General features: G+C 44.5%; 1 protein-coding gene across 1 annotated transcript; it reads right to left on the reverse strand.

Annotated features, from left to right (window-relative positions):
• Positions 1-51,979: 51,979 nt before the first annotated feature.
• On the reverse strand, positions 51,980-108,988 carry LOC126195173 (uncharacterized). The gene is made up of 4 exons (XM_049933688.1): positions 108,859-108,988; positions 72,823-73,116; positions 60,774-61,118; positions 51,980-53,705 (listed from the first exon to the last, which is right to left on the reverse strand). Exons 2-3 carry the CDS (start codon positions 73,108-73,110, stop codon positions 60,777-60,779), a joined length of 630 nt encoding a protein of 209 aa, XP_049789645.1. The 5' UTR covers positions 73,111-73,116; positions 108,859-108,988; the 3' UTR covers positions 51,980-53,705; positions 60,774-60,776.
• Positions 108,989-114,730: the final 5,742 nt, after the last annotated feature.

Raw genomic sequence — 114,730 nt, forward strand, 5'->3', positions numbered from 1 at the left:
CAAAACTTGGACCGCTAATTGTTGTTCCCCAACACCTTAGACAAGAAATAATGGCAGAGGCCCACGATCATATGCTTGCAGGACACGGTGAAAAGTGGACAACCGAAAGACGTGTAGCAGACCGATTTTGGTGGCAAACCAGAAAGCAGGATGTTGCTCAGTACGTTCGTAATTGCATTGCGTGTGCACAACAAGCTGAACTTTCTCGTTTAAAAATACCCTTACAGAGGCTCCCCGAGGCTTCATGTCCATTTCAAATCTGTGGACTGGATCTCTACGGGCCATTTCATAAAACACCTGCTGGTAATAAGTATGTTCTCACAATTATAGATCACTTTTCACGCTACCTAGCTATGGTGAGTCTCCCAGATCAGCAAGCAAATACAGTTGCCCAAGCTTTAGTTAACAACTGGATACTTAAATTTGGCGTACCTGAAGCTATTATCACAGATCAGGGATCTAATTTTATGTCTGAATTAATGAAACAGCTATGCCACTTACTAAAAATACGTAAATTACGCACGACACCGTTACACCCTCTGTGCAATGGACACACAGAAAGAGTTCATCGGACAATTGGCAAGATGCTTAGTTATTATATTAATGAACAACACTCTAATTGGGATACATATTTACCAATAATCGTGTAGGTATACAATGCCAAAACGCATGAAGCAACTGGCATGTCACCTTATGAAGTGGTCTACGGGAGAAAAATGCCGTCCCCTTTTGATGCAATCAGGCAGAAAAACGGAAAAGTCGGAGAAACGGTAAGAGATTTCAGTCGAATGATGAAGGATGTATGGAAAAAGGTTCAAAAATCTAATACAAAGGCTTTGGAACGACAGGAAAGATTAGGTAATGCCCAAGCTAAATATCCAAATTACAAAATCGGTCAGTGGGTGATGCTGTCAACCCCATACATTGCGAATGGAAAAACGAAGAAATTTGTAACAAACTACAGAGGTCCTTATCAAATTATTGAGATCACGTCACCAGTCAACGTTAATCTGCAACTGCCCACCCGAACTACTGTTGTCCATGCAAGTCGTTTAAAACCTTCTAAGGGCGCTCCAGATGTAACTCCTTCAACAATAGTGTCTGCTTTTCCGAAGGGTGGAGGAAGTACCCAAAAAGGAAAAAGAGTGGCCACGCCAGCACAACATACAGACATGGCACCATACAATCTTCGTCCAAGGGTGCGAATGTCCTAGTTGAATCATAGTAGACTGTGGATAGTACACAAATGTAAATAATTAATAAATGATTATGGTTTATTTTTTAAGAAAAAAAAGTGAACATAGAAACATGTTGATCTTGTGGTTAACAATGTATTCCTTCTTTTCTTTTTGTTTTTACTAGGTTGGTAGGTCCATAACCATGTTGTTTGCTTTTTTCAGAAAACGCCATGCAAGCATTTCCTACACAAAACCTGTCCTACCTCAATTACTCCCTTGACAGTTCCCTTCTGAAGTCATTAGATACGTTCATAAACTCACAGCAAGGCAAAATTGATGCCAATGTTATGATGCAACATGTCTTAAAATTAAAAGGTGAGCACAAAACTAAAATTATAATGCTAGGAACAGGTATATCTGGAACCTTTGTGTTGGTGTTTCTGATTTGTACAGTTTTCTTTTATTTAAGACGAAAAATAAGCCAAATATTAATATACCACTTCACCAAATCCCTGTTAATTGGATACCACACTCTTAACTGGTGTACTTCAGTGGTTACTTTTGAGCATTAGTGTATTAATTGTGTTTATTGTACTTCACTCTCTATTAAACAGTCTTATGTTAAAGTAAACAATACTGTGGAATAGATATTCTTGCATTAATATAGGGCAGATTAAACAGGTGTTGCTATGTAACTTTCTAAGTGAATAATCTATTTTTGTTTATTCATTGTCATCAAGATTTGTGACACTTATTACAACGATTTATGTGTACACTATGTGATTCATGAGCGTACAGTGCTTTAGTAAAGTGATAAAGTATTTTCAACATACTTAATGTGAAGCGTGTGTAATCTTCTAAGTCGAGAGTTTTCATTGCTTGTGTTAGTGCTTTTGCCGTGTGAAGAGTGGAGGAATGTTGAGTGGTAAATTCGAGGGCGAATTTCTCCGATGGGTGGAGGAATGTTGAGTGGTACTTAAGTAAATAAATTAGTGAACTCAAAGTGAAGTAGAAATTAGAATATAAATGAAAAACTTGGTTTAGTTTAGAGAGTTACATACTGGCAAACAGCGGGCAGAACAGCAGAGCAGAAGAGACAATGACCGTGAACTCAGCAAGTTCCACATAAGTGGGCACTGTCGATTCAGGCGTCAGGGCATCGCCCGACCAGCTCACGTGTTTCTCAGTTGTCGCATGTGAGCAAAGGCTCTCGCCTACATTCCAAGAGCCAATGACCGACGTTAACAAGATTCTTCGAGAAGCTTTTCAACGTGACAGAAGAGGCAATGACCGGCTCACGTGTTTCTCAGTCGTCACATGTGATCAAAGGCCCTCGCCTACATTCCCAGAGCCAATGACCAACATTAAGAAGATTCTTTGAGAAGCTTCTCAACGTGACAGAAGAGGCAATGACCGTGAAGTCGTTCACCCCCAGTAAACTGAAGTGAATAAATACGCGAGACGCAGTGGGCCCGAGAGAGGAGAGACGAAGACGATGAAGAAGTGAAGAAGTGTAGCAGTAGTTTTCAGTCAGCTTCAGTGCTGAAGACCGTCATGCAAGAAGAGACTGCATCATGCACAGACGCACCAAGTCCGCCGCTGTAATGGAATAGTAAGCAGCAGCCGCGGCGCCAGAAGACAGAAGTTAAAAGGTATTTGAAGTCTGATTTTTACAAACCCGGGTGACTCGTGAGGACGGGAAGGAGACGGCCTCACATCAGCAGTCACCTGTGAGCTGGGATGAAGATCTGACAGCCGAAGACTGGCAACCGGGAGTCCGTTGTTCGAGTCCAGGACACTGGCCTTCCCCAGCCGCGCCGCTCCACTGGCCGACGCACAACACACGTGGCCACTTAGAGAAGAGAAACACTGGGACGCCACATCCAAGGTATCACCATCCGATGCACGACTTCGCTCGCAATAATTAAACGGGCCACCTCGCGCTGCGCGTCTCCAGTCAGCTGGGCGAGACGGCGACACGAGATACACACTGCCACGCGTAATCAGACGGCGCTGCCAAAGCAGAAGACTTGGCAAACGACACAGCTGCCGCTCACCGAGCCAGAACATTGAGTAAGAAACAGTTCTACAAAACTTCAATAAAAGTTATCTTATGTAAAAATGATGTTTCATTCGACCTCATACCCGAGCCAAGGGAGAACCCACCCTGCCCACATGTTGTTAAGAGAGAAAAATTAATTAATTTAGTATTTTCACCCTGACATAATGCTTTAGAATGCTCATCCTGACAATTGACTAGCATCAAAAGAGAAAACCCAGTTACATTTAGTATCAGAACTGTTACAGTACTGTAACGGTAATCGACTTGTAATTCCAATTCTGGAGAGGGGAATAAAAGCCATGGATGCATTGACAAGTATAGTTTTTGAGAGAGTCGATATGTGTCGGAAACAGACGCCTCTTTTTCCATGGATCTTGTCCGCTCCTCAGTGAGAGAATCATGCCACACACTGACCAGTTCATTAGAAACAGTTATAAATGATGCCTAAAACGTGTAGGAGTGATCCTGGTCTGGAGAATTCCTTAAGGGTATTTTCGTCACCACTGCTAGGAAATGGCTGTTTCCCTCACCAGAAGAATTTCGCTTTATTGAGATAAAGCATCATCAGTGGTCAGTAACTGAAGATGCATACTATTTGATTTGTTTTTAAGATCGGATAATAGTTCGTTAACATTTTGTTTGCGTTTACGTACGGTGATTTATGCTTGGGTTTTCGCCTATATCAGGAAATGCCTTCGGATGTCATGTGTTTGGTGTCTTTCTTCATTAGACACTGATACTTGTAGTCCTATTTTTCTTTTCTCTGTAGAACTATGCATTTCTTAGGTAGTGCATAGCACACTTTTTGGTAAAACACTGTTTAGTGTTTATTTTTATACATCTAGGTGTAAATCGTGTTTTGCAGTGTTGCCAAAATAACATAGCCACTAGTTTGCCTTTGACCTATATTTTCATATTTAATTACTTATGTGTGTGTTTTTCTATTTGGGTTGTGTGGGAGAGGGTGAAGGATGGAAAAGGCTCTTTTTGTCATGTGATTTTTTCAATTATTGTATACAGTGTCTGGTTTTCAGTTCTCATTTGGTTACTGAGCAACTATTTATTTTGTGTTAACGCTTGCTGTATGCGGAAATTTTCTTGGAAAGGGAGGAAGTATCCGATGGTACTGATTCTTGTGATGTTCATCTCTTTCTTAAAATTGCTTGGTCTGTGATATTCCTGTTTATGATGACATGCAAATGTTGAATGGTTTGTACTGTATTTCAGTGCACTGGTGTGTGCTTTATACCCCGTGTAAATGTCCTGCCAGTCATTCCATTGTATATTTTTCCACAATCTCTGCAACTGAGCTAACAGACACCACATTATTGATATATCTCTGGTTTTGATTTCAGTTTTGCCATGTACTTTTGTATTGAGTTGTTTTGTTTTGTAAGCAATGTTTATGCCTTTTTTTGGATGTGTTAGCTGTTTTGTGTGTGAATTTGCTGTGGTAGGTCATTGTATGCCTTTTTTGTGATAGTGCTGTTATATGTGTTAGTGCGTTTTTTTCATTTCTGTATCTTTGTTTTTCTGTTTAGACCGTCTACCATTGTTTCATTGAGCCCAATTTCAATGCTACTTTTTTATAGTGGCCATCTCGTTTTGATTATCAGAATTGTTGATATGGATCCCAATCAGTGTGTTTAACATGTGCCTGGCTGCAAGCTGATTCTGTCGGGGGTTTGAGGTTGCACTTAAGATAGTGTCATTTATTTTGAGTTTTCTATGTATGTAAAATAAGTGCTTGTTATCATCTCATCTTATGGTTATGTTTAGAAAGTTAGGTGAATTTTCTTGTTGTACTTTTGTTGTAAATTTTTTTGTGTACAGTGTTTATGTCCTTGTGTAGATTCTGTCCATATACCTATACCAGTAGATGATGCAGATTTTCTTTGTTATTATGTCATCAAATATTAATTTTTCTATACGATTCACGACATTGTTGCCTAATGTTCCTGTTATAGGTGACCCCAAGGATAAACCTTCTTTTTGTATATAGTATTCTTGATTGAATTCAAAATAATTTTGTTGTGTTATTAACTGAAACAAGTTTATTGTTTCATCTGTGTGTTTGTGAGATAGCTGGTCGTGTATTTTCAGGTTCTCTCCAATTAGTTTTGTGGGTGCAAGTGTACATACTTTCAATGTGAAAGGAGAGCATCGATGCTGTGCCTAGGATTTCTCATATATATTCTATTGGCTGAGAGGTATTTCTTGTTGTTCCATCATTTTCTAGTTTATAATACTGGGTGAGCTGTGACTGTATTTGTTTTGCTAGTAGATATATGGCAGCTGCTCTGAAATTCACTGTTGCACAGATACGGGTTTTTTATGGACCTTTGGTCGTTTCTCTCTGTCTGTAAATGTGTATTCTACGTTTTTGAGTGTGCTTTTAATATGTTATGCACTCTTTCGTTTTAATGAGGACAACACTATTACATTTTTCAGATTTTGTTATAATGATTTTTTGCTTGCAGTTTTTTCTTTAGCTTTTTTAAGGTTCGTTTCATTACAATACTTTTGAATTATTTTTTTCTAATTTATGTTGCTAAGTTTTTAATTTCTTATTTTATTAATTTCTTTGTACGCCCTTTATTTAGATTGCTATTGTCATTTCTTTCTTCTGTAGTGAGAATATATTGAAATTCTATAACGAGATCTTCTGTTTGTTGTTCGTTTGTTGGTGAATCAACATTGTGTTTAAAGCCTTCTTGTAGGAGCTGCTGTTCGTTTTCATTTAGTGTTATATATGTTAGAACGACCACGCTTGTATAGAATTGGTGAGCATGAGTGTGTTTGTTGTTATGGGGTTTCGTGTGGTGCAGTGTGAGATTAGAAATTTTCTTATTATCCTTTAGTCGCATTTTGCTTATTGCTCTACATTAACAGCATTCCACTTTTTCCATGACGGAATTGAAAATAGCAGGGTTATTTAATTTGTATGCTATCTGATGGTGAATTTAGTACAAATCTTGTTTCAGTACTAATATTTTCAAACTCAGTAGCGCCATTTGAGGCCTTAAGCCTATTTTATACACAGTACGATACGGCTACTGACTGTGCTTGTTGTGACGGACACAAGGAGAGTTGGCTGCTCTCCATAAAGAGCTGGAAGCCACATTGGCTACCGTTGCGGTGACTTTGGGATGCAAGTGATGAGATCTGCGACGCCTTTGGTGCCACTGGAAGTAAAATGATCGCATGGCATGGAATCCCCTGGTGATCCAGACGTCTCTGCGGCTTCTCATACGCAATATCTGACCGGTCCGTTCTCAATGGATGGCAGACAGTGGTGGGTTCACGTGTCACTGGGCGGAAGTCGAAAGAGGGAGCAGGCTGTGCGACTGGCTCCCTACTTCTTAGCAATCCAGTGTTGATAACTCCGAGCCAGCACGGGACGCCTCTCCTGTTGGGACAGCTGTCGATTTTCCGGCCCAGTCCGGACAAGCACAGAGGGTGGGTATGCTTGTCAACGGCAGCTCCAATCTTAGGCGGGTGATTGAGCCCATCAGGGAGATAGCAGGCAAGGCGGGAAAGAATTCCACTTCGTGCAACCGGCTGCATGTAGTGGCACATTCGGCACGAAAGACTCCCGCTGCTTGGGTTCTGAGGTCATTCTCGGCTCCATTCGGCGGCTGGCTGATTTGCTGAAAGCAAGTAGCAACGCCCACGGGGTGCAGGCTAAGCTATCTATCTGTAGCAACATATCCAGGGTTGGTCGTGGTCCTCCTGTTTGGAGCAGAGTGGAAGGTCTAAACTAGAGGCTCAGACGACTCTGCGACGAGATCGGATGCGAATTTCTCGATCTCCGCTATCGGGTGCAGAATCTTAAGGTTCCCCTTAATAGGTCAGGCGTGCACTACACACAGGAAACGGCTACTAGGGTAGCGGAGTACGTGTGGCGTGCACATGGGGATTTTTTAGGTTAGGGAACCCCTCCCTTGGGATCAAAGACGATTTGCCTCGCGACTTCAGAGAATCTTGGTCCTCGCAGATCAGAGACGGAGAAGCTTAATATGATGTTAATAAACTGTAGGAGCATAGGTCCTAGAATTGGTATCGCTTACTGAAGGTTATAATGCACAGGTAGTATTGGGAACAGAGAGCTGGTTGAAACCAGATGTCAATGACAACGAAATCTTAAGTTCAGATTAGAATGTTTATCGTAAGGATAGGTTAGTCGCCAATGGTGACGGCGTGTTTATTGCATTAAAAAATTCGATAAAATGTTGCGAGGTTGTCACGGATTCCGAATGTAAATTATGTGGGTGAAATTGAGTATCAAAAAACGGTCCAAAATGGTGATTGGATGCTCTATTTAGACCCCAGGGTCAGGATCTTTAGTTGCAGATAGCTTCAGACAGACCTTGCAGAACATCATTAGTCATTTTCCCGATCATGCCACTGTAATAATGGGTGACTTCAACTTGCCCGGTATAGATGGATAATGTTATGCCATCAAAACTGGTGACAGAGACAGGCATTCGTGTGGCATTACTCTGGATGGCTTGTCCCAAAATTACCTTGAGCAGATAGAGAACCAACTCGTGAGGGTAACGTCTTCGACCTGCTGGATACAAAGAGACCTGAACTTAACGAATCAGTTAACGTAGAGGAAGGTATCAGAGATCATAATGCTGCGACAGCATCTATGACCACGGGTCCTACAAGGAATGTTAAGAAAGGTAGGAAGATGTACATCTCAGCAATTGTGACAGGATACAAATTTCAGAATATCTCAGCACTCAGCATCAAATATTCGGTGATGAGGACGAAGATGTGGAGAACAAATGGAAAAAAATTCAAAGGCATCTTTCAACATGAATAGACGAAGATATTCCGAGTAAGGTGTTAAGGGATGGGAAAGATCACTGTGGTTTAATAGCCGTGTTAGAAATGTGCTACTTAAACAAAGAGCACTTAGATTCAAGTGAAGTACAAACCTAGCAGACGAACAAAAGTTGAAGGAAGCGGAAATGAGCTCAAGGAGAGCAATGAGAGACGCGTTCAACGATTTTGAAAGTAAGACGTTGTCAACCGACCTGAGAAAAAACCCTAAGAGATTTTGGTCCTATGTAAAGTCAGTAAATGGGTCAAAATCATCTATTCATTCTCTGAACGACCATACCAGCAACGGAACGGAAGATAACAGAGAGAATGCCGAAATACTGAATTCAGTCTTCCCAAAGTGTTTCACCACGGAAGATCGTAACACTGTCCTTCCTTTCAATCGTCGTACAAACATAGAAATGGCAGATATTGAGATAACCGATCGCGGAACTGAGAAGCAGGTACAATCGCTTAGTAGTGGAAAGACTTCAGTACCAGATGAGATACCTATAAGATTCTATAAGGATTATCTTGCTCCCCTTCTAGCAGTAATTTATCGTAGATCGCTTGAGCAACGAAAGGCACCTAACGACAGGAAAAAAGCGCAGGTTATTCCCGTTATTAAGTAAGGCCGAAGACAGGTCCACACAATTATGGACCTATATCGTTGACGTCAATCTGTTGTAGAGTTATGGAACATGTTTTATGCTCAAGAACTACGACGTTTTTGGAAAATGTACATCTCCTCTGTAAAAATCGACATGGATTCCGCAAACTGAGATCCTGCGAAACTCAGCTCACTCTCTGCCTCCATGAGAGCCACAGCGCAGTGGACAACGCCGCTCGGGTTGATTTCGTGTTCCTTGAGTTAGTAAGGCATTTGACACCGTCTCGCATTGGTGTTTAATGAAACAAATTCGAGCTTACGGAGTATCGGGGCAGACCTGCGATTGCATTCAAGACTTTCTTGCAGATAGAACTCAACACGTCGCTCTTAACGGAACTAAATCGGAGCTGTAAAGGTAATATCCGGAGTATTACAGGGAAGCGTGATATGACGATTGCTGTTTACAATATATATAAATGATCTAGTAGAAAGCGTCAGATGCTCTTTAAGGTTATTCGCTGATGATGCAGTTGTCTATACCAAAGTAGACACGCCAGAAGATAGTAAGAATTTGCAGAACGACCTGTAGGGAATTGATGAATGGTGCAGGCTATGGCAATCGACTCTAAACCTAAATAAATGTCGTATATTGCGCATACATAGGAAAAGAAATCCACTACTTTACAACTGCACTACTGATGCTAAACAGCTGGAGACAGCGTCTGCCGTAAAAAATCTAGGCGTAACTGTCCAGAGCGACCGTAAGTGAAATGATCATATAAAACAGATAGTGGGGAAAGCAGACACCAGACTCAGATTCGTCGGAAGAATCTTACGGAAATGTAGCTCATCCACAAAAGAAATCGCTAATAATGCGCTTGTTCGCCCGATTCTTGGGTATTGTTCACCTGTCTGGGATCCCTATGTACATCTACATCTACATCTACATCCACACTCCGCAAGGCACCTGACGTTGTGTGGCAAGAGAGCGTTACGGAGATGCTAAACAAATACCATTGTCAGGCGTTACAAGAGAGACGTTGTGCATCACGGAGAGATTTACTATTGAAATTTCGGGGCAGCACTTTTTATCAGTCGGACAACATATTACTTCCCCTCACATACATCTCTTGAATTGACCAAGAGGAATAAATTCAAGAAATTAGAGGCAATACAGAGGCTTACTGACAATCATTCTTCCCACGCACTATTCATGAGTGTAACAGGGTTGGAGGGATCAGACAGTGGTACCGAAAGTACCCCCCGCCACACCAATAGCTGGCTTGCGGAGTATGATGTAGATGTAGATGTAGATGAATTTCAGCCAGGCACTTTTAACGGCCTGTCTGGAACTTTTGCTGTTTTCGAACTGTTTTTGATTTTTATATTTATTTATTTATTTTGGCATAAGATCATTACGTTTACATTGGTTATTAAATTTGATGGTTTCAATTGTGTTACGCAGATTAAAATGGATATTCTTAACCTGGTACTAGAAGCCGACTGGGAATGCCTGACAAGACGTCAGTAAATTCTTCATTTGTCTGGCCTTATTGTAAGTAGTTTGTTTACAATTCTAGAGGGTATTTTCGTTCCGTAGTTACAGCTACAGGAAAACGCGTGTTTTTCTCACCAGACGCGTTTCGCTATATTGAAGTAAAAAATCATCAGTGGTCGGTAATGGAAGATCTTTACAATGTGATTTGTTTGTAAGTTCGAAAAATAGCTCGTTACAATTTGTTGTTTTTACTTACGCTGATTTCTATTTGGTATCTCGCCTGCATCAGGAAATTCCGTCTACTAGCATGTTTATAGCGTCTTACTTCATTAAGCACTAATATTTCTGGTCAAAGTTTTCGTTACTTTGTAGAACTATGCATTTACTATATTTTGCACAGTACATTTTTTGGATGTCACCGTTATTATTTATTTTTTTTATACTAAGTGTTTATCGTGTTATGTAGTGTTGCCAACGTAACATTGCACTAATTTGTCTTTGACCATTACTTTCTTCTTTTAGTTAATTATATGTGAGCTTTTCTATTTGATTGTGTTTTTATGTATTTATATCCTGTGTAAGAGTAACGAATGGATAATGTTGCAGTTTTTTTAATATGTGGGGAGGAAGAAGCAAAGTTGAGGAGAAATAAGTGCATAGTAGTATGATGGAGAGTGAGATGCAGGAATAGGTGGGGAGCAAGAAGTGGGGGCTGGGGGGGAGGGGGTTGGGTGGTAGAGAGTAAAGCATGGAAAAGCCTCATTTTCATGTAATTTTTCAGTTATTTTTTGTAGTGTCTGGTCTCCCATATTTATTTGGTTATTGACCAACTGTTTACTTTGTGTTAATGCTTTGTGTATGTGGAATATTTCTTGGAAGCGGAGGAGGTATCTGTTTTTACTGATTCTTCTGATGTTCGTATTTTTTTTCAATATTGCTTAGTCTGTGTATTCCTGTTTCAGATACACTACAAAAGTTGAATGGTTGGCACCGTATGTAAATGTGATGTTTTAATCTGTTTGGTATATGTAGGAATAATTAATATTATATGTTGGACATCATCAAGTAGTTGTTGTGGTCTTCAGACTAAAGACTGGTTTGATTCTGCTCTCCACGCTACTCTAATTTTCGCAAGCCTTTTCTTTTACGAATAACTACTACTGTCTACATCCCTCTGAATCAGCTTATTGTATTCATCTCTTTCTCTTCCTCTACGGTTTTTACCCCAGCCCCCACACTTTTACTACCAATAGTATTATCCCTACTACTAAATTGATCAGATTGTTCAAAAAATTTCTTTTCTCTTTAATTCTGTTCAGTACCTCCTCATTAATGATGTGATCTACCCATCTAATCTTCAGCAGTCTTCTGTAGCACCACATTTAAAAAGCTTCCTCTTGTCTAATCTGTTTATCGCCCATGTTTCTCTTCCATACTGAGCCGTGGTAAAAATTGCTGGTTTGAAGAGCGCGCCGCATGCGTAGTGTGAAGCAGTCTCCCTCCGTTTCTGGCGGTGGCGCCGGTGTGGCAATCGCAGCTATGGTGTCTGCCTATGGTGGGAAAGCGGAAAGGTTGCCTGTTCACGTGCATTTAAGGGGCGTGATGAGCTCGCCAGTCGTCAGTCTGGGTCATTCTCTCATCCCCAGCTTGCTAGTCTGTCTCTCGTCCGCTTTTGTTAGGCAGTAAGAGAACTCAGCGAGTGGTCTCCTGGTCGGGGCTTAGTTCCTGCATCTAAGTCTGCGCGTTAGGCCGCCAGTCTGCTCGAGTTTGCTCAGGCAACGGTCATTGGCGGTTGGATCGATCGGTTGGTCGGTAGCGCAGTGAGACACAAGATGACTTGTGCGTCTTGAGCGTCGGCGCCTGTGAGGTCGTCACGTGAGTCCAGTGGGCCGCTGCGTGTAGCGAGGTGTAGTGACTTCACGGTCGACACGAGGGCAACAGGAGTCAACCCACGACATCAGTGTGGCCGGTGCGAGCTGCGACACCGTGAGACGGGAGATCGGCGCGCCTTCCCGCGTTCGTTGAAGCGGCTGGCAGCGGACGGTTCGGGAGAGCGATTTGGGTCTGCTGCGCCAGGTGTTCTCGAGAAATCACAGTTCATTAGAAGTTAAGTGATTGGTGATATGATGTTTGATTTAGTCTTGTTAAAATCTACTTGTTTTTTTTTTTTGGTAAGGTCACCAGCCGTTTTGCCTTGGGGTCGTCCCACCATTATCCTTCGTTTGCCGACCCCAGGGAAGGTGGTTGTTTATAAATTGGGTGGTCCGTTTTTCCCTTGTGGAGTAGGGGCGGGTTAGAGCAACCTGCGGTTCGGGTTGTTAGGTAATCTCCCTATCAATCTACCGTAAGTTAGTTCCTACCTCTGTCATGTTTGTCGGATTTGGTGTGTTAACGAATTTATTGCTTGGAGTGTAACGGCCTAATACCTGAAATATGTTTTGATCTTTGGAAACTTTGATATTATTGCCTATGATCTTGAGAGGCGGTATCTGCGTGCTGTAGAGCATCTTAACTATCGTTTGGCCAACCTTGTAGAATTTTATGTAAGATGGCATTTATTTAAATGATCATTTTAGTATATATAGTTGCCACCCTTTCACCGTAAGACTTTTTCTTAGAAGTTAAAATCGAGGCGCACTTTCGGTGGCAAGGTTAATATTTTAATTGTTAGTGTTTTGTACCATTTCCATCCCTCCTACAGGGGGTGCATAGTTTGTGTGCTTGTGTAAATTGTTAAAACTCTTAGTTTATCGTTATCTGGTGCGTTGCAGATTTGCACCAGTGTAGTCTTTCAGAGGATGTTGTGAGCGGTCGTAGCTACGGCTGTGTCAAAAGGGAGCGGCAAGGTTCCCAGCCCAAAAGCTCATACAGTCAAAAATTGTTTCTTTCTGCCTCTGAATAAATTGTAACTTTGATATTTAGAGTGTGCTTTCTGATTATAGTTTTAAATCTGTTTCTTTTAAAAACTGCTTTTAGGCACTATTAAAGTGAATAAAATTCCCATTTGTTAAAAGGAATTTGGTTATGATTTCATCAGTCACTCCCTGGCAACTACTTCCATGCTTGCATAGTGTGATTAAATGTGTTAATGTTCTTGATGAATCGCTAGTAAATAAAATAAATTCTTAAGAATATTCTTTGAAAATGAATCACAGTTCACATACATGTCTACATTCCATACAAGTACCTTTCTAACATTCTGCGTGGTGTCTGTTTGTTCTATATCGTGTTTCCCTACCACTTTGGCGCAACGACGCTCTGAGCGTGTGTTTTAGGGAATTGACTAGTTTGAACCTGAGATCTGTTGCTGGTAAGGAGACGCCAGACCACACATGACATGTAGAGTTCAGAAGAGTTCAGTGAGACTAGCGATGATATAACCAAATACTTAATGATTTCAGCGTCAGCTCCACTGCACTTGCTGTAAAAGAATCTTAATGCTAACTAAATTTAGTGGAAGGGGTTCAAGGCTTTCCTATTTTTAGTTATCTGGTAAAATAACGTCGAAAAAGCAGTTAAGTTTACCATTGGAAATTTTATTCTACTCACAAAACATTGTCCATAAATTGCACTATTGATAAAAGGAAATGTTTTAATACAGGATGGTAAAAACCAACTGCGTTCAACAAAAATGTGAACGAATATTCCCTGAATGGGTTTCCAAGTTCTACAATGGATCGAAGGATGACCTATGCCATATCACATCTATAATCTAGGTTTAAATTAAGTTTCACAAAAGATAAAACTATCAAAATGGTCTACAGTGACCCTCAATTATCTTTAATTACTTATCTAACTTGTCGTAAATTACAGTGGCTGATTTGGCTTCTCAATAACTATATAACAGAAAAATCATCGCGTTTCAGATTTTTACTTCAAGTGGCAAATGTGAACACCATGAGCTTTAATTGACGATCGACACTAGTATTACGCAAAAAGGGGTGTAACAGATGAGACTTCTGCAGTTCTGAGTGAAGCTTTATGCGCTGTTATGCGGCATCGCGTGCGTTCATTACCTTGTCGGTGTTCGTCAGGGGGCGGCGAGCAGCACAGCTCCGCTCACCTCGCCGTCTCGGAAGCAACTCTCTCCTAACTTCTCCTTACTACAATTTACCGAGGTTGGTTTAAAAACACTATCTGGCTGTGTTTTCATCTGACCAATCAGGGTCTCAATGTTAATCTTAAGATCCGCCTACAAAAATTCTGTCTATCCAATGAGAAACGTTATACTTTTCGTGGTGGGGCAATGTTTTTAAAGTTTGCAACGTAACAGAGACACGAAAAAGTCTCACGCTAAAACTTGCGGCTGGGGTGGTCCTAGCTGTTAGCTGGCGACGTGGGTGTCCGTCCCTTATCATAGGGCCTTCAGATTAACACGGTTCTGCTCTCGGCTTCTGTTCTCGTTTCTCCCCTCGGAACTGCGTCTGTCTCACGGTGGAAAGGTATGACATGCATTTAGGCATTCTTGTGTTAGTCTGTGGTATTCCATTTGCTCACTCGTTACTCGTATTACTTTGGTTAATTTAATGTCACGATTTATTCGGAGCTATGTGATATACTACTGGATTTGCTTATCATGTCAGGGTTTTCATGGAAGGTGTTGGATTTGCCTGACACCTTACACCTTCAGAAAGACAATTAAGTCTATATTCAATGTTAACAAATTCCACTTCTTCACAACAGCTTTTCTTGCCATCGCCTGTCTACATGTTTTGTCTTCTCTGCTTCGGCCATCGTCAGTTATTTTGCTGCTCAAATAGCGAAAATTATGTAATACCGTCAGTATATTCTTTCGTAATCTAATTCCCTCAGCAGCGCCAGTTCCGTTATTCTTGTTTTGCTTTTGTTGATGTTCCTCTTACATCCTCCTCTCAAGATACTGTACATTCCGTTCAACTGCTCTTCTAAATCCCCAGTCGTCTCTGACAATTACAATGTCATCGTCCTACGTTTCTACGGAATGCAAACTGATTTTCCCGAGGCAGGCTTTATCAAGTTTTTCCATTCTTAAGTAAAGAATCGCGGTAGTAATTTGCAACTATGACTTATAACAGTTGTAAATTGTTGTAGCTGCGTTGGAAAAGTACCAGAGCTCCATGTGCTAATAGAAAGCGCTGATGTTCAAATTGTTATAGACACTGAAAGCTGGCTAAAGTTAGAAATAAGTTCAGTCGAAATTTTTGCGAAAGACGTAACGATGTTTAGAAAGGATGCGCTAAATACAGTTGGGGATAGCGCGTTTGTCGCTATTAGAAGTAGTTTATCTCGCAGCGAAGATGAAGTGAATAGTTACTGTAAGATAGTAGGGATGGACTTCATTTTTGCAACAGGAATAAAACAATAATTAAACCCTTTTACCGACCTCCCAACTGAAACGATACAATTGCTAAATGGTTGAAAGAGAACTTGAGTTTAATTTCAAACACTTGCCCGACTCATGCAGTTATACACTCCTGGAAATGGAAAAAAGAACACATTGACACCGGTGTGTCAGACCCACCATACTTGCTCCGGACACTGCGAGAGGGCTGTACAAGCAATGATCACACGCACGGCACAGCGGACACACCAGGAACCGCGGTGTTGGCCGTCGAATGGCGCTAGCTGCGCAGCATTTGTGCACCGCCGCCGTCAGTGTCAGACAGTTTGCCGTGGCATACGGAGCTCCGTCGCAGTCTTTAACACTGGTAGCATGCCGCGACAGCGTGGACGTGAACCGTATGTGCAGTTGACGGACTTTGAGCGAGGGCGTATAGTGGGCATGCGGGAGGCCGGGTGGACGTACCGCCGAATTGCTCAACACGTGGGGCGTGAGGTCTCCACAGTACATCGATGTTGTCGCCAGTGGTCGGCGGAAGGTGCACGTGCCCGTCGACCTGGGACCGGACCGCAGCGACGCACGGATGCACGCCAAGACCGTAGGATCCTACGCAGTGCCGTAGGGGACCGCACCGCCACTTCCCATCAAATTAGGGACACTGTTGCTCCTGGGGTATCGGCGAGGACCATTCGCAGCCGTCTCCATGAAGCTGGGCTACGGTCCCGCACACCGTTAGGCCGTCTTCCGCTCACGCCCCAACATCGTGCAGCCCGCCTCCAGTGGTGTCGCAACAGGCGTGAATGGAGGGACGAATGGAGACGTGTCGTCTTCAGCGATGAGAGTCGCTTCGGCCTTGGTGCCAATGATGGTCGTATGCGTGTTTGGCGCCGTGCAGGTGAGCGCCACAATCAGGACTGCATACGACCGAGGCACACAGGGCCAACACCCGGCATCGTGGTGTGGGGAGCGATCTCCTACACTGGCCGTACACCACTGGTGATCGTCGAGGGGACACTGAATAGTGCACGGTACATCCAAACCGTCATCGAACCCATCGTTCTACCATTCCTAGACCGGCAAGGGAACTTGCTGTTCCAACAGGACAATGCACGTCCGCATGTATCCCGTGCCACCCAACGTGCTCTAGAAGGTGTAAGTCAACTACCCTGGCCAGCAAGATCTCCGGATCTGTCCCCCATTGAGCATGTTTGGGACTGGATGAAGCGTCGTCTCACGCGGTCTGCACGTCCAGCACGAACGCTGGTCCAACTGAGGCACCAGGTGGAAATGGCATGGCAAGCCGTTCCACAGGACTACATCCAGCATCTCTACGATCGTCTCCATGGGAGAATAGCAGCCTGCATTGCTGCGAAAGGTGGATATACACTGTACTAGTGCCGACATTGTGCATGCTCTGTTGCCTGTGTCTATGTGCCTGTGGTTCTGTCAGTGTGATCATGTGATGAATCTGACCCCAGGAATGTGTCAATAAAGTTTCCCCTTCCTGGGACAATGAATTCACGGTGTTCTTATTTCAATTTCCAGGAGTGTAGTTAGTGGTGACTTTAATTTAAGCTTGATATTTTGGCGAAAATACTCGTTTAAATGCGGTGTTACGCAGAAAACATAATTCGAAATTATACTAAATATATTCTCATAAATATATTTCGAGCAATTAATTTACAGGCCCACTCGAATAGTAAACGGTTGTGGAAACACAGTACACCTCATTGCAGCAAATAATCCTTAGTTAATAACGACCATCAAAACAGATACAGGGATTAGCGAAATCAGGGTCGTCGTAGCGAGACTGAATACTCCAGAATCGACCAAAATAAACGAATACTATATCTGTTCAAAAAATCAGATAAAAATTCGCTTGTCCGCTTCCTAAGAGACAATTTCCACTTCTTCTAAATTAACAATGTAAGTATAGGCCAGATGGTCTTGAATTAAAAGAAATAGTATCGACAGCAATTGAGAGACTTATACCAAATAATTTAACAAACAATGGGGTTACGGAAACAATGAAAAAAGCATGCCAAATTTAAAGTTTGCCGGCATTTTACAAAAGCTCGAAATTTAGTGTGGATTTCAATGTGAGATGCTTATAATATCTGCCGCAACGATTATATATCTGACGCAGATTGTATATCAGTTAGTCTTCTTTCAAGTTATGCAGATGCAATAGTTCCACACTTCAGAATCATATACAACCTTTTGTACCCAAAGACTGAAAAGCTACACGGGTCTCACCAACGTTCAAGAAAGGTAGTAGGATTAGTCCACTAAATTACAGGCTCATATCATTAACGTGGATTTGCAGCAGGATCTTCGAACACATATGGTGTTCGAACATTATGAATTACCTCGAAGAGAACGGTATATTGACACATAGCACGGAGACAGAAAATTTCGTTCTTATGAAACGCAACAGTCTTCTTATTCTCATGAAGTGAATTTTATCGAGAGGGTTTTTCAAACTGATTCTGTATTTCTGAATTTCAAAACGGCTTTTGACAGAGTACATCGTAAGCGGCTTGTAATCAAATTTAGTGCTTGTGGAATATCGTCTCAGATGTGCGAGGGCGTTCGTGATTACCTGTCAGAGAGGTCACAGTTCGTAGTAACTGACGGAAAGTCATCAAATAAAACTGCAGAAAGTTCTGGGTTTCCCTAAGGTAGGGTTATAGGCCCTCTATTGTTCCTTATCTACACAAGCGATTTAGGAGACAATCTTAGCAGACGTCTTAGGTTATTTGCAGATAATGCTGTTGTTTATCGTCTAGTAAAGTCATCAGAAGATCAGAACCAATTGTAAAAGGATTTAGATAAGATATCTGTATGGTGTGAAATATCGCAATGACCCTGAATAATGAAAAGTGTGAGGTCATCCATATAAGTGCTAAAAGGAATCCATTAAACTTCGGTTAAACGACAAATCAATCGAAGCCAAAGGCCACAAATTCAACTAAATACCTAGGAATTACAATTAAGATCAACTTAAATTGGAAAGAACACATAGAAAATTTTGGGATGAAGCCGAAAGAAAGACTGTGTTTCATTGGCAGAACGCTTAGGAGATGCAACAGATCTACAAATGAGGCCGCCTATACTACGCTTGTACGGTCTCTTTTGGAGTACTGCTGCGTGGTATGAGGTCCTTACCAGATAAGACTGACGTAGTGCCGGCCGCGTTGGCCAAGCGGTTCTAGGCGCTTCAGTCCGGAATCGCGTGGCTGCTACGGTCGCAGGTTCGAATCCTGCCTCGAGCATGGATGTGTGTGATGTCGTTAGGTTTAAGTTCTAGGGGACTGATGACCTCAGATGTTAATTCCATTGTGCTCAGAGCCATTTGAATTGACGGAGTAGATCGAAAAAGTTGAAAGAAGGGCAGCACGTTTTGTATTATCGAGAAGTAGACGAGAAAGTTACATGCACGTGATACAGTATTTGGGGTAGGCATAATTAAAACAAAGGCGTTTTTCGTTGCTGCAGGATCTTTTCGCGAAATTTCGACCACCAACATTCTCCTCCGTATGCGTAAATATTCTGCTGACGCTGACCTTGTGATCACCATAACAATAAAAGGGAAATCAGAGCTCGGACGGAAAAATACAGGTGTTCGTTTCTTCTGCGCGCTGTTCGAGAGTGGAATAATAGAGAACTATTGTGAAGGTAATAAAATTCTTCTGGGCTGCTGGCCGCATTGTCAACAAATAAAACCGTCTGACGGTTCGTCCACTATTACAAGTGACATTCCTCAGCACTTTGTGCTGAAGCTGGGCTGACTGCTGAATGAAACAGACTTTAGATCCAGTCGCGGAAGTAGCTTTTTACGTAATTTAATAGGGTAGGAGGAGGAGTATTAGGAGTTCTTTATTGGTCTTTGCATTATTCCTTCTCGTTGGTGGATAAAGACGTGCTTGATTGGAGTCAACATTATTTCTTGCCATTGGTGGAAACAGGCGAACTAGAAACAAGCGGTAGCTGTGACGTAATGCTGTTTAGTTCTAGCCAGCCGCGGGCTGCGGCGTGCTTTCGCTTTGTGTACGTACGACAGCCGTGGTCACTGCTGGCACTCAGAACGCGGAGCCTATATTCGTCCTCTCTATTCTTGTTGGCGGGTCACTTGGCTATTTATATCGCCTCTCCAATCTTCCTCCTCAATTTAAACTGCAGTTTCGCCAGTGCATGAACTTCACGGAATATTATCTCTTTATCGCACTCATCCTGTTGTTTGGCCACAGCTGACTGGTGCATTGTTTCAGATGGATATATATTTCATGCTCGGCAATTCGTGTGCTGATCGGCCACCCCGTTTCGCCTACGTACACCAGCCCACAGTCGTAACCGATTTCGTAGACTCCTCGGTGTTTATCTTGTCGACCGCAACTTTCGTTGAGCCTAGAACGTCTTTTATTTTGTTATTGCTCCGAAAGATTGGCTTGGTGCTGGCTCAGAGGAGAACTTTGCCCACACATTCAGTGCTTCCTTCTGCTCTTCCCTATTGCCTTCATCCTTCAACGTCATAGTTTCATATATCATATTATTGTCATTACCATTGGCTCCAAAAATATTTCTGAGGTTTCGTAGCTCCACTTTCAGGCGTTCTTCATCACCGATCCTGTAGGCCCTCCTGGTTAAAGTGTGAAGGGTAGGCATCTTCTGCGTAGGATGATGGTGGGAGGAGGCGAGGAGGTACCTGCCGGCGCTGGTGGATTTTCTGTACACTCTGCCGCCAAGATTACCATAAGGCTTATGGTAAACTTCCACATCGAGGAAAGGCACAACCTCCTTATTTTCAATCTCCAAAGTAAATTGTATTTTATTATGGGGTTGATTAAAATGATGGTTGAAATGATGGCGGAAGCAATCCGGACGTAGAGGCGTGGACTGGAGATCTGTTTCTTCAGATGCCTCCATGAACATGTCTGCTGCAATAGGCGAGAGGGAAACCCTTAGCAACATAGTCCGTCTGCTCATAAAATTCTCTTTCCCACCTGAAATAGGCGGTCGTTAAATAGTGACTCACGGGTCCGCAAATGTCAGGTGTCACACGTCTCTCTAAGATGATCATCGTGTCAGACACTGGTACATTCGTGAACAGAAACTTCACGTCAAAACTAACCAACAGATCCATAGCTAAGACACACTTTTCTTTTAAAAGTGTCACAAAATGGATTGAGTACGTAAAAAGGTTCCTCCGCTACTATATGAGACAAGTCTCTCATTCTGCAATCAGATCAGCACAAAGCCCTGAGGAAGGTCATTTGAAGTAGTGGTTGAAAAGTCGGACCATTTTCTAGGGTGACAGTGCGGTCAACAGCCCAGAAGAATTTTGTCGACTGTGACAACGGCCGCGGAATCCCACGCCTACATATTGTGAAGGTAATTCGATCAACCCTCTGCCAGCCATTTAAGTGTGATTTCCAGGGCAGCCATTTTGATGTAGATGTAAACTGGTAGTTCGGTAATTTTCACGCCGGTCAGCAACTGCTTTATTTGGAACTGGAATTCTTACATGCTTCTTGAAGTGCACACCAAATGGAAGAGTTTTATCATGTCTGGCTCTCTCGAGGCTATCAGTAGTCTGACGGAATGTCGTCTACTCCCAGGGCCTTGTTCCGAGTTATTTCTCTCAGTGTTCTGTCACATTATTCTCGAAGTATTACATCTCCCATCTCATCTTCAACTACGTCCTCTCCTATTTTTATAACACTGCCTTCAATTTCATCTCCTCTATATACTGCTTCCTCGTTTCAGCTTTCCCTTCTAAACTTAGGACTCGTTTTCCATCTGAGCTCTTGATATTCATACAGCTGATTGCTTTTCCCCAAAGGCCTCTTTAATCTCATTTTTAGACATTTATATACTCTTTAGCATGTATCATTCACTGCATTTTTATATTTTCTCCTTTCATCAATTAAATGTCTCCTGTATTAACCAAGGATTTCTAGTAGGTTTCTTCATTTTACCTATTTGATGTTTTGCTGCGTTTACTATTTAAGCTCTTAAAGCTACTCATTCGTCTTCTAGTGAATTCCTTTCTCCTGTTCTAGTCAACCGTTGCCCAATACTTCTTCTAAAATTCTCATCAACCTCTGGTTCTTTCAGTCTAGGTTTCATCTATATCATTTCCTACCTTTTTGCATCCTATGACACAAGATGCAGTGTTTGTGTTCTAACCTCGCCCCCTTCCACCGCCCCCTAACCCTTAAAATCTTTTCCTGTTCGATAGTATTTCAGGTACGTATCTATTTACGCATGACAATTTAAAAGGCATTTGGATGGACACTACATGCTAAGGACGTGGAATCACCGTCAGAAACTTTTTACGAGGGCGGCAATATGTTGCTTTCTCATACGTCTTTTCGTTTACGTCACAATCTCAAACAAATTTTATAGATAATCTTTGCAGTAATGCCCGTTATTACCGGTCCAGTTCTACTTTGTTGTCCACTTCAGCTAAAGCACATTTTTCTGCATGAAAGACGAATAAAGAAAATCACGCAGATTAAATCGCAGACATAGTTACCGTACGAGTAAAATCTGTAGCAGGAAGTGTTCTGCTTCCTACAGTTCTTGTGTATTATTAGCGAAAGTTACGAATAAATTACCCATGACTGAATGAGCCAGCCGGCCGGAGTGGCCGTGCGGTTCTAGGCGCTACAGTCTGGAGCCGCGAGACCGCTACGGTCGCAGGTTCGAATCCTGCCTCGGGCATGGGCGTGTGTGATGTCCCTAGGTTAGTTAGGTTTAAGTAGTTCTAAGTTCTAGGGGACTGATGACCTCACAAGTTGAGTCCCATAATGCTCAGAGCCATTTGAACCATTTTTTGAATGAGCGAGAACGTTCCCTAACAATGTTGCTCAACTAGTAACTGGAATTTTACATAGAGACAGCTAGACAAATGTTTTTTTATCGGTGAGGAAGTGGCCTGGCTCAGGTTGAGGAGGAACGTGGAAGGCACGTTTGTGGCGGGGGATGGGGGGAGTTGGGGGTTGGGAGTGGAGTGAGATGGCGCGATTTAGAACAGGGGGGGGGGGGAGGACACGTCACTCCCTAAAAGGGTGCAAATAAATATTTACGATTGTTAGGATTAGAGCAAATGAAGCAACTGAAGTTAAACCTTCGACAATTATAGAACGTTCAAATTCGCCCAGATTCATTGTGTGATGTGTGGGCAGGTGAGGCATGATAAATAGATGACTATGACGCATAGGTATAGAGCTGTGAATTTTGGGAGTCGATACTTAATTGCGTTTAAGAATTGATAGCTATAGCCAACATGGCAATTTCCATAAAAATCAAGTCTTTGTATAACATAAACTTGAACGCTTTCATATGCTGAGATATCTATAAGGTGAAGTTGGCCATTAGAAGGTGATAGCGCCTTGCAAGCTAACGATCTTGAGTGGCGCTTTTATGGGAACAGCGTTTTAAGTAGCATCCAAGGCGATCAGTGGTACTCACTTTTTGGGCAGTCTTGTAGATAGCAACAGGCGCTTCTATAACAGGAGCATTCAGATTGCAGACCACATGGACAAACAGCTTAGGTACAATTTTTAAGTAGCGCTGAAGCTTCACAAGGTAGGGAAGGTTGCCGGTTTTCGACGAGGAAACCATCTAACCGTCTTGCTGTATGCAGGTGAACTCAATTGATAGACATTATGACGTTAACTCAAAAATGCCACTGCAGCTTAAGCACGAAGTCACTCATTCCACTCCATAAGTAACGATGTGCTGCCAACGTATCACCATTTAAGAGAATATCTCTTCTGATCACCTACGGTCGCAGGTTCGAATCCTGCCTCGGGCATGGATGTGTGTGATGTCCTTAGGTTAGTTAGGTTTAAGTAGTTCTAAGTTCTAGGGGACTGATGACCACAGATGTTAAGTCCCATAGTGCTCAGAGCCATCTTCTGATCACCTTCATTCTTATGTATATTTAAATACTGCTTCCATGAGTTTACTCTGTTGACCAAGTAATGACTGTCAAAACTGAACACTTGAAGTACACTTTGCCACTAATTTCAGTGCTGCCACATGAAATGATTAAGTGAACTTCTCGTATGTGTAACTGAGGGCGTTGTGCAATGTATCTGTTTATTTGAGTCTGCCTAGGGGTCTCAGTTACGTAGCGTTGTACTCTCAAAACTTATCCATAATATCTATCGCTAGCTTGATAATAATTATAGCAAATAAGCGGGAAGCGAGGGTTTTCCTAGAGGTACGAAAGGAAACTAATGCTTGGGTCACGGTCAGAACAGTAAACTATAAGGCGAGCACCCATTTCAGTAAGAGCAGCTCAGAACAGCACCTGCAGTGAATCCATTACAGAGTTAAAGACAGGGAAAGTTTGCTGGAAGTACATCCGTGTGTTGCATTGTGTCGAATTACACACAATGATTTTAGTGTGTTCTTATTGAATTACCGATGTAGAGGTTGTAAATTGTCACTGTTATGCACAGAAATATTATACATAATTTATCTGAGAATTACCTGTGCACCGAGCGAGGTGGCGCAGTGGTTAGCACACTGGACTCGCATTCGGAAGGACGACGGTCCAATCCCGCGTCCGACCATCCTGATTTAGGTTTTCCGTGATTTCCCTAAATCGCTCCAGGCAAATGCCGGGATGGTTCCTTTGAAAGGGCACGGCCGACTTCCTTCCCCATCCTTCCCTAACCCTATGAGACCGATAACCTCGTTGTTTGGTCTTTTCCCCCAAACAACCAACCAACCAATTACCTGTGCAATTAAGGCCATTATTTTCAGTACATATGGAGTCAAGAGTGTCCATGCTGGGAGTTCAGTCTCGGTGACGGCATTAATACGGACTGCGTGTCGGAGTGTTGTCCCTGGAGCTTTTCCATTCACATACATTTTTTTTTCTTTCCTGGTGGGGCGGTGGCTTCGCTCATGGCGGCTGCCCAGCTGTCGCTCTGAGTTAGGGCGGCGCGCTTCCCTGAGCGGGCCGGCTCGGCGTCATCAGCGCCTGGCTCCGACACGTTGAGGCCTCCACACGCCTGGCCGGCTCACACATTTCGCTCAGCGGCCCCTTTCACGTGAAGGCTGCCTGCACCAGCACACGCCGCCGCATTTGAAGTCGGAACTACTCGTTTAAGACAACGAAACTTCTTTTGTGGTTTCGCACAGAACAGTCTACAATTTGAGAGTATTGTATTTCTATGCCATACCCGCTATACGCAGCCACACTTAGCTGTGGCTCGGTCTGCTTCAATGGAAAATAAAGAAAATAGAAAACACATGTTTCTAATATGTATGGGAACTGGACATACGTCCTAATCTCCTTCTCTCCACTGCCTCTGTCCATCTCCCCCTCCCCCTGTCTGTGTACATCTCCTCCTCCTTACCCCCTCTCCCTGTTCGTCACCTCCCCCTCTGTCTCCACCTTCTCCTCCCCCCCCCCCTCTCTCAATCTCCTCCTGCCATCTCTCTCCTCCTCTCTTAGTCCATCACTTCTTCCACCTTTGTGAGGCCATTTTCTACTCCCCCTCCTTCTCTGTCCTCTCCTCCTTCCCGTTTTCCGTGTCCGTTTCCTCCGACCCCTCTGTCCACCTTCTATTCCGTTCGTCTCAAACCTTGAGCCTTGTTTATTTTTACGGCAAATTCTGATTCTAGTATTTTAATCATAAAGCAATGGTCCGTACGTACAACTTCGCTGTTTGGTAACAACGTTTCACTTTGCATATTTTGTGTATATATTTATATATTAAAAGTAATAGTCCCTATGTGTCTAAACGTTTTAAAGTGTGAATAGCTTAAGTAAATCAGAAACGTACACCTTGAGATTTTTGGTAATAACACTTTCACTTCAGGTACATAAAGACACGCTTGTGTTAGGATTCAACATTGTATCAAAATTTCAAGGCAGTCGTTCATGAAATTATGGAGATTTACGTTTTGAACAATCCTACATTTACATTTTTATAATGCTTCCCCTTATCATTACAGATATATATTACATACATATCAGATGGAGTTCCAATAGGTACGCCGGGCGTGGTGGCCAAGCGGTTCTAGGGGCTGCAGTCCGGAACCGCGCGACTGCTACGGTCGCAGGTTCGAATCCTGCCTCGGGCAGAGCCATTTGAACTACTTTTTTCCAGTAGGCATACAGAAATACTTGAGTATTCGAATGGAACGTTGTGTTAAAATTTCAAAGCGGTGCATGAAGAACGTACGGAGGTTTGAGATTTTGAAGAAACGAAGTACCTAATCGCAAGTATCCGAAAGTTTTTGATCGACCGTTTTGAAATTTTGACACATATTCTGCTGGTACACGAGCGTGTCTTCTTTATCTATTAATAAGTGTATATAATACAAAAATGGGCATCAATCGTTACAAAAAGTCTCGAAAAGTTACGTGTACGTAATGTATCATATATTATAGAATAAGGTATCTAAGCCCCGCGGGATTAGCCGAGCGGTTTCAGGCGCTGCAGTCATGGACTGTGCGGCTGGTCACGGCGGAGGTTCGAATCCTCCCTCGGGCATTGGTGTGTGTGTTTGTCCTTAGGATAATTTAGGTTAAGTAGTGTGTAAGCTTAGGGAGTGATGACCTTAGCAGTTAAGTCCCATACGATCTCACAAACATTTGAACATTTTTAAGGTATCTAAAAACACATCCGAGTTAGAATTCAGCTTTTTGACAAATTTCAAAGCAATCGTTGAAGAATTTTCGGAGATATACGATTTTGAACAAACGAACACTTACATTTTTATTGATGTAGATGTAGTGGCGCTGTAATCTCCGTAATCTCGTTTCTTCTCGACGTCAGCTAGCGCAACATTTCGCCACTATGCCCGTCACGGTACACTGGCACAACCGGTTGGTCAATGACCAACGACATTTCCGAAACCAGAACACTTCGACAGCATTGTGGCAAGTGGATAATGTGACGTCTGGGGCGTTGGCTCTTCAACAAACCGGCCCTGATAGGTAAAAATTCTGCCCGTCTAGCCGGCAAGTGACACCGAATTTGCGACCACTGTCGTATGAAACCACCTACTTGGGTTTAGCCTCTACCTCGATAGACTGAGGGACGATCTGAGCATCTTCCAGCCGACGATTCATTGAGTGACTGCTTACGCCAGACACCGCAGTGCAGCCTTGACGCTCGGTTTATGTACTTAGGTGTCGCAACTGCAGACACACGACACAGCAGACGCCGGAGGACCGTGAATAAGTCGCCTATCTCTCATCCGTTCGGAGTGGGCCAAGAAAAAAGTACCACACTTCCTGGGTCATTGTTTTTACTCATGGCTATGCCACAGCTTGTGGAAGTTAATAGTGAAATGTGCATGTGTCACTTTTTTGATAAACCGTACGATATTAAGCATTTATACAGGGTGGACCACTGATAGAGACCGGGCCAAATATCTCACGAAATAAGCATCAAACGAAAAAACTACAAAGAACGAAACTCGTCTTGCTTAAAGGGGGAAACGAGATGGCGCTATGGTTGGCCCGCTAGATGGCGCTGCCATAGGTCAAACGGATATCAACTGCGTTTTTTAAAATAGGAACCCCCATTTTTATTGCATATTCGTGTAGTAGACGTAAAGAAATATGAATGTTTTAGTTGGACCACTTTTTTTCCTTTGTGATAGATGGCGCTGTAATAGTCACAAACGTATAGGTACGTGGTATCACGTAACATTCCGCCAGTACGGACGGTATTTGCTTCGTCATACATTACCAGTGTTAAAATGGACCGTTTACCAATTTCGGAAAAGGTCAATATCGTGTTGATGTATGAGTTGTTGGGTTGGGTTGTTTTTTGGGCAAGGAGACCAGACAGCGAGGTCATCGGTCTCATCGGATTATGGAAGGATGGGGAAGGAAGTCGGCCGTGCCCTTTTAAAGGCACCATCCAGACATTTGCCTGGAACGATTTAGGGAAACCGCGGAAAACCTAAATCAGGATGGCCGGACGCGGGGTTGAACCGTCGTCCTCCCGAATGCGTTTATGTATGGCTATTGTGATCAAAATACCCAGCGGGCGTGTGCTATGTATGCTGCTCGGTATCCTGGACGACATCATCCAAGTGTCCGGACGGTTCGCTGCATAGTAACGTTATTTAAGGAAACAGGAAATGTTCAGCCACATGTGAAACGTCAACCACAACCTGCAACAAATGATGATGCCAAAGTAGGTGTTTTAGCTGCTGTCGTGGTTAATCCGCACATCAGTAGCAGACAAATTGCGCGAGAATCGGGAATCTCAAAAACGTCGGTGTTGAGAATGCTACATCAACATGGATTGCACCGGTACCATATTTCTATGCACCAGGAATTGCATGGCGACGACTTTGAACGTCGTTTACAGTTCTGCCACTGGGAAGAAGAGAAATTACGGGACGATGACAGATTTTTTGCACGCGTTTATTTAGCGACGAAGCGTCATTCATCAACAGCGGTAACGTAAACCGGCATAATATGCACTATTGGGCAACGGAAAATCCACGATGGCCGCGACAAGTGGAACATCAGTGACCTTGGCGGGTTAATGTATGGTGCGGCATTATGGGAGGAACGTTAACTGGACCCCATTTTATTGATGGCAATCTGAATGGTGCAATGTATGCTGATTTCCTACGTAATGTTCTACCGATGTTACTACAGGATGTTTCACCGCATGACAGAATGGCGATGTACTTCAACATGATGGATGTCCGGCACGTAGCTCGCGTGCGCAATGGGACAACCAAAATAAAATGTTCAAACGTACTTACGTTCTGTATTTTAATTTAAAAAACGTACCTATTACCAACTGTTCGTCTAAAATTGTGGTCAGCAAGATTCTCATTCCTCCTGATGGAACGTGTGTGGGACCAGCTCAGAACGTTAACTCTAACCCAGTACCAATGTGCAAGATATCAAGAACCAGTTACTACAACTTTAGGTCTCTTGCCTCAGAGGCGGTCAAAACTGTTTTACGACATTGAAATAATATTACATACCCCTCAAACGGTGAAGTTTCATTTTGTTTTCTTTTCTCTTTATGGGTGCTTAACCTTTCTTGTTAAGCTGCATATACGTAAAGTCAATGTGTTACGTGCCACTAGGTAGATGAGAAATTCAAAATGAATCATCGTATGATGAACAGACATGACGAATGTGCGGCAGCAAGTCACACTTGAGTGATTTGAAATATTTATAAGCATTTAGTCGTGAATTATGATATTCCTGTGTGGCAATAGTGAACACTCTGAGATGTTTCAGACTTAGAATATTTCGTATCAGGTGAACAGGTTGAGTCATGGTCATATTTTCAACTTGTGGACTTTGAATGGCACATTAGGCCATCTAGTCTGAACTTTAAAACTTTACTGTGGGAAGAGCCACTTTCACTCGGAATTTGGATACTTTGCAGTTGTGGCACTTTAACTTCTGAGTTGCACCAAAGAAACCATAATTATTTTTTCGTGATTTGTCCAGTTTATGCGAGCGTGAGTTATTGTTCTGTTTCATTTAAGCCCTCACTGAGAGTGTTATTATTTAGTGATGAACGATTATTAACTATGTTAAATGGTACTTTATTTGAAATAAACTCCCGTTTGTTAAAATTTAAAGCGCTGTGAATAGCGAACATTATTTTCACTACAAGTTCCTGCCTGCATTTATATGAACTTGTAACTAAATTTATTTAGGGTTAACGCAACAGATGCGTTGCTTGGGCCTTAGACTGCAGATTATCCGACAGATAAAAACCATACCACGCATTTCAGAAGCCCTGTGACTTACAATTTGTTATTCATGCAGTACCATGTTGATGCTCACAAGCTGTTGACTGAACAATTATTTGTGGAAGCAACAATTTGTAGCTTCTCCGTTCAACATTTATTATTCGTATTTTCACACATGATTGGTCCCGTATGAGAACAATGTCTCATAATATTATCTATGGTAGTCGCAACTCACATCCACCATCTCATAGGAAACTGGAGCACTTCCTCTGAATGTGATTGTGCAAAATAGGAAAATAGCAGAAACGTTCCTACATTTGTAGTTCAAACATTGCGGCAGGATGTTTGTATTAATTGCTACAATCACCACGCATCAAGAATTCACTGTATTTCTGTACCACATTTGAAAGAAACGCAAAGGAAGACTGTATTTTGTTGCTCAAGACGCTGACCTCAAGCTACTTTAAAACAGGCACGAATGACAGTCTTGTTAGTTACGAAATATGCGTATACACTCCACAGATCAATCCACAGTACGTGGCAGTAAGTACGTACTTCCCACCAGTACGACAGATTTCTGTACTGTTCCATTCTCGCGATGAGTTTAGGAAAAATTGTTGTCTGTACTTATGCACACTAATCTCCCTTATTCTCAGGGTTTCGGAGCGATATGTATCATTGTTGCAGCAGACCTGCCGCACAGTCTTTCACAAGTACTGGTTCTTTAAATTTATTCAATTGCAGTTTATTAAAACAATCTCAGCTTTCTCCAAAGATTCACATTTTAGTTCCTGGGCCGTCGCTGTTACACGTTCTTGTTACGATTCTAGCAGGTAACCTCTAAATTAGATTTCCACTACCACGTCTTTTTCGTGAGGACTCCAAACGCTCGAGCAAAGCTCTAGTATTATATACAATTTTATTAATACATGCACCACATTTTTATAGAATTCCTACAACAAAGCTGTCTCCCTTTCGTCTTCCTCACTACCGATTTTACGTGGTCATCCATTTTCATATCATTTGTCAATATTACACTTGCAACATGACGTGACGTGTCCCGACGTTCGCCACCAACCTTGTAATGAGCTGCTAGGTTTGTAAGAGGTCGGTATAGCCAACACGAAACAACGATGCTCGGGGAAGTAAAACTGGAACCGTTGGGAGAAAGATGTAATTATCGCGAAACCGCGTTGGGTAATTTTAGAGAAAACGTATTCTAAGAAGAGCCACGATGGTACCTTCATAAGGATCGCACAGGGATCATGAGAATAAGAGGAATTAGGACACACACAGAGGCATGTAGTTGAAAAATCCGATTTAATACATTGTAGTTGTTCCCCCCATCCTAGCTTCGAAAGTCTCTTATTTTTCCAATAGCTCGCTTGCAAATTGTGTCTGATATAGCTCTTCTGACTTTCTCTTTCCACGTTGTTTATGGGCTTTCTCTTTTTCTTCTGTTAGCTGGAACCCACTCCATCATCTTCTTATGCCATTTATCCTCACCCAAACGGATACATGTTCCTAGTGTCTCAACCGTTGTGCTTCCATTTTGTTCATTACAGTGGTGTCGAGTTCCATTACTTTACGTATGTCTTCAAGTTTAATTGTATCCAGTAACGTCAAGGTATAAAATTCATTCTCTTATGCACATATATATTTTTAATTTTATCCCGTAGCGTCAGGATATAAAATCCTGATATAAGATTAGTGAAAGGATCATGCAGGTGCAAGTGAAATTAGTTTGCCAATCAGTGGGGATCATGGTCCAATTAACAACGCCGAGATAGAGGAAAAAGAAAAAAAATGTGGAACTGACAAGACCACTGAAGGAGATAAGTGATAGAAAAGAAATTTTGCTTATTGTGGACCTGTGTGCACGTATTGGGTGGACAAATAATTACCCCGTTCTTGGTAACATAGGGAAAATGTATTAAACACAAATGAGGATAGGCTGATAGACATTTGTTACTAAAATGCTTTGAAAATAATGACTGTATGGCTTAGGCATAATATATCAGTACATCAGTATACATGAGGAAAACTGACGCATAAGTTCAGGTCAACAATTAAGTCTGTGGTAACACGGCAGAAATCAAGGGGCATAAAAGTTTTACGGAGTCCCAAATGAAAAGGAGTAGTAGGTGAAGAGTTCGAAAGTGTTAAGTCCTCGAAGATGTGGTACAAAATATTAAGTTCGAAAGTGTTAAGTCTTCGAAGATGTGGTACAAAATATTAAGTTTGCAAGAGACACACTTTCTCTGTCAACCTAGACTGGCAGCAAAGGCATCACGTATCAAGGATAGAGTATTGTAAAGAATATGTATCAGTCAGCTGAAGCAATGATACATGGAGCTCTGGGGGAGAAAACAAAATTGGAAAAAGAAAGGAGAAATCCTTGGCGGAAAGAGGAAGTAGAGGGATTGATGAAGGTGAGAAAGGAGGGCCTCTTTCAGCGTCTGAGCACTCGGCTTGACGAAGGCCATAAAGCATGTGAAGGTAGAGGCAAGAAAAGCAAAGGGCCACTACTAAGGGTAAAAATGAGGCGTTGCAGAAAGTCGGAGAGGTTAAAGAAGAAAACTTTGGTATTATTAGACCAAGCAGAGCGTGGAAGATACTAAAAACGATGAGAGTTGAAAACAAAGATAGTGCTATGATTACTGTACTAAGCAAGGAAGAGTGAGCTTGCTCATGGAGAAGAGAAAGACGTTCAGGCGAGGAATGCTAAGTTTGGCGGAGGAAGACGAACATTCACGTACACGACAAATAATCTGGTAAGACATATGTAAATCTATGAAGCACATGCGAAATGGGAAATCACCTGATCTGGGGGAATTAACATACAGTTAATAAAACACCTCTTAAGGTTGTGTATGATATCTTGGCCCAGTTGTATATTTGGAAGAAGATCAGGTACCTACACTGCGTCATTACTTCACTCTATAACAAGAGGAGTAGGCAGGACTTCGTAAATTGCTGAGAAATAAGTTTCACGCTATCACTATTCCGATTCCACGGGGCATTCAGATAAGAGAGAAGGAGGTCAAAACATCTGAAGAACTGTTTAAGATCACGATACTCATATACTGATTGAATTCACGCATCATGGGATCTATTAGAGAAGCGGGTGACCAAAGGGATAGAGACCCATCTAGTCTCTGTGGACTTGCAGTATCCCAACGACACGGTACCATGACAGTATTTGTGGAAAAGTACGAAGTATTATAGCGTGCCATCCATTTACATCCAAACAGCGCGAATGGTGTCAAAGTACGAAATTCTTTGTCACCGGAGTTTCCTGTTACAACAAGGTCGCATCTTGGGTGTGCTATAGCATGACACTATTTACACTACTGGCCATTAAAATTGCTACACCACGAAGATTACGTGCTACAGACCCGAAATTTAACCGACAGGAAGAAGATGCTGTGATATGCAAGTGATTATCTTTTCAGAGCATTCACACAAGGTTGGCGCCGGTGGCGACACCTACAACGTGCTGACATGAGGAAAGTTTCCAACAGATTTCTCATACACAAACAGCAGTTGACCGGCATTGCCAGGTGAAACGTTGTTGTGGTGCCTCTTGTAAGGAGGAGAAATGCGTACCATCACGTTTCCGACTTTGATAAAGATCGGATTGTAGCGTAACGCGATATCGGTTTATCGTATCGCGACATTGCTGCTTGCGTTGGTCGAGATCCAATGACTGTTAGCAGAATATGGAACCGGTGGGTTCAGGAGGGTAATACGAAACGCCGTGCTGGATCCCAACGGCCTCGAATCACTAGCAGTCGAGATGACAGGCATCTCATCCACATGGCTGTAACGGGTCGTGCAGCCACGTCTCGATCCCTGAGTCAACGGTTGGTGACGTTTGCAAGACAAGAACCATCTGCACGAACAGTTCGACGACGTTTGCAGCAGCATGGACTATCAGCTCGGAGACATGTCTGTGGTTACCCTTGACGCCGCATCACAGACAGGAGGGCCTGCGATGGTGTACTCAACGACGAACCTGGGTGCACCAATGGCAAACGTAATTTTTTCGGATGAATCCAGGTTCTGTGTACAGAATCATAATGGTCGCATCCGTGTTTGGCGACATCACGGTGAACGCACATTGGAAGCGTGTATTCGTCATCGCCATACTGGCGTATCACTCGGCGTGATGGTATGGGGTGGCATTGGTTACACGTCTCGGTCACCTCTTGTTCGCATTGACGGCCCTTTGAACAGTGGACGTTACCTTTCAGATGTGTTACGACCCGTGGCTCTACCCTTCATTCGATCCCTGCGAAACCCTACATTTCAGCAGGATAATCCACGAACGCGTGTTGCAGGTCCTGTACGGGCCTTTCTGGATACAGAAAATGTTCGATTGCTGCCCTGGCCGGCACATTCTCCAGATCTCTCACCAATTGAAAACGTCTGGTCAACGGTGGCCGAGCAACTGGCTCGTCACAAACGCCAGTCACTACTCTTGATGAATGTGGTATCGTGTTGAAGCTGCATGGGCAGCTGTACCTTTACACGCCATCGAAGCTCTGTTTGACTCAATGCTCAGGCGTGTCAAGGCCAGAGGTGTTTGTTCTGGGTACTGATTTCTCAGGATCTATGCACCCAAACTGCGTGAAAATGTAATTACATGTCAGTTCTAGTATAATATATTTGTCCAATGAATACCTGTTTATCATCTGCATTTCTTCCTGGTGTAGCAATTTTAATGGCCAATAGTGTAAAATCTAAGCGGCGGAAGTGCTTAAAGCCTGGATGAGCAAATGTGAACTCATGGGAGTCCCTGTGGAGGACGAAATCGTGTACACACTTCTCTTTGCTGATGACCAGGTCATCGTAGCAGGGGACCAGGGTAAAGCTGGTATTTTTCGGAAGTTAAACGAGAAAAAAGAAACAAAGAGGCCTCACAATCACCTTGAAAAAAAAACGAATGTGTGAAGGTTGTTGACAGTACTATGGAGGATCTGGAAGTTGAACCAGTTGGATGAGGGGATGTAAGCATTTTTGGTATCCGGGAATTACATCATCAAACGAAAAAATGAATAAATAATAAAACGGGAGGGCAAGAGGGTAGTGCAACAAGTGAATTCGGCCTTTGGAATAACAAAAGCATCCAACAGTTGATATATCGCTCAACTGTTCAAAATATTGCTATGTGTAGTGCAAAAAATGTGTAGCAAACAAGCGTCAAATAAACGAAGTGCTTGTGCTGGACCGTGTACTGAATTGCAACATAAGAGATGCAATGGGTGTCGATGAATCACAACAAACCCCACAAGGATGAAATATCTGAAACAATATTAACATCTACAAAGGATGGTTGATAGCCGATGACCAAAGAAAGAGTGGCAGTGGAGCTAGCGGAAATGAAAACACGTGGACGATCTAGGAGGAGCTGGATGGGGATGTCCCGGTGGCGATTGATGCCAGAACACAAGAAGAAGAATACTGGCACGATTGGAGGATGTGGAAACGACGCCAGCCGTAGCTTACTCCCAATACGGGAATGATGAGTTTCAGCCTACAACAATACCTCCAAAATCCCATCTTCATTGACAATAAATTCCTATTCATTCTTTCAGTTATTTCCCATGTTTCTGCGGTAGTTTTGAGTATCTTAATTTTCGTTTCTGATCTCATGTGTGAACTCCAGAAACCTCTATTTCGTTCTTGCTTGGTCAGTGCGGCTCTCGGTTCCGCTTTTACTGGATCCCAAATATTTCAAAGAGTCCAGATATCTTACAAACTCTAAATGCAACTTCAGGTCTTGATTACTCCTCCAGTAACACAGTGAACATGTACTGAGGTGACAAAAGTCATGAGAGGACTCTTAGTATTGTATCAGACCTTTTGCCCGGCGTAGTGCAGCAACTGCTCTTGGCATGGCCTCAAGTTGTTGGAAGTTCGTTGCCAAAATACTGGACTATGCTGCTTCGGTAGCTATCCATAATTACGAAAGTGTTGCCGATGCAGGACTCTGTGCACCAACTGACCTCTTGATTACATCCCATAAGTGATCGAAGGTACTATCCAGGTAGTCAAAGAACTCGCTCGAGTTGTCCAGAAAGTTCCTCAAACCAGTCGCGAACAGTTGTGGCAAGGTGACATGGCGCATTGTCATCCGTAGCATGAAGACCATGAATCGCTGAAAACGGCCCCCAACTGGTCGAAAATAACCATTTCCAGTGAATGACTGGCTTAGTTAGACCAGAAGGCCCACACCATTCAGGAATCACCACCAACTTGTACTGTGACCTTTTGACAGCCTGGGTCCATGGCTTCGTGAAGTGTGTGCCACACTCGAACCTTACCGTCGGATTTTGACAATTGAAATCAGGACTCATCTGACGAGGCCAATGTTTGCCAGTCGTCTAGGGTCCAACCGCTATGGTCACGAGACGGGGAGAGGCGCTGCAGGCTGCGTCGTATTGTTAGCAAGGGTCGTTTCCTACCATTGTCCATTAACGCCAAATTTCGCATTACTGACCTAACGTATACGTCCGATGTATGTTCCACATTCATTGCTGCGATTATTTCACGCAAGGTTGCTTGTCTGTTAGCACTGAGAACTCTACGCAAACGCCGCTGCTCTCAGTCGTTAAGTGAAGGTTCAAAATGGTTCAAATGGCTCTGAGCACTAAGGGGCTTAACATCTGAGGTCATCAGCCCCCTAGAACTTAGAACTACTTAAACCTAACTAACCTAACGACAGCACACACATCCATTCCCGAGGCACGATTCTAACCTGCGACCGTAGCGGTCGCGCGGTTCCAGACTGAAGCGCCTAGAACCACTGGGCCACACCGACCGGCGTTAAGTGAAGGCCGTCGGCCAATGCGTTGTCGTTGGAGAGAAGTAATGCCTGAAATTTGCTTTTCTCGGTACGCCCTTGACACTGTTTATCTCGGAATACTGAATTCCCAAACGATTTACGAAATAGAATGTCCTACTTCAGCCGTGGCTGGCTCATGTTATGCGCTGGATTGAACCTGCATTGCGATTCTGTGTTTAGTCTCCCGCGGTTATCGCGATTATGTTGTTATCCTCTCCTTCCGCGAGTGGCAGCAGCGGTGTGTATCGATATTCGCACCTTGGACTATCTTTGACGTGGCGCTTATAGTTTCCGGCTGGTGTGCGACCAGTCGGACGGTTGGGCAGTGAGGAATTCTTGGCGGGGGGTAGTTTGGGCCGTTGGCGGTCTCTACTCGGTTTCGGAGAGTGTGGCGCTGTTCTCATTGCTACGAGGTCCGTGGCTCACCGACCCTGGACATGAAAGTTGAGTTTTAATTTAACCTACCAGCAAGTCAACTGTTCACATTGTGTCGTTTTGAGGTCGTTGTCGGCTGTTGGGATATTCCCGCGAGCAACAACGTAGTTTTCAAGTTGGAAAATTCTAGCTACCTTCCAGTGGAGTTTCACTGTATTTGGTTATTTGAATTGAAGTGCACCAGCGGAATCAACTGCCTTGTGGCCGTTAACTTTCCGATTACATGCCCTAGACGTTGACGTGAATTTCAGGCAGTGTGGTTTCCTCATCGTGCTGTTGCTGTCCAGCACGGTGTGTAGTTTGACAGCTCCGTGTATGATTGGTTGTGCGCGCCAATATCTTCTACGTTTTTCCGTTGAACTCCCTGTTGTACACTGGTCGGGTGAAGTGGAAGTTATCTCGTCGGTGGGTCCGCTGACTGTTGGTCGGTTGGCCTGCGTCGGGTCGTGAATGGTTGGCCCGACTGCCTGTCTCACCAAAGCGAGCGTTAGTGTTTGAATTACAGGCCGACCCTTCAAACATCTGGGCTCCCTTGCGTGTACTGCGTTATTTTTTAAAAAAATTGTTCTTGTTGTTGGTACTTGTATGGCTTCTAGCCGGTTTTGTGTTTTAAATTAGAGTTGTTTTACTATTAAGGCCTTCAGCCTAGTTTAAAGTACTGTTTCACGTAAGCCCTTTGGCATTTTTAAAAATTATGAATTTTTAAGTCTTCGGCCTTCAGCCGTTTGAATTTAACTTGTTTACTTCAGCCTAACGAAAGAACTGTTTTAAGATAAGGCTTGCCTTTTAAATTCCTGATTATGCTTGCGTTTTAAGCTATTGGCCTTCAGTCGTTTTTAAATTAAAGTGGGTTTCAGCCGGTTATTAAGTCCCAAAGATTACAGTTGTGTGTGTAAATTTTTTTGGACTCTTGTAATGTTTGATCAAATAATATAGTTTTATGTTCGAGTTTAACTGACAGCCTCTTATTTTGGCCCCTTTCCATAATTTATTCTATCTGTCCTATCCTGCCGGCCGGTGTGGCCGAGCGGTTCTAGGCGCTACAGTCTGGAACCGCGCGACCGCTACGGTCGCAGGTTCGAATCCTGCCTCGGGCATGGATGTGTGTGATGTCTTTAGGTTAGTTAGGTTTAAGTAGTTCTAAGTTCTAGGGGACTGATGACCTCAGAAGTTAAGTCCCATAGTGCTCAGAGCCATTTGAACCATTTTTTTCCTATCCTGCGGGTTAAGCAGGGCATGTCACTACTCGTCTAGCTCGAACTACCATTCCGCGTTCAAAGCCTGTTAATTGCTGTCGTGCGGCCGTAATAATGTCGGGAACCTGTCCACGGTAATCACCTGACTGCAAATGATTGCCATTTTATACCATCTGTACGTATACATGTCGCAGTCCCATGGCTCCTTAGGGAATAAATGGCTCTGAGCACTATGGGACGTAACAACTGAGGTCATCAGTCCCCTAAAACTTAGAACTACTTAAACCTAACTAACCTAAGGACATCACACACATCCATGACCGAGGCAGGATTCGAAACTGCGACCGTAGCGGTCGCGCGGTTCCAGACTGAAGAGCCTAGAGCCGCTCGGCCACCTTAGGGTATATTGTCCTAATGGACTACTAGACGTGAAAGTTCGTAGTAAAGCCGTGACCCGCATATCACGGCCTGCCTTCGTGTGCTGTACCGAGATATGGTCAGTTGACACACGCTGTACAGACTCAGCTCACGAAATGAGATGGCTGGTACCGAAAAGAGGGAGCTTTGCACACCTGCGTCATAGCATCACGGCGCACAGACAGCAAGTCTGTGAGCTTTAGAGGAGGAACCACGGGGGCCGTCTCGCTGTATGGGTACCCGGGCGCGCCGCGTCCCCGCACAGGACGGAAAATAGGAGGGGGAAAAAAGAAGCCGTCAGCTGTAAAAGATGATAATTCCGCCACATTCAACAACGTCTTCTACACGAGACACGTGACTAAATCCCGTTTCCCTCGGGAGAGAGAGATTTCCCACCGCGATGAAATAGAGAAAGGGAAAGGCGTAGACGGAGAGAGGAGGTGAGCGAGCGAGAAGACTGAAAGAGCGAGGTGAGGTACGGGACGCGACAGGAAAGGACCGCAGCGACAGTGGCTGCTCTACGGGAAGGCGGTAAAGAAAGAAAGGGAAAGAGGAAGGAAAGGGGGCTGGGAGCTGTGTAAGGGAGGCGCTATTCATCAGGGCGCGCGCGACCTCAGCGACTCGCCCGGCTAAACAACTTGTTACGCCAGAGCGGCTGTGACGCCGCGCCGCCAGGGACCGTTTATGAATTTTACATACGGCGGCGCTGCAGTCGGCGTCTTCTGAGAGCGGCTCGCGCCCTTCGTCAGCCACGGGCCCTCTAACGAAGGCGCGCGCCTGACGCGAATGCCAATGGCGGAAGGAGGCGGCGGAGGTGGCGGCTGGCGGCTCATTAAGACGGGGGCGGCAGCCCTCGGGGGGGCGGCAGGGCTAAATCCCGCGTTAACACCGGCTCTCCCGAATACTCTTCTGGACGCACAGATAGCCCTCGCCAGGCCTGTCGAGGGGGAAACAGGACCGGGAGGAACGCAGGCGAAATAAACGGCGAGAGATGTGCGTGCCGCGCAGAGGAGGCGGGGAGCGGAGCCCGTACAGGAAAAAAAAAGAAAGAAAAAAGGAGAAAGAGAGGGAGAACTTCGAGTAGGACGGGGGAAGAAGACAGAGTAAAGCGCCGCCGAGCGAGAAAATATTTTTCTTTTTTGCTTAGCGCCCGCACTGTCGCTTCTCTTTCTTCCTTCACCACGAGCCGGGCTCCCCGATGCGCCACCCACCCTCACGCTCCAGACACCTCGTCGCGCCCCGCGGCTGGAGGGAAAATTCCGGCGGCGTTAGCAGTGCAGCCGAGGCGGGCCGCAGTCACTCAATATTTGCGCGCGGCGCGCTGATTAGCCGTGTATACGGCCCGCAGGCTTCCGGAATAGCCGATGAGCGGTGCGGGCCTTTCAGTTATTACGGCATCGTCAGGGACCGAGCGTGATAGACATTTTAAATTGAGTTAATGCTCTGCGAGCGCACGAAGGCAGTTGGTCATAATAGGAGTGCGAGGGAAGTGCTAGCAAACTAACTCGAGCGGGCCAGCTGGCGTAGAGACGGCAGGTTACTTGTGGAATTTGCTCATACGCGCAGAACTTGGCAGAAGGGTAACGTTGTGCTCATGTAAAACCGTACTGGATGCTCTCCGGGTAGGTACGATTTGTGCCGTTGACTTCCCCTTAGCTGCAAAAAATTGAGAGGAATGTGAACTCTTGTGTGCAATACCTGAAACGTTCCCGTAGCTTTGCAGTGACTCTTTTACCAGAAAAGCCAATAAAGAAAGTGACTGTATTAATGACTTGCTAAACTAGCTCAAATGGAAATACAGTAAAGCCCAATTAACCGAACTCGGGCCAACCGAAACCCGGGTTATCCGAAACGTTCCGAAAACCACATACCTAAAAACTAATATCGTACTGAACGGAAATAATTTCAGGGCGAGATCGTTCTGTGGTATAGCTAGTGGGGGCAGGTGGGCGCCCAACCTTGTTTCTGCAGCCATCGTCTCACCAGTGTAATTGCCACCGAAAGTTCACAGGTTTCTTCTGTGCAATAGCTTAAGTGCGTTGCGATTATTTTCACTGACAAATTAGAAATTGAAAAAGGAAATTTATTGAAAATTATTGCGGCTAATTACCGTTTCGGAACCGGTTAGAGCAACCTCCGTAAAGTCGTCGCAGAATCGCGCTGAAAACATGCGACTTTGAAAAGTTAGGCACAACAGCGAGAAAAAGGCATGCCTTGCTCTGGCTTTATAATGGAAGGAAGAGCTAAAATGGTAACTGAGTTGTTAGATGGGGAATGAGAAAATTCTATTTCAATCTCTGAGTGGTTACGTTAAAAAACAAATATAGCATTCGGCAATTTAATGTAGGAGGAGAAAAGGTATCTGCAGAGCAAGATGCACTTGATGTTTTGAGACCAGAGTTTGAAGATTACAGGCGAGGCTACGCTAAGGAAGCATATTTAGAGTGCCGATGAAACGGGTGTTGCCAGCAAGATCCTTAGCTACCTTCACGGTACACATCTCGAGCATGGAAGAATGCTCCCGAAATACACTACCAGGCTTTGATAGAGCCCAAAAATCTTCTTGCACGTCTTTTGAATTCTTTACCGAACGTTTTAGTGGTCAGTTGTACCGAACGCTCAATACTAAAAAGGTCTCCCTAAAGAAAGCTCACTTATTAAATGACAGTGCACTTACGCATCCTTGAGGGCTAAAAAAAAGTCGATTTGTTGTGTGTTTTCTACCGCCAAACGCTACCAGTATAATTCAGCCACTGGATCAGGGCATAACAGCGACATTTAAGAGGCACTACTGTGGGCTATTTTTAAGAACCGTGCTGCAGGATAGTGACATGCAAAACAAAAACATGAGTAAAACGCTCAAGGCAATAAATATGAAACGCATAATTTACTGGTTTGACTAAGCCTGAAATCATGTGAAAATAGGAACTCTTCAAAGGTGCTCGAAAAAAAAAAAAAACTGTGTGATGCTCTTGGAGGAGACGACTTGGAAAATTTTTAAATCTCAACAGAAATGGTAAAAAGAATTCTGAGAGGCGAAAACTCTGATACGTGCAAGGTGGATGAATAGGTCGTCGTAGCTATTTACAAGAAATCACGTACCAAGAAAGTAGAAAAAACCTTTCAAAGCTACGCAGTGTAATTACGAAAGAAAATACTGTAGCACTTATTAGCTGCTGTTCATGGCTTAACAGAAAAAAAATTGTTATCCAAAACGGCTCCCCCCCCCCCCCCCAACAGTTCGGTTATTCGACACGGTATTCTACCACGATCTATTGCCATCACATATGAGTCGAAAACGTAACATACTACAACATACTACAGTGCGACTTACGCTGTCTCAGCCACTTATCAGCTCAAGGAACGATTATCGATAGAGGCTTTCCCTTTATGCGGCCTTTGGACGTCATTACCTAGCAACCAATACCATGGTATCCCACTAGGGAGAGCACTCACTGCTTTCCTCGTAGCGGCTTCAGTCTACTAGCCGCAGGGAGTCTAGTGGTGCCATTCACACAGATTAGTATGTGCCTTGTGTTTGATACCAAGGACTGATGTTTTGTTTGTTTTCTGTGAACATGAGGCACCACTGAGGAAGACGTACTCAGGTCACTACAACTGAGGAGACTCAAACCCCAAAAACGTCGTTGTCCATCCAGGTAGTCACAGACTGATCTAACCACACAACACTAGCTGTGGCTTCCTTCGTTCACTACACCACGAATGGAACACTGACGAAGAAATGAACCGGTGAGGGACATTTTGATGGGAACGTTCTGAACTTCCTGTTTAACACTCTAACTTGTGGACCTTAATTGTGTGTATTCTTTAGCTTGCGTGTTTCATAAGAGTGTTTCAAATGTTGCAGCAAACCTTTACAACCAGTTTAATGTGCTCAAGACATGGTGACCAAGGCCAGCTACTTATTGTACTTCGTATGCATCAATGTACATTTTGATAATATTATATAATATTATTTTAGTGCCACTGAAGCTCTTGAGTATTTTCTGTATTTGTGACGAGAAAAGTACTGCATGGATTTTATGTTTCTAGTACAGCACTGATCTCAAATAGAAAGATTTTTTGAGCATGTTTTTTGACAACTAATGCTTTCAGCTCCTCACTCTCTAGCCTTTCATTATCTACTGGTAAACTAACTTTCGTTAGCAATTAATTGTTACTAAGACAGGTTTTAGCTTACACTATCATTATGCTTCGCACAACAAGAAAAAAACTATATAAAATTAACTCATTCCGATTATGTACACAAAACATATAAACTCATAGACAGAAGTTAAATTTACTGAAGAACTTTATTATAAGCGACTTTTTATGAGCACCAGTGATTGCGACCCTTTCACAACGTCGATTCACGCACAGCACAGCAATATATCAGCAAAAGAAAGGTATCAGTGAGGACGGAAGTCAGAAACAGTTTCGTTCATTCATTCACTCGCATCAGCACAGATATACTTCAGTCATTCGATAAGCACGCATATGGCATTTAAGAGCTGGCTACCCTTCCTGGCTAGCCATGTCTCACACTTAGGTGGAAATACAACTCATTAAGACGCTAATGGCAGACAGGATGTATCAATTGCACTTAGAATCATAAGGTTGGATACGGCAGTGATTGCAAACGTGTTACTAACTGTATACGCTTGCTCTTTCCTTACTGGGATTCTATAACTGGAGGTGTAAAAGACAATCACTGGGCAATTTGGCCCAAACGAGAAAAAGGCAGCGAAGGGCTGTAGCAACGGTCACTCCCTTGGAACGCACGCAGGATTGTCTATTCTAGAGCTGGGCCGTGATTTCATAACAGGGAGGAAGTGGCAGGATTGTATTACGTGTGGGTGGACGGCCAGCATAGGACAAGACATTTGGAAGGAACTATGGCGGGACTCTCCACAGCCCGTCTGCAGACAGCATAGACCATCTAAAGGTAGACGGGAAAAACACACTATCAGCGTGAGGAAATTTGGATTCGTGGCATGAAGGTATATAGGTCCCAGATTTAGATAACATTTGTAGAAAGCTGACCAAAAAGTACCCACAATCTGTGCCACTGTACCGGTGCAGCTTGTCGTATCGTATATAGATGTCACCCCACTGACGTCTTACAGCTGGCAACAGAATTGCGTGTTCCCGTCTGACGGCGATAGCAGTCATGCAGGATCTGGCAGAGTCGGTGACGCACGCCCGCTGATCCACGCCTTTGGCGCCTCTGCCGCCACGATATAGGACGGCGGGCGGCAGCCAAAAGCACACTCGGGCATGGAGCCTCTTCGCTAAGTGATGCTACGCAGACGCCGCTTAGTCGCGGCTCCGACCCCATCGTGCATACTTAGCACATAGAATCTCATCCTCATTGACGTCGACAGCTAGACGTACGTCTTTGCTGTTGTATTTGTAATGAGTCTTCGTATGCTTGGAGAAATAAAAGTTAAGTGAATCTTCTGTTTAATGTGTTAACTTGTTCGCTAACCATTTCTGCTTCTGTCCAGTTTTCCTTCAACGACTGTTGCCACACTATTCTGAAGCCCACCTCTCCTTACCACTGTGTACGAAATATTACCAACACTGGTTACTCTCCCAGCCAACAGGCAATATCCTATGTTTAAAATATGGTTCGGGTTGTCATTATTCTGAGCAGCATTTACGGTAAATATTCTCACAAAAGGCCAGTTATTTTTATGTAATTAAAGCTTAAAAATCATTCAAGATTTTGTCACGTGTTCGAAAACGCTCTGTCATTGGCCGAAGCTCTGGTGATGCTACGGACTAGGAGTAAGACGAAGCTATACATGTGTTAGAGGAGTGTTAGCCGAAGACTAGGAATTTACGCACTGTTTCTGCCAACAGCTTTGCTATTTAGTCTTAGATAGAGCAGTTACTTGTTTTAAGTAACAATAGAAAAGAATTTAATGAACGCTGATAGTGGAACACTTAGGAAAGGTAATGCGTTTATGCTCCACTCATTTAGAGCTGTGAGATATGCAACGATGGACTTTCTTTTCCCTGCTCCCTGCAACATCAAAAAAACTCGCTCAAAATTAAGGAATTGTAAAACTTTTGCAAGTGGATACGTATCTTATAACTGGATTGTCGACTATTAGTCGTGAACTACGACCCAAGACACAATAAAATTACTGTTGGCAAATCTTAGCGCTAATTTCCTATATATACACTACTGGCCATTAAAACTGCTGCACCAAGAAGAAATGCAGATGATAAATGGGTATTCATTGGAGAAACGTATTATACTAGAACTGGCATGTGATTACATTTTCACGCAATTTGGGTGCATAGATCCTGAGAAATCAGTACCCAGAACAACCTCCTCTGGCCGTAATAACGGCCTTGATACGCCTAGGCATTGAGTCAAACAGAGCTTGGATGGCGTGCACCGGTACAGCTGCCCATACAGCTTCAACACAATACCACAGTTCATCAAGAGTAAAGACTGGCGTATTGTGACGAGCCAGTTGCTCGGCCACCATTGACCAGACTTTTCAATTAGTGAGAGATCTGGAGAATGTGCTCGCCAGGGCAGCAGCCGAACATTTTCTGTATCCAGAAAGATCCGTATAGGACCTGCAACATGCGGTCGTGCATTACCCTGCTGAAATGTAGGGTTTCGCAGGGATCGAATGAAGGGTAGAGCCTCGGGTCGTAACACATCTGAAATGTAACGTCCACTGCTCAAAGTGTTGTCAATGCGAACATGAGGTGACCTACACGTGTAACCAATGCCACCCCATTCCATCATGCCGGGTGATACGCCAGTATGCCGATGACGAATACACGCTTCCAAGTGCGTTCACCGCGATGTCGCCAAACACGGATGCGACCATCCTGATGCTGTAAACAGAACCTGGATCCTTCCGAAAAAATGACGTTTTGCCATTTGTGCACCCAGGTTCGTCGTTGAGTACACCATCGCAGGCCCTCCTTTTTGTGATGCAGCGTCAAGGGTAACCGCAGCCACGGTCTCCGAGCTGATAGTCCATGCTGCTGCAAACGTCGATGAACTGTTCGTGAAGATGGTTGTTGTCTTGCAAACGTCCCCAACCGTTGACTCAGGGATCGAGACGTGGCTGCACGATCCGTTCGAGCCATGCGGATAAGATGCCTGTCATCTTGACTGCTAGTGATACGAGGCCGTTGGGACCCAGCACGGCGTTCCGTATTACCCTGCTGAACCCACCGATTCCATATTCTGCTAACAGTCATTGGATCTCGATCAACGCGAGCAGCAATGTCGCGATATGATAAACCGCAATCGCGATAGGCTACAATCCGACCTTTACCAAAGTCGGAAATGTGATGGTACGCATTTCTCCTCCTTACACGAGGCATCACAACAACGTTTCACCAGGCAACGCCGGTCAACTGCTGTTTGTGTATGAGATATCGGTTTCCTCATGTCAGCACGTTGTAGGTGTCGCCACCACTGCCAACCTTGTGTGAATGCTCTGAAAAGCTAATCATCTCAGCATCTTCTTCCTGTTGGTTAAATTTCGTGTCTGTAGCACGTCATCTTCGTGGTATTCGTGCCAGTAGTGTAAGACAATCGGCGGGGAGACAGCTCTCAGCATTCATTCTGTGGTGCAACGTATAGCGCATGTGATTGCAGGTCAAGAGGACCCAGGTTCGAATCTTGGAACAGTAGTATATCTTTAAAAGTTTTACAAGAAATACGAAAATAGCGTTAGCAAGAACTCATTGTAGCAGTTGTTTAAATGGTAGGACGTGTAAAATACGGATTAAAATTAATCAATGTACAACTGAGGGTAAATGCATTTATTTTGTGTACCAACAGTTCCCTTTTTTGGAAGGCATTGCTAGTAGTGAAGATATTACCACGCCCACAGTGCAACGTGGTGTAGGATGATGAGGTTTTGTATGCGGAGAGATGTAAACATGCAGGTCACACAGACGTAAGGGTTGTGTTTTCGTGAGTGTAAACTAACATTATTGTCTGGAGCAGACTTATTTCATCTTTATGTAAGATGATGATATTTCAAAAGTTTAAACAGTAAGGATACTAGCTGGACAGTACGAAGATAAAAAAGACTTTATTTCTAACTACGTGAAAAATGTGGTTACATTAACTAGCAAATATCTTTTTGTATGTGACGTGTGTGAACAGTGATTGCAAATGTAAGCGCACGTAAACGGAAAGGAAAACAAAATAATACTCTTTTTCTGATTGGTGTGGTGAAGCTTTGTAATTGTGATTTGGTTTTCATATGAGATGACTTCAGAGTCGTTTAACAAATAACTTTGAATATTCTTCAGGGTGGCATTGAACATGTGATCTTTGAATATTGTTTTGTATAATTCGACGATCTAATAACTGAGCTACCGAACAATGTACGTGAAATACGGTAAAAGTAGAATTTTCACTAAGAGTTCAATTTCGTTGAACGACGCTATCCTTTGTTATAACAGTGTGAAAGCATATCTTGGACGTAAATTAATATTAGCTTCAGAGTGCTAGACAATTTTAATTAAGTTAGGGAACTTATGCGTCGACTTGGTGGAATTTTGCCGCTAGAGTGCAACCACATTTTACTCATTTTCCATTCTTTCCAGCCTCATACCTTCTTCGTAAAAGTTGTAGAACTGATCTGTAATTATTTTCATGTCTCTATAGTTTCAGTACCACATTCAGACTTCTTGCATTCTACACTGTGACTCCTAGAAAGTTACCCTTTCATTAGCTATTCGATTTTTTTCATGGTGTAAGCCACTTTTGTCTATTGATCTAAGTATCATGCCGAATTTAAAAGAACCCAAAACTTACAGGACTGTCGATGTTTTTCAGAAGCTCGAAATATAGCGCGAACTTTTAACGCGAGAAGCTTTTAATACTTCCCATAATGAAGCTCTTTCTCTCTAAACCTGGCAGAAAATGCAGATACCTGTGAATGATATTACAATTTGTTTGCTCATTGTTTTTCAAAGTTCCTGACAGGGCGCATTTGTTTTTGTTTACTAAATTATTAATTGATCATTACAATGACTTTGGTAGTAAAACGAGTTGTTCTGGGTCCGAACTCATTAAAGTTTACGTAATCACCTTTCATAGTTAAGTATTTAGACATATTATTACTGCACAGAATAGCAAGGGGTAGAAATTAGAAAAGAAAAATTATTAAAGTATTTAAAGCACACCAGCGGAAAGACACAACCGGTACCTTCCCTGCGTTATAACAGTTGTTATGCTACTAGTGACAGTGCCGCGAAAGCAGATGTACTCAACATGGTTTTTCCAATTTCCATCACCAAAGAAGACGAAGAAAATATCCCAAATTTCGAACCGAGACCAACTGCCAACATGAGTAACTTAGAAGTTGATATCTTTTATGTAGCAAAGCAGCTTTAATAACTTAATAAAGGCAAGATCAGGTTCCTCCCAGAGTATGTTGATATAATTGCTCCATATTTAGCAATCATATATAACTGATCGCTCGTTGAAAGATCCGTACCTAAAGACTGGAGAGTTGTACAAGTTACACCAATACCCAAAATAGGAAATAGGGAGTAATCCTCTGAATTACAGATCCATACTACTAACGTCGATTTGTAGTAGGATTTTGGAAAATATTGAAATATTGCTCTCTGAATAATTAGTAGAATATACTCCAAACGTTTAATTAAGGCTAAAATATATTAAGAATAAATTTTATCTGTGAAAATAAATCTGTAAAGTGAGGAGGAAAGGTCGTCATTTAATATAGGGGATGTATCATTAGAATTTAATTATAATAGCCGTGTTTGAATAAAGAAACCTACTTTTCTCTTAGACTAATGTTACATATCGATTTACAGTGTTGTATTTTAGAACCTTTTCACGGTGCATCGAAGGAAAGTTGCCGACGAATTGTTTGGTGGCCACAACTGAACGCTACTCGTGTACAATTGGCATTTACTTTATCAAACTTTCATTTCAGCGTCCCTGAGAGCCCTTTTAGCGTTCTTTTCTATCAGTACCCGGTTAACGTAATTACTCAAACAATGCCGTCGGTCAACGTTCTCTTCTGTCTGAAGGGAATCTGATGCTGGATGCTGGATGGCGGACTGAAATTTCATTATTAACAAGAAAAAAATGTCCATGCACCATTCTACAATTTCACGAGCTTTGCCACCAGCAGAAGTGATTAAAAAGTTTTATAATATTATTTTTTTCAAAATGTCAGTAATATTATGATATACTGTATTCGAACATTATGACTTATCTAAATTCTCACAAAGTAATGAGTGATATTGACAGGGGATGTCAAATTTATTCCATATTTTTAGGTTTCCAGAAGGCTGTTGACACCGTTCCTCACAAGCGACTTCTTTTACCTTCTCGATTGTGTGAATGGATTTCCTGTCAGAAAGGTCACAGACAGTAGTAATTGAAGGAAAGTCATCGCGTAAAACAGAAACAATATCTGGCGGTCCGAAGGAAGTGTTATAGGTCCTCTGTATTCCTGATCTACATAAAATATTCAGGAGACGATCTGAGTAGCACTCTTCGACTGTTTGCAGATGATGCTATAAGTTACTATCTTATAAAGTCATCAGATAACTAAAACAAACTGCAAAACGATTTAGAGAAGACGTCTGTATGGTGCGAAAAGTGACAGCTGGTACTAAATAATGAAAACTGTGAAGTCATTCGAAGTCATCCACATGAGTACCAAAAGGAATCCGCTAAATTTCGGTTACATGATAAATTACACAAGTTTAAAGGCTGTAAATTCAACTAAATACTTAGGAACTACCTTTACGAATAATTTAAGTTGCAACGATCGCGTATATAATGTTGTGGCTGAAGCAAACCAAAGATTACATCTTATTGGCAGAAGACGAGAGATTCAACAGGTCTATTAAAGAGTCTGCCTGCACTACGGTTATACGTCCTCCTCTGGAATATTACTGTTGGTTGGTCGGTTGATTTGGGAGAGGGGACTAAACAGCGAGGTCATCGGTTCCATCGGGTTGGAGAAGAATGGGGAAGGAAGTCGGCAGTGCCCTTTCAAAGGAACCATCCCGGCATTTGCCTGAAGCGATTTAGAGAAATCACGGGAAACCTAAATCAGGATGGCCGGACGAGGGTTTGAACAGTCGTCCTCCCAAAAGCGAGTCCAGTGTGCTAGCCACTGTACAACCTCGTTCCGTAGTATCACTGTGCGGTGCGGGATTCTCATCGTACTGGATCGACGGGGGACATGGAAAAAGTTCAAAGAAGGGCAACTCATTTTCTACTGTCGCGAAATCGGTAACAGAGCGCCACGGATATGATACGTGAATTGGGATGGCAATCACTAAAACGAAGACGTTGATCGTTGAGGTAGGATCTTGTTATGAAATTTCGTACTTTCTTCTGAGAGTGTGAAAATATTTTGTTGACGCCCACTTGCAAAAGTAGCAATGATCATCATAACAAAATAAGAGAAATCAGAACTCGCACAGAAAGACGTATGTATTGGTTTTCTCACGCGCTGTTCGAGAATGGAACGGTAGAGAAATAGCTTGAAGGTGGCTCGATCAAATCTCTGCCAGGCACTTAATTGTGAAATGCAGAGTATTAATGTACATGTATCGTCAGATACTTGAAAGTATGTCTTCACAAAAATGATATGGATAAGTGGCCCTCTTTTATAAGAAATGTTTTGATCCAGGAAATGATTTATAACGCGATATGACCATATTTTAACGGCAGGTAAAAGAGTAGGTACTGCTTACTTTGTGCATCGGAAAGAATTATGGGACTAAGTGAGTAAATTTATAGGAGCCAGTCTCAGTGCCTGATTCTAAGAAGACATATATGGTCCACGTTGCAGGTGAAGCATGTGCAGTGAGTATGTGCGGCTTCGTCTGATGACATATTTCCGTACAAAACCTGAAATATAAAGACCCAAAACAATCACGTTGAACAAGAAACGACCAGCAGCTAGCAGTCTCAGAATCCCCACACTGTCACTTACTATCCAACCTGAGCAGCAATAAGATATCTAAAGGTTTCTGATGACTGCTGATCTGAATAAAGTTTATACTGATTGCAGTTGCGCCCAACATTAACATTCCTGCTGAAGGCAGAGTATAGTTTAGAGTTTATACTCATAGTTAAGTGAAGTGTGTAAAATATATAAAATGTTGCACAAATAATAGTACCTTTTACCACGAATTTATCGGTTACGTGGGAATGTAAATAAATCAAGGAAGCTTCAATGTCGTGTATAATTTCTGCGAATGAAAACTTAATCTTGGATGCAAGCAAGAATAAATCTGTCCGTACTTGCTCCACGTGGCATACAAGGCCACCACCTGAGAAGGAATTGAAGAAGTCTACACATTATAGGAAATCCTGAAATAATTTATTCGCATGTAAACGAAATGTGGTGTTTTCAACATGGCTACTAATATGTTAATGAAAACCTGATTCTGGATCAAATGCATTGACTAACTCATTGAACAACGAATATTAAACTTGAACGCAGCTCAAGTTTCAGTAAATAGTTGAAAATGTTGACAGGAAACATTACCCAAGTTTCCAAAATGTTAAACGCAGTCCAAAACGCAACAGCAAGTGTCTTGGCAATCCTCTGTGTGAGATCCAAATGCTGAACTAATTCGTTATCGTTTTCCATATAGCGAGCACGAAATTTTTCATTTACAGTCCATAAGTTCTGTAGACGCACATTAAGTGTATTTAATGTAATGTTTTGTATTGCCTTCTACGTCCTTAGACCATTGGTCATTAATGCTTCTTCCACCTCTTAGGAACGGTTTTCCAAACCAAGGGTAAGAGCGTGCCCCGAACGTTTGACCGCTTCTCTGGTCTCTTCGACAAGGCCTTTGGCAGAATGAGGATGACTCCTCAGGTCAGAATTTTTCGGACACAATTGCTGATGTTTTCTATTCAAATTTTATGAATAGATTATGATCGAGCCCAGGACAGAGAATCAACAGCCAACCGCCTACGGGTAGATCACTTTTTTATTTTTTGTGGTGGGCTTTCCCACTGGCCTTGTAAGATGGCGGATTTACCTTTAGCCGCCCCGACCAGAAAATGATAGTTACAGGGGAACTGTTTTTGACGCCTAGCACTCCTGAAAGAAAGGACTCACGCCCGGTACTCACAGCTTTACTTCTGCCAGTACCTCGTCTCCTAGTGCTAGTTCTGCATGGTTCGCAGGAGAGCTTCTGTAAAGTTTGGAAGGTAGGAGACGAGGTACTGGCAGAAGTAAAGCTGTGAGTACCGGGCGTGAGTCGTGCTTCGGTAGCTCAGATGGTAGAGCACTTGCCCGCGAAAGGCAAAGGTCCCGAGTTCGAGTCTCGGTCGGGCTCACAGTTTTAATCTGCCAGGAAGTTTCATATCAGCGCACACTCCGCTGCAGAGTGAAAATCTCATTCCTGCTTCCTTTGTGTTTTAGCAGAGTAACGGCTCCATAAGTTAGGATTTTTTGTACACCAATCGGAATCAAAGTAGTATTTCTAGATCGGACGTTCAGAATCGTATCCTGATCGTAGTAGCCATAATACATGGAAGAAGGTAGGAGACAAGGCAACGTGGACGTGTCCCTTCGAAATCAATGGTAGTGTTTCAATCAAGACAGACAAGAAGAAATTGTGGAGCTACTTAATATTTTTTAGCTTGACGTAATTTTGGATTCCGATTTACAACTAAGAGCCCAGAGCCAGTCCTGAGTTTTCCGTGGTTTTCCTAAAATGCTCCAGGCGCCCTTGGCAAAGCTGCGGATGACTGCTTGTAGCGTCCTCCTCCAGCTGCGTCTGGACGTCGATGTCGAGGCCTTCTGGTCTTCCCTTTTAATGCTACCTGATAATAAATAAAACAGCGCCATAAGAGAGGAGAGAAAATATATTGTTCACAATAGATACATTCAGATTATTATATATTTTCATGTTTCATCGTATCTCCCCTTTTATTAATGTTTATACACATTATCAATACATTAAAGAACATTAGACATTCTGCACTGTCCTTGCGCGATGCAAAACGATAGAAAATAGTCTTTTCATGTCACATCTGAAAGTGAGTAGCGTTGACAGACATTATTACGAGGGCAGTTCAATAAGTAATGCAACACATTTTTTTTCTCGGCCACTTTTGGTTGAAAAAACCGGAAATTTCTTGTGGAATATTTTCAAACATTCCCACTTCGTCTCGTATAGTTTCATTGACTTCAGACAGGTGGCAGCGCTGTACGGAGCAGTTAAAATGGCGTCTATAACGGATGTGCGTTGCAAACAACGGGCAGTGATCGAGTTTCTTTTGGCGGAAAACCAGGGCATCTCAGATATTCATAGGCGCTTGCAGAATGTCTACGGTGATCTGGCAGTGGACAAAAGCACGGTGAGTCGTTGGGCAAAGCGTGTGTCATCATCGTCGCAAGGTCAAGCAAGACTGTCTGATCTCCCGCGTGCGGGCCGGCCGTGCATTGCTGTGACTCCTGCAATGGCGGAGCGTGCGAACACACTCGTTCGAGATGATCGACGGATCACCATCAAACAGTTCAGTGCTCAACTTGACATCTCTGTTGGTAGTGCTGTCACAATTGTTCACCAGTTGGGATATTCAAAGGTTTGTTCCCGCTGGGTCCCTCGTTGTCTAACCGAACACCATAAAGAGCAAAGGAGAACCATCTGCGGAATTGCTTGCTCGTCATGTGGCTGAGGGTGACAATTTCTTGTCAAAGATTGTTACAGGCGATGAAACATGGGTTCATCACTTCGAACCTGAAACAAAGCGGCAATCCATGGAGTGGCGCCACACCCACTCCCCTACCAAGAAAAAGTTTAAAGCCATACCCTCAGCCGGTAAAGTCATGGTTACAGTCTTCTGGGACGCTGAAGGGGTTATTCTGTTCGATGTCCTTCCCCATGGTCAAACGATCGACTCTGAAGTGTATTGTGCTACTCTTCAGAAATTGAAGAAACGGCTTCAGCGTGTTCGTAGGCACAAAAATCTGAACGAACTTCTCCTTCTTCATGACAACGCAAGACCTCACACAATTCTTCGCACCCGAGAGGAGCTCACAAAACTTCAGTGGACTGTTCTTCCTCATGCACCCTACAGCCCCGATCTCGCACCGTCGGATTTCCATATGTTTGGCCCAATGAAGGACGCAATCCGTGGGACGCACTACGCGGATGATGAAGACGTTATTGATGCAGTACGACGTTGGCTCCGACATCGACCAGTGGAATGGTACCGTGCAGGCATACAGGCCCTCATTTCAAGGTGGCGTAAGGCCGTAGCATTGAATGGAAATTACGTTGAAAAATAGTGTTGTGTAGCTAAAAGATTGGGGAAGAACCTGGTGTATTTCAATGCTAAATAAAACAACCCCTGTTTCAGAAAAAAAATGTGTTGCATTACTTATTGAACTGCCCTCGTACATCATTACTGGATGACAGGAAACACTTTCCCGAAGTTGTGGTCGCCAGCCGTCGAAACTTCGCGTAGCTTGTGACCAGCAGCCCGGCCTGTGTGTTGCAAGTGACGGCGACCCTCCACCTCTATTATCCCGCTTTCATCCAGGCTGAGAGAAGTTTCAGTAGGATGCCTGCAACAAAACAAATTGTTTCCTCCATAATTCTGGAGGCTGACACAGAACGGATAGTATCGAATGGTAGAAAGTTCTGACCTAATAAGAAATAAGAGGGTTGAAATATCAGCAGCATTGACTGTGTAGGAAAATGTGTCCATTATTTTTTCCAGTCCTTTGCATCGTATTTTGAGATTTTTATCTTCGCGAAGCCTTATTTTATGTAGAGGTTCTTCGTGCCAAATTGTCGCCAGTGACTGTTAAAATGGCTCTGAGCACTATGGGACTTAACATCTATGGTCATCAGTCCCCTAGAACTCAGAACTACTTAAACCTAACTAACCTAAGGACAGCACAGAGCACCCAGTCTTCACGAGGCAGAGAAAATCCCTGACCCCACCGGGAATCGAACCCGGGAACCCGGGCTTGGGAAGCGAGAACGCTACCGCACGACCACGAGATGCGGACGCAATGACTGTATCTCACAGTTTATTTCTTTGAAATGAAAATATCACCTCCATAAATCATGTGTTCTGTATTAATGAAAACAAAACAAAAAAAAAAAAATATTCCCCCACACGGTTTCACCAGTTTTCATGTTCGCCCGTTCACTCGTTTTGAGAGTGCCAGAAATACGATTCACTAGTGTCTGTAATCATTCAAGGACTTTTCCATTGGATACAACGCAGGTACGTGGTTAAATAGAAAGACTGGATTCCAAATCATAGCTGTCATTTCCACCAGAAAGCATAACACTAGAGATCTGAAAAGCTAGTGAACATATCTTACGGTCTCAATCAGCACATCATTTACTGTTTATGATCCTTCTCAGTCGACCATTGCCTATAACCCATCGATACATAGTCGAACCTCTGACGTGGCATCGAGAAAGAATGCGTTACAAATACTGGAGAAATATCTAGCGGCGGCGTGAGGGGGTTGCATATAACAGCTTCATACCACGTTTCATAGCCTAATCACTTTCTCAGTTGGGTGATTTTATCATGAGGTTGCACTGTCAGCGACGTGTAACTGCGCTGCTGGTCTGATAATATATACTCCGACGATCACCGTCTACATTCAGTGTCGCGGTATTTGTATAAAAAAACCACTTCATTCGGAGGTAATGCCATACCTCGATTTATAAAGCCGATATAGCTTATAACATGGATACTTGTGTGCACCTGTAGAAGCAAGACCAATTGTGATAGTAATATGGTCGTTGCGATCGTGTTTTTCTAATATTTGGCCTTTTGTAAGAAAAACCTCTGAGATATGTCCACCCATCGCTGATTTTCTGTCAGTATTCTTTCGTATCTCCAGCAATCAGTTATTGGCGAAGTATTATACTTAGTAGAAGGGGGATGCGTGGTAGGTTCGCCACGATTATCAGCTTATAAAGTATGTGTGTGTGTTCCTACATGTGCAGAGGAAATTACTATGTCCAGTCGTAAGGAAGGTATGATGTGGAATACTGTGATAGCAAAGGGAAGAGTAGGTCAAGTCCTAAGAATGGTACAGATATTTCTATTTACAGGGCCACCGCCGTCAGCAGGTGTATTTCCGATAATTCGCTCATTGTCGAATGTCATCCAATTGAGAACGTGACTGTAACATTAAAGTGTAAGTATAGTGATTAAATATGTAAGTGACTAGTTTCCTAGGATAATTCTGTCTAGCGGTGCGTGGCACGCCGGCGGTGGTCTGTAGCGGGAATAATTCATGGAACTGTCAGAACGGAAAGGCCTGTTGGGATGCAGGAATGTAGCTGACTTAATCGTGTCGTCCTCTAGACGGCCGAATAGCGAACTATTACTTATTACGTCTTGAACAACTTTCGTGATCGCGTGGAAATTTGAGAAGATTCAATATGGACAAGTGTTTGCCCTGGACCAATATTCCCTCCCATGTAAATTGTCCGATTGACTGATCTTCACATTTCCTGTCTTTGTTTATTTGAAAGAACATCGATTGTGGTGTGCGCACCTAGCAGGTGAAAGAAAGGTGGAAGACACGTTTACTGGTTCTCTAGACGTAAGAAACACCTTAGTTGACTTTGTAAATTATAGGGATGATTTGGAATCTGTTACATTACCGACATCGGTATTCGCGAGTGGATATATCAGTTTCCTCCATTTTTTTCGAGTTTTCACATAAAGGTCTTCGCAGACGGGATACGTTTCTAGTTACTTAATGGTTTACAGCACGCTCCACCTCCCTAAGGTTTAGGGTTTCCAGGGAAATAATTTCCAGTCTGTATCTTCGAAATTATGTTGCGCGAGCGATACTGCTATGCAAGCGATATTGCTATGTGCTTGATATAGAGAAGTATCGCATAAATGGTATGATATTCTGGCAAACCATGTGAAAATACATTTGTTCTTGTAATCCCAGAGTCTGGAGATTGGTATAGAGAACAAGTAAGCAAGCAAGTCAGGACCAGAATCGGTGATGCCTTTGTGTTGAGGGGAACCGATTCAGCCTTTGTACAACAGTATTCACGGTATATGTACGAGTGTCTCGCGAAAATGGCATGATATTCTGGCAAAATGTCTCTGAGCACTATGCGACTTAACTTCTGAGGTCATCAGTCGCCTAGAACTTAGAACTAATTAAACCTAAATAACCTAAGGACATCACACACATCCATGCCCGAGGCAGGATTCGAACCTGCGACCGTAGCGGTCTCTCGGCTCCAGACTGTAGCGCCCAGAAGCGCACGGCCACTCCGGCCGGCGATATTCTGGCAAACCATGTGAAATTACGTACGTTATTGTAATCCCAGATTCTGGAGATGGGTGCTGAAAGCAGGCAAGCAAGCAGGTCGGGGCCAGAAACAGTACCGCTTTTGTGCTGAGGGGAATCGACCCCAACTTTGTACAACAGTTCTGACTTCGGTCCACTGAGCGTGCTCTGGTCATGCGTCAGGAGCCATCATTGCGACGATGTGGCGTAGACAATAGCGAAATTCTGCATGACCCGCTGAAGTGTCGGAAAATCAGTGCTGTCGATGACCTCCTGAATGCTTTCAGCTCAGCAATGGTTTTGGGATTATTGCTGTACATCTTGTCTTTAATACCGCCCCACAAATAGAAGTCGCATGTGTACAGATCCGGAGAATATGGCCCCCAATCGAGGATCATGCCAGTGGCCTCTGGGTACCCCAGAGCCAGAATGCCGTCCCCAAAGTGCTCCTCCAGGAGATAAAACACTCTCTTGCTTCGATGGGCTCGAACTCCGTCTTGCATAAACCATGTCCGGTCGAAATTAGGGTCACATCGGATAATGAGGATGAAATCATCTTCCAAAACCTTCACGTAACCTTCGGTGGTCACAGTGCTAGCAAGGAATATCGCACTGATTATTTCGTGACTGGACATTGGACACAATACAGCCATCCGCTGAAGGTGAAGAGACTTCTCGATCGCGAAATGCGAATTCTCAGTCCCCTAAATGCGCCAATTTCGCTTATTGGCAGCCCATCAGAATGAAAGTGGGCTTCGTCGATAAATCATGCCTACTAATTCCCATCACGCCCCGCAGCCAACCATACACTTTGAACGTCCTAACGTAAACCGTTCAGAAGTTATGACGATTTTATTTCATATCCTGTACATCGAACTAGGCAATCAGTTTGTTTTCAGTGGTCAGTGCGACGACATGTGGAGCACTGTCGATCATCCTAGCTCGGCAACAGATGCATGCCGACGTCGGTCCGCCCTGTGACAGCAATGCACACATGGGTGATGCCATGTTGTCTTATCGTCCATCTTCTCATGAGCACAGAAACTGGCGTGGCAGTATGAAGAGCCCTTAAGGGCACAACGACGACAACTGATTCGCGAAGCTGAATATGAACAGTAACCAATACGTCTTGAAGCTGGTGGCTGCGCCGTGCTACTCCGACGTTCTTCTCCACAAACAGTTTCCGATAATGCTGGACTGGTCAAAAATTTCTCCAGCTTACACATCCACTGAAAACATGTGATCGTGAGTTGCCAAGAGACTGGCACTGTACAAATACAATGTTAGAAATTTTAATGACCAGAAATGCTGATATTTTGTGTAATCAAAAAATCCCGACACCTGTTAGTGGACACCACCATGGTGGGTGTGTCGACCCTACGCCTTTGTGGTGGCTTGACCTCTCTTGGGGACATTTTCAATGTCTCTGGAGAAATGGCAGCCGATTCTCCTTTTAGCGTGAAACGAGAGAAATTAGTGACGATGGACGCTGGGATCTGGAGAGAAATGGACGATCTCAAACAAAAAGTGTTCCATTTGGCTGAGATCTCGGACTCTTGACCGGAACGTCCATACCCGGTATGTTATTGGCTCACAGTTGCCGCTTTAAACAGGTACGCTGCTATGCTGATACGATCATCATTGCCGATCTGTTCCTCTACTGTGCGCAGTGCACAATACTGTAAAATGTATTCATATTCTTCTGTAGTTAGTGTCTTTTGGAGTTCAGCCATATGCTAACCACGAAAAACAACCCCATACTGTAACAGCGACTACTCTGTATTTCACTATGGGTTCTACACATGATGGCAGGTATGTTGTCAAGAGATTCGCCAAACAGAAACCCTTCCACAAGATTGCGACAAGGCGTAAGTTGGTTCACCACTCCAAATCACTCGGTCCACTGTCCAAAGGCGACACCCTCTCGCCACCTCAAGGATCGCTTAACGTTGGCCATAGAAATGTGTGCCTTACTAAGATCTGTTCGATCATCTCAGTGTCTTTAACTCTCTGCCCACAGACATTGCGCTAGATGGTCTGCTGGAAGTAGTTTGGAAATTACTCCATGCATTGGTTTTTACAATCACCCTCCCAAATGCTCCACTGTCGCTATTCGTTTGTACGCGGGGTCTGTCTGGTCTTAGTTTAGATGTGGTTGTTCCTTCGACTCCACATTTACATCATACTGTCGGCTTGGGTAGCTTTAAAATGGCTTAAATGTCACTCCTGTACGATCCATTCTGCTGCTACTGCTCATCTACGTTGATACTGGTGCATCCACCTTTCGTGACACCTATCGGTCAATTCCTCATTACATAGGCTACCTGGATACTTTTCATCAGCCAGCTCCTGGAGAAATGCTTCACTGTACAGTAGTGTGAAAAGCTGTTGGCTCACAGAATGTTGGACATGTGAGATGCACTGTGGCTGGCCTCGCTTTTTTTCTCCTTTTTACCCAACACACTTAATCCATTGATAAGATAGCTCTGCTTAATCAATAAATTCCGATGTATATACAAAAGAGCGGTATTATTCTCGAGAGTGGGTGATGATTTTAAAGGATTTTCTTTAATTTTTCTCAATTATAAAGTGCGTCTTTAATTGATTGTGGTAGTTAGTGGAGAGTGAAAACATGACCCTTAGAATTTCTGCTCGACTTGGTCTGCCTTCAGCAGACGAGGTTCCTGACTGGATCTACGTTGGGGGGTAGCGCCAGCTACCTGAGCCGCCAGCTGTTGCACTCACCGTAGCAAAGAGCGGCGTGCTTTGGCAGAATTAGTCACTCACGCTCGGGAAATAATGTATTTTCGTACTGAGTTCAGTGAAATCGACTTGTCCTCGACAGTTGGCAAATATGAATACAGAGGTTTCTCCGAACGACAGATGACCCACGCAAATGGCATGTCCCTTGCGATAACATCGCAATATTGTGCGTTAATCATGGGACGCCTCCACAAGCGAGTCATTTGTCTAGCACCGACGGGCCGCTGACTCCCTGAGTGTTAACAATGAGAAGAGAAAGTTACGGGATAGCCGTTTGATGGAATGGAATTCAGAATCTTTGCCATATGGCGGCACTGGCAAGATGCTCGAAGTAGGCGTTCGGGAAGGTCGGCGTTCGGAATCTTCCACAAGAATCGATGCCGAACCTTCCAGAACAAAGTTTTTGGGAGGTTTTGGATTGGCGGAATAAAGTACGATGTCTCTGATTGACCAAATGGCAGTCTTACAGGCTTACGCCGAGAAAGAGCTTGCGTTCTGTGTTTTATGTATGTGTTATTGGTCCCTAAAGAGGGATGTAAAGGTTAATTTTGGGCGTTTGTGACAAGCTTCTGATGGTTTGTTTCCTATATTTTGAAAAAGAAAGAGGGGCGAAGTTTGTGTTATTTGATAAAATTTTGTGGATTTGTCTTGAATTATGGTGTAGGTATATGGTGGCTGGTCCCCACGTTCCGCCTCAGTTACACGCGTGGCAGACATTTGAAACACGTCCGCACTATTTCCCGATTTACACTAGACGCAGACAGTTGGGGTACACTGATTCCATCCTGGTGGGGTGCGGGGTGACGACAGGAAGGGCATCCGGCCATTCCTAACACTAACATTGCCAAATCCGTTGTAACCACGCCCACACTGCGATAGATGCGGGACTATGGCGTAAGCGAAAGAAAGAAAGAAAGAATAGAATGAGACTTTCACTCTGCAGCGGAGTGTGTGCTGATATGAAACTTTCTGGCAGATTAAAATTGTGTGCTGGACCGAGACTTGAACTGCCCTTCGCGGGCAAATGCTCTACCAACTGAGCTATCCTAGCACGACTCACGTCGCTTCGTCACAGCACTCCACTGCAGAGTGAAAATCTCATTCTGGAAATAACCCCAAGGATGTGGCGAAGCCATGTCTCCGCAATATCCTTTATTTCAGGAGTGCTAATTCTGCAAGGTTCGCAGGAGAGCTTCTGTAAAGTTTGGAAGGTAGGAGACGAGGTACTGGCAGAAGTAAAGCTGTGAGGACGGGGCGTGAGTCGTGCTTGGGTAGCTCAGCTGGTAGAGCTTTTCCCCGCGAAAGGCAAAGGTCCCGAGTTCGAGTCTCGGTCCGGCACACAGTTTTAATCTGCCAGGAAGTTTCAAAGAAAGAATAGTTCCCAAGCCTAGTTAGTAAGATTGTTAATGTTTAATCAGGGCACACAACTACAGCTAACGTGTAAGGGCCAAGCCTTTTCTTCCATTTCCGTGCACAGAATTACTTTACGCATACGTGGACCATAGTGGGATATTTAGTGCATATGTGTGGTAAAACAAATCGACTAGAACCTTACCCTAGGGGCGCTTTGCAGCATACCTGTTAAAGGTCCAGCGCGTAGACGTGGACGTGCGTGTGCGGCTCCTGGGGCAGGTGGGCGAGGCCGGCCTGGTGGTAGGGCAGGCTGTGCAGGCAGCGCATGCCCAGCTTGTGGGCGAGGCGCGCCGAGTAGGCGCTGGTGCAGACCACTGTCAGCAGCCGGGCGCCGGCCTCGCGGCCCACGTCGGCGGCGCGGCGCAGCAGCTCGAGGCCCAGGCCGGCGCCCCTCAGCGAGGGGTCCACCGCCAGCAGCGACACGTCCAGCGCGCGACGCCCCTCCAGCCCGGCCGCCGCGTGCGCGCCGCCCACGACGCGCCAGATCTCCGCCATACGCTCGTCCCCAAACTGCGGACGAGGGCCGTCCTTGTTCCAGCTCGTCACAGTACAGCGTCTCGAACGTACGGGGCGCTCCACGGGAACTAGTTCTGGGGAGGCAGGATCCTATCATTGCGTAGACTCTGTCCCTTCCCTCAAATGGTTCAAATGGCTCTGAGCACTATGGGACTTAACTGCTGTCGTCATCAGTCCCCTAGAACTTAGAACTACTTAAACCTAACTAACCTAAGGACATCACACACATCCATGCCCGAGGCAGGATTCGAACCTGCGACCGTAGCGGTCACGCGGTTCCAGACTGTAGCGCCTAGAACCGCACGGCCACTCTTGCCGGCTTCCCTTCCCTCAGACCATGGCAGGTGTCAGATGGCGTATCGACTTTAGCTGGACCGAAAAAGAGCGACTTTGAAACGAAATTACTATTTACCACTTTAGAACTACACTCCTGGAAATTGAAATAAGAACACCGTGAATTCATTGTCCCAGGAAGGGGAAACTTTATTGACACATTCCTTGGGTCAGATACATCACATGATCACACTGACAGAACCACAGGCACATAGACACAGGCAACAGAGCATGCACAATGTCGGCACTAGTACAGTGTATATCCACCTTTCGCAGCAATGCAGGCTGCTATTCTCCCATGGAGATGATCGTAGAGATGCTGGATGTAGTCCTGTGGAACGGCTTGCCATGCCATTTCCACCTGGCGCCTCAGTTGGACCAGCGTTCGTGCTGGACGTGCAGACCGCGTGAGACGACGCTTCATCCAGTCCCAAACATGCTCAATGGGGGACAGATCCGGAGATCTTGCTGGCCAGGGTAGTTGACTTACACCTTCTAGAGCACGTTGGGTGGCACGGGATATATGCGGACGTGCATTGTCCTGTTGGAACAGCAAGTTCCCTTGCCGGTCTAGGAATGGTAGAACGATGGGTTCGATGACGGTTTGGATGTACCGTGCACTATTCAGTGTCCCCTCGACGATCACCAGTGGTGTACGGCCAGTGTAGGAGATCGCTCCCCACACCATGATGCCGGGTGTTGGCCCTGTGTGCCTCGGTCGTATGCAGTCCTGATTGTGGCGCTCACCTGCACGGCGCCAAACACGCATACGACCATCATTGGCACCAAGGCAGAAGCGACTCTCATCGCTGAAGACGACACGTCTCCATTCGTCCCTCCATTCACGCCTGTCGCGACACCACTGGAGGCGGGCTGCACGATGTTGGGGCGTGAGCGGAAGACGGCCTAACAGTGTGCGGTACCGTAGCCCAGCTTCATGAAGACGGTTGCGAATGGTCCTCGCCGATACCCCAGGAGCAACAGTGTCCCTAATTTGCTGGGAAGTGGCGGTGCGGTCCCCTACGGCACTGCGTAGGATCCTACGGTCTTGGCGTGCATCCGTGCGTCGCTGCGGTCCGGTCCCAGGTCGACGGGCACGTGCACCTTCCGCCGACCACTGGCGACAACATCGATGTACTGTGGAGACCTTACGCCCCACGTGTTGAGCAATTCGTCGGTACGTCCACCCGGCCTCCCGCATGCCCACTATACGCCCTCGCTCAAAGTCCGTCAACTGCACATACGGTTCACGTCCACGCTGTCGCGGCATGCTACCAGTGTTAAAGACTGCGATGGAGCTCCGTATGCCACGGCAAACTAGCTGACACTGACGGTGGCGGTGCACAAATGCTGCGCAGCTAGCGCCATTCGACGGCCAACACCGCGGTTCCTGGTGTGTCCGCTGCGCCGTGCGTGTGATCATAGCTTGTACAGCCCTCTCGCAGTGTCCGGAGCAAGTATGGTGGGTCTGACACACCGGTGTCAATGTGTTCTTTTTTCCATTTCCAAGAGTGTAGTATGTTAGTAGGATCTTGTAACATACCACTTTCTAGCCAATCGTTGCTTCGTTCGTGTTTGTTGTCCTCTCACCAGGTTTCCGGCTGGATGAGAAGGGTTTTTCTTGTTTTGTTTATTTATTTGCAACATGCTCCAAGACAACACATGTAACATTACATGTATGTATTGTGTATGTGTGTTTTTTGTGTGAAATGTAGTGTAATGGCCGGCCGGTGTGGCCGACCGGTTATAGGCGCTACAGTCTGGGACCGCGCGACCGCTACGGTCGCAGGTTCGAATCCTGCCTCGGGCATGGATGTGTGTGATGTCCTTAGATAGGTTTAAGTAGTTCTAAGTTCTAGGGGACTGATGAGCTCAGATGTGAAGTCCAATAGTGCTCAGAGCCATTTGAACCATTTTTTTGTAGTGTAATGTTTATGTTGTATGATGATGATGATGAGGAGGAGGATGGAGATTATGATGAGAAAAGGGTGGGGGTGACTCCCAGTGCCGGCACACAGCCTGCTCCTCGCGAATTGCACCAACAGGGCCGCCAAGTTGAACGTCCCCATCCGACGGATGGATCACCATTAACAATGGATTCACTTCATTAGACACTGCAGAGAAGCTTGGTATTTAAACCAGGACATTGATGAGGTACTTTACGCCACTACCTCTCCTCCCCTTGCCGACCGGACAGTGACAGTGAGAACTTTTGCCACCATCATGATTCGTACCGGCTTACACCAGATCGAACGCCACCGCACAAGAGTGCGTTAGCGACCTCGGCCACGGAAGTGGGTGCGGAAAGGGTTTCCCTCACAATAAATGGTTGGTCGTCAGAGATGACTAGGCATTTTTTAAGGGCGAGTATTTTCCCAGTTCCCTCGGTATGCCGGGTGTGGCCGAGCGGTTCTAGGCGCTTCAGTCTTGAACCACGCGGCTGCTACGGTCGCAGGTTCGAATCCTGAATGTGTGTGATGTCCTTACGTTGGTTAGGTTTACGTACTTCTAAGTCTACGGGACTGAAGACAGCTGTTAAGTCCCATAGTGGTTAGAATCATTTGACCCATCTCTCGGTGTCTCCACAACCCATTGCTGAAGAGGTTCTTATTGTTCTGTCAGGAGGCAGCACGTAACAGAAGCTGAGAGAGCAGTAGCACGAAATGGCCAGTGACAACGCCCACCTTATGCTCCTGATTCAGATTGGCTGAAACGTTGAACAGTTTCGTGGAGCGGTATCGATTTCTCGAAATCGTGGAGTCCAAGGGCAACCGTCGTTGGGTTAAAACGGCAGGTGGTGACGCTCTGCGAAGGAGTTAGTGCTTTAACATAATGTTCAATTTGGATTTCCGGAATTAGTGATCTTTTGTGATCAGTGAAGTTACTTTGCCTGTACGGTAAGCTTGCAAAGCATTCGAAAGTGCGTTCTGAGGGCGTACTTTCCTCTTTTCTTCAGCGAGTCTTGTGGATTAGCAAGCATGGACCAGTTCTGTCAAAGTAGACCTCAAAGCAGGTCGTGGAGCCATTATCTTTTTTCTTTATTGACATTGCAATGGTTTTCTGGTTTCTGGTGAGGACTTTATGTACTAGAGCTGTTAGGGATCAGTTAGTGTATGAGCTGTTAGCGGCGAACGTGAGTATTTCCAGTTTAGTGGTCGGATCTCAGAATCTTTACGAAAGTAGTTGGATCGCTATGGTGCTCTTAATTATTGACTTCAGAGTTGTGAGAAATTTAATCCTGTCTCACAGGCGAAAAGGAGGCTGAAGTCAATTAAGATTCTGTACAGATTTCTGAACCATCTGTAAGTTCACTGCCGGCCGCGGTGGCCGTGCGGTTCTAGGCGCTGCAGTCCGGAACCGTGGGACTGCTACGGTCGCAGGTTCGAATCCTGCCTCGGGCATGGATGTGTGTGATTTCCTTAGGTTAGTTAGGTTTAAGTAGTTCTAAGTTCTAGGGGACTGATGACCTAAGATGTTAAGTCCCATAGTGCTCAGAGCCGTTTGAACCATTTTTTTGTAAGTTCACTTCCCGGTCAGTAATTAGTTTTAACCCTCGCAATACCTGAGGGTGGTGGGAGGTGTTGGGGGTGGGGTGGGAGGAGTTACTTTATGCCTACCCTCAGAAAATATTGTAATACAGTAAGTTATTTTATATTTTATAATTTTGGAACAATATTTATTGTTATTAATGAATTCATCTACCAAAATGCATAAAAGGTTTAAATTATTACGTTGAAACTTAGCTCAAAGATGAAGTCGCAGTAGTATATGTCACTGTCCCCAATGAATATCGCATTGAATATTTCCATATTCTGGGCCTTACTTCTACATCAATCACTATTTCAAAAGTATGCAGAGAGTAAAAGTCTACAACAAAGAACGGAATTTGCATTTTTATGTATTTCTGGACCCTACTTATAAGTCGGTATCTCTTTAAAATGTATGACGTTAATATAATTCAGCGACAATTACAGAATTTAGATTTAAAAAAAGATTTTTAAGATGCGCACACAGTACTACCCCCCGCCCTCCCCCCTCCCATCGGCAATGCGCTTTATGGAAAATGCCTTGGTATACTAGCATTAATGCTGACACTGAATCTTTTTCTTCACACTCTAAGCTTTTCGATATTTCATGATGGCACTTGACGTAACGGCGTAAAAAATAAAGAAACTTTTAATAGCGACCTGGACTGTTTTATGCACAAAATATTCACAATCATCGCGGGCTCATGCAGAAAATTAATTTCCTTCATTAACATATTTATCGTAATATTTATATCACGGTTCACGACCTCACCGAGGTATTATGACTCTGTAGCGTGAAGCAGACTTTTTCAGCACTATCGCTCACGCTGAGGAGTGTCGGTACACATGCAACAGCATGTTTATCAGTATATTCCAAAATGCCGTGCATAAAACCAGGTTTGTTGCGGAGCACGTACCTCGGGTTCTGTTGGTGATAGAAAGGTAGGATCAAGTGTTCTGGACAGCCCTTGGGCTAGGGGTCATTTGTATACTTAACGTATCGTCTTAGTGTCGCTATCCTACAGTACAGGGTGTAAGTACATGTTACACATTTCCTCCAGCTGAGGCAAATAGGCTAAAATTATTGGCACTATTCGAATTTGATATGGTCTACTTTCGGATTTAGGGGGTTTATGGCGGCACCATTAGTTCATAGGGGGTTTCCTAAAAAAAATGAAAAAGCGTGTTTACCACATTTTCCGTACCAAAACTGAGCCGTGGGTTCCAAGACGACTATGGACAGGAAATGGCTGACAGTTTTACAATATATTCCTACGATCCCGATCTCGAAAAAAATCAGAAAATTTTCTAAATATCTTTATCCTTTTCCGAGGTTCAAAGTTACCCTACTTGTACATGTAAAATACGCACTTAAAATCCAGTGTGAGGCGAAAACATATTTTATAAAGTGGCGTAGCACGGAGAAATATGCTGCAAAGTGTATCCGTTATCATCAAAAGTGTTCCGGAAACCCCACGTTGTAGAACTGAATAGCATGCAGAACTTTATGCATATGAATTACGGTCTGAGATGTGAAATTAACTTTGCGTTATTTAAGTTTCATATAAGTAAACAATAAAAATTTAATTGACCATTGCAGTGCATCAAAATATTACATGCCCTGCTACCGGGAGAAGAAGGGAACCAGCGGAAAAATGCTCCTATTGGAGCACGAAAAATACACATACATTCCCATTTATTTAAAATAGGTATCCGCTCTATCTCATTTCCAATTTACTGCGATATTCGGGTGAAAAACGGTGTATCAGATCCCTCATTCTGTGCTCTCCAGCACCTTTAAAATTTTTTCCAAAAAGTTTTGGCATACGAACATATTCGCAGTGTTTTATGCTGAGAGGAAACAGCGGCAGTGGAAAACAGGTGGAAAAATGTTAAGTACGGATTTTAGTAAAGTTGTTGTGCTATAGAAAGAGCGGAGGAGACGATGGCCGTATGTGTGTGTGAGAGAGAGAGACAGAGTGTCAATGTTGCACTAGGACATAGCTGACAGTGGCAGCACAGTGTTAGTAAAAGAATGAAGGAGACAGTGCCACTGAGGCCGGCCGCGGTGGTCTCGCGGTTCTAGGCACGCAGTCCGGAACCGTGCGACTGCTACGGTCGCAGGTTCGAATCCTGCCTCGGGTATGGATGTGTGTGATGTCCTTAGGTTATTTAGGTTTAAGTAGTTCTAAGTTCTAGGGGACTGATAACCACAGCAGTTGAGTCCCATAGTGCTCAGAGCCATTTGAGCCAGTGCCACTGAGAGAGGAATAATGAGAGACAGAGTCTACAACAATGACCACGAGATGTGGGAGATAATGACAGTGAGAAGAGACAGCAGCAGTGGGAACAATTTCTAAACAATTTCTGTAAAAAGTTACAAAACTCAAATTGGTGAATCTTGGGTATGTTACGACATGTTTGTAAATTTCACCAACACTTTCCTCACTCTACAAGTATTCTGAAAGAGGTCAAAGACTTAGTGGCTGACAGAAACCATCTGGTAAGGATTTGAGGCCATTTATAAGTATATAGGCTCCCTGAATTTAGGGCAAACATTGAGTGAAATAGGAAAAAATGCCTCAGTGGGTGCTAAAAGACACGTTCTCTTGTTACGCAACACAGAGCGAAGAAATCTTATTATGATAGGAATGCTTCTTTCTCCGGACATGTACGTTTTATATTAGCATAATATGAAAACGGAACTTCGTGTATGACGAAGTGGATTTGGGGAATTTACAATGAACTATTTTGGCCTCTTAGTAAGAATTCAGCGAACCTGGAATACACATCCTGGCAAAACTAATTAAAATTCGTGTACCTTGGTTAGTATTTGGCTGAAACACACTAAGGCTGCTGAAATTAGACTTACAATACCTTATTTTGGTCAGTGTTACAGCATAATAGACGTATTCAAGCTGTTAAGTCCAAAGTACCTCGACTTTCATAAATGGTTCTGCTTACTACAGAAAACGTGTGTTAGAGGTGAAAACAGCGAGTACTAGTCTAAAAAGGGTGAAGCAGAGATAACCGCTCATAAGGGAGTAAATAAATAAGCCTGCAATACGCCGAAAAGGGAAAAAAGGACAAAAAAAATCCATAATTTTCATTGTTATAATGACCCAAAGTGAATGTATACTACTTTGGGCCTCGTCTTGCGATACTCGGCTAAAAAACTTCTGAACTATATTCATTACAATACAATGAAAGCATACAGAATAAACTGCTACATAGCGTAGCACCGAGTAGCCTACTTGGGTTGGGCGTAGGTTTGCTTGGAGGGAAGGAAAGCAGCCTGCCGGTTCGGCCTGTAATGTGTGAGAGATTTCCAGCCTGGCTGACAGTCAAGCGAAATTTGTCCACCTCTAGTACTAGTCCATGATGTAATGTCTACCACAAATCATTACTCGGAAATAACACAAATTTTATTCAAAACTTTATTTAAAATTTTACTCTTATTTTGACGCATACATTACACCCACGAACTGTGTACAGTTACTTTTCAACCACCCTTTATAAAAAGATACGATCTTGATTGTTTGTTGTATCTTCGCAGTTGAAATAAGTTTCTGTTACAGTTAACAGCCTCTGGAACCATGTAAACTTCGGAATATGAACTGAGTCAGAGAAATAAGTTTCTACAAAAAATTGAAGTAATACACTAAGGAAACGATGTAAACATACAACTCACTTAGGTTACACTCTGAAATAAATGCTTCTTTCTGTACTGGGCTGAATTATGATATATAACCTTACTGGCACACCCAGAAAATAATTATCACACCTCAAATTACTATAATGTACACGAAACTGTAACACAGTTGGTGATGGTAGTATGCTGCCGAAATTTTCGTACTAATAAATATTAGTAGAAAGTTTCCTCTACTTTACGTCTGTGGTCACAAAATTTTTGTCAACTGATTACCGGTTTCGGTCTATAATGACCATCTTCAGATCTGCAGCAAAATATGGGAAAACATAAATACACTCGCAGATTGTCTACAGCTTAAAACAATAAAATAGACCACAATGACAAGGAAATATGACAAATTTGATGGCTCTGGAGTATACTGGATTGACTGCAGTAAGCGTGACAAATATTATATCGCTCAAATCGACCGCTCTTTTAACTTAAGACTTAAAGAACATTCACAGCCACGGAACAAAACTGCTTCGGGACAGCATTTGTGTGAAACTTGTCTTTCTACAGGGAGCACTGAAAATTGTATGCGTATTCTCTACACAGTACGAAAGGCCATGCTCACAATTTGTTAGATGAGCCTGAAATTTATAAGCCAAAAGAAAAACAACGAACAAAACAATTCGCAGAGCAACTTCGTGTCCAATGCCTACTTTGCTTTGATTGACAACTGAAGGCCTCTGTTATATATAGTTTGTTAACAGTTTCACCTAGTATAGAGTGCCTTACATATTTACTTCGTTTTCGTACGTTGTAAACTCTAGTATTTTCTTGTTCCTTCCCTTTTTACATAATATACTGCATGAACTAGATAATGTTGTTCATGCATTGGTACGGAATTTTATCAATCTTTTATTACAACGGCGTACCGCAGGGTACGAAGGGCCCCCTGCCGATTACGTTTCTATAACCTCTACTCCCCTATGCGTAATTCTGGCGTTAGTGCTAACAGAGGGCGCTGATTATGTGCAGCAGTATGCTTTCTTTCATTGTGGCCTCTTTACTTTTTTAATAGTTTTTATACTATTCTGGGCACTATGAAAGCTGTTTGTTATTTATATCTTTGCCGGCCGTGGTGGCCGAGCGGTTCTACGCGCTCAACCCGGAACCGCGCGACTGCTACGGTCGCAGGTTCGAATCCTGCCTCGGGCATGGATGTGTGTCATGTCCGTAGGTTAGTTAGATTTAAGTAGTTCTAAGTTCTAGGGGACTGATGACCACAGATGTTAAGTCCTATAGTGCTCAGAGCCATTTGAACCATATTTATATCATTATCTGTAATATTGACACTTTAACATATGTCAATTACTGTCTTAACTCTTCCTCTTTTTAACAATCTAACTTTTGTCGTATTTTATTTCATTGCTTTTTATTACATTACAGTATTTACCGAGTGTGTATGGCATCTGGGTCTCCTCTTTAAACTCCAAATCTACACCCTGCCTATCAACTTTGTCCGTCTTGTCGCTTCCTTCCTCTCGCGCCGTCCTTCCCACATCACCCTCCACAATACCAACTTCCATATCTTTTATCCCCCCGGTGGCTTCCCCCAGGGCTCCGTCCTCTCCCCTCTCCTTTATCTCTTGTACATGGCTGATATGCCCAAGCCCACCTCCACCTGTCCACCTTCTCCAGTATGCTGATGATACCGCCTTCCTGGCTCTCTATCCTACCCTTCAACAGTCCCAATGCACCCTCCAAACCCACCTTCACCAGTTCACCACTTGGTGCAACCAGTGGTTTCTTTGTCTCAACCCCTCCAAAACCCAGGCAATCATCATAGGCCGCACCACCCGGTCCTTCCGCCTCCATGATTTCTACCTCACCCTTTATGGTCGTCCCATCCAGCTTACCCTCACCCTGAGATACCTTGGCCTCACCCTCGACCGTCACCTCACCTGGACCCCTCACCTGCCGACCATCCAGCAGAAAGCCCACTCCTGCCTTCCCCTCCTGAAACTCCTGTCTGGCCAGACATGGGGATTGCATCCTTCCCCCATACTCCACACCTACAGGTCCCTCATATGTCCTATCCTCTGTTATGCCAGCTTTGCCTGGATCCCCGTACTCACCCGCCTTTACAAGGTCCTCCAAATCCTCGAATGCCATGCACTCTGCCTGGCCTTCAGTATCTGCCTTCCTTCCCCCACATGGCTCCTGTACGACCTCATCTCCTTCCCCCACCTCCTCCTTTTGCTTCAACATCTCCACATTCTTTACACTGTCCACAGGCTTGTTCCCCCCCCCCATCCCCCCCCCTGGTTTCCTCCTTCCTCTCCACTCCCACTTGTTGCCGCGCCTCTATCGCTGTATCCCTCCCTTGCTCCACCTCCACAGCCTCTATCTCCTTCATCAGGGCAATTTCCAGCACCTCCCCCTCCCAGATGTTGAATTTCACCATGATATATAACTGTCCTTCCAACTGTAACCTGGCCTTGCTCCCTCCACTCCCCAGGGACCCCTTTTCCTCTCCCTCCTTCTACCAGAGCGGATTTTCCTCCCTGAGTCCCTGCACCCCTCCTCAACTGTATCCCTCTCACGTCCTACCCCCCCCCCCCCCGCCCCAGCCTTCTTCGACGCGAACCTGCCCATCGCCCCCTCTCTCCCCCTCTCCCCCCTCCCACCCTTCTCCCTCATCTTTCTTTGCGGTTTTTATCTCCATTTTACCGTCGCCCCTTTTTGTCCATTGTCTTCCATAATGTTCCCCCCTTTTTTTATATCTATGTACACCATTTTTTCTCCTTTATGTGATTTTTAAATGTCTTGTATTGTATGTTTTATGTCTTTCGGCTGAAGAGCAGGTCATATGCTGCTGCCAGCCCTCCCCAATGGGGAATTGTAATACAATTAAGAAAGAAAAGAACCGATTGTATCCCCCCTTTGTTTTATGTTGTTCAGTTAAACATTGAGGACTTGTGTATGCTTAGAGAAGCGACATTTGGTGAACTTACAACACAAACATCTTGAGACTACTGGACAGCAGTTGGTTTTGAACAGTAGTGCTGCTGACAAGATGACACTTGCATATACTGTTATTTATATATATTTGACGATGCTGTTGATTTTGCAATTAATATTTTGACGATGCCATTATGGTTGCAGTAAGTTAGCACATTGTTTTTATAAAACAGGTATACTTAAAGCGCGCAAATGTATATATATGTCAGTAGTACTTCTCATTATGGTCTATTTTATTGTTTTAAGCTGTAGAAAATCTGCTAGTGTATTTATGTTTTCCCATATTTTGCTGCAGATCTGAAGATGGTCGTTAAAGACCGAAACCTGTAATCTGGTGACAAAAGGTTTGTGACTATGGTCGTAAAGTAGAGGCAATTTATTCTATGTTCGGGTCACTGTTTTATTCGCGACAATGTAGCAGCTTGTGAGATTCGTAGAAAGTGACTGAAGCGGTAAAAATTATTTCATAAATTCAGTCACAGACTTGAAACAATACTCCATTCTATCTTTCTTTTGCTAGTGCCGTGTCCCGCGGTGTCGCAGGATCGGCACGATTAGGAACGGATTTGGCAAGGTTAGTTTTTAAGGGGTGGCCAGATGCCCTTCCTGCCGCCAACCCGTACCCCCCCAGGACGGAATTAGTGTACCCCAGCTGTCTGCGTTTAGTGTAATCCATAGAATAGTTCAAATGGCTCTGAGCACTATGGGACTCAACTGCTGTGGTCATAAGTCCCCCAGAACTTAGAACTACTTAAACCTAACTAACCTAAGGACATCACACACATCCATGCCCGAGGCAGGATTCGAACCTGCGACCGTAGTAGTCGCACGGTTCCGGAATGCGCGCCTAGAACCGCGAGACCACCGCGGCCGGCCATAGAATAGTGCGAACGTGTTCAAATGTCTGCGAGTCGTGTAACTGAGGCGGAACGTGGGAATCAGCCAGGTATTCACCTAGCGGGATGTGGAAAATCGCCTAAGAACCACATCCAGGCTGGCCGACACACCGGCCGCCGTCGATTCGGGGCCGGCGCGCCTACCCGAGTCCAGGAAGCAGCGCATTAGCGCTCTCGGCTAACCTGGCGGGTCTCAAACAATACTCCATATACACTGATAAAGTTAAGTAAAACTCCACGGCTACGCGTGGTAACTGGCTGGTGAGGGCAGAGCACGGAGTCACCTGCCGGTGGTGTCCGGCGGCGCCGCCGTCCTCGGCCGGCTGCAGCAGCGCGCAGATGCAGGCGGCGACGAGCGCGCCGTCCTGGCGGCACTCGGCGAGCAGCGACCAGCCTGCGCGCAGGTCGTCCAGAGCGGGCATGTCTGCCGCGTCCGCTGGGCCCGCCGTCAAGCCCAGCGCGGCGCACAGCGGCTCGCGCGGGTAGAACACGCGCCGCAGGAAGCTCTCCACGCGAGAGCAGTCGGCCGCGCCGCCGCGCACCACGCGGTACTCCAGCCCGGGGCCCACCATCTCCTCCTGAAAAGCAGGCCGCCGTCGCTAAGCACCAGCTGAGCTGGAACGATACGGCAAAGAGCGCCCTCTAAGCGTTCGCTTCCAGGACAAACATTAGGTCGATGCGGAGGCGATTAGACACGAAAACAAAAATGGGTCAAATGGCTCTGAGCACTATGGGACTTAACATCTTAGGCCATCAATCCCCTAGAACTTAGAACTACTTAAACCTAACTAACCGAAGGACATGACACACATCCATGCCCGAGGCAGGATTCGAACCTGCGACCGTAGCAGTCCCACGGTTCCGGACTGCAGTGCCTAGAACCGCACGGCCACCGCGGCCGGTGGACACGAAAACAACATGGGATTATGTGGTGTGGGTACTGTAAGACCTTCAGTACACACACCATCAGATTATCTGACTTGTCGCTCTAACGAAGTAGGCGAGTGTCAGCAATACGGCTCGTGGTCTTATCGTGGCGTGTTTATCTTCTGCCGTTAGGCCAGACGATAGAAATGCCACTTGCACGCTTAGAGTGGCAGATTGGCGGTGACCAACTTTAAACAGAATTTGATTAATTTTCACACAAATTTATTAAAATAATATCAAGCATAAAAATTACTTAACTTCGTTCTGGATGCTATTTACAATTGACAATCTGAAGTTCCTTTGGTATTGGTACGTTAATCTTATTCTCACATATATCTCTGATACTTGACAAAAGTGTCTATACATTTGTCTTCATAGCTATGTACAGTAATATGGTAATCTTATTGGGTGCAGACTGAAACTTGACTATAGACTGGTACAGACAAATATAGAACTCGTACAGACTGATGCAGACAAATGCAGACTGAGTAATCGGAGTTTTTTTTTTTTTTTCTTTATTGTGATTTCATTCCCCTGCCCCATATGGGCAGGGGAGGGCTGTCAGCAGCACAATCCGCCGCTCTTCAGCCGAGTGACATGACAACTAAAACAAGAATAAAATAATACATACATAAGGAGGTAAAAAAAGGGGAACATAAAACAGAGTAAGGGGAGAAAATGGAGGTAAAAATACATTAATATGTAGACGTTCATTGGGGACAGTTAAAAAAAAGTCACCAGAAAGTTAAAAAAAAAACACAGTGGACGATTCTGAAAACACAGAAGTCACTGGATGCGCAGGCACAGGTTAAAAGTCGGCCACAGTATTAAAAACACTCCGAAACAACACACTTAAAACCCACTTGGAGCACACACGACGAAGAATAAAACTACCAGGTGGGACCTGCCGAGGGAAAGGTCAGAGAGGATGGAAAAGGAGGGGAGAGCATGGGGCAGCCGGGGAAGCAGCGGGATGAATAGAGGAGGGGCAACCATGGGTTCACGAAGAGGCAGGAGACACATGGGGCGGGAGAGGAAAAGGGAAGACAGGGCAGGAGGGGGCGCAGAGACACTGAAAGAAGGCACAAGAGATGGAGGGGGAGTAGGAGGGGAAATCCGCTCAGAAGGAGGGAGAGGGAGGAGAGGGAGCCCTGAGGAGGAGGCAGGAAGAGGGGGTTAGAGTTGGTAGGAAGGGTAGATGTCAGGGCGAAGCTCATCATCCGGGAGTGGTAGACGGTGGAAGTTACGTTGGGAAAGGAGATGGAGGGTGTGGAGATGGAGAGAGGGAGGGACACAACGGTAAAGGCGCGGCAACGGGGCGGGAGTGGAGAGGAATGGAGACACCAGGGGGTGAGGGGGATCAAGGCGACGGACAATATATATTGTGCGGATGTGTTCAAGGAAAAGGAGAAGGTGGGGGAAGGGGATGAGGTCATAGAGGATGCGCGTGGGGGACGGAAGGCGGATGCGGAAGGCGAGGCGGAGTGCATGACGTTCGAGGATTTGGAGGGCGTTATAGAACCGGGGAGGGGCGGAAATCCAAGCGATGCTGGAATAACAAAGGATGGGGCGGATCATGGATTTGTAGGTGTGGAGGATGGTGGAAGGGTGCAGACCCCATGTCCGGCCGGACAGGAGTTTCAGGAGGCGGAGGCGGTTGTGGGCTTTGTTTTGGATGGTAAGGAGATGGGGAGTCCAGGTGAGGTGGCGGTCGAGGGTGAGGCCAAGGTATTTGAGGGCAGGAGTGAGGTGGATAGGACGGCCATAAATGGTGAGGTAGAAATCATGGAGGCGGAAGGAGCGGGTGGTGCGGCCTATGATGATCGCCTGGGTCTTGGAGGGATTAACACGGAGGAACCACTGGTTGCACCAAGCGGTGAATTGGTCAAGGTGGGTTTGGAGAGTACGTTGGGACCGTTGAAGGGTAGGATAAAGGGCTAGGAAGGCGGTGTCATCAGCGAACTGGAGAAGATGAACAGGAGGGGGAGGTTTGGGCATATCAGCAGTGTACAGGAGATAGAGGAGAGGGGAAAGGACAGAACCTTGGGGCACGCCGGCAGAGGGGTAGAAAGTACGGGAGTTGGAATTGTGGATAGTCACATAGGAGGGACGATGGGAGAGGAAGGAAGCAACGAGACGGACGAAGTTGATGGGGAGAGCATAGGTCTGGAGTTTGAAAAGGAGCCCGGGATGCCAGACACGGTCATAGGCGTTCTGGAGGTCAAGGGAAACAAAGATAGCAGAGCGACGGGAGTTAAGTTGGAGGGAAAGAAGATGGGTAAGGTTAAGGAGCTGGTCGTCAGCAGAGAAGGAAGGCCGGAAGCCACATTGGGTAAGAGGAAGGAGGCGGTGCTGGTTAAGGTGGCGGTGGATACGGCGAGAGAGGATGGCCTCAAAGACCTTACTGAACACGGAGGTGAGGCAGATGGGACGATAGGAAGAGGTAGCAGAGGGGGGTTTGTTAGGCTTAGGGAACAGCAGGACACGGGAAGTCTTCCACAGGTCAGGGTAAAATCCAGTGGAGAGGAGGACATTGTACAGGGTAGCAAGGACAGACAGGAAGGATGGAGGGGATTCCTTGAGGTGACGGTAGGTGATGCCATCATGACCAGGGGCGGTGTTGCGTTTGGAGCGGAGGACGAGTGTGATGTCTTGCATGGTGATGGGAGTGTTGATGTCGGAGGGGGGTAGCCGATCCAAGTACTGGAAGCTAGGGGCGAGCGGGGGACCGAGGTGTCAGTGCGGTCAAGGACAGTGGGGAAGAGGGAGTAATCAAAATGGGGATCGTCAGGAATGGAGAAGACCTCGGATAGGTAGGAAGCAAAATGGTTAGCCTTACTGAGGTTGTCAGGAAAGGGGCGATCGTCATGGAGGATGGGGTAATGTGGGGTGGGATGGCTACCAGTAAGGCGGTGAAAGGCTGACCAGTACTTGGAGGATTTGACAGGGAGGGTGGAGTTGAGGCGTGTGCATGTCTGACGCCAGTCCCGGCGTTTCTTTGCTGTAAGGAGGTTCCGGATATGTCGCTGTAATTGCCGGTGGCGGGTGAGAGTATCCCGGTCACGAGTGCGGAGGAAGGAGCGGTAGAGCCGGCGGGATTCACGCAGAAGAAGGACGGCCTGTGGAGGAAGCGTAGGGCGGTGAGGGTGGATGAGTTTGGTAGGGACATGAGCCTCCACAGCGTCAGTGATGGTCTTCTGAAGGAAGGAGGAGGCATGGGTGATGTCATCAGGGTGGTGGAAAGTGAGGGGGTGGCTTTCGACCTGTGAGGCAATGGATTCCCGGTAGGCATCCCAATTGGCACGGTGGTAGTCATGGACAGACTTTGGAGGGGCTGGTGGGCGGGTGGCTGCAGTGGCAGGATGGGTAGAGGAGATGGTGAGAAGGACAGGGAGATGGTCACTACCGACGGGATCGAGGACATCAACGGCAATGCGACCAAGGAGGTTGGGGGAAGCGAGGATGACATCAGGGGTGGAGTTACTTTCAGGACGGGTGTGCTGTGGGAGAGGAACAAGGTCACCATGGAGGGTGGCAAGGAACTGATGCCACCGCCAAAGGGTGGCAGGGCCACGGCTGTGGATGTTGAGGTCAGTGGCGATCACATAGGTGGAGAAGGTACGGTCAACATGGGAAATGAAGTCAAAGGGGAGAGGAGCTGCGGGGCGAATATAGATAGTGGCACAGGTGACGGTGAGGGAGGGAAAAAAGAGGCTGAGGAGAAGGTGTTCGGTTGGGTCATTGAGGAGGGGTTGTGGCCGGACAGGGAGATGCCGGAGGTGGCCGATAGCGACCCCACCTCGAGCTAGGGGAAGGGGATTGTCAGTGCGGTGAAGGAGATAAGGGGAGATGCGGACCACATGGTGGGGTTGGAGGAAGGTTTCATTAAGGATGAAGGAGTCAACCTGGTGCTGGGAGAGGGTATGCATGAAGAGGTATTTGTTTGCAAGTAGGGAGCGAATGTTGAGGTAGAGGAGACGATACTGTAGACGAGCCATGAGAGTGGGTGCGGGAAGGGTGCGGGAAGGGGAGAGAGGGGCTTAAACGAGGGTGTCTAGACAGGTGAAGGTAAAGTGGGCCTGGTTGTGGGAGTATGTGGCGTAGGTGTTTAAGTGGAAAACAGAGCGGGCAGCGAGGGAAATCTGCTGGAGTGTGTGGGGGCGCTGGAAGGGGTGGATGTTCTGCAGGACGACGGTGAGGAACCGGATGATGTCTTCTGCTGTAGGGGGAGGGCGGAGGGAATTGTTAGGGTGGATAGGTGGGTCAATGGGGCGAACGGGGACAGTGAGTTCCGGGTTGGTGGGAGGGGGCTTGGCTTTGCATTTGGAGGAATAGGTGGGGTGAGGTTCATTGCAGGTGTTGCAGGATGGGGGGGGAAGCGAGGTTGGGACACTGTTTGAGGAAGTGGGAGGCTTTACAATGGGGGCAGGTGGGTGGGTTCTTGCAGTTTTGGGTGAGGTGGTCATTGTACAGAAGACAACGCTGGCAGCGGTAGGATTGAGGAGGGGAACGGGATGGGTCAACAGGGTGGCGGCGGTTGAAAATCAGGGCTCGCTGCGTGAGGAGGTGGTCAATGGAGGAGGCGGACTCTGTAAAGATACGCATGAGGAAAGTAGGGCCAGAGGAGTTGTAAATACGGCGGGCAGAGCGGATTTCCAGGGAGGGGTGGGCATTCAGTTCCGCCAACACCTCAGCCTCCGTGACCATAGGGCTGAGTTTTGTGATGACGGCAGTGAGGGTCGGCGGACGACGAGGCGGTTGGGGTTGACGAGGAGAGGAGGATGTAAGGAATGGGGTGAGGGATGCGTGGGGCCCAAAGGTGATGCGGGGAAGGCGCCGGAGGAGATCAGTATGGAAGGATGGAGAGGGAGACTTGATGAGAACAGAGTCTCTGCGAGGGATAAGTTGGGTGATGGGTGCACTGGGGATGTACTTCCGGATTTCAAGGGTGAGGGTGCGGGCATCCAGGAATTTCGGATCAGGGTTGGCTAGGACAAAGGTATACAGGGAGGGGGCTGGAGAGGAGGGAGGGGGGGTGGTATCCATAGCGGGGTCAGTGGGAGGTGGGGGAGGTGGGGCGGGCAGTGGCTTTTTGGAGGAAGGAGTAGAGAGGTCGCCACTGGGCCGTTTGGAAGATTTTTTGGCAGGTGTTGCCTGGGAGGAGGGATGAGGGACTGGATGGATGGGGAGGTAGTGGGAGGCAGGGCCCTCCTGTGAGGCAGTAGTACCGGATGATAGGGTAGGGCGCTCTGTGGCGGCGACTGTGGTGCGGCGGGCGGAGACTCTGGCAGGGGAAGCAGCGGTAGTTGCAGGGGGGAGAGGGGGGAAGTCGTCTCGGCGGGCGACAGGAGTGGGAGGGGGGTTGGGAGCAGGGGCAGAGACAGTAACGGGAGAAGTAGCAGAGGCAGTAGCAGGGGTAGGAGCAGGAGTGACGTACAGGTGGGGATACATCGATGGAGAGGAGATAGATGGGGAGGAGACCGTGAGTAGGGGAGGTGCATGAGACGGGTGAATCCCAGAGGAAGCACTCCATGACGTTACAGTGGGGGCAGGTGAAGGAGAGGTGTAGATGATGGTGGTAGTTGGGGCGTCCATGATCGCAGGCGGCAGCGAACACCGAGAGACGGTGGCAGCGGCGAGCACCGAGAGACGGCGGCAGAAGAAGCGACGAGCACCAAGAGACGGCGACAGCGGCGGCGGCGGCGGCGGCGGCTGAAGAAGCGGCGACCAGGTGGCGGCGGCAGAAGAGGAAGCGGCGAGCACCGACAGACGGCGACCAACCGGCGGCGACGGCGGCGGCGGCGGCGGCGGCGGCGGCGGCAAACACCGGGCGGCGGCGAACAGACGACGGCGGCGGCGGCGGCGGCGGCGGCGGCGGCGGCGGCGGGCAGCAGTGACGGCGTGCAGACGGGCAACAACGCGACAAGCACGGTTGGGGCTCTTCCACGTCGAAGATACACCCTGAGAGTAGCCCAGGCAGTGCGAGTCCTCGATGAGGAAGTGAGGGAATCCAACCCTCGAATGAGTAATCGGAGGTCTGTACACTCTTTATAATACCTCGCGCGTTCATGTATCACTGCTCGAGTGTGCTCCGCGAGGAGAAAAGGTTCTACGTTAGCAGCAATCTCATTGGCTGCGTTACACATTAAGACGCGGATCGGCGGAAGCAGAATTTGGTCCGTCTCTATGGCAGCGCCATCTCGTAGTGCGGACACGGACGAGCGCCTGCACTGCTGTGCTTAGCGGGGCGCGCTCTAGTGAGAAAGTTGTGCACGCGCTGACTACGCGGAACTATGTACACAACAGATTACAAAAAGACGAAAAAACAAAGTTTAATACATCCAGCATTATGTCTACACGCCGTCGGGGCGTGCTTGTATCGGTCTGTGTGGACGGCGACCGTGGCCGGTACCGGCGCAGCTTTTGCAGACGCTGAAATGTGTTTTCTGGCACGCTACACGACTGACGACCATGTGACAGCCGTAGTAGGTCATATTTTGCCCATTAGATGCAGCAGGAGCGGATTTACAACAATTGTGCCTTTGTTAAATACACTGAAGAGCCAAAGAAACTGGTACATCTGCCTAACATCGTGTAGGGTCCCTGCGAGCAACACGATGTGGCAAGGGCTAGATTAATGTCTGAAGGAGTGCTGGAGGGAATTGACACCATGAATCCTTCAGTGCTGTCCGTAAGAGTACGAGTGGGGGGAGATCTCTTTTGAGCAGCATGTTGCAAAGCATACCCGATATCCTCAATAATGTTCATGTCTGGGGAATTTGGTGGCCAGCGGAAGTGTGTAAACTCAGAAGAGTGTCCCTGGAGGCGCTCTGTAGCAATTCAGGAGGTGTGGGGTGTCGCATTGTCCTGCTGGAATTACCCAAGTCCGATTCAAATGGCTCTGAGCACTATGGGACTTAACATGTGGTCATCAGTCCCCTAGAACTTAGAACTACTTAAACCCAACTAACCTAAGGACATCACACACATCCATGCCCGAGGCAGGATTCGAACCTGCGACCGTAGCAGTCGCGCGGTTTCGGACTGAGCGCCTAGAACCGCTCGGCCACCTCGGCCGGCACACCCAAGTCTGCTGGAATGCACAATGGACATGAATAGACGCAGGTGGTCAGACGTGTCTGCCTACGTACATGTCACATGTCAGGGGTCCCACATCTCTGCTGCTGCACACGCCCTACACCATTAGAGAGCCCCCATCACCTCGAAAAGTCCTCTGCCGACATGGAGGGTCCATGGATTCAAGTGGTTGTCACCATACACGTACAGGTCCTTCCGCTCGATACAATTTGAAACGAAACCAAGCAACATGTTTCCAGTCAGCAACAGTCCAACGTCGGTGTTAACTGGCTCAGGCGAGGCGTAAAGCTTTGTGTCCTCCACTCGCCAAGGGTACACGAAGGGGCTTTCGGCTCCGAAATCCCATATCGATGATGTTTCCTTCAATGTTTCTCACACTGACACTTGTTGATGGCACAGCGTTGAAATCTGTAGCAATTTGCATTTCTGTCACGTTGAACGATTTTCTTCAGTCGTCGTTGGCCCTGCTCTTGCACGATATTTTTCCGGCCGCAGCGATGTCGGAGATTTGATGTTTTGCCGGATTCCTGATATTCACGGTGTACACGTGATATAGTCGTACGGTAAAATCCCCATTTCATGGCTACTTTGGAGATGCTGTGTCCCACAGCTCGTGCGCCGACTATAACACCACATTCAAACTCACTTAAATGTTGACAATCTGCCATTCTAGCAACAGTAACCGATCTAACAACTGTGCCAGACTTTGTTGTCTTATATAGGCCTTGTCGACTGCAGCGCTGTATTCTGTTTACATATAACAAACAGCCGAGCGCCGGCCGGAGTTGCCCAGCGGTTCTAGGCGTTCGGTCTCGAACCGCGCGATCGCTACGGTCGCAGGTTCGAATACTGCCTCGGGCACGGATGTGTGTGATGTCCTTAGGTTAGTTAGGTTTAAGTAGTTCTACGTTCTAGGGGAATCATGATCTCAGAAGTTAAGTCCCACAGTGCTCAGAGCCATTTGAACCATTTGAAACTGCCGAGCAGATGAGCAAAGGAAAAAGAGGCGGTACAAAAATTTCAGTGTTGCACTTCACGTAGCACAATGTTTTCAAGGAAGTAAATTATTATATAAATTATATGTAATCATCTTTTGTCATAAAATATGAAAAATATGCAGTTTTGAAGTTTTGTTTTATTTGAAATCTTTTTGAGCAAATGCAAAACTTTTTCTCTGCGGAGTTATTTAATGTTTGTTACAATGTTTATACATTAGCACTGTTGTGAACATATACTCTTATATACCGATACATGCTCTTATTTACGGATCTATTAAGTCTGGGATTTAAAATGATCCTACATGTGTACCTCCAAGAAGCTTGACTATTGTGTAATTATTCTTTAAATTAGCTACAAAATCTGAAGTTCGCCTATGCAGTTGAAGAGGAGAAAGACCAATGTTGAGTGTGTTAATAATTTGTATATTTCATGCATAATATTTAAGAACTCTAGCTATGAAGTCGAGCTAGCCAGTCTTACAATGATAGTGCAGTCAGTTTGAAACATGCCGTTATTTTTGTAACTCCATAATTTTGTCTTTCTATGACATTCTACTGTTTTGTTCAATATTCCTGTCAGGTAAATTTCTGTTTGTCACATGCTGAAGCTTGGAGCACGATTTTCTACTGGACATTTCAGTTTACCTTACCTTCCATTTGGTTATGAGGCCCAACAATCTCATTCCTTTCCATGTGCGAAGTTCGAGTGTAGCCGCTTGCATGAGATGCGTACATGGTGACATACCAATCACTTTCATTCTCTCTTTGGGTGTGGTACCACGTATCAGCATTATCCCACGGGGGCAACGGAACTGGAAGTTTGGTCAGAAGCTGATAGTGGTCTTGCAGGATCCAGCGGACGCAAGTGAGCACACCTGCTGAGCCACACCTCCAGCAGCTCTGCACCACTAGCGCCTAAGCCACCACAACATAAGTTATGTGATCAAAAGTATCCGGACTACCCCAAAAAATACGTTTCTCATATTAGGCGCATTGTGCTGCCACTTACTGCCAGGTACCCCATATCAGCAACCTCAGTAGTCATTAGACGTCGTGAGAGAGCAGAATTGGGCACTCCGCGGAACTCATGGACTTCGAACGTGGTCAGGTGATTGGGTGTCACTTGTGTCATACGTCTTTACGCGAGATTTCCATACTCGTAAACATTCCTAGATCCACTGTCTCCGATGTGATAGTAAAGTGGAAACGTGAAGGGACACGTACACCACAAAAGCGTACAGGCCGAAGAGTTGAAGAGGGTCAAAATGTGTGGTAGGCAGACATGTATCCAGATCATCACACAGGAATTCCAAACTACATCAGGATCCACTGAAAGTACCGCGACAGTTATGCTGGAGGTGAGAAAACTTGGATTTCATGGTCGAGCGGCTGCTCATAAGCCACACATCAAACCAGTAAATGCGAAACAACGCCTCGCTTGGTCTAACAAGCGTAAACATTGGAAAATTGAACAGTGGAAAAACGATGTGGCGATCAGATAGCGCGGTGTGGGTACGGCGAGTGTCCGGTGAACGTCATCTGCCAGCGTGTGTAGTGCCAATAGTAAAATTCTGAGGCGATGGTGTTATGGTGTGGTCGTGTTTTTCATGGAGAGGGCTTGCACCCCTTGTTGTTTTGCGTGGAACTATCACAGCACGGGCCTACATTGATGTTTTAAGCACTTCCTTGCTTCTTACTGTTGAAGAGCAATTCGGAGACGACGATTTCTTCTTTCAGTACGATCGAGCACCTGTTCATAATGTACGGCCTGTGGCGGAGTGCTTACACGATAATAGCATCCCTGTAATGGACTGGCCTGCCCAGAGTCCTGACCTGAATCCTATAGAACACCTTTGGGATGTTTTGGGACGCCGACAACGTGCCAGGCTTCACTGACCGACATCGATATCTATTCTTAGTGCAGCACTCCGTGAAGAATGGGCTGCCATTTCCCAAGAAACCTCCCAGCACCCGATTGAACGTATGCCTGCAAGAGTGGAAGCTGTCATTAAGGCTGAGGGTGGGCCAACACCATATTGAATTCCAGCATTATCGATGGAGGGCGCCACGAACTTCTAAGTGATTTTCAACCAAGTGACCGGATACTTTTGATCAAGTAGTGTAGGACGGCCAACGGCAGACACATTGCCCTCATGCAGTTGGTGCCTCCTCGCTATGTGTTGCTACTGAGGCGCCACCTAGTTGGGGCTCTGACATCATCATGTCCAGAGAGCCTGTTCCTTATTGACACTGTGATAGTTGGACTCTGTTTCTTGCTGGGTTATTCGTTATGAATCTTCATATGCTTGGAGATATATAATTTCAGTAAATCCTCTGTTTACTATATTAACTAGTTCGTTAATCATCTCTGTCTCTGTCCAGATATCCTGCGACGACAGTTGCTGCACCACTCTGTAGCCCACTATTCCTTACCGTTGTGTACGAAGTTGTACGACACTGGAAGCCGTGGGAGAGTTTGTTGGCTTATTTTACGCCTGACTGGCGGTAACAAGTCTCAACGACAGAAGCGAGCCCTTCCGTAGTTTTTAAACTCGAGCCCTTTGACTGGCCCAGTAGAATCGCGAGCAGAAGTTTGTGGAACCTTTCTCTGTTCAGTAAGAACTAGGGAAAATTGCCGTCCACATTTTTCCAGCCTCTCTGGTAGGTTCAGGGGTCCATGCACCTTAACAGGGGTCTGGGATGAACAGTCACCGCCCCCCCCCCCCCCCCCCCCATCCCCACATGCAGAACTGATTGCGCACAGCGTCCAAGGGGACGCCAGCCAGTGAGTATATATGTTCTGATGGAACGTGGAGTTAGATATTAAGTCATGTAGAGCTTCTATTAGGTCACTTTCAACATTGCTGGTTTCAGCACCATCAGTAGTAGAATGTAATTCGCTTCACCTTTTTTTGTGTTGTGAAGTTTAATGTCTTCACTTACAATGTAAAATCATGAAGTCAAGGTTTTGAATTAGCTTGTACTAAGTCTCATGGTCGCGCTACGAAATCGGTGATTAATTTTGCAGTAGTCACGATCCTCAGATGCAACTAAGTGGCCGAAGCGTTAGTACCGTTTGTTCTAAATTCAGCACTGAGCGAGTCATATGATTATTCGTTCCATGGTGTTGACGTCGGCCATTCCAGCTTTGATTGTAATCTATTTAACTTGAGGGAACTCAAGTCTGCGAGTCTATCGAGTATCAATAGTCATCGTATCAAATGAATATTCCAAAGCTCTTTCTAATTTGTTTCCCTGGATTCTCTATGTGAGTGGATGTCTGTAAATTCATTCTAGAGGAATTTTCTGCGCTGAATTACCCTGCTAAATTAACAAAACCGCCCTATTTTGTAGGTAAGTAAGGCATTAAGGTAATGTAAGAATTTTGTAAGTTTTACATAATTTTATCTAATCTTGGTAGCGAACTTTGTAATAAATAGCAGTATTTATGAACGTAGGTTAACTGCCATTTAAGATTAGTCCACCTCCCTTTTCCTTCAGACAGTTCTGGTATGATATTAGCAATCTGTCAAACAAAACTCAAGCTGAATGAAAGTATACAGCTTCTTCACTGCAAGTTCGTGCCGTATCGTAGCATATCCATTGCATTTGTTTGTTGTCTTTCGTTTTATCGTGTCAGTCAGAAATTGTAGGCCTTAGAGATTTTGTCTTAGCAGGTCAGGATGCTGTACTATCCTTGCACATACAGTGGATTGTTTATCCTCCCACGACGTGAGATACGGAAGTGAAACTTTGCCCAGTCTGCCAACTTAATTAGATTTCCTCCTATTATCGTGATAACAAAACTCACAATTGAAAAATTAGGCGTACTTTATTATCAGTCGTAACTAAGGACAAAATTAAGATGCCCCCTTTTCGTGTAGCGAGTCTGCTTCTATCAGCAACGGGAAATGCGGAGCCGTACCTTAGGTCAAATTAATATGCCCCCTTTCAACATTTTGGATGTTATCACGCTTCTTACTTTCCATGCATGTTAAGAAAAACTTAAGAAAAAATTTGCAAGACACCTTTTAATTAGTTTTATCCAAATTTGTTTCTGTATTTTCTGTGCTGTCTTATGTTGGCTTTCTTTATTACTCTTTCCAGAAATTACTATGACATGATAACATCTTGTGTTGATTATATGTCTTTCGTTTTAAAGTTGTTTGCATGTAAAAAGGAACGATAATTAGGTGTTCAGTTTCACCTTAGTTTACGCAAACAGTTAAAGAGACATGTCTCAGAGACATGGAAGGGAAATATGAATGTATGATCGGATTTACCAGAACTGATTTGGCCCACCTGCTGAAGTCTAGAGATCGATTACACACTGCTTTAAAACAATTCCTGTCTTAAAAAATGCACATTTTTGAGTTATTTACGGACTTTTTAACTGAAATGTAGGTGAATGAACCTAGCTAGAATTATGTGGATGTGCTGTGTCTGTTCTTTTGGAAATGGACGCAGCGCTAACGAAGGAGGAAAAGACATACAGCTACTTCCAGCAGCATGGAGTAACTGCCCATACAGCCGGCCGAACCTAGGAGCGCATTCACACAATTTTCACGTCTGTCAGAGTTTTTAGCAGAGATCAGTCTGGTCACGGCCCAAGTTGGCCACACAGGTACCTTAATCTGTCAGCGTGCGATTACTTTATGTGGACAGCCTCCAAGTCTAAGGTGTATCGCAACAACCCTTATAGTCTTCAAGAACTGCAACAGAACATTTCGGATGAGATTGTAGCAATTCCAAGAGTCCAGCTACGTTCCGCCATCAGAAACTTTCTGACCAGGGCCCAAAAGTGCCAAGAGATGAATCGTGATCACTGTCAGTATCTGCTGTAGTCACTTTAGTACTGTATATCCTTTCCTCTGCTGTGTTTCTTTGTACCATGGACTTCTGTTCTCCGGGCCACTTTTATTTACCCCATCCTTTATATAGTGTATATTGAAGGTGGAAAGGAGGGGAAGGAAAGGAAAGGGAAGGGTTTATAGATGTCAACTGCATCGGAACATTTTGCGGAATAGCGATGACGAGTGAAAATAATGTATCAAAGCCCATACTGTAGGGGCAGAACCAATTTTTAAGATGAAATAACTGTACTCAAGAGAAACAGCAAGAAGTAATTTCCGCTGAAATACAAGAAAAATCGTTCATTGTTGATTATAGTTCTTCTCGTATTGCTGCTGTGTTAGTTAGTGATTCGACTATCACATTATTAGTATGCGAAGTGGGGCCTTTATGGTTTTGCAATGCTCCAAAACTACACAAGGCGAGGATGGGAGGTTTCCTCCCAAAATTCGATCCGTTTCCTTTTCTCGTTCTTATTGTGGTGTCTGTGAAACATCCCCTTAGAAAAATTTTATAAATGACTGTGCTGATAAACCTCTTACGTTGTTTGATTTTCAAACAGCTGAGCAAAACTAAACGCACTCAGACATTTCTCTCTTTACTTATTCTGATCATCACTAAACTGACACACACTATTTCTTTAGCGCAACGCAATCTGACTTTCAGTAATCTCTACAAAAGAATGGCCCTGACTAACAATAACCTATACCTTTCATGAATGACTTACCTCACAAAAATCTTCGTTACTCAAACTACTGCAATACAGCGTGCGCCAATACTGCCAGCTGAATAAAAGATTCTAACTACTGAAGGCACTAACTACTGTAGGCATAGTTAGCAAATGAAAGATTTTGATAGAGAACAAACAATGTATTTACCTTAATAATGTTCAAAAGTCATATATATATATCAGTTCATGATATCCAATATTACAAATTTACTCTTTCTGATGGACACACGTCGAGATCGTCCGCTCTCAAAATTCTGGGATCTCTCTCCCCACATCCACCACTGCTGGCGGCTCACCTCCAACTGCGCAACGCTACGAGCTGTTCACATCCAGCTGCCCAACACTACAATAGCGAATATTCCAACAATGCCAACCAGCCACAGACTGCACACTGCACAGTCAGTGACTTTCATATAGAGCGCTATGTGATGTTACCAACATAAAAACTTAAACAGCCTATTTACTTCTGTAGATTGTTCAGTTATGAAAGACGCACGAACCGAATTCTCAGTCGGCTTATTATTTTCTGTGTCACATACCACAGAGACAGGTAATTAATTTTTCCTTTTAATCGTAATTACCATTAATATCAACATACTCATTAAGTATTCCTATAAGACGGTGCATGAACGTCCAGCTGTCTCAAACATGTTGAAGTGAAACAATCAAGCTAATGAACAGTTCTGAAGAAATAATGGAGCACAAATACGTCACTCAAGCGATTTACGTAACTATTCGTATCACTCATTTTATATATTGTCTAGAATGTCGTATTTTTGAGGAGGCATTGCTTGTCTGTATTACAGACAGGAAATAAATGATACGCAAGTTGCAGGAAAGGCAAGCGGAAGCAAAACAAGCTCTCTCGTGACTTCAATTAAGGCTCATTACACAGTTCTTGTGCCCTCATAACTGAGTCCTTCAAGAGACTCGGCCACGCGAGCAAAGTACAAGTGATCTCCATGCACGCCTCAGACAAGGCTGCCGAACACACACACACACACACACACTCACACTCACACACGGATGATCTTTGCTGGCTTACGTGTGTGCGTACTTTGAATGCAGCATTACAAGCGAAACAGCAAGTGCCTGGTATCATATCATGTGATTTTACGAACCAATTCCTCCCCTTATCGCGCCCAACAACTTATCAGGCCGATAAATGATGCTGTGTATTTAACAACCTGCCTGTTGGCAGCATGTTTTGAGAAAAAAGTTGAGTAAGAGGTCTCTGCGACTCCCCCATTTTGTGCTATCATCTTCATTTTTTGTTAGTTTCGATGTCTTGATAGTTCTAATAGTTTTTCGACTACTTAATTTACTTTCCCAGAATTTTTTCTTCAAATATGTCTGTCAAAAAGTTATGAGTTTCAATAAACACCCAAAAAGGTTTATTTGCCTTTTTTTAGCAGTTGTTGCGACCATTTTTTGCTCATTGACCTCTCTGGACATCTTCACTGGCTTTTTTTTCTGTCTCGCTAGTCCTCGTTATCTTTCTCCAAAGCCACATTTCCAATGCTTCCAAGTGCTTTCTACTTTCAATAGTGTCCATCTTCCACAGGCACATGGAAGCACGCTGCAGATAAAGGTCTTGATAAATCTCTGTTTTTTCCTTTTCATTTCTACGGGAAACGACTGTTCAGTAGCAACACAGAAAGCGCATTTAGCTATTGCAGTTATTTTTCTGGCTTCCACGCTGCATCTGCTGTCTTCTTTAACTAAGCTGCCTAAATAACTTCATCTTTCTTTGCTACTTCCAATTTTCCAGTACTTCTTCAGCTTCTCCTCCTGTTGTCTTTTACTTTCCTGTGTTCATGTTGTTCCAGATGTCTTCTTCTTTTTTTTTTTTTACTGTCCTGAAAACGTTCCAAATTTCGTATTTCATTCTTTAAAAAGTTTCCTTCTATTATTTCCGATTTTTTTATATTATTTCTTTTCTTAACTCATCCTATTTTTGATTTCTTTTTCCAGACACACAAGAATATTTCTTTCGGTAACCTGTTGTCTTTTGATTGCTATTATTTCTTATATTTCATTGGTAGATCTCCTCATTACTTTCATTTTCTAACCAATCCAATTGTAGTTCTTATTGCAGAAGTTAATTTTCTAATGAAAGTATTTAAAGTATTTGATATGTCTGGCCAGCTTATAGTTCACTGCTAAGCACTCAGATATAAATTGTCATGGACTGTGCGGCTGGTCCCGGCGGAGGTTCGAGTCCTCCCTCAGGCATGGATGTGTGTGATTGTCCTTAGGATAATTTTGGTTAAGTAGTGTGTAAGCTTAGGGACTGATGACCTTAGCAGTTAAGTCCCATAAGATTTCACACACATTTGAACAACATATAAAATTTTGGTCTTACGACTTTGGTATAGTGCTTTAGTTTCGTATTTCTAGAGACGCAATTCTTGTAGCTGGTGGATTATTTTAGTTAAACAATACGCTGTTTCCATATCACTGACTCTCACATCCCTTGCAATTGTTTCTAGTTCAATTTATTTACTTGTTATGCGCTGGACATAAATTCAATGAAGAACCTTTCAGTAGACCATGTATGGGCATGAACGGATATCAGAAAGAGACTACGGCATCATATTTTGTAGGTGACAACATGTGGGCTACGTAGAAAAGGTACGGCTAAAACAAATGAGACAACTTTTCTTGTGCTGTGGCCTTTACTTTTCTTACATATGGGAATTTTCTGAGTTGCCTGATAAACACACCAACGACTTTGGAATAAACAGTTAGAGGCAGGGGGATCGCAAGTGTCGAGATAGGGTACAAGATATTCCCACAAAAAGTGAGATGGTATCCGTACATAAACTTATGTTGTCCCCTGAGTAACTCCCCAGAAGCTAAAAAGAAGCGCTGTATGCAGGTTCAAAAATGACTCTGAGCGCTATGGGACTTAACACCTGAGGTCACCAGTCCCCTCGAACTTAGAACTACTTAAACCTAACTAACTTAAGGACATCACACACATCCATGCCCGAGGCAGGAGTCCAACTTGCGACCGTAGCGGTCGCGCGGTTCCAGACTGTAGCGCCTAGAACCGCTCGGCCACTACGGCCGGCGCTGTGTGTAGGAAGTGAGGGTCTTATACCGCTGACCTGATGAAACGTCGTCTGAGGCCACGTGAACCTTGTCTGCTGTGAGCAGCTGCATGACGAGCTGCCGGTGCACTGTAGTGTACTCATTACTTGGCAAACAGTCGTTGGCACGGTAACTAATATTCTTATCACAAAGCCATAACGACTGCGTGTCAGACGAAATTCAAGTCAGGAAGTTGAACTCAAACAATCGGTAGCTTCTTTAAATTGTTCATTTATTAGATTGATTCGCGTCGTTGGACAGTGAATCCACCGGCTTCAGTGCAGATGCACAATTACATTCGACCTCATATGAGAATCTCAAAGTAGCGAGCGTGGAGGACATGGACGGGGACGGTGGATAGGTGGAGCTGGGTTGGCCGGAGGCCAGTCGGGATAGTCCGTGCAGTTGTGATAAACACTTTCTCTGGATGGTGCAGTTGTTAACGCAACTTTTTTAAAAGAAATTTCCACCATTTGCCTGTTACTTGTTCATTTACGTTATACAATCATGATTTCGGCTTGGTAGCCATTCTCAAGTGCATATTGCAATGTTAAAATATGTCTGACTGGTCTGTGACGATGACATGTCACAGACACGTCAGACATACGTAGGTTGGAACTTAAATAGTGGCAACACTACTGTGGAGACACTATGCAATGGAAGCTACTACTGTCGCTGATAGGACACGTTTTTGACATACCTACCTTACCTCCGATCAAATGGACTCGCCCGTCCCACGTCACAGGCGTGCGCACAGTCGAGGGACACACAGTCACTTGTGAGCGAGCGGTCTAACGTAACGGTGTCACTATGTTTTCGAAACAGTAACAGTGAAGTTGGATCAAGATTGCATGTTCCAGAGGTCATACAGCACGACAGTGTCATCAAGGTCTTCAAGAGGTGTGCGAGGAATCGGCATTGCCTTACATAACCTTCAACGAAGGTCGGAAAACTGTGGCATACATGCATCTGGCAGGTCGTCCTAGAGTCTATGACGAAGAAGTGCATGCTGTTGCTGCGTCAGTGGTCAGTGATCGCCCACGAAACCGGATTAGCTCATACAACTGTGCTTCGCATCCTGAAGGGACGCCTGGATGGGTTCCGCATGGCTTGACAGAAATGCAGAAATGGATGCGTTACGACGCTGCTAAGACAGACCTGGAGCGCTATCAGCGCGAAGGTCTTATCGTAACACTGAATGAGACATGGGCCACATCGTACGAGCCAAAAGCGAAACGCCAATCCAACGAATGGCGTTATTATGGATCGCCGCGAAAGACGAAAGTCCGTCAGAGCCCCACTATAGTGAAAGTCATGGAGATTTTCGTGTACGACTGTGATCGTGTTATCCTAACGCATTACGTCCCTCCACGGCAGACCTTCAGTGCACAGTATTTATTACTGTTCGTTTTTGGAGCATCACCTGCGAGCGGCTTTGCGAAAGAAGCGGCGACACTTTCTGCGCATACAGCGCCAGCTGTGGCTGCTCTGTTCGGTCGATGGGACTGGGAAGTGCTGTACTATCCACTATAGTCCCCGGACTTAAGTCCTTGCGACTCTGATTCGATTACGAAGATGAAGGAACCACTTCGTGGCATTCGCTTCAGAACTGTTCCAGAGATTCGACAGGCAATTCGTATTTTAAGATAATTATGTACCAGGGAGCCATTATGTAGATCTACTTTACGAGGTAAACCACAGTGAACTATGCTGAGATTCATTCAGTGCGTTTTCTTCAGAAAAGAATGGTTCGCTTTCAAAAAGAAGCAAAGTTGATTGTGTCCGTAGGTGAAAACAGATCAGAAATATCCTAAAAGCGTCGAAAACATATTTTAAATGAAAGTGCCCCACCCCTTATGACAACATTTCTCGGCTTCTTGTGACAATATTCTAAAAATATACACCATAATATTCCCCACTCTATTCTGAGAATATACAACAGCCGTCAACCTGGACTTTAGAAGATCCAGCAGAGAAGTCTGGGCAGTTCTAAGGAAACTAGGCGGAAGTCCTAAGATGCAAGAGGGTAAGTAGTCTGGCACCCAAGCAGGATTGCGAATCACGTTGTGACTTCTTCAAGAACCCCAAGGGATAAAGCACACACAACACAAAGCACACGCTACCCATATCAAACATGAATTCCCTACTCTGAAGACATCTAGGCCTGACCAGACCGTATTTCCGCAGCCATTTAGTGTCGAGGAAATACCAGTGGCCCTCCAAGAAGTTAAAGCTGGAGAGGCACGAGGGTCTAGTGGAATTCATCCGAGTTCCTCCCGAACTGTGGTAAAAATAACAAAAAATTGCTAGCAGAGCTCTTTACTGACAGCATGAAGAGAGGGAGAATCCTGAGAGGGATGAAAGTGTCTAACGTCATCGCTGTCCTTAAGCCAGGAAAACGAAGCAACGAGCCGAAAAGCTACCCCTCCCCATCCCCCCCCCCCCCCCCAGTAGCCCTTCTGAGCTCAGTATACAAGCTTCTTGAAAGAGCCATCTACAAAAGAATCTCGGCTACAATACATGAGAAAATTCCGATTGAACCAGATGGTTTTCGCCCAGAAAGAATCTGTACAGACCAGATAATGTCACTTACGACGTACATAGGAGCAGGTTTCAAAAGTAAAAACGTTAACTCCATTTATATTATGTAGACATGGTCTTCTCTACAAACTGATTCATACAATCCCATGAAGAGATTATTAATAGGATGCTTGCAAGAAGGTCATTATAGGTCGTACTGAGCAATAGGATAAGCTCTTCAAAGACGCTAAATGATGGAATTTCTCAGGGATTTTTCTCGGGGATTTGTCCTCGCTCCACTCTGGTTTAATCTGTACATCTACGATATACCTAAAACTAGATCTCGTAAGTTTTGTGAGTAGCCTGTTTGCATGTTGGCAGCGCTATAGACTGTATTAATAACGCTGACAGCGCTCTGCGCCCTCGGCAAGAGATTGTGTGGTTGGACGGGCTAGCAGTTAGCTAGTGGACATGTTTTTACTTAGTGGAGACTCTTTGTTGGTGGGACATGTATTGTAAAGTGAGACGCAAGGGAATGTAAAATGAAGATGGATGTCGTTGGTAATGTTTGGGTTGTGAAATTATTGACAACTGTATAATTTTTGGAACTGGATGTCACATGAATAAGGTAAAATTTTCTAAATACATTGTTTGCTCTTCAACAAAATCTTTCTTTTGCTAACCGTATACCTCCTAGTTGTTAGAGTCTATAGTAGTTAGAATCTTTTTATTTAGCTGGCTGTAGTAGCTGCTTGCTGTAATTGCTGTAGTTCGTGTTACAAAGATTTTCTGTGAGGTAAGTGACTTATAAAAAAATGGTGGTCGTGACTGAAATGAGTTTAGGCAATTAACAAAGTTGAAGATGTTTCATATTTCTTTAATTTCATATTTTTAGGATTTTGATTATTGTTAGCATTTCTTGCAATTCAGGGTCATTCTTTTGTGTTAATTCCTGGATGTCATGTTGTCACTGTATAGCAGTCAGATTGCGTTGGGCTTGTATATTGTGGGTAATACATGAATAGGTTAGGCTTGAGTTGAGTTTGTCACTGAAAATTCTGTAGGTCAGTGTTTAAATGATAAAAATAAGTAAAAACATACTTTCAGTTTGAATACGCTGATGACCGGGTGCCGATAGTGGAACTTCGAAATTTTGAAGAAACGGAAGCCATCTTAACATCTGATCTTGCGATAATGGTAACATGTTTTCGGAGATGGAGAATTAAGCCAAACTCCACTAAGAAACAGATAGACTTCCTTTCATTTGTGCAATAGAGTGGCGAACTGACAGCTCTAGATCTATTTTGGTGACAGGCAACTTCACCACAATCAGCACCCAAAACATCTAGGGGTCACATTGGATGTGACACTGTCCTACAAGAAGCATGTGAAAAACCTCGTTGCGAAGATACAAACTGCTATGGGGAACAACCTCACTCCCCTACCAAAACTCTGTGTACTTCAGTACTTGGTTTGTCTACTCTTCTGCGAAATATGGTACTCGTGTACGGCTCAATAGTGCATAAACACAAACTCTCGACGCTGAACTGAACAACACAAAGAAGATTATGGGCGGAAAACCAACAAGAGGGAGGCCACAACGTTGGGATAGTGGGATCGCTGATTTACGTCAAACTTTATACTGGGTGAGTCACCCAACATTACCGCTGGATGTATTTCGTAAACCACATCAAATACTGACGAATCGATTCCACAGACCGAACGTGAGGAGAGGGGCTAGTGTAATTGTTTAATACAAACCATACAAAAATGCACGGAAGTATGTTTTTTAACACAAACCTACGTTTTTTTAAATGGAACCCCGTCAGTTTTGTTAGCACATCTGAACATATAAACAAATACGTAATCAGTGCCGTTTGTTGCATTGTAAAATGTTAATTACAACCGGAGATATTGTAACCTAAAGTTGACGCTTGAGTACCTCTCCTCCGCTGTTCGATCGTGTGTATCGGAGAGCACCGAATTACGTACGGATCCAAAGGGAACGGTGATGGACCTTAGGTACAGAAGAGACTGGAACAGCACATTACACACATTACGTTCACATGCTAACACCTTTTTATTGGTCTTTTTCACTGACGCACACGTACATTACCATGAGGGGTGAGGTACACGTACACACGTGGTTTCCGTTTTCGATTACGGAGTGGAATAGAGTGTGTCCCGACATGTCAGGCCAATAGATGTTCAATGTGGTGGCCATCATTTGCTGCACACAATTGCAATCTCTGGCGTAATAAATGTCATACACGCCGCAGTACATCTGGTGTAATGTCGCCGCAGGCTGCCACAATACGTTGTTTCCTATCCTCTGCGGTTGCAGGCACATCACGGTACACATTCTCCTTTAACGTACCCCACAGAAAGAAGTCCAGAGGTGTAAGATCAGAGCCGACCGGTGTGGCCGTGCGGTTCTAGGCTCTACAGTCTGGAACCGCGTGACCGCTACGGTCGCAGGTTCGAATCCTGCCTCGGGCATGGATGTGTGTGATGTCCTTAGGTTAGTTAGGTTTAAGTAGTTCTAAGTTCTAGGGGACTGATGACCTCAGATGTTAAGTCCCATAGTGCTCAGAGCCATTTGAACCATTTTTGTAAGATCAGGAGAACGGGCTGGCCTATTTATGCGTCCTCCACGTCCTAAGAAACGCCCGTCGAACATCCTGTCAAGGGTCAGCCTAGTGTTAATTGCGGAATGTGCAGGTGCACCATCATGCTGATACCACATACGTCGACGAGTTTCCAGTGGGACATTTTCGAGCAACGTTGGCAGATCATTCTGTAGAAACGCGATGTATGTTGCAGCTGTTTGGGCCCCTGCAATGAAGTGAGGACCAATGAGGTGGTCGCCAATGATTCCGCACCATACATTTACAGTCCACGGTCGCTGTCGCTCTACCTGTCTGAGCCAATGAGGATTGTCCACTGACCAGTAATGCATGTTCCGTAGATTCACTGCCCCGTGGTTTGTGAAACCCGCTTCATCGGTAAACAGATATAACTGCAACGCATTCTCTGTTAATGTCCATTGACAGAATTGCACTCGATGATTAAAGTCATCACCATGTAATTGTTGATGTAGCGACACATGAAACGGGTGAAAGCGGTGATGATGCAGTATGCACGTGACACTACTTTGACTCAGTCCACCGGCTCTCGCAATGTCCCGTGTACTCATGTGTGGGTTCATGGCAACAGCAGCTAACACACCAACTGCACCCGCTTCTCCTGTGACGGGCCTGTTACGGACCCGTTTGCGTGCTACGACCATACCCGTTGCATACGGTTGGCGGTATATGTTTTGCAATGTGCGGCACGTTGGATGCTCTCTGTCCGGGTACCGTTCTGCATACACCCTGCAGGCTTCAGCCGCATTTCGTCGACACTCGCCATAGATGAGTATCATCTCCGCCTTTTCAGAGTTCGAATACACCATGGTCACAGTTCCTACAACACTACACTATCACAAACGTCTGTTAACACGGTGTACTACAGTGGGTCTGCGTGCAGAGACGAATGCAGAATAACAATAGCAGCAAGCGCTACATGCGGACACTGCGACAGCTAGACCAAACCACAACAGTGCACTACAGCCACACTCGTAAACACGGTCGTCATCGTAAACATGTCCCTGCAGATGCTGCTCGCCGACCGTGGCCTGTGTTTGTTACAACACGCAACTGAACGTCGGAGGTTTCAAGCGTCAACTTTAGGTTACAATATCTCCGGATGTAATTAACAGTTTACAATGCAACAAACGGCACTGATTACGTATTTGTTTATATGTTCAGATGTGCTAACAAAATTAACGTGGTTTCATTTAAAAAAACGTAGGTTTGTGTTAAAAAACATACTTCCGTGCATTTTTTTATGGTTTGTATTAAACAATTACACTAGCCCCTCTCCTCACGTTCGGTCTGTGGAATCGGTTCGTCAGTATTTGATGTGGTTTACGAAATATATCCAGCGGTAACGTTAGGTGACTCACCCTGTATACCTTTAGTAGGCCACTAAAACAACATAATGTGCAAGTACACACATCAAAAAAAGTTTTGCATCACCTCGGTTCCGCGAGTTCCGGAACCTGTACAGAAAGTTGGAATAGAGATCAACATAAACATCATTTCTGCCCTTTTTATTGCTCATGAAAACCATACATTGCATGTTGTACCGCCATACAGAGGGACCTTCAGAGGTGAGGGTCCAGACTGCTGTGCACAGCGGTACTTCTAAAACCCAGTAGCACGTCCTCTTCCATTGATGCATGCCTGTATTCGTCGCTCATACGAGTTCATCAAGGTACTGTTGGTCCAGATTGTCCCACTCCTCAATGACGATTCAGCTTAGATCCCTCAGGGTGGTTGGTGGGTCACGACGATCATAAACAACCATTTTCAATCTATCCCAGGCATGTTCGATAGGATTCATGTCTGGTGAACATGCTGGTCACTCTAGTGGAGCGATGTCGTTATCTTGAAGGAAATTATTCACAAGATGCGCACGATGGGGGAGCGAATTGTAGTCCATGAGGATGAATGCCTCGTCAATATGCTGCCGATATGGTTGCACTATCGGTTGGAGGATGGCATTCACGTATCGTACAGCCCTTACGGCACCTTCCATGACTATCAGCTGCGTTCGTCGGACCCACATAATGCCACCCGAAACAGCAGGGAACCTCCACCTTGCTGTACTCGCTGGACAGTGTGTCTAAGGCGTTCAGCCTGAAGGGTTGGCTGCAAACACGTCTCCGACGTGGCATCTGCGCCACTCATCAGTGAAGAGAACGTGATGCCAATCCTGAGTGATCCATTCGACAAGTTGTTGCGCCAATCTGTACCGCGCAGCATGGTGTCGTGGTTGCAAAGATGGACCTCGCCATGGACGTCAGGAGTGAAGATGCGCATCATGCAGCCTATTGCGCAGTTTGAGTCTTAACACGACGTCCTGTGCCTGCACGAAAAACATTGTTGAACGTGGTGGCGTTGCCTTCTGGGTTCCTCCTAGCCATAATTCATAGGTAGCGGTCGTTTACTGTAGTAGTAGCCCTTGGGCGGCCTGAGCGAGGCATGTCATCGACAGTTCCTGTCTCTCAGTACCTCCTCCATGTCCGAACAACATCGCTTTGGTTCACTCCGAGAACCAGGACTCTTGCCTTGAGAACCCTTCCTGGCACAAAGCAACAATGAGGACGGGATCGAACCGCGGTATTCACCGTGTAGGGATGGTGGATCTACAGACAACACGAGCCGTGTACCTCCTTTTTGGTGGAATGACTGGAACTGAACGGCTATCGGACCCCCTCCGACCGGACGTTAGAGTTCATGGCGGTCGGGTGGTTAGCGTTCGAGCCACCTCAGACGAACGTGTATGAGACGACGGTTTGACTCCTGCACAAACCTTCATTTTTGTATTAGAAGTGTAAATTCTGTGATTTTCAAAAAAATTGCACCTACGTTATTCGTTGTTGACTCATTAGCAATGTCTCACGTCGAAGTGTCGAGGTGCAAAGTACTTCCGGGTACCCTACCCTACGATACTGCATGTGTAAGGGATTTCGCAAATCACGACAGGTGTACTTTTTCAGGAAAACTCTATGCGCTTCTTCACGCGCGTGAAATGTGTATTGTGTATTGAACCGGGAACCTAGAAACGTCGGAGAGGCTTCGTCCCGCCATTGCCCTCAGTGGTTCACAATTCGACAACGAGCCGCAGCAGTCCACAGTCCACCCACTCCACCGCCGCCCCACACCGAACCCAGGGTTATTGTGCCGTTCGGTCCCCAGTGGACCCCCCTCCCCTTCCCACCCCCCTTCCCGGGAACGTCCCATACTAGACGAGTGTAGCCCCAAATGTTTGCGTGGTAATCATGGTGTAGGCGTACGTGAAAACGGTGTTCGCGCAGCAGTCGCCGACATAGTGTAACTGAGTCTGAACAAGGGGAACCAACCCGCATTCGCTGAGGCAGATGAAAGACCGCCTTAAAAACTATCCACAGGCCGGCCGGCACGCCAGTCCTCGACACTAATCCGACGGGTGGATTCGTGCCGTGGACCATCAAACCTTCCCGCCCAGGAAGCAGCGCGTTAGACGGCGCGGCTAGCTGGGCGGGCGCTTCTCCATTTACTTGTCAATAGTTATAAAAATTTTCGTTCTACTACTTAAATTTAATTAAAACTAGTAAGTTGTCAAATTACATGAAATTAACTATCATGCAGATACAGGTGTTTCTTTTTAGTTACATTACCTCTCAAATGTCACATAAGTAAATAATAAGAGCAGTGACGAAAACAATATAGATCAAAAATTATGTTTGAGAGGGAGTTGAACTGTCGCCTCAGACACGCTAACCCCTTTTTTTTAATCTCATTTTGTTTGGTAATGTTCGTTGCATTTTTTTCGGGGCGGACGTCCCTTGTCACCCGTTCAAGTTCATCGATGATCCAAACTCTCAGTATTTTGCTGCAGACCGAACACACTGAGCTACCGTGCCGGCGCCACATGATCGTCATGAACTCTTAACGTGTGACACCTACGCACAGACACATCAGTTATATAATAGACGTGTAAAATTTCTCTTGCGATTTTCTCGGAATTTCGAGAGAAGGGCACCTTACTGCTTGCACATTATGTTGTTTTGATGGTCTAACAAGGTTTGAAGAAAATCTGTGATCCCAACGCCGTGGCCTCCCCTTGTAGGATCAACCCCCGACGAATAGCTGTCCATACTGATCCGCATTCCGTCGCCTGGACTTCAACGAAAAGCAGCTGTAATCCGCGCGTTTAAACGCATACAGGGCAACATGCAGCTCCTGACCCTCAAGATGTGATTATCCTGCAAAGAAACCGACTTCGATCAAGAAAAGTCAACGAAATCAGCAATGGAACTGCACACTTCTCAGTTCGATGTAACAGACTCACGAGACCGAGGCTGGACAGAGAGGCTTGCCCTCCACATTGCCAGAACTTGCTCTGCATTACAAAGAAATGTGCTCTGAGCACTATGGGACGTAACATCTATGGTCATCAGTCCCCTAGAACAAAGAACTAGTTAAACCTAACTAACCTAAGGACATCACACAACACCCAGCCATCAAGAGGCAGAGAAAATCCCTGACCCCGCCGGGAATCGAACCCGGGAACCCCGGGCGTGGGAAGCGAGAACGCTACCGCACGACCACGAGCGAGGCCATTAGAAAGAAACACTCGGCCTTTGACTAATCTCGCAGAACGTGGACAATGTTTAACAGAACACGCACCAATCATGGCAGGAGCATGGACTCTCTTCAAAGACGGGATGAGGTTCCATCTTCAAACTGCAACTGTGGAGCCACTAGGCAAACCGTTCGTCACATTGTTACAGAATAGACCACGAGGGCCTAACGCGGTACTTTCCATGCTGACGCCATTGATGATATTAAAAATTTATGTCTGTTTGTAAATTACGTGTATTATTTGTGTGCAATATATTTAATATTGTGCTGCAAAGACCACACGATAAATAAATAACATAAATTCGTACTGATTTTAATGATGGACGCTATCGATGATGGATCTGTGACGAACAGAATGAAACTTAAGCACTGAATATCCGTTATTGTGGTATAATTCTGCAAATTTTGATAAATACAGGACTGGTGCTTCATGAGGTAACACTTGCCATTTTCGTCAGTTTGTTTCTCTTGTGAAGTTTTCATATTTCATGAATTTTATTCATAGTGGATGCTGTTGAACACCATGACTGTTCCTTTATGGGTTGTAGAAAAATATCCGCTACCAGCCACAATAAAAGGTTATTAAGTGTGGATCTGAAGTGACGTTGTCATTAACAACTCCTCATGTCATCCAGCACAACTCAAAATGGCATTCTTCAGATCCACACTTAATCGTATACATAAAATCCCACTCAGCCACCATGATGAATATTAACATTATAATATAAATTGCACGGAGAAATGGATACAACCCAGATGTGATTGACAAACTTAAGAACAAAATCAAAAAGAAACAGTGCACACCTACTAAATCAGATTCACAAGGAGGAAAAAACCTGTGGCTATGTTCTTTGACCATAACCTACAAGTTTCTGTATGAGAAACATCTTTACATCTGCTACATCTAAGTTCTTTGACCACAACCCACATGTTTGTATGTAAACATAGCGTATTCCACGAGTTCACATCATAATTGTGTAATATGAAGCTATACTTGGTGAAACTGTAATATGGAAGTGAAAATGACCATAAGTGTGTAACTAACAAGGGAACCTCCCCATCGCACCCCCCTCAGATTTAGTTATAAGTTGGCACAGTGGATAGGCCTTGATAAACTGAACAGAGATCAATTGAAAAAACAGGAAGAAGTTGTGTGGAACTGTGAAAAAATAAGCAAAATATACAAACTGTGTAGTCCATGAGCCACATAAGCATCATAATGGACAATGTAAGCTTAGGAGCGCCGTGGTCCCGTGGTAGCGTGAGCAGTTGCTGAACAAGAGGTCCTTGGTTCAAGTCTTCCCTCGAATGAATATTTTACTTTCTTTATTTTTGCATAGTTATTATCTGTCCGTTCGTTCATTGACATCTCTGTTCACTGTAATAAGTTTAGTGTCTGTTTTGTGACCGCACCGCAAAACCGTGCGATTAGTAGACGAAAGGACGTGCGTCTCCAATGGGAACCGAAAACATTTGATCACAAGGTCATAGGTCAACCGATTCCTCCACAGGAAAACACATCTGATATATTCTATACGACACTGGTGACGGCATGTGCGTCACATGACAGGAATATGTTGTCGACCCACCTAACTTGTACACTTGGCGAATGGGTAAAAAGATTCTTCTACCTTGCCCGATTTAGGTTTTCTTGTGGATGTGATAATCACTCCCAAAAAAGTGATGAAAACATAAGAGTTTGTCACATAAACTGAAAATAAAAAACTAAACTTTTCACTCGATGGAAGATTTGAACCGAGGACCTATCGTTCCGCAGCTGCTCACGTTACCACGAGACCACGTCGCTCCTGCGTTCCCATCCTCCTTGATGTTGCCTATCTTCCCATGAACTACTCAGTTTGTATATTTTGCTTATTTTTTAACAGTTCCACACAACTTCTTCCTGTTTTCTCAATTGATCTGTGTTCAGTTTTTCAAGGCCTATCCACTGTACCAACTTATAACTAAATCTGAGGGGGGTGCGATGGGGTGGTTCCCTTGTAAGTGGCAAAACTATCACCACAGCATAACTGTAATAATGGTGCTTCGTCTTTATGTAAGCACAGATGCATATTTTCGTCAAATGCTGCCTTACCACTTACAATTGTCCCACTTGTATCTGTGTGATCACCAGCAAATAATTTTTTTGTACTTATACAGTGATCTGCAACAGTATAAACATGTATATGAATGTATAAACACCGGAAGATGGGCGCAAGTCCGAAACCGGTCGTGTGACAAATAAATAATCTTTTATTGTGACTGGTAGCGGATATTTTTCTTATCATATTTCTGTTGTCATTGTAGAAAAGAAAAAAAAATTCTGAATGAGAAGTATTAAAGCGAGCATCGTAGTACAGCCAGCAAGCAGTGTAAGCAGCTCCAGCACGGTAAGCTGTATCCGCGTTCTTCCCTGGACCGCGGCTGCGGGCTGCCGCCACGTGTGAGACGCAGATGAGCGAGACCGTGGTCAGCCGTGACCGGCGGCCTCGCGCCCAAGGCCGCCACGGCAAGGCCGCTCCGAGCCTCCCAGCGCCCTGCAGAGGTGCCGCACACAGCACGGCGCAGCGGTGGCCGGCTGCAGTCTTGCCTGTACTCGCCTCGTCTGAATAGCAGCAACAGCTCCTCATGTCATACCGAGGAAACAGTGAGATACAACTGCCCCTACCGACGTCGTTTTATGCAAACCGCAATGTTATATCTAGTATCAAAAAAAAAAAAAAAAAAAAAAAAATACGCGCGATATTTTCATACTCTCTGCTCGCTTTGTGCGAACTATCAGTCCTACAGGAGAAATGAACAGGACATTTTTGTAGGAAATTTAGCGTAGTTCAATTTTGTACTGTCATACATTTTCGCTGGAGGCTGTAGTTTCTCAGTTATACGACAAAAATGTACAAAAGTGACCTTCAAATGCACCCCCCACTCCCACACTCAGTTCCCAGCGGTCAGGATAACTAGTATATTGTTGATGGCTCTCCCCCCTGTACAAAAAATTACGGCTGTAGGAATTATGGAAGAACTGTACTTTTAATGGTTACCTTTGGATCGAATTGTCAATGTCGCTAGGTTTAGCGCTACCGTAACAAAAGTCGTTTCCTTTTAATTACCCTCGTAGCCACATTTAAATTAATAATGGTAACGAAGTAGCCGACTATGCTGGTGGCGTAGAATTCCAATCAATTGAGACCATAAAAGTCGAATATCGGGAACAGTTAGTGTAGTGGGAAATGTTGGTACATAGGTATGGCGGAATGTCACGAACAACATACTAGAAACCCTGACTATTGACGGAGGAATGTGGCGATGTAGGTGCGTTTAAAGGTCACTTTTGTACGTTTTTCTTGAATAACTCGAAAACTGTGGCCTCTAACGGAAACGCATCCCACTGTAAAAGTTAACTACATTAAATTTCCCACAGAAAGGTCCTGTTCATTTCTTCTATACAATTAATAGTTTTCGCGTAGCGAGCGAGGGAATATGAAAAGCTCGCGTATTTGGAGGCCAGATATAACATGGCAGGTTGCTTAAAACGACATCGGTAGGGATACCTGCATTACTCTGTATATTCGCACTACAAATAACGGCCGTTGGCGATCTCAGTTCTAAAAATACTCGTACTGTGAGGAAAGTGGCAGTGGAAGTAGACTTCTTGCGTTTGGTATTATATTGATTCCGAACCAGACACGACTAGCGAAGTTTTACAAGCAAAATACATCAAAGAGAAGGAAGTAATATCAGGATGATGACGTTAGCAATGAATCTTATGCTCGGTGAGTTTGGGTGAGTAGAAACGGCTGTGACCTCACTGCATAAACCGTTTTGGCATTCATCAGCAGTAGCCACGATAAACTTAAACGATGATAGCCAGTCGGGGACTTAAATCTTGTCCCTTCCGAATCCGAATAGAGTGCCTTAACTCTAGATTCCTAAACCCTCGCAAAATTTTACCATCACAGTTGAGTATAAAACAGGAAATTTTCTACTTAACTTGGTTTGTAACAACATTGGAGATCTAATAGTTGTATTTAACTAATGCATAACCTGTAAATTGTGTCTTCCTTTGAATAAAACGTCGAGTAGTAACATTTATCGCGGCTCAGTAGCAGTGTAACATTTCCCTCCTTTGGAGTTCTAGCGTTAATGAGAGCGCCGCCTCGCTTATTATATAAATCGTTTTATTATTATTGTTTTATTGTTGTTTTAATATTTATTCTCTCAATAGGGTTTTTAATTAAAGAGTCCTAATTTGATTAGAATTTTGCTAGGTTGGGATGGTTTAGTTTTGCTTTCTTATTGTTTAGTTATTTATTACCAAAATGTAAAATCTTATAGTGCTGGTATATTAACAGTGGTAATACATAATATCTCAAGGTGTGGTCACTGTAAGTTAATGGTGAAAGGGAATACAATGGAGAATACAGTTTGGTTTGCATTAGTATACGTGTCAGCAATGTATCCAAATATGCAGCCATCACCGCTTCACGTTCGGACACAAAGGATGTTCATTCTGATCCACCGTTTCGGGTAACACAACGAAGCAATTTAGAAAAACCCTCTAAAGCCACGGGTATCTTGACAGTTCTACTGAAGATATTATTTGTGGGAAGTTAATGTAGCGTGAGCGACTGAGCATCACGTGATTTTTATGCGTTTTTGTAATTTTGACATAGAGTCTACGGATCCACAGCAACTGATTAACAAAAACTAATAAAAAATAGCGCAAGTAACTTTTTATTTATACTTGGAGACGGATTTCAGTTAAAAGACCATCCTCAGGACAGTTTTTCTTATGACGAAAACGCAATGTTGGCTGCATTCACGAAGGAATACCTCACACTATGTTTCAGCAATGTGTGCTTTACACAACTTCTTTACTTGATAAATACTGCAAACGCTACCTCTTCACCGTGGACAGTTTGCTCTGAAGACAGTAATTTAACTGAAAATCATTACAAAAGATATAAATAAATAGCGGCTTCGACTGGTTTACAATCAGTTTTTATTTACTTTCAACTTTGTACAGGATTTTTCTTAAATTCGGAGTTAAGATACATTGACACAATTAGATAAGGCAGGTGCAGTATCGCAAAAGATCAGTGCTGGTTTTTCGATAGTAAATAGGGGGCATCAGCTACAGGTGAACTTTGCGGGACTCAGTTAAAACATACGGCCGAAAGATAAACAAATATTTTACCATTGGCGGCGGTACTGTACGTCTCTAGTCTAATACATTAGTCAGTTACAAGAATATGCCAGTCGTTAATCTAGATAAAGGTGATGAGCACTTATAAAGTATCATTGCTATTTGTAAATGTTGTTGTTCATGTTTATGTGATCGCCTTCATTCCGCAAAATGTGTAGATGCAGTAGCTCATGCTAGTTTATCCTGTGCACGTTTCCATCTGTGGACATCTACTGCAGCCTACATCGACTTCAAACTTCTTGCTGTACTCAAGGCTTGTTCCTTCCCTTCAGTTTGTACCATCGAAACTTCCCTCAAACACTAAATTAACTGTTCATTGAACCTTCATAATGTGTTCCATTATCCTATTACTTCTTTTAACTAAGTTGTACCATAAAGCTGTTTTCTCTTCGATTAGATTTAGTGCCTCTTCATTAAACGATGCAGACCACTAACAGCGTTATTCTGTAATGCCACATTTGTAAATCTTCCATTATCCACTCGTTTGCAGCGTTCACTGCCCACATTTTACTTGCATACAAGCTTCACTCCAGTCAAATACTTCCACAAACGAGATTCTAATAAGTCAATTTACATTCGTTGTTAACAAATAATTCTGTTTCTGAAATGATTTTATATCTGTGCGCACCTCAACTTTTATCCTCTATAAAACAACGGTCGCCAGTTACTTTGCTGCCAAAATAGCAAAATTCGTCTACTTTTTTAGTGCCTAATATCCTAATTTTATGGTCTCAGCAGCAACTGATTGATTTCGGTTGCATTATCTCTGTATAACTTTTGTTGACGTAGTTCTTATAATCTCTTTCGTTAAACTGATCAAAAATTCATATTTCAGTGTTAAAGTCAAGCTACCGACACATAACGTTAAACATCGAAGGAAAAAAATCGCAGCACCAAGAACGAGTAGTGCGACGTAAACAAAAGTTAGTAGGCGTGTTTTTACTTCTGAAAGATTATGTCTATTCAAATTTCGCGCGAGTCGCATAAGAGATTCTAATAAGTCAATTTACATTCGTTGTTAACAAATAATTCTCTTTCTGAAATGATTTTATATCTATGCGCACCTCAACTTTATAAAACAACGGTCGCCAGTTACTTTGCTGCCAAAATAGCAAAATTCGTCTACTTTTTTAGTGCCTAATATCCTAATTTTATGGTCTCAGCAGCAACTGATTGATTTCGGTTGCATTATCTCTGTATAACTTTTGTTGACGTAGTTCTTATAATCTCTTTCGTTAAACTGATCAAAAATTCATATTTCAGTGTTAAAGTCAAGCTACCGACACATAACGTTAAACATCGAAGGAAAAAAATCGCAGCACCAAGAACGAGTAGTGCGACGTAAACAAAAGTTAGTAGGCGTGTTTTTACTTCTGAAAGATGATGTCTATTCAAATTTCGCGCGAGTCGCATAAGAGTGGTGCCAGCAGGTCCAATATGAAAGGTGCAAATCAGGTTTGCTTTAAATAGATGATGTAACTGTCGTGAGCGTTAATTATCTTTGAGATTGGAAGTATTGAGTTGATGTCAGTCAAGATTATAATTATCTTTTAGATTCGAAATGGTGAGCTGATTGCCTGTAAGTCGACAAAGCAGCCATTATGAAGGCTTCACTCGCTTTGAACGAGGTCTTGTAGTAGGGCTAGGAGAAGCTGGATGTTTCTCCTGCGATACCGCAGTAAAGTGTAGCGTAGCAATTGTGCGTGGTTGCTGTCAGACGTGGTCACGAGAAGGTTCAGTCCCAAGAAGGCCGCGTTTCGGACTGGTTGCGGCATCTGCACCAGCAATTTTTGCGTCGGCTGGCACCACAGTGACACAACGAACTGTTACAAATCGGTTACTTCAAGCAGAGCTCCGACCCAGACGCCTTGTAGCGTGCGTTCCACCGACCCCCAACCACAGCCATTTGCTCTACAGGAGTGTCACGTGACACCTCATTGGAAGGCACGGTAGATGTCTATAGTGATTTCTGATGAAAGCTGTTTCTGCCTCGGTGTCAGCGATGGCCATTTGTTGGTTAGAAGGAGACCAGTTGAGGGCCTGTAAGCAACCTGTCTGAATGCTGGAAACAGTTGATGATGTTATTTGGCTTGTGGGGCGCTCAACTACGCGGTCATCAGCGCCCGTACAAAGTCCCAATTGTTTCAGTCCAATTTTTTACACAGCCCAATCTAGCCACTGTCAGGAATAATGATGAGAACAACATAAACACCCAGTCCCTAGGAAGAGAAAATCCCCAACCCGCCTGGGAATTGAACCCGGGGCACCGTGATCCACTGCTAGCAACGCTAACCACTAGACTACGAGCTGCGGACGCTAGGAACAGTGGGCCTGTAGCTGCAGTTATGACCTATGATGCGATTTCGTGCGACTGCAGAGCACTCTCGTGGTTATCCATCTCACCCATACTGCAAAGCTGTACGCCAATCTTGTGACTGGACCTGTCATGCTGCCATTCATGAACAGAAATTTCAGGGGCTGTTTTCCAACAGGATAACGCTAGCCCACATACTGCTCTTCCAACCCAGCATGCTCTACAGTGCGTCTACATATTGTCTTGAGGTGCTCTATCGCCAGATCTATCTCTAATCGAGTACACATTGACGACAAGTCCAGCGTCATCCACAACTAGCATTGGCCGTGCGTGTATTGAGCGAGCCCGCATCTCGTGGTCGTGCGGTAGCGTTCTCGCTTCCCACGCCCGGGTTCCCGGGTTCGATTCCCGGCGGGGTCAGGGATTTTCTCTGCCTCGTGATGGCTGGGTGTTGTGTGATGTCCTTAGGTTAGTTAGGTTTAAGTAGATCTAAGTTCTAGGGGACTGATGACCATAGATGTTAAGTCCCATAGTGCTCAGAGCCATTTGAACCATTTTTTTGTATTGAGCGACCAAGGGCAGCAGGCGTGTAAATTCAGCCCAGTAACTGACATCCGACACTTGTACAACACAATGCACTCAACATACGGACGGTTACACAGGTTATTAATGCAGCAGCATTTCGCATTTGTGTGGCTTATCTCGCGTTTACATCAAACTGTGATCTTGCAATGTTAATCACTTTAATACGTTACCTAGTTAAATGTTTCCCTGAAATTTAATTTGTCTCAGGTAGTTATTTTTTGGTTAATTTTTTCCTGAGTGTAGTTGGGCACTACAGAGATATGAACTATAAATGGAAGTCTGTTAACCTAGTCGATGTTGGTAGTTGCAAAATTCCTTTATGCTAGATACAATGACTTGATTTTACACAGTCACCTTCACACTACTTGGAAAATAGCTATACCACTGCTAAAAACCGGAACACAAAAGAGCGAGGCGTAAACATAAAAACACCACTCTTATTCGGAATATTCACACATCTTCTTAGTCACAAAGTTATCAAGCGTACTGAACATCATGTCACACCTTTCAGTGACAGTTTACTTAAAGGCTGTAATCCCACGCCCCACTGTATATGCTCGCTGCGCGCGAAACACACAGAGAAAAATGTAGTACAGGGCAGGTCCTGTGCACTGTTGGAGACGTGGGACCACGATATTGGGGCCGGCTGGGAGAGGCATTTGGCGGGCCTTGATAGGCTGCCCAGCGATTACATCAGAGCGACCCAATTCGCGCACCGGACTGGCTTCATCGAAATGCCAGAGGCGGGATGCGTGCCACTCACCTCGCTTCAGCTCAGCTGCAGCGCTGCCGCCGCCTCCACGAGCACTGCTGGCCGCTGTGGCCTCGGCGCCTCCGTGGCCCCGCCTCCGATCACTGACGTAACGACCGCCGTCTGCCCTATCAGCAGGCTCGTTTGCGTTCCGCGCTCAACGGCAGTGTTGTTTGTGCGGAAATTCGCGCTTTTGCTATCGCGCACGTTGCGTAACTGATAAAAGCAGTGACTGGCAACGCCAAATGTCGAACAGCGAGTGTGGCAGATACTGTTTATCTGGGCTGCAATAATTCAACTTCGTAATTGTCCACCTGATATACTGCGCAGGCGTAATACCGTATGCAAAGAGCCCGATAACAATCTTATTCATTGGACTTTTGAGCGAGGAAACCTTTCCAACCACAAGAGCTACCTTCGTGGGGCCCCTGACAGATTTGCGGAGCTGCTATATTACACAGCAGCTTATGAAAAGTGCATCATGCCGGTGTGGCCGAGTTGTTCTAGGCGCTTCAGTCTGGAACCGCGCGACAGCTACGGTCGCAGGTTCGAATCCTCCCTCGGGTATGGATGTGTGTGATGTCCTTTAAGGGGCTCCGGAAAGGCTCAAAATCATGAAAAGTTCAATTTTTACTTTTTTGCGTTTTCTGAATCTGCAGACTATTACCTTTTAATAGATATATAATTTATTCAGTTCCGAAGACTACAACTATTTTTAAATTTTTTTTGAAATGTGTTCTACATGGGCGTGACCCACTGTGGCGCTGTTAAACTGCTGTCAAATGGTGTTATTATTTACGTCCGTGTTCATCAGGTACATTTTAGTGATGTGAGATAAAGTATGTGTTGTGGCTAACCTGTGATGGTTCAATATATATCGCTGGTGTGATTGTCGAGTGTTTCATGTTTATTTACTCTGTCGTTATCTAGAAAATATTCGTAATTAATTCTGTTTCTTGAGTCTCTGTTTTGTTGAAGTATAATAATGAGTAAAAGTAAAGTTAGTAGAAATCCTCTGAAGGCTTTTAAGAAAAGAAGAAATGTTGGAAAGCCAAAGGTATTTAGAAATATGGGAATGAAGATAGGTTCTAACATGGTACGAGCGATGCTTGCTTTAGACAAGGAACGCCTTCGGGCTGCAGACAGGGCTGTAAAGAGTCTAGAAATACAAGCAAGAGTAAACAGGAGGAGGAACGAGAGGAAGCTGGAGGAGGAGTTTGCAGAGGATGAAGATAATCCATCCTAGAAACCTGGAATGCACTAAAACGTTAATCCAATCTTTGTCGCTCGATTCCCAAAACTTTTATTTTCTCATACTAATTACATGTTTTCTAAGGATCTTCCAAACATATTTGTTTCAAACTTTCAGTAAATGTTACACAGTACCTTCTGCATAATTTAACACAGCCTTTTTCCAAAAAACTGTATATTTTTGAATATATAAATAAAAAATTGCAAAAAAATGTTGTGAATTTTCATTACAATTGAAAAAAAAATCATCTTTAATAACTGAACTAAAATTTTGTAAAATCCCTGTGTTAAGTTGTACCCCATATTCTAATAAATAATCTGTAAAAAGTTCAACTTCCTACCTCAAATACTTTGTGAGGAAAGATGTAATTTATAAGCGTTATTTTAACATTGCAAGTATAGGGCGTTCCGGAGACCCTTAAGTAGTTATAAGTTTTAGGGGACTGATGACCTCAGATGTTAAGTCCCATACTGCTCAGAGCCATTTGAAACATTTTTTTTTCTTTTAGAAGAAGCATGGAAGTCAAATGACGCTTCGGAAACCCACGCTGGTCACATTTGACGTCGTCGTAATCTTTACCTGCCACTTTACAAACACAAGTGCGTAAAGGGTGCAGACGTCCATATATTACGGGTATGCTTATGGTCTTCAGTTATATTCATTCATTTATGTTTCCTAACTGTACCCATTCACCTTCGACTAGATCTCCACCTCATACATTTTTTGTGTCTTGGAATGCTGTACAGAGCTTGCAGGATCCATTACACCGGCGGAAAATGTTAGCATACCTGCAAACACTGTTTAGATTTCGAACTCGTGATGGCATATGCCACCTGCGGTACAGCACATGTAGTGCTAATGGTTTCAAATTCGTCCGCCAACAAATAGTGTGCTGGCATAGCTACCAGAGCACCATCTGTATCTACCCTTTAATAGAGAATCCTCACGGCCAGAAGGCTCATGGTGGTGCAAATGTGTGAAGCAAGCAAGCAACCATACCACGGAGACGAACTCGTGCTTCCTACAGCCTACTGTGGTCTTCCGGCTGGTGGGAAGGTCCTTTCGGAGGATCGCCACACAAGTCGGACGTGGTTCGTCAGTTGTGCAACAGTATTGGTATCGGTGATCATGTGAACGTTCTCTCACACTTCGACGCGGTTTTGGACGTCCACGCATCACGAACGCCCGCCAGGATCGTCGTGTTGTAAGGGCAGGAGTGGCAGATCGTACAGCTGACACAGCACAGAAGGGTCAGTAAGTACTGTTTCGAACCGGTTATTAGCAGTTGGACAAAGGTCACGCACACCTCTACCCAGTCTCTCACGCTGCAGCTTCGACGTGCACGACTCGAATGGGTTCGTCAGAGGATCACATGTAAGATGGAATGACGCGCCATGGTCTTCAGCCATTAGAGCAGATTGTATCTGACCGCAAGTGATGGTCTGACTGTACGAACCTGACCAGATGAGCGCTGTCTCGTAGAGTGCATTCACTCCAAGACACGCTAGCCTCATTCAGGCCTTATGGTCTAGAGTGCGGTAAGTTACAACTCTCGTTCACCTTTGGTGTTTATGGAGGGGACAGTAAAAAGCTCTCGCTACGTGCAGAATGTTGTTAGGCCAGTGCTTTTGCCGTTCTTACTACAGGCAGGTTATGTGTTGTTACAACAGCATAATGCTCACCCACACACTGCCTGTGAAACTCAACGTGCTCTGACAGACGTGCAGCAATTTTCCTGGTCAGCACGATCTCCGGGCTTGTCTCTAGTAGAGCTCTGTGGGACGTAAACCGTTATAGAACTATGTGAAGAGGTCGAACAGGCGTAGCGTATCCCAAACAGTATTCGCCGTCTGTACGATCGAATGGACGCCATAGTCAGCGCCTGCATTGTCACCCTTGGAGGCTGCTCCATGTACTAATTTTGGTGTTACAGCATGTGTAGATACTTGGTACCTAGATACCTGGTACCTAAGAACTGTGGTGCTAGTGATATGTAAATGTAATTATTTCTTGTATTCCATATACACTGTTGCAACAATAAACCTTGAGTGAATCAGAAACATCTAGAAGGATATACTAATTTTTTCCCTGCAATTTATCTTCCACTGGTTACGTGATCCGCCCATTTAATTTTCAAGGTAGATATTCCTCTCCAGTCTTTTCTGGCTATTCTAGTAATTTTCAACAAGCATCTCTCCTCTGCTTGCTAAACAACATGCAGTCTTTGAATGGAATTCGCACTGAAAGTCTGTCACACTGCCATTCGTAAAAACTGATGGATATACAGTGATTGTGAACTTCCCTTCCAAAACACATTTGAATTTTAATGTAGAAAACTCTGTTTACTAAAATCAGTCCACGCCACTTTTAATCTTGTGTCAAGCTTTGCTGTCGAATCAGTTCTTGTTTTCAACTGCCCTAAACACAGATATTCCTCAAACTACTGCATCATCTCATTGTTAAATCGTACTATTTACTCTTCGATGTGTTGTTCAAAAATTACTTTACTCTAATTAAAATTGATTTTCTCTCGTTCTTTGTTGCAATTTATCTGTAGTAGAAGGGAACAGTACAATGTCGTAAGTAAACCGAGGGTACCTCAGGCGAGTCTCCGTGTTTTCAACTGAGGAATAGGAACATGTTTTAGGGGCTACTATGATCATTTATGCTGATGTGGAATCTTTTTGTTCAACTCTTCTTTCTATACTGTTCTGTTCAAGACTAATAGAAGTTATGCAGCTGATATAAATATTCGTCGTTTAATCTATCTAAGTCTTGTTTGTCAAGAACTGTTTGTACATATGTGTTGAAACTGATTCAGTATTTTGCTCAGTATCAATGAACCCCAGACAAATTGGTGAGGTGGTACTAAGTACCATTCCTACGTATTATAATTTCGTTCAGAAGTTACAAACCATCCACTGTGCAACATGCACTTCTTCTGTTAGCTCGTTGCTTTGGCTGTTTTAAAATCTAATGTTGTTCTCATGCAGCTGATGAAAAGTTAGGTGAATATCTTCTAAATTACGGAAAGATCACTGATGGGTCTATAGTTTCTTTTCCTTGTTTGCCTATTTAAATGGGAATTGGTATACATGTTTTGTCATTTTCCTTTATAAGAATTTTAGAAAATAGTTTTGAAAGATTTTTTGTACCACTTTTCCTCCAGCTTTAATCGTTGCTGCTGAAACACTGCCCCTCGTTTACAGTAAAGTCTATTCTTTGAATTTCTTCTTGCCCTGTTGTTTTATTTGAAAGAAAGGAACGTCGAATATTATTTCCACGTACTGTTACCTTTTTACTGCTCTTGTGGTAGTACAAAATCCACTTGATGTTATTTATCTTCTACCACTACTAGTATGGGTCAGTTTTCAATGCCGGCCGGGGTGGCCGTGCGGTTCTAGGAGCAACGGTCTGAAACCGCGTGACCGCTATGGTCGCAGATTCTAATCCTACCTCGGGCATGGATGTGTGTGATGTCCTTAGGTTAGTTAGGTTTAAGTAGTTCTAAGTTCCAGGGGACTGATGACCTTAGAAGTTAAGTCCAATAGTGCTCATAGCCATTTGAACCATTATCAGTTTTCAACGTTCCGCATATTATTGACACAATACAACTCATTTTAAAAGCAGCTGAGTTTTCAAGATATCTGCTGAATTTATTTAGGTAAAGTTACCGCATAAAAATGTGGACGCAGGACTAACTGAATCTGCCCAGTGCCGTAGCGCTATCCAAGTTGCTGAGAAGAATAATATGCAGAAGAATGGAAAAGAAAATTGAGGCTGTGTTACATGACGATCAGTTTGGCTTTAGGAAAGGTAAAGGCACCAGAAAGACAATTCTGACATTGCGGTTAATAATGGAAGCAAGACTAAAGAAAAATCAAGACACGTTCATAGGATATGTCGACCTCGAAAAAATCGTTCGACAATTTTTTTATTATTTTTATTTATTTATTTCTCAAGTAAAGACCTTCTGCTTGTTATATATAAGGTCATGCATTGTGTGATTCTAGATGTTATACAAATTGAGTTTTATTACTAGTACATTGTTTTTGTTGAACATTTTACATAAGAATAAATTAAAAAAACAAATAAAAACAAATGTATATACACAATTTAGTTCAAATTTGCTGCTAACTTGAATAATTATAATAAATAAGATACAAAATAGGTTGTGGATGTATTTTAAAGTAAAATAAAAAGTGTATTTAAAGGAAGAAACAAGAGATGGTAATTTGGCTAGGATATGATGTGACAGTTCTCCCCTTTATACCGTCTAACTGTATGGTTACATCTGTTACAGGCGAAATTTTTTCAAACGATCTAACAGTGTTCAGAAAGGATAGATTAAATACAGTTTTTTATTGCTATCAGAGGCAGTTTGCCGTGTAGCCAAACTGAAGTAGATAGTTAGTGTGAAATAGTATGGGTAGAGGTTACACAACTATTCATTGGATCGTTTTACCGAACCCCCCACACCCAATCTACACTCAATATGCTGGAAAAATTATACGTTTAAAGCTGATGGCAGGCATAAAACGTCATCCGAAATTGTTCTGAATGCTTTCTCAGAAAATTATTTTGAACAAATAGTTCATGAGCCCACTCGAAGCGTAAATGGTCGTGAAAGCA

This window comes from Schistocerca nitens, chromosome 1, assembly GCF_023898315.1.
Source record: "Schistocerca nitens isolate TAMUIC-IGC-003100 chromosome 1, iqSchNite1.1, whole genome shotgun sequence".
In the NCBI taxonomy this organism is placed as follows: domain Eukaryota; kingdom Metazoa; phylum Arthropoda; class Insecta; order Orthoptera; family Acrididae; genus Schistocerca; species Schistocerca nitens.

Coding starts and splice junctions, on each gene's coding strand:
- LOC126195173 (XM_049933688.1), bottom strand. CDS start 73,110: ATGGTGGGCCCCGGGCTGGAGTACCGCGTGGTGCGCGGCGGCGCGGCC. Junction 61,119..72,822: donor CCGCCGGACACCACCGGCAG/GTGACTCCGTGC, acceptor CCTCGTCCGCAG/TTTGGGGACGAGCGTATGGC.